Source organism: Ixodes scapularis, unplaced genomic scaffold, assembly GCF_016920785.2.
Source record: "Ixodes scapularis isolate PalLabHiFi unplaced genomic scaffold, ASM1692078v2 PGA_scaffold9__187_contigs__length_104089568, whole genome shotgun sequence".
NCBI lineage: Eukaryota > Metazoa > Arthropoda > Arachnida > Ixodida > Ixodidae > Ixodes > Ixodes scapularis.
Genome location: NW_024609884.1, coordinates 36,095,423 through 36,218,756, shown reverse-complemented (window position 1 = coordinate 36,218,756; position 123,334 = coordinate 36,095,423). Strand labels below are relative to the sequence as shown.

At 44.2% G+C, this 123,334-nt stretch overlaps 3 protein-coding genes across 6 annotated transcripts; 2 read left to right on the top strand and 1 right to left on the bottom strand.

The window, feature by feature from the left end:
* The first annotated feature begins 26,318 nt into the window (after positions 1-26,318).
* On the top strand, positions 26,319-34,801 carry LOC8034971 (zinc finger protein 184). 2 transcript variants are annotated; one of them, XM_029994941.4, is made up of 4 exons: positions 26,319-27,960; positions 28,669-28,859; positions 30,421-30,751; positions 32,094-34,801. In XM_029994941.4, the coding sequence occupies exons 1-4, from the start codon at positions 26,707-26,709 to the stop codon at positions 33,240-33,242; spliced, it is 2,925 nt and encodes a 974-aa protein (XP_029850801.1). In that variant the 5' UTR covers positions 26,319-26,706; the 3' UTR covers positions 33,243-34,801. The 2 variants fall into 2 exon arrangements, with proteins under 2 accessions (XP_029850801.1, XP_029850800.1); XM_029994940.4 differs by having other exon boundaries at positions 26,327-28,146.
* Positions 34,802-36,188: 1,387 nt separating this feature from the next.
* Positions 36,189-60,049, bottom strand: LOC8034970 (DNA primase small subunit). Its single transcript, XM_029994942.3, has 10 exons — positions 59,802-60,049; positions 59,489-59,646; positions 57,933-58,107; positions 57,718-57,854; positions 45,264-45,322; positions 44,907-45,019; positions 44,473-44,570; positions 42,500-42,696; positions 39,136-39,308; positions 36,189-36,866 (listed from the first exon to the last, which is right to left on the bottom strand). Exons 1-10 carry the CDS (start codon positions 59,929-59,931, stop codon positions 36,847-36,849), a joined length of 1,260 nt encoding a protein of 419 aa, XP_029850802.1. The 5' UTR covers positions 59,932-60,049; the 3' UTR covers positions 36,189-36,846.
* Positions 60,050-60,243: 194 nt separating this feature from the next.
* LOC8034968 (protein CASC3) lies at positions 60,244-120,636 on the top strand. Of its 3 annotated transcripts, none has more exons than XM_042287287.1 (10): positions 60,244-60,411; positions 63,558-64,697; positions 66,034-66,273; positions 72,177-72,343; positions 77,339-78,003; positions 79,352-79,482; positions 79,829-79,949; positions 102,454-102,746; positions 107,152-107,313; positions 109,476-120,636. In XM_042287287.1, the coding sequence occupies exons 1-10, from the start codon at positions 60,292-60,294 to the stop codon at positions 109,608-109,610; spliced, it is 3,174 nt and encodes a 1,057-aa protein (XP_042143221.1). In that variant the 5' UTR covers positions 60,244-60,291; the 3' UTR covers positions 109,611-120,636. The 3 variants fall into 3 exon arrangements, with proteins under 3 accessions (XP_042143221.1, XP_042143222.1, XP_042143223.1); XM_042287288.1 differs by lacking the exon at positions 109,476-120,636 and adding an exon at positions 107,415-107,573; XM_042287289.1 differs by lacking the exons at positions 102,454-102,746; positions 107,152-107,313; positions 109,476-120,636 and adding an exon at positions 84,552-84,920.
* Positions 120,637-123,334: the final 2,698 nt, after the last annotated feature.

Sequence of the window (123,334 nt, the reverse complement as noted above, 5' to 3'; positions counted from 1 at the left end):
TTCCAAGTCCAGCGTAAAGCCACTCTCCGTTGCGCAGTTGCGCAGGAAACGCAGCAGGAGGAATACGGTACGGGGACCCGTCTACTGCTTGATGCGGCAGTATTCATGATTAACATTATCATTGTTATTGTCATTGCGCCTTCACCAGTGACGGGAAATGCCAATTTCCCTGAATGTTAAATTACTACTATTACGAGATGTGAGGAAACCAAACCTACGCTCTTCACTCCATCATCCCCTACCAGGCGGCCGGGCCCGACGGCATCACCTCCGCAGTGCTGAAAGCTTCAACCCCTCAAATAGCCCCGTCCTCCCATCAATGTTCTCTCGTTTCCTCATCATGGGACGTCTCCTGAACACTGGAAGCTATCGTTCGTCACTCCTCTTCTGAAGGGTGGCAGTGTACCAACCGACCAAACTATGTCCCACCGGCCAATCTCTGTTACCTCCATTGTTTGCCGTCCCATGGAGCGCGTAGTTTCCAAAGAACTCACCGAACTCATTGTGTTAAAGAGGAACTTCACGCAGCAACTGTGAAGACGAGCGGTGAGGCACTTGCCGATGCAAACAAGTTTTCTGCCGCAGATCAAGAGTGCACATGCGCCTTCAGACAAGCAATACTGCTGCTTTGCCACATCATTTTTACTGTGCGGGATAATCTCAACATCTCGAAGTTCGAGAAGAATGTCTGTGCAGGGAGATGGTTTTTAGACGTTTATGTACAGAGTTGTGGGCTGACACAGAACAGTGAATGTGACGGGGAAACTATCCACTAATCATTCCAACCAGAGCTCAGCGTTCCGACGTCCCCTCTCATCTCCTCCTCTCCCTCAGTTTCTCGGCGTTTAGGCTCCTTTGGCTATGGTTTTAAAATCTGCAATAATTTGCTACAAGAGTTTACATATTAAGATAAAACTTTTATCTGTTTATCTCACTAAAATAAGCAAGTATTAAATGGTTTTTATTTAATATAGATGCACTTTTGATTGTACAGTCAGTACAAAAATAGGGATGTAAAAAGGCAAAAAGAGGTGCACGAAAGAGCGTGTCTAAGTTATGCGGCACATACGTTCGCCTTTCTTTCGTTGCATGAGCATTTCCTGATAACAGGTCACAAGGCAAATAGAAAAACACTAATGTCGACCGGTGTTGATATTAATATTGCCGCGTGCGTAACTGGCCATGTAGGCAGCGCGCGCGTGGCCTAACGGTTATCGCGCATGCTTTCCACGCTGAAGGCCAGGGTTCGATTCCTGGCCGCGGAGGTGCATTTTTGTTGACTCCGTACAGTAATGTTCTGGTAAATTCGAGAACCATGTTGCTTGTTCGAGGTCAGGATGTTCTACACACCGAACCTTCTACGCCGATTATTTTAGAAGCCCACACGTGTACATAAGGTGCTCCGCGTGGCGATCTGCATTCAGTCTCGCCCCAGCGTTCGACTCTGCTGTTACGCCGACTTCGACGCCCGCGACGCTCTGTTATTATCTTTTGTACCTTTTCATTTTTGGCACAAGTTAGCCACATTAAACGTTTATTTCTTCCTGTTTATTTATTGTTTTTTTTCGTCACTATCCGTGACATTTTGGTGGAGGTGCGGGGTACCGCATGCCCGTGCAGCGTTCCCCTCCCAGAGCCCGCAGTGCAAGCCCGGTGAGAAGACCACTCAACGCGGAACCTGAAACTCGGACCAGTCGCCGCACCCAAGGTCTACACCCGGAATACGGACTTCTGCCACCCAGGACCAAGCAGCCAACGAGGCCGATGATGGACGACCAGCAATCGCAGTCCCCGACCGCCGCCGCCGTCATCTACCTGCCTGTTGCCCAGCGAACCCCGACGACCTCCCATGGTGAGACCCACGAAGACGTAGAAGAATGGCTTCTGCAGTACGAACGTGTAGCACGCCATAATGAATGGACCACTGAGCAGCGCCTCCAAAACCTCTACTTCTCCTTGGAGGGTACAGCGAGGCAGTGGTTCGAGAACCACGAGGCGTCGCTTACGTCGTGGGACACCTGTATCGCTGGCCTGAAGGAGACATTCCCGAACCAGACACGACGACAGCGAGCGGAAGACCTCCTTCAAGTACGAACTCAAGGGCCCAACGAAACGGTCACCAGCTTCGTTGAAGACGTCCTCCGCCTGAGCAGCCGCGCCGACCCTCAGTCCACTGAGGAGAAGAAGCTGCGCGTCCTGATGAGGAGTGAGGAGTGACATCTTCGGTGGCCTTGTTCGCAACCCACCAACTACTGTCGATGAATTCGTCGCCGAGGCAACTAACATCGAGCGGGCCCTGTCAATCCGAGTCACCCACTACAACCGACTCGCCAGCACGCCTGCTGCTTCGACGCTGACATCTTCCCGATTCGACATCGTCCAAGAAGAGCTCAGGAAGCTGCTGCCTGCTGCCAACCAGCCGGCTTCGCTGTCGATAGCCGAAGTGGTACGCGAAGAAGTTCAGCGGGCAATTCAACCGGAGACTCCTGCCAGCGTGGCCGCAGCCGATGAGCCGACAGTGACGTATGCCGCAGTGGCCCGACGACCGCCGCCAGCTGCTCAACATTACCCGGTGGCGCCACGACGAGACCCACCAACGCAGGCGTACCCCCGACGCAACGACGAAGTACGTCAGTACGACCGCCAAGAACAGCCGGCGCCAAGGAAAACCGACGTGTGGAGGACAGCGGATCGACGACCCATCTGCTACCACTGCGGGGAGGCTGACCATATCTACCGCCGTTGTCCTTACCGGCAAATGGGCCTGCGTGGGTTCCACTTGAACGACCCACGCCCAAGGTACGGCGAACGCCCTTGCGACATCAAGGAGTACCTCCGACGCTCGCCCTCCCCAGTGTCGTCTCTTCGCCGTGAAGCCCGCTCCCGATCGCCACGACGTTCAGCGTCCCCAGAGTCACGACCCCGCCGAGAAAGCGTGTCTCCCCTGCGTCGCCGGGAAAACTAAGTGCGGCAACGCCTGGAGGTGGCGTTGCCGAAGATGACCGTCATAAAGAGCCTCCAAGAACGACGGAGCGCTCCCACTCTCTCGACGCTACGGATCACAACAACGTCCCTGCATCAGTGTCCAACAACCTAAACGTTATAATCGACGGCCACGACGCATCGGCACTCGTGGACACCGGAGCAGACTACTCAGTCTTGAGTGGGAGGCTCTCTCGCCGCCTGCGAAAAGTCATGACGCCGTGGGATGGACCCCAAATACGAACCGCCGGAGGACATCTTATCACGCCAGTCGGGAGATGCACTGCTCGCGTTGAGATCCACGGTGAAACGTGCCCTGTGAAGTTCGTCGTTCTGCAAGATTGTTCGAGGGACGTTATCCTCGGAATGGACTTTCTCTGCGAGTATGGCGCCGTCATCGACCTCGGGGCAAAACAGTTGACGCTGCGAAAACCTGTTTTGCCGCCAATGGAGACCAACACGACGTCAACCGCGATCCGAGTTATCGCCGACCATGTGAACCTACCGCCGCGGTCAAGTGTTTTCGTCACTGTTATAACCGACGCAGCCATGCACGGTGAAGCTCTTCTGGAAGGCAGCGTCCAACTGCTCCTCGAAAAAGGAATTGGTGTCGCAAGAGGCGTAACGGATCTCCAAGAAAGACGTACAACTGTTCTTGTGACAAACTTTCAAGAGGAGCCGCAGCACCTAACGAAGGGTACCACCGTGGGCCACGTCAAGGAGCTTCAGGCGCCAGCCGTGGTCACCGCAATCCCCGAGGAAACCTCGTCGCCACAGCAGAAGAGCACGACGCCGCCGCCGCTCGACATCGACCCCGAGTTCCCAGCTATGAAGCGCCGGCAACTGGTCGATCTCCTTGCCGAATACAGTGACTGTTTTGCCACGACATCGAAGATTCGCCAAACACCAATGGCGAAACATCGCATTGTTACCGACGACAACGCACTTCCTGTCCACCAGTCGCCGTATCGAGTCTCCTTAAAGGAAAGTGATTCAAGATCAAGTCCAGGAGATGCTCGACGACGACATAATTCAACCCTCAAGAAGCCCATGGGCGTCCCCAGTCGTCCTTGTAAAGAAGGACGGAACCCTCCGGTTCTGCGTGGATTATCGTCGACTGAACGCTGTGACGAAGAAGGACGTCTATCCGCTGCCCCGCATCGACGATACGTTAGACTGACTGCGCCACTCCCGATATTTTTCGTCGATGGACCTGAAGACCGGTTACTGGCAGATTGAAGTCGACGAACGTGACCGGGAGAAAACTGCCTTCGTCACTCCTGACGGACTGTACGAATTCAAAGTGATGCCGTTCGGACTTTGTACAGCACCAGCCACCTTCCAGCGCGTCATGGACACCGTGCTGGCAGGTCTGAAATGGCAGAGCTGCCTCGTCTACCTGGACGATGTCGTGGCATTCTCACGAGATTTCGACGAACACCTCAGACGACTTCGAGCCGTGCTTCCAGCCATCAAGACCGCCGGCCTGTCACTCAAGCCAACAAAGTGTCAGTTCGCCTATGGGGAACTAAAGTTCCTTGGCTACGTCGTGAACAACAAGGGTGTTCTACCTGACCCCGAGAAGACCCGCACCGTAGCTGCATTTACGCCGCCGTCTGACAAGAAGACCGTGAGAAGATTTCTCGGACTCTGGGCCTACTACAGGCGCTTTGTTCGAGACTTCGCCAAGTTATCCGCACCGCTGACGCACCTCACGAAGGACGCCGTAAAGTTCGAGTGGACAGAAGAACACCAGAGGTCATTCGACGAGCTCAAATGAAGACTCCAGACGCCCCCGATTCTTGGCCATTTCGATTAGTTTGCTGAAACCGAGATCCACAACGACGCCAGTAACACCGGACTGGGTGCGGTACTAGTCCAAGTGCAGGACGAAGCAGAGCGAGTTATCGCATACGCAAGTCGGACGCTGTCTAACGCGGAGAGGAACTATTCAACGACTGAAAAGGAGTGCCTCGCTGTCGTATGGGCAATAACAAAGTTTCGCCCATATTTGTATGGAAGTTCTTTTCGCGTGGTCACAGACCACCACTCGCTCTGCTGGCTGGCGAATCTCAAGGACCCCTCCGGACGCCTCGCTCAGTGGAGCCTACGACAACAGGAGTTCGACATGACCGTGGTGTACAAGTCCGGCCGGAAGCACAAAGACGCCGACTGCCTGTCAAGGGCCCCAGTCGAGGCAGGTCCCGCCTGCACCAAAGAGGACGACGATGAAGGTTTCCTCGGCGCTCTGGATGTCAGCGACATGGCAGCACTCCAACGAGACGACCCTGAGCTGCGAGCACTCATCGAGCACCTAGAGGGACAAGGAAGCGCCGTTCCCCGCGGTTTTGTACGAACACTGCCAACCTTCTCCATCCGACAAGGCGTGCTGTATAAGGAGAACTTCAGCGACAACAACACGGCGTGGCTGTTGGTGATCCCTTCCAGTCTTCGAGAAGAAATTTTTCAAGCCTGCCACGATGACCCGACGGCGGGACACCTTGGTTACAGCAGGACTCTTGCAAGGATACGCGAAAAGTACCACTGGCCCAAGCTTGCGAAGACAGTACACCACTACACCCGATCTTGCCACGAGTGTCAACGACGGAAGAAGCCACCGACGAGACCGGCAGGACTTCTTCAGCCTATTGCGCCGCCATCTGCCCCATTCCAGCAAATCGGTATGGATTTACTCGGACCTTTCCCACCGTCGACGCAAGGAAACCGATGGATAATCGTCGCAATCGATTATATCACGCGGTACGCCGAGACAAAAGCCCTTCCATCAGGAACGGCTGTTGAAGTCGCCAAGTTTTTCATCGAGTCCATTGTCCTCCGGCACGGCGCTCCCGAAGTCCTGATCTCAGACCGTGGATCATCATTCATGGCCCAGCTGACGCAAGAAGTCCTTCGTCTCAGCCACACCAGCCATCGTCGCACCACGGCGTACCACCCGCAGACCAACGGGCTGACGGAGAGACTCAGCAAAACTATCGCCGACATGATCTCCATGTACGTCGACGTGGAGCACAAGACATGGGACAAATTGTTGCCGTACGTCACATTTGCCTACAACACAGCCGTACAAGAGACCACCGGAGTGACACCCTTTCAATTGGTGCATGGGCGCAAGGTAACGACAATGCTGGACGCTATGTTACCCCACGAACCGGCTGTCGACGCAAGCGACGACGCCCAGGTGGTTGCCCAAAGGGCAGAAGAAGTCCGTCAGCTCGCCAGACTCCGTATTAAGGCTCACCCCAGCGTTCGACTCTGCTGTTACGCCGACTTCGACGCCCGCGATGCTCTGTTATTATCTTTTGTACCTTTTCATTTTTGGCACAAGTTCGCCACATTAAACGTTTATTTCTTCCTGTTTATTTATTGTTTTTTTTGGTCACTATCTGTGACAATATGAAGTTTTGAGCAGTGATATACAGAAAAACATAGAAACAAAGTTCCAAACAGTCAATTCACCAGAGTTTTTATGTTTTAAGATTTTCACAAAAATACTATTAGCCATACAGTTCTATGTGCTTGTTGTATTTACATAGATAAAGACGTTACCTCACGGATATACTGATTTCTTTAGCATGGCCTCTGCAGCCAAGTTTGCCATTAGTTGTTCATTGTGCACCTCGTCTGTGCACTCTGGTCCCCATGCGCTTCTCTGCAGCTTCACTTCGTCAGTAGGGGCACATGCCGACGCTGGTTTCATCGCCAAAAGCATTCGTAGCCAACGCTGGACATTACAGTGCTTTTAGTATTATACACTCCGTGCGACGCGACTGGCACGCTGCCGCGCGGCCGGTACAAAGGTAGGCAGTGGGAACCCCAGAAAAAAAGAAACCAAAACCACGCCGCGTACGTTGGTACGCATTGAAGTCGGAGCGGTGCGGTTGCGCCGGGTTCACAGCATGAAGTGCTGCCTGTGTTGCGTCATTAAGTGCTATAATAGTTGTGCGTCGTATCTCGGGGGCGGGGGGGCCAAGTTTCACAGTTTTTCACCTAGCCGATGTTTTGTGGGACAGCGACAACGATGGACCCGTGCCGAACGACGCGAGAAATTTGGTCTCCCAATCATGTCTGCCACTGTGTCGGCACGGCCGACATATTCTACACTGCCGCTTTGCGCTCTGCGTTTGTTTTCGTATCAGTAACACCTACATGTGTTAGTGCCGATGGGACGAATCGAAATGCCATCCCACACTCGCGGGTATGCAGTGCCAATTTTGCTGGAGGAATGCCCTCCAAAGAAGTTTCGTCCCCATCGTACATGTCAATGATATTTCCGGACAAGTATGGCACGCAATCTGTACTTCATGAAGAAAGATTCGAACGGTAAAAAAAAGTGAAATATGAATCTAAAGAAAACAACAATGAAACCCGGAATCACTGGAGAATCGACGCTTGAGTATGGAAGTTTATGTGGTGTGCTTTCTTTCTTGATCAGCCTCCTTTTGGATGTGGAAACGCTGACACCGCGAGTTCTGTAGACAATTTTTTTTCTTCTCGGCTTTAGAGCAACTTATCGCAAAGTGCTTCGAACTAGAAGTACCGTCCACTTATCCCTTCCTACCTGTAAAGTGTGCACCTCCCACGATGAGTGGTATTATCTTGACAGCCTTTGACGGTCAAAACCAGTTCCCATTTAGTTAGGCCGCCCAAACTAAATTTCCACCTGGTTTCGCTATGCCAACTCTTTTTGGTATAATAAGTGTTGTGTGAAGTTATGGTCCTGTCAAAAACAAAGTCCACAAAAGCCCTTGACAGCCAAACCGTGAGTTGGCCGACAAATTTGTTTTCTCGGCTTTGGAACCACCTTTTGTAAAGTTGTTTTAATTGGAAGTACAGTCCACTAGTCCCTACCTGTAAAGTCCACCTCCCACGACCAGTGGTATTCTCTTGACAGCCCTTTCATGGTCAAAACCGGTTCCCATTGAGTTACGCCGCCAAACCAAATTTCCACCTGGTTTCCCTATACCACCACTTTTTGGTATAATAAGTGCTGTGTCATGTTACAGTCAAGACCCAAGCACCTGTGTGCCCAAATCTGCACTTTGCACAGCCCGCTATAACACATTTTGGGTCCCAATATTGGATATCCCGTACAACTTTATTTCTTTATTCGTTAGAAACATAACTTTCACACCTGCTGTCTTAATGAAACTTGGCACACTTCGTGCACAAACTTAGTGAACATCTCACTCGCCTCCAAATATCATTGTTCCAGCAGTCCTATGTTTACAGCGACGAGCGAAATAAAGTTCTCACTCAGAGAAATTATGGTGGCGGCCGTCTTGCTTTTCGGAAAATTGCTCCAACTCCTTTTTCGGCCGCAACTAGAGAAATTACCCCTAATAATGCCCTTCTGCCCCAGCACTCATGCAACGTCACCCTCAACGTGTCGGCTCAAAAAGCAAAAGTTTCGTCCGTGCGCGCTTCCGCCGCCACAGCTTGGCATGCAAAAAGGCACCGCAGGCTGCTGAACGCACCTCACTGTCGAACGCCAGCTCCTCCGCTAGCGGCGCTGCACGCGTTTTTCAAAGCACCCCCTATAGTTCCTGCACGGAGCGTATACCTAACACCAATAATCGTAGTTATCAGGCTTGCATGCAGAAAACAATAACAGTACTCAAAATAACATGTTCACCCAATAACATGTCATACTAAACTAGTATGCACTTCAATTGATAAACAAATGCTAGACTTTTCATTGAACTGTAGGGAAACCGAAATTGCTAAATATTTTGACATTACAATTTCTTCGTCTCCGATATATACTTCTACAAGTGTTTAGTGCCACCTGCCCATGCAAAGCGGCACTATACACCGCTATAATGCATCAGTAACTTGTTTATTATTTTTGGTTTTAGTTCCAGTTTCGACTATTGCCAAGTCATTATAAAGATTTTGCTCAATTTATGGTTACAAACAAAGATTGTTCTTTAGCGATTTGGTTATGATTTGTGTTTCTTGTGAACATTGTGGAATGATGAAATGTGCATGCCAGGGGAACCCTAGTTTATGACCCCAGGATTTTGGCATGGGTAAAGGTAATATTTTTAAGCTGCCAATTTTCTTGCATCCCAAACATCTGTTTCGAGCCTGCGGTGTTGGAGGAAGTATTCAAGCTTCTGGAGACAAAAGTGGCACACATGAAGCCTCAGGAGCGCAAATCCGTTCTCTTACTCGATGAGATGGAACTTGTTGAGAAGTTTGAGTACGACACCAGTACCAGCTGCATCCGGGATTATGTTTCAATGTCCGTGCCTGGAGCATTACCCTCACAGCCACCTCCTGCCAGCCAGCCCAGTCTCAGAACAGTGTCCGGACCTGAAGCGCCATTCATCAAGCCACCATCTGTCACCCGCTGAAGCACCAGTTCTGTACCAGGTCAGACAGCAGTGCCTGTGCCTCAAGAACCACACCCCGAGCCACCATCTGTCACCCATGCTTTGGTGTTTATGATTGCTGGGGTATCCTCCCGATGGAAGCAAGTCATCTGCTACCACTACACTGGTAAGTCATGCTTGCATGCCTTAATGAGTTGTTTTTAATTTTATACCGTTTGTTTCAGCAAAGAGTGACAAAAATTTCTAAAATGAGTGTATTATAGGTAAAAGGATCATTTTCTCGGAACCACATTACTCGCTGTGGCGGATGACAGAAAATGTGCGATACTTACTCGTTAGTTATGGGTGTACCGTATAACAGTATAACGTATAACCTGCTACATGCTGCTCCAAAGGCTGTTTTTGTGCACAATTTGTGTCATGTCTGCGCCGAAAGGGAGCTGTTCTCGAAAAGAAAACTGGAAGTGTCTGGCACGTGGCATTGTTGGTGATGCCATAGAAAATGAAAAAAGTAGTTTTTTTTATGCCTAAGTACTATGTTCAAAGAGTAGGGCTCCGCAAATATTTTAATCTTCTAATAGTAGTTTCAAATAATATGTTATTTGATATTCGCTTCCAAATGAACTGCGATATTCATACTTTTCGAAGTGTTGATTGCAGCGGTTAACCCCCTTGAGTGGCTTCTCTTCAAGCATAGGTGCACTGCGGAGAGCAAGTCGTCTGCTTCTTTCACAAGAATCGCAGTGACGTCAGAATGACACCGACCTCTGATTGACTTTGATTGAAAGGATAGTGGGTAGACCTCAGTGCTAGATGCCTTGAGGTCTACCCACTATTTTTTTTTTTCAATGAGCCAATAAGAGCTTGGCGTTCTGATATCATCGCAACCCCTGTGCAAGAAGCAGACGAACTTGTGCTCCAAATACCCACAAAGTGGACGCAGCGATCTTGCGACTCGCCTCTGCAGCGTAGCCACGCGCTTAGGTGAAAGACACAACTTCGAACTAGTATAAAGCACGTGCGGGCCTCGTGTATTAAAAAAAAAAAATTTGTGATCGCTGATATTACACTGCAGTAAAATCTTCAAAATTTAACTGTGGCTATTATGGAAGGGTATATATTAGGCAGCGATGTTCTAAAGACCTCTGTTCATTATTTTTGCTTGTTTTCTTTCCTTCTTTTTAATTCAGAATAAAAAGAAAATATCATCAATTAGGTATGGCTGGGCTCCTTTATAAATTTAATTTTATGTCAAATCTGCCGTTTACTTGCCATCCCAATGTAGGCACTGGACTTCCTGAGGTTGGTCTATAAATATAGCTAGATCAAATTTAACAGAGCTCATCGGTGGGCAATTATGAGCTCGGGAACAACCTTTGCGAGTTCAGCTGATTTCTCGTTTAAGCATGGTGTAATAGTAGTAAAAGGCAAGGAGAAAGGTGCAACAACTCTTCAATATTCAATAAAACAATATTCGACCAAAACCACTCTTCATTTTGAATTTGCTTCTAACGCAAAATCCATTATTTTCACGTGCCTAAAGAGTGATTGGTTTTTGTGCGAATGGTGCTCACATGATTGCAATGAATAGCTAGCACTACTCATGATCGGTTACAGTAGCTGTGTGCTCCACTTAGCTGCTTTATGAACAGCAGCAGGTTGAATACAAGCGAGGGCAGTGAACATAAAAGTGTCCGTTTGATGTCCAACTTTCGAATATTACGTCATTGTGATACAAACCCTCTACAAAGTAGCCAAAAACATTGGTACTCCTAATAGGTTAATTGAGACATCTGAAAAATTGCTGGCATATGATTATTCAATCAATAAATAAATATCTGTAGAGGTCAGGTCTCCTGTAGGTATAACACTTTAGTCTCCCAACATTCCAACAACTGCAGTTTCTTCCATGGGCTAACTTTCAAAGATATTGTATACAATTTGCCCACATGAAAGCTCAAAATTGTCTGCTCCAAAACACGTTTTTCCCTGCTACAAGAGCTGCTCCAAATCACCGCTTGTCAGTTCTACCACTGGTATAACCAAAGGATTTTACTAAGCCTTTTTAGGTGTGTTTGTGCACCATCTTTAAAAAGCCTCTGTCAATAAGGAGACAAAAAATGCACGTATTTACCCAGTTGATTCCCAAGCTAACTGTCCACGATACTAACTACAGGAGTCCTAAACTGCACAGTGAAATGACGGGACCAGAACATCGCCGATCGCCACAATTGGTCAGCACCGCGTGTGACATCAATGATGCTCCCGAGATCGGCGGGTGGTGATGTTCCGGTCCCTTGGTCCTGCCATCCAGCTTAGGGCCTCAGGTGTCTATATTAATGAGACATAATTGTAAAAAAATGGATCGGTCCCCGAAGTGTTTGTCTATAGCAGGGGTGGCCAGGCTGACCCGGCCAAAGAGCAGCAAACAAAACCACGAAACTTCCAACAGCCGTGAGGAGGGGGGGGGGGGGGGGGGGGGGGGCAAACTTTTGTTTAAAGCAATAAATGAAACCCACACTACTTTCAATCTATCCAAGTCAAAAAGCAGTTCAACTGTATCTGAGATAGTAGTAGCACAAAACTACAAAACCGCAACCTGTCTTTCGATTCAAAACGCGTTCCATTTCTCTTTTTGGGGAAGTGCTCGTGTGACCGGGAGGGAAGCAGGAAAGTGTGTATGTGTGTGTGTGTGTGTGTGTGTGTGTGGGGGGGGGGGGGGGGGGGGTTGGTTATGGAAGGAGCCGCGAGCCGCACTTCAACACGCAAAGAGCCGCAGCTTGGCCACCCCTGGTCTATAGGGTGCGGTGCCCATATTTATGAGACATAAGTGGACATAAAGTGTTTGCATTTTCAAAAAAAGATTGATCTGATAGGGATTCGTTTGGTCTAAGCACCAGAAAGCATTGAGTTGTCACAACTATAGACCGTTCCATTAGGGTCATAGCAGAGAGGGTAAAAGAGAAAAAAATGCCCTCCCCTCTCACCCAGCATGTCTTCCGCTCCGCCGAGTGGGCTGCAGCTAGCGTCCGGCTGGCGTGCAAACTCTGTTTAAAATCGCGTCATTTTGGAACATTCAAGCGCAGATGCGAAGATTTTGGTATGCCAGTTGTCGTGTAATATTTTATGCTAGATAAAAAGACTCACAGGGTCCAATTGCGCTGTTACCTGCGTGCAAATAAAAAAAAAATAGGGAAAATTGTGTCAGATTGGCCGGTCTCTTTGGCGAAAAGTAAATCCGGTTGCTGTACCATTTTTACTATACAAAGTTCGTACTGGCGTAGGCCTTTAGCGACCATGAGTTGAAGTCTGAAATAATAAATAAAACGTGCTCTCCTGCCGCAATACAAGCAGTAGATGAGGGTAGTACTGCCGGCTGACTCAACCGCTATTTAAGCAACGGGAAAAAGATATGCTAGTTGATCATTTAGCAAAATAGGACAACAGAGAGCTATAGGCTGATTTTGGAGTAGCCCCAACTATTTTAAGAACGCAAACCACTTCACAACGGCAGCCACGAGCGAGAGTTCGATGTTCGGTAGAGCCCGCCAATACAGCCCAAAGATGGAGAACGGCAACCTCCCGGTTTGTCGTCTGCTAGCGGAGTCGGGCGCATGCCCTCTCTCTCGTTTTACCCCGCCGAACTTCCCGGATGTGTGGAGAGGGCGCTGCGGTCGAACAAAATGGTGCCGCCCAGAGAGCGCTAAATGGAATGGTCCATAGTCACTGACAGCTTGAGAAGTTCAGGGCGAGTCTTGAGCACCTGAGTATAGCTCTGCAGCTTAGTGCAGCCTTAGCCGATAGGCACACCCAAGAATGAATCACAAACATAATAGGCCACACCCAGCATTTGTCACGTTTTCAGTAGCTATAGCAATAGTAACGTGCCATAACAAGAAAGGCTAGGCTGACACAATTACTCTACCAGTGCTGCCCGGGCACTATACTTTAGTGTGGTTGCAGGGACAGGACTGTTTCCACTCAAGGTGGGCCCTTGCCGCCCAAGAAAGTGAAAAAGGAAAGAAGAGAGTGTAGAAGAAAAGAGAAAGAGGTGGAAGGAAAAGGGAAAGAAGGAAGAAGAGGGTAGGAGAGGCGACTGGCTGAATCATCCTGGTCAGGCCAAGCCAGGACACCCGTCTATGAGAAGCAGGGGCCGAAACGGTATATTGCCTCGCCTGATGGGTCCCAAAGGGTCCAAACATACCCCGGGCTCAGCTCAACCGCCAGGATCCCATTTTCACCCGGACACGGGTTAAGCCACACACAGGCAGGCGTGGGTGGGCGAACCCACATGGCTCGGGGTTCGTAGTGACGCCACTCACCAAGCACCTACGTAAGCAGGTGCCCCCTGTGTGCGGGTACGGTGGCCCACGTGGCTGGGGTCCGTGGTAACGCTACTCACCAGGCACCTCGCACCTAAGTTGCAGGCACCCCCTGCGGGGCTCAGGGTCCGTGGAGACGCCACTCTCCAAACACCTGCTTTCACAGGTGCCCCCTGCGGGGTCATACGTATCTAGGCCGGGGTTTCGTTTTTTTTTAACTCTAAGATTAATCTGTGTGGGGTAGCGGTGAAACCTACCCCATGCTTGGTTTTGCTTGTTTCGTGTTTCACTACATGCATTGTTCCACCAAGGTTTCGTCCGGTTTGGAAGACGAGACAATGTCATTGGTATAGAGACAACTGCTGCAGCAAGGATGTGTTTGCTCAGAAGTTCATCCATATTGTCTATTGTGACTTCATCGAGTGATGTACAGGCAAGCAATGTAGACTGCTCAAAACGAGCCCAATCGACCTCATAAAATTTTCATTGTGGGGCACGTTGGAAAAGTTACTAGTGGAAGGGTACGCTTTAACATCACAGCATAGTGATCACTGCCATAAGGGTTGGTAATAACAACCCATGTAAATAGTGAAAGAATGGCAGCATGTGTGATTGAGAGGTCTATGAATGTGAATGTATGCGTGGTGAAACTATAATGAGTGGCTTCTTTACTCTTCATGAGGCAGAGGCCCGCAGTAAGAAGAAACCGTTCAATTATTGCTCCCTAAATATCATGCCGGGTACTTCCTCAAAGGGGGTTGTGGGCATTCAGGTCACTCAGTATGAGAAAAGGCTGAGGAAGCTGTATCATAAGTGCCTCAGGCTCCTCATACCCGAGTACCGTATTTACTCGAATCTAAAGCGCACCTTTTTTCCGGGGAAATAGGTCCAAAAATCGCATGCGCGCTAGAATCGAGTGTGACCCAAAACTGCGCTACCATATCGCCATCGACATTTCAAAATGGCCGTTCCATTACACGCTGAGAAGCGTATCAGCATGGAAGTTCCCACTGCAAAGACGTTCAACATGATGTTGGATTCAAAAGAAAAGTGATATTGTGTGCAAAGAGCGATGGAAATCGGGCCGTATCACGTTCGTTTAGTGTTCCAGAAGCTCGCGTCGCTGCAGGACTTCGCTGGATGGGCGCAAGATGCGTGGTGCACAATCCCGTCTGCCATGGTTATCAAGGCCTTCAAGAAGTGCCTAACGCTATGGACGGCACCGAAGATGAAATGCTTTGGGCCGTTGGCAGCGATAAGGAGTCGTCCGACAGCGATGACGAGTGATGCATACCGCCCCTGGGCGCTGCCCCGGACCAGCGTCGTGATGACGACCTTGCCAGGGAGAGACAGCGCCATTCATTTCACCGCAAGATTGAAGCATTTGGAAAAAACCTTCGTTGTTCCAAGTGAGAAAAAGTTTAATTTCTGTATCCAAACTACAAAATCTGGTGCGCGTAACAATCAAAATCATTGCATTTTTTTTTTTTTTTTTTTTTTTTTTTTTTTTTTTTTTTTTAGACCTTGAAAAATGGGTGCGCGTTACAATCGAGGGTGTGTTAGATTCGAGTAAATACGGTATGTGGGTGATATATATGGCGAACAAACTGTGATCAACCGGTCACTTAAAATTCCGCCCATGCTGCTCCTTAGGCTGGTGGGCTGCATCCAGGGAGTTGGAGCGATGGCCTCGCTCCTCATCCCGTGGAGAAGACCCACTAGAACAGGCCGGCCGTTCAGCCGGCAGCTTTGCCTGAGGGGCAAAGGAAGCGTGTGTGCTCCCAGTGTTAGTTGGGGCACACGGCTTCCCCAAAGTTAGGTTTGGGGCCCGAGGAGGGCCCACCAAGTCTTCCCGTGAAAACTGGGTGGCCCTAGATTCTATGTGCGGTGCAGGGCCCCTGCGCACCGCATCACAGTATGAGCCCTTCATGATGAAGGACAACCTTTGTTTCGCCTTTGGGCAAGATGTATTCTCATTCGCTCTTAAACTCAGAATCTCTTTCTCCCTCTGCCACAGGGGCAAGTGGGAGAGTATGCTGGATGGGAACATTTGCAGTTTGCACAGCAAACCCTCATTCTCACAAATGTCAGCAACATGATCGTGGCTCTCACACTTAGCACATGTCTCCTTCCCTTGACAGCTGCGCGACCCATGACCAAAGCGCTGACATTGGAAGCACCGCTGTGGGTTAGGGAAATAGGGTCACAAGCGACAGTCCAAGTAGCCAGCTTTGTCAAGCAGCGGAAGCGTGTCACGCTAAAATGTCAAAATCAAGTGTTTAGTCTTAACTTCAGTGCCCTCCCTTTTGAAAGTGATGCGCTGGACTGAAACCACTTAAGATGCTCGTAGGCTTTCCAAAACTTCATCCTCACTGGTCGAAAGGAAGTAATCTTCCGAGATGACCCCACGAACCGTATTCAGCGTTGGGTGCTTACCGACTGTGACCTGCAGATCACAAAGAGATGTCATTTTCAAAAGCGTCGAGCTCTGCGACTTCCTTACCACCTCAACGAGTAGGTCTCCGGAATGGGGTTTCTTTGCTTTGTATTCTGCACCAATGTTACTGTCTAGGATCTTTGCAACAAAAAGTGACAGCTTGGCAAGAGGTTGGTCTTGGTTTTAAGAGTGAATGACCAAGAATCTCAGGAATGTTTCGAGAGTTCAGGACGCTGCCTTTTAGAGGCACATCCAGAACCGGGGGTTTTGGTTTGAAAGCGAGCCGTGAAAGGCGAGGGAAATTCAGAATCCCGGTGCACCACCAACCACCGAGCCCAACAAGGGGTTAGGTAACGCACCACAACAAAAAAGGCTTTGCTGGAAACGATACTCTAACAGTGTTGCTGGGAAACTATTCGCGTCTCCAGCTCAACGCTCGCCCTCCCGCGGCAAATGGGAAGCGCTCTAGTGAGGGTCCCCCGATTCTCCTGCTCAGCGGGCACGGCGGACCTGCTCGCGATCATGGCTCGCCAAATGTCATTTCCGAATGCAAACAACACTGTTCACTGTCCCAACGTCATGCTGCAGCCGGTAGGGGTTGTACCTTACGGGAGAGTTCCAGTATTGCGCATAGAAGCAAACGCAAGCGGTGTGCGTTTGCGTTAGAGTTCCGTGCCCCACACTGTGCGTGCGCCTCATCGCCATGTGCCATCCAAGACCGCAGTTTTGGGCTCTGCGCACGCGCACTGTGGAACACGCAAAGCTAACGCAAACACACAGCGCTTGCGTTCGCTTGTATACGCAATACTAAAACTCGCTACCGTTTCACCGGATTCCAACGCCAACGAAACATACTGCAGTGAGCAGACGTGCAAGTAGGTAGGCGTTCCTTCGAACTGGAAAGGCTGAGATTGGCAAAACGATGAGCGTAAAATTTAAAGTAACTAAATGTTATAAAAAAAATAATTAAACAGCTTTTTTTTTTTCTTTTTTTTTTTTTACTTTTGGGCATTTGGTTTGGAAGGACATTGGCGGCGACTTTGGACGTTTCGCCCATTGTCAAAAGTCACGACTTTGATAGCAAAATATACTTTACCGACAATTAATATAATTCTACATGAATTTCTCACATTAGCTAGAATGTTTCCATTGATTCCAGACTGCTTTATTTTAGTACTTGGTAATTCAAAATGCTGCAATCGGCACCAGTGATGAAAATTAGCACACTTTTGATTGTCATATTTGTTCGCACGTTTGAAATTAGAACATAAGCAACACATTATATTAGAGCTTGAAAAATTATGCATTAAAATATCTTAATTTTAATATTTTATTAATACCAATCGCGGCAATGTATGGCCCCAATTAACGCCAAGATTACGGAAATGCGTAATTTAGCCATAATGGTCTTTCCAGAAAGGTATAATTTTGTTTTCTTTTTAGCAAAAGAAAAACTCTGACATCGTCATCAAGATAGACAAACAGTCAAACACTGGATGTAATATAAAGTCCTATGCATCATGCATTGCTATAAAAACATACACACACACACACACTTCAGCTGTCCGAGTCAGATTCCGTCTTTGGGCTGTTTCAGTGAGAACAGCGTTTATTAATTTATACGTTTTGTGGGCATGCATATTGTAAAAATTGAAATTATTCTCTTCTTCCTGTGTTGGAAATAATGTTAAACCAATTAATCATCTAAATACCCAAAAACCCATTAAAAGGCCCGCAGTTCATTATTTTCCATGACAATTATGTGAGCGAGAAAAGGTAGCGAGAACGCACAAATATCAGCACTGATTTTTTCAACAATTACAACTACAAATATCAGCCTGGATCGAACATGTATGTCACAAAATAAACTCTTCGCGAACAACTTCTATAACTAAATAATCACGATGTGAGACACATCTTGAGTTATGAAAGAATCCGAAATTAAGAGCTATATCGAGAAATTAAATCCAAAATAGAGGTTAGTTTAAATTTCGCTCCAGAATTAAACCTCGCATCCTTGCGTAAATATTACGCTAAACACCGTTCTTGTTTTCAGGGTAAAAAGATGACCTGCGCTCATAACACCCTAGCTTCCTCGTATTACCAGAAATAATTTGTGTCGCTCAGTGAAGCCAGCACACTAGAAAGGCTCAACAGTGACACGCATCTCCGACCCTCACTATAACCGCCATTTTTGAAAATGAGTGGCGCCACCTATAGTTAGTTGGAGTCGCGAATACTTAAGTGTGGGTAAGACAGTGGTCTATTGCCACCCAAGATTAGCCCTTGCCGCCAAAGAGGGGTGATAAACGAGTAAGAGAAATGAGAGAGAAGTAAAAGAAACAGGAAAGGTAAAAGTGAAAGATCAGAGGGGATAGTAGAAGAAAAGGCGATTAGACAATCATCCTGGCCAAGCCTTTCTAGGACTCCAGTCTACGAGAAGCTGGGGCCGAAGTGGTGCATTGCCTCACCCGGGGGCCTCCGAAGGGTCAAAACCTACCCCAGGAATGGCTCAACGACGAGGATGCCCTTTTCCCCGGACACGGGAAAGCCACGCACAGCCAGACTTGGTCGGGCGAACTCGCATGGCTCGGGGTCCGTGGTGACGCCACTCACCAAACACCTCAACGCCGGCAGCACGGAGACGAATGCGGACAAACTGGAGAGTCTTCATCGGAGATTCAAGCAGACCCCTTCTGCATTGAACTTCACTTCGAATCCTGAACAGAGAAATTGAGTATTTTTTGTGGCCAGACAACCTGAACAATGTAGACATATATTGCTGCTGGCTTCGATGGGGGCATCGTATAAATATTGGAGGCGCGATAGATCATAATGTCGTGAGAGCTTCTAACTTCGAGAGACTCGTCTCCCTTTTTTTGAAAGCAGACGATTTCCCTCATTAATTGTACGCAGCCAGCAGGTTTTCTGAGTCAAGTAATTGCAAAATCAGCCCAACTCCTTCGGTGTGGTCCATAGGCTTTTTCGTGGTACAAAGGCTTTTTCGGCGAAAACCAGCTAAGATGAATAGCAAACACACCGATCGGCGTGGGTGGCTCGGTCCAGCGCACACTTTGCGCTGCGCATGCGTTCCGCCATGGCAACCACGACATGGCAACCGCGTCTGAACAAGTCTGTCCAGACTTGTTCAGACGGGAGGAACCAAGGAGAGCCGATTCGCGATGTATTAGATCAGCGAAAAAAGAAAAAAATTGCAGCAGTGCTTTTATGGTGCCAAATGCGGCGCCAGGGAACATGCACGATGTATGTACGAGACATATTTGATAAAGGCACAGTGTTTGGAGAAATTTTATTGACTAGTACAGGAGCTGCACGAGTCCGACCCAGAATACCACTTCCAATATTTCAGGTAAGGTGACGGTCGATATTCTTGTCGCTTATCAGAGTGAATCAATTCTGTCGTTTCCATTTCTGCGGGATGACGAAGGCTTCATTCGACAAGCTGCTCGGGCTCATCCACGATCGACTTAATACACGCGCCCACACATCGCTCTCCCATCTCGCCCGCTGAGCGGCTGGCCATCACACTGAGGTATGTACTACATATGTGATACGCACTTCCTTTTCACAGATGCTCGATTGATTAGGTTATGCTTCTAGACGGTGTGCTAGCGCCATACTCACACCCAACTCGTATCACAACACCCCAAACCGGGACCGGGAACTTATCCTTTCTGATCTACTCAGATATTTTGAGAGGTCCGGGCTCGACAATGTGTTTCAAAATAAAGTTTGGGCTCTAAAATCGCCAGCAAAAATCAGGAATGCGACGTTTCATGTAGAAACTTACCTCAAATACTTTTTTTACTGGTTGAATGTATGCATTCAAAAAAGCCTCAAATGGGACAGTTGTTGATTTTTTCGTACTTATAATAGACTTGAATTTTTAATGTGAAAAGGGGACTAGTCAAGTATGTATTTGAGATAAGTTTTAACTTGATAGGTTCAGCTACTGATGTTTGACGGGCCATTACTACTAGCTGGCAACTTTATTTTAAGGCACTCATAAATAAGCAAATCAATGTATCAATGTAACACTTACTACATCAAACACATAATTTACTAAATAAAAAACCGACTCTTTTGAAAGCATTGGGCATTCTTGTTTTTTATTTCTCGTACTTGAAATTGAGACTTAAAATATTAACGGGGGAAATCTGATCAGTAAAACCCCTATTCGAGGTAAATTTCTACTTCATACGCCAATTCCCTGATTTTTGCGGGTGATTTTAGAGAAGAAACTATTTCCAAACGTAGAGCATCACTCAGACATATTTAGTACAAATTTACATATTGCGTGTATAACAATATAACTCCGAGTACTCTCGTAGGTCGTTCTCAACACGCGGTCACAAACAATGCAAATGATTGACCAAAAAGTTAGGTACGAAGTCTCACAATTTTTTTTTTTCACATTTCTAGGTCCCTTGCATCACCAGGATCACTGGGCCATGTGGCCATAAGTTACCAGATGCATAAAGCAACATTATCGGGGATCCTCCAAGAAACACTGCCAGTCATCTGGGACTGCCTCTCCCCGTTGGTGCTGCAGTCCCCCGCACCACAACAGTGGGAAGAGATCCGAAGGGAGTTCTGCGTCAAGTGGAAGTTTCCTAACGCCATTGGATCAATAGATGGCAAGCACTTTGCGATCAGGAGCCCAGCAAACTCTGGCTCAATATTTCAGAACTACAAGAAATTTTACTCGATGGTGCTGCTGGCTGTTGTTGACACCCACTACAGGTTTTGACTGGTGGACATTGGGGCTGCCGGGCACCAGTCCGATGGCAAGGTGTTGAGAGTTTAACTTCGGAAAGGCGCTAGCTGTTAACACCCTCCAGATCCCTGCAATTGCACAGCCTGCACCACCTCTGTGCCTCCTGGGGAATGAAGCCTTTCCGTTGAAAACATACCTCATGAAGCTATTCCCTGGAAGAGGCTTGGACTACCGAAAAAGTATCTTCAACTACAGGCTCTCCCGGGGCAGGCATACCGTAGAAAACGCCTTCGGAATTTTTGTATCTCGCTGGTGTGCGTTTCTGGCTCCAATGCATGGCACTGTTGAGCACTGTGAAAACATGATATAAGCGGGAGTCTGCCTCCACAACTTCCTGACACGGGATGAAGCCTACTGCCCTCCTGGATATGCTCACAGTGAAAAGAGGGGTGTGATGGTCAGTGGCAAGCTAACATTTTGAATGTTGGTGTCAACAGGAGCCTAGGTTGCAACATAGTTACGAGGGAGTAGACGACGACAACAACGACATAGTGACGAGGGAGTAGACGACGACGCTCGGTTGTTTTCAATGCTGTGCAATGTTTTCCTCCCCTCGTAAATAAATAGTATATATTCTCTCTGCCCTGCTTGCTTAAGAGTGTTGATGTGCGAAATATATTTTGCAACCCCTCGTTGCTTTCACCTTCCAAAGAGCTTACCTACCTACCTTCCCAGGGGAAAATTGAAGTGGTTTTGCAAGCGGTCCCACTTGCCAGCAAGTGGTTCCACTTGAGGACCACTTTGGTTAAAGTGGTTCCACTTGGACCGCCAAGTGGGACCACTTGCCTCCCAAGTGGTTGGAGTCAGAAAACCACCTGGCCCCAAGTGGTTCCATTTCCCTTCAAAGTGGTCAGTCAGAAGACCACTTTGGGGTTAAGGGGTTCCACTTGTCTCTCAAGTGGTTACAGCTAGAAGACCATTTGGACCTAAGTGGTCAGTCAGAATGCTTCTGTTCCAGCCCTTCTATGTGATCAAAACATCAGTCATAAAGTTTACCATTTTCACCTTATGCTTCGAAGAGGTCAGTGTCAACACCCATTTGGCTCCACTTGGGTTTAAGGAGCTATTATTTGAATTTAGTTACGGCACTTGCCTCCTACAAATGGCAATTTCACAAGATATTCCTTCATATATATTTCGTTCACACATGAGAAGATGAAGTGTGCTACAAAACTGTAGAAAAACCAGTGATAAGAAACGTAACAAGCTCCCCTAAATTAAATATTTTCCCTGGAGAAACTTCGCAAATGAATTCACAGCGCCAACAAGGTACAGGAATATTCGTAGATTTCAACCAACTTAAACAGTCGGGAAAGCCGATAACTATTATACAACGCATATAGGAAAACCAAAAGTCGGGTATGTTTATCCGAAGCGTATGCCAAATCACACAATACAATTTAACAAACCTACCTGTGCTCGAAAGTTAAAAAAATAGGGAGACTAACAGGAGTAAACATTTCGATAGAAGCAGCCATTGAGTAAATGGCAAATAACAGGAGTTGAACGCATAGACAATCAAATGGTTGGTAATATAATGTACAAAATTGTAAAATATTTGAGATATATGTTTTAAAACGTGCCTTGCATAAATATTATGCCAGTATTTTGAAAAATGTTTTTACTCATATTCATTGCCGAACATACTCATTCACTGCTGGATCACTGCTATTGTTCAAGCCTTTTGCCGACTCCTTCGGCGTCCGCTGGCTCGCGTGCTTTGCGAGTCGTATGTTTTGTCTTTGTGGTAACCTTCAAACCATGGTCGTGCTTCAAACACTCCAAGGACTGAAAATGAGCCCCAGCACAAATGGATTGCTTTCGTCTCGACGCGAGGAAGCGGTAAGTGCAAGTCTTGATATGATAGCTGTGTTAAGCGAGTCTGTTTGGCAATTGTAGACATATGGAAAAAAGAAATAAAAAAGGACATGGAGCATTTGCGTTGTACGTTCAGACTTTTCTTTTAATTCTTTTTTAGGGCAATGGCAAGACGGCTTCTACACAACACGGCAACAAGGTTTCTCAGCGCAAAAGGTTTAACAGCAAACCTCGAAGATGCTCCGGGCCGCCAGAAGCACTGATGTGTAAAGGATAACGGAAGGGGCAATAGAATAATCCGGCCAATATCAACTGGCTCGTGGTTGTTCCTTGACATAGTTCAGAACATGGAACATCTGAGCACGAGTGAGTATTGAGGTGCCCGACCAATTACCACTTGGATGTCCGACGGCTGTTTACTGGAGATTTGCGGATCTTTAGTGAATGTCCACCGGATATCTCTGGTCGGTTGGCATTTACAAATGGTTTATGAAACTGGCGCCACTCACAAGTGGTACCACTTGCAAGTGGATTATGGAACCGGCCCCACTTGTAAGTGGTTCCACTTGCAAGTGGGGCCGGTTCCATAATCCACTTGCAAGTGGTCCCACTTTGAATTTTCAACAGGGGAGATCGGGGTAATTCCAGCTAGCGAGTAACATTGGCCATCCATGTTTTCCGCTTGCCACTGTAAACACTGGTACGCATGCCAAATGATTGGTTTCTCATTAAATGAACCCACAGGAATGGAGTAGTCGCTCACTTCGAAAATAGGACAGCTTGCGTGTTAATTGCAAAAGTCAGGTTCAGTCTTTTTATTTACACACAGAGGAGTAAAATAACATTCTGAATGTACTTTCGATAAGTCTGCTTTTCTACTCGCATTTTTGTCGGAACTATAAACAGGTTTGGAGCAATGCTTGCCACCCACGAAGCAAAGGTAATGGGGAGAAAGCATGTTTGATTAATGCAGGGTGTCTAGAAAATTATTCTTTTGAAATTCCCGGACTTTTCCAGGTTTTTTCTCACAATTTCAGGTGAAATTCCCTGACCATTACAACACAAGGCATTGAGCACAATGAGGATTATTTTGCACAGGCCTAATCTAACTTGCATATTCCGAAATATTTGGGTTTGTCAAGTCCGGATTAAACGAGCACTTTCTTACCGCTGATATTGTCAGTGAAGAGGCCACTTCCAGAAACACGATGAAAACACGACGCTCAACCACACATGTCAATAACCAAATGGCAACATAGCCGCCAGATGCACTTTTGGATACTTTCGGCCTTTCGGCTTGGATTGGAGTCTGCGGCTATGGTGGCTAGAGTTCGGTGTGTCGAGCGGCGGCCGGCGCGCGGCACCGAAAGGGAAATTTGTCGCCAGGAGGCGCCTCGGAAGGCCTGGGCTGCTATCCTATGATGCTATCCGACCGCGGCGTTTTGGCTGCGCTGGACCCGAAATGCGCTCCGTGCTACGCGGCCACTTGTTGGCTGCGTTTTTTTACAGAATTGGCGTGGCATAATGAAAGTCTGATAAACCTGGATTCGAAAGTCGACCCCACTGATCTCTACAATAGAGATCAGTGGTCGACCCGATTGTGGAGCGTCGACGAAGGAAAATGCGCACTTGAAGTCAACCATTTCGTCGTTTACCCTGAGACTGGGTTTTTTTTTGAAGAGCAGAAGTAACAGAAAAAACAGACAGGTCTCAAAAAAACAGAAGAGCAGATGTAACAGAAAAACAGACAGGTTTTTTCTGTTACTTCTGCTCTTCAAAAAAAAAAAACCCAGTCTCAGGGTAAACGACGAAATGGTTGACTTCCACCAGCTAGCCTGTACTTTGACTCTTTTCACTTGAAGTCGTTCGTCTGGAACCACTACCTTCAAGGCGAAGTGCCAACCCTGCGGGAAAGAAATTTCGGGACCAAGAAAAACAACCTCCACTTCAAACTTAAAGGGATACTTCACCGAAATTTGAAATATTCCCGTCGTGTTCAAAAATACGTTGAATATGATCCACAATATCCGTAAATGACAGTCGCGCGTTTGTATTTTGAGCCTGGTTGCTGTATTTTTCGTTATAAACGGCCCACTCTGTCAAGCGCTCGGAGAAGGCCCAGCGGAGACCACGTGACATCCAACGCAATCGTGACGTAGGTCGTCTCAAGACGAGCAAAGCTACGGCGAGGCTGACGTCGAGAGGATGGCCTAGTCGTTCCAGCCACCGAAGCGGCTGCTTTTGTACGAATTTTGAGTGACGGGTTAATCTTCTGTAATCTTGTAGGGGGACAATGGCGACTTCTGCGACACACAAAAGGCATTCTCGGGAAGAGGGGAGTTCCTCCTGCCCCTCTTCTCTCGTCGTGGCCGGAGACGAGACAACCTCCGTCACTAGCTGTCAAGGTTCCTAGACGGCATTACAAGCGAGGCGTTAGCGACATATCCACCAGGTGCTATTTGCTAATCGTTTAATTCGTTTTAAAATTCCTTTTCGTGACTTTTTTAACAAGATATAGGCATGTTCGATGTGATGCTGCTTTTTTGAACACATATGGACCAAAAAATGAGCGCCGAAATTTCGTTGTAGTATCCCTTTAAAGCCTCATCTCAGTTGGCGTCTCAAAGAAATTTGAAAAATGTATTGCATTATCAGTATTTATATTTCTGCCCTCCCTAAAATGTATTCTTGTATTTGAAATTCCAAAGACTTTTTGCCTTTTTTTAATGTATTTCCGATACATATCGGGATACATTTTTACAGATATATTTGAGACTTGAGTATCAGTATCTTAGCAACTATTTTCATCTATCCCAGCATTTGTATTTCCAAATACATCTTTGAATATTTCTGCCCAACGCTGCAACGTAATGCAGCTGTCAAGTGACACTTTTTTACGTCTAGGAATTAGAGGAATGGAATGGAACGATTCAGCCATTCCAGGAGTGGGAATGGGCCCAGTGTCCCCATTCCTAGGAGTTGAAAGGAATGGAATTATCGAAAACTCGGGGTGCCTATTCCGCAACACTGGTGTGAATCATTTGGATACGTCTGAATCATGAATCATGGGTTCTGTCTGAGTGTCCGGCTATCGCTGACCTAGTGAAGAGGAGATGTTTCTTTTTTGGTGGTGAGGGTCTTGAGGTATATGTAGCTGCGTTCGTTGTCCAAATCAACTAGAAACTGTGTTTGAGACTTGTAGTTTTGTTAGTTTTTTTTTTTTTTTATCGTTCCGTGTCTCCGTTTTCTGTGGAACTTCTACATTTATTGATATATTTACAGGAGTAAGAATGAAAGGGAAAAGCATACAGACACCAGTGTATCATTTTCATGCATAATATAGTAGGTAAAACTCATACAGAAGCAGAAAAAAAAACACCAATACTACAAACACATCCCCCCCCCCCCCCCCCAAAAAAAAAAAAAATAAATAAAAAATAAAAACAAATTGGCGGCGCCGGCGGCGCGCCGCATTTATTGTGCGGCGGCGGCGGCGTGCTGGCTCACTGGCTCTGGGGATTCCGGCGGCGGCGCAGGGCGGAGAGAGCAAAACAGGCGGCGGCGGCGGCGGCGGCGGCGGCGGCGGCGGCGCGGCGCGGCGGCGCACAGGTCTACGCGGCCAAGCCAGCCGTTGTTATGGCTATTGGTGCTATTATCAAGCGGCCAAGCCAAGCCAATCTAATTCACATAGCGCGTTTGGTGGGTTTAGTGTGGTGAGGAAAGTAGGTAGATAGTTCCCATCCGAAGGAGAATTATTCGTTGTGGCGGCACGAGCAGCACGAGTCTCTTACACCGTATGGGTATGCAGCAGCACACAGAAAACAAGAACAGCTGCTAAAGTTCATGCTAGACAACGGGTGCATTTTTTCGGTTTCGTGAACTGACATGTGAATTGTTTGCATCTGCGTTTCTTCATCTGTCCCGAGTTGTCAAAGTTATGACTCTACTGTGCCCCAAAGCGGATGCCTGCGGCTTTTAGCCGCGAAGATAAGCATGGAAGCACGGGTGTTCATAAACGTAGATGTCGAACCTTTCTGCACGGAGCTGGTTTTTCCTGTGGGTGTTCCGGCGAACGGTTACGTTCGAATCATCTTCGGGAACTTCTCGAAGACTTGCCTGAAAAACAATAATGCTAACGAGGAGGCAAACAGTCTCGATGCTAATAATGTTGCAACAGGTGTTAGCGACAAGGTTTTGGTACGATCCCCGTCTGTCGATGGAGAACCTGTTTGTACGCTCAGGACCGCCACCCTGCCAGGAGACTTGAAAGATGACCCGCAGGACAGCGAACAACCCATTGACGAGAACGGAGCTCCGAAAGAGATCATTCCAGAAGAACCGCCAGTCTCGCCGTCGAAAGCCCTGTCCGCGTACGAATTGTCCAGCAAAGATCGCCGGAAGCAAAAGAACCCAGTGAAAATACGGCTACAGAAGTTACCTGCGAAACGTTCGATAGGCGACAGCGTTCCACCTGGTACACGAAGATCAGGTCGTAAGCGAAAGCCGGTTAGTGTGCGTTATACAGACAGCAGTGGTGATGAGGCGGCGGACGGACTCGACGCAGACGACAACTGGAGTGGCTCCGATAGCTCCGTAAAATCGCTCAGACCTGTAAAGCAGCTGCGCGCAAAGAAAGTTTCCAGTTCCGAGAATGCCACTTCTCAAACTCTTAAAGTGGCGGCACTCAAGATCAGAGCTTTAAAGCAGCGGTCTAAGGAGAGGAAAGCAGTTAATATTTCCGATCAAACTATTTACAACTGCGACGTATGCGAGAAAACATTTACCTCCAAATCCAAATGGTGCAAGCACTCTTGGTGCCACAGGCCAAAGGGAGACCGGCCTTACAAGTGCAACCATTGTACTCAGGCCTTTGTAAGCAAGAATGCCATGGAGAGGCATCAGTTAAAGCATGCTAAAGCCATGCCCTACACGTGTGAAAAGTGCTGCATTGGTTTCACAACCTCCGAGCATCTGACTGAGCACTTGCGGGGCCATAAGGACTACCGGTGTGAATGCTGCTCTCAACTTTACTTGAGTCGAAGAGGCTTGCGAAAGCACTTGTCTCAGAGCCACAAGAAACCATCTCTGTGGAAACCAACAGCCCAAGCACCCTCTTTAGAAGGGAATGCCACAAAGCACGACCAGGAAGCTGGTAGTGTTGAGCACAAGTGTTCCAAATGTCAAGTTGTGTATGAACATGAAGAGGCGTTGGCTGACCACACAATTGCAGCACATCCAGAGCAGCAGGTATTTCCCTGTGACTCGTGCCGCAAGGTGTTTACAGATCACAGCTTGCTGCTAGCACATCTACGTAAACACATGGAGATCAAAATGGGGACAGATCCTAGAGACCAGACTTACCTGTGCAACATCTGTGACAAGGAGCTCAAGTCTTTGTCCACTCTCCGTGTCCATGTACAGTCACATAACAAGGTCAGAGGTCATAGGCTGTCGGCACCTTGCAGGCTGCTGCCACATGATGTCATTTCATATTTTTGACCACTATTGCTTGTTGGTTACCAAGTGAATTCTAAAAAAGCTCCGCTGCCACTGGCCATTTGACATTGAAATATTGATTTTAAAAGTTGGTCCTTTGTAATGTTTTATAAGGTGATCAAGAAGCCATTCATAGAACTAGAAAGCTCTGAATATATTTTCTGTTGGCACTTCACAAAAGTGCCACATGTATGAGCTTGGTATGTGTACAGAGGTGCTGGCTGCCCACATAGTTAAACACAACCATAGCAACTGGTGTTTTCTTCTGTTAATGGTCCTTTTTTTTTCAACTAGTTCAATTTGTTTTTGTTTTTTATTCTTTAGCGATGCTAATACCAAACCCTATCCATTGATGACCCACATTATTCATAGCTTGAATACAGCATTGTGCATCTGAATCAAGACCTTCTTCACTACACTGGTATAAATCTAAGTCGGTGGACTTCTGTTGTATTGCAGGTTCGGTCCTTCAAGTGTGACATCTGCCAGGAAAAATATACCACCCCAGGCAATCTGCGGAAGCATAAAAAGATTCATGACACTACGCAAAAGTACAAATGCCCGCAGTGTCCCAAGGAGTTCACCAACAACAATTATATGCTAAAGCACATCAAGCGTGTGCACACTCGAGACTTCAAGTATGGCTGCAAGTTAGTTTACCTTTTTTTTATTTTTTTGGCAGTGTTTGTAATCTATTTGCTGAACACTGCTAAATAGAGATTGAACATTTCAACCAGCTATAATTTTGTAGTTTCACAAAATCAGAATATGCAGTAAGTTTTGGCTTGTATGACCATTTTGTATCACATTAGTTGTTCTTTCTTAAGCAACTGTTTAATTGATATATCCTTTATTACTATGAATCCTATAGCATGTGAGCAATATACTGTTTGGCTACTAATTTTTTTATAGTGTGACTTTGTATAAGAGGAATCTGTCTATTACTGATTACATCCAAGAATGAAGTTGTGAAATCCATCACTTAATTCTTAACCTAATTGGACAGTGGTTTCGATGAATAACTTGGATTTGTACAAACCGCCAAAATGTGCAAAGACGTTGTGGAAGAACCTCTTTCTAGTCGATTCCTTCAGTTTTTGCTTAGTGTATGCTTCTTATTTAAACATATTTCTGCACTGTTTATTTATTTAACACTGACTTGGATTAAATGAGGACTTATGAAAACAAGCTTAGAAAATATATATGAATTCAGCTTACAGCAAATAATAATAGCTTTAAGTTCAGCACAAGTGCACTCGTGCTTTGGCATACCTGAACTTCAACCGTTGTATTTTTACCTCAAGTGCAACCAAGGCTCCTTGAAGGGCAGGCACACTTGCAGATGTGGCAGTTGGAATTAATTTCTGTGCGTATCCATGTTAGATGGGGAACTCAAATCTCATTTATATAAAGTCCAGTTAAGTAAGCAAGCTCATGTGACTAGCAGTAACTAGGTCACTGCTCACTAAACATATATAGAACATGCAAACTGTGTCTTATCTCATGGGAGTGCTATCCTGGTGGCAGCTGAAGAACTGCTGCATGACTTATAACTCATTTGATCAGCGCGAGCAAGGGAGGCCGCTCACTCAAGGTTAAAATCGTGGCTGGACTATGGAAAGAAATATTTTTTGCCAGTTAATCTATGCTTTTCACCACTAGTGCATAGGTGACTGCCGAAATTCAGTTATTAGATGGCCCATTTACTAGAACTATGAAATACCTACTGATTGAGTCATCCAATCATTGATGGTTTTGACAGTCACCAATGCTCCTTCTTACGGAAAAGTGGTGACAAGTGTAAATTGGCAGCAGACAAAATTGCTGCAATGTCCATGTTCCACCCGAGATTTCGACTTTTGAACGAACGGCCTTGCCTGCTCAGGCTATTGCATTGAACGCTACGTCATGGAGCAGTTCTTCGGCTGCCGCCAGGATAGCAATCCCAGGATATGAGACAGTTTGCGTATTCTGTATAAGTTTGGTGAGTACTGTACCTATTCAGTTACGTGTTTTCAACCAATGTTTGTATATCAAAGGACAAAGGGTTTGTGTTGCCATGGAACAGGGGAGCATGGCCACACATTTGCACGTGTTTTCGCGACTCAATCATTGTTCAAAGCTATCCATACATGTCTATTCATAGATGACCTATGCATCATGCAAGGTAGCGACGCAGTGTTGATACGCATGTTCTGTACTTGGCCGCAGCTACTGCCCAAAGCGGTTCCAGGAGCAGAAGCGGTTCCAACAGCACATGGTGCTAATGCACGCTGGCGAGCTCACTCCAGACGACTATGACCTAATGACACTAGTGAAGAAGCTGCAGTGTGGCCAGTGCTCTTTCACCACCTACAGCACCAAGAGCTTCCGACAGCATGAAGTGACACATACTGGGAAGTACCCCTACACATGCAGCGAGTGCAGCAAAGGCTTCACCTTTCGCTTTGAGCTGGCCAAACACGTGCGCTGCATCCACAATGCCCAGTCGTTCCGCTGCAACCGCTGCAAGCGCACCTTCACTGCAGAAGAGGTCTACAAGGTGAGTTGAACTGGCGGAGGCTGCACTATGAGAAAGGCTGTTTACTCTAGTGATGCCTTGCAGTCAAAGAAGCTTGTAATTGTTTTCTCGAAATATTTAATTATCAAAATATGAAGGTTGATTTGCTGCAATTTAAATTGTTGAACTCTACTTTGCTTCACCTTATGACGGGCCAAAGAGGATGTAACAAGCCATCAAGGCCAATCCCAGGACGTGCGAGCATCACGTGACCTTTGGGAAGAGCGCAGCGATGTGCGGAGCTGGTTATCACGTGATACATTCACTGCACTGGATTCATAGGGGTGGCTGATTGCATTCACTGCGGTCCATCACAAGGTCAAACTGAGCATAATGGCAAAGGCCGTTACCGCAATGAACTATTCCAATGTAATTACTAGCTTGCTAGTAGGTGCTATGGCCTCTAATGATTTGATATCAAGCAGGCAACATGCATGTTAACAGATAGGACATCTGCCACATGTCTCAGTTGCACAAGACTTGGCTACGCTTTGATTGAAATGATACTTGTTTCATTTCATATAGAAGGTGACAACACTGTGTGTTGCCACCTTCTATTCGCAAGTTTTGAAACAAAATGTTAATTCCACTGTCTTTGTATTCTGTTTTGAAGTTCTTTGTGTTTATTGTCTAAGCTCTGTGAAACATATCGTAGGAGCATATGATAGATGACAAGCTGCCTTATGTGTTTAAACCGAAAGCTATTCAAGTCTTCTAGAACTAACATGTGGGCCTATGTCTATGGTAGTGGCCATGGTTTACATGCAACTTGAAGGGCCATAGCAGCCATGAGCGCAATTTCCATGGTCACATAAATTACTACAATTGCTCAACTGGTAACTATGGTGTCAAAGTTTTCACTCGGTGTCCTGCTTCGTACTTGTTCAACCATGAACTCGTCGCCACATGGTAACACCCTGGAAACAGCAGTAATGAGCATTCCAGTACTGGGTACATCCATCTAAAGGCTTTTCTTGCTTGACATTAGTCACCAGGAAGCAAGATGGATAGCAAAAGTAAAAAAAGGATGGAACCCGAACTGCTGATAAAACCGAGAATTAAAAGTTCAAGTGTAGCAGAATTTTTCATAAAAACTAGTGTGGAAAAATTGTAATCATATGCTGGACAGAACATAAAGTTATCCAGTAAGCTTCAGTGGAGGGGGGCAACTATGGTACTTTACGGCGAGATCATGTGATGCCCACTACTTGACCTGTGTGGCATTCAGTTTTAGGCAAACCTGCCTGCTCACCTTGTATGCTGGCTAGCAAGCAGAGGTGCTGTGTAGAGACATCATGTGGCATTACCAGGCTTGCCTTTGCAGGTTCACAAGGAGCATCACGACAGGGGCCTCGGCATGACTTGCCCAGAGTGTGGGAACATGTATGAGACACAGGGCCACTATGAGCAGCACATGCAGGCCCATTCCAAGGAGCTTCCCTATGAATGTGTTGTCTGCAAGAAGCGCTTTGCCCTGACCCGCTCCCTCAACTTGCATCGGCTGTCGCACGACAAGCACAAGACTCCTCGATTCCGGGCATACAATGGCAACCGGAATTGGGACTACTACTGTGAGCTATGCCAAGTGTACTACAAGTATGGGTCGAGCTTGGTTGCCCATCGTGTGTGTGTGCACGGTAACGGCCCACAGACGACCTGCCCCTACTGCGACAAGAAGTTCAACAGCAGGCTGACTCTGTCCATGCACCTCCGGACGCATACGCGCGAGCGGCCTATGCGCTGCAGCTACTGTGGCAAGACCTTTCGTGTGTGGAACAGCCTCAAGCGACATGTGGTCACCAACCACACCAAGGATTTCAAGCTCTTCTGTGCACTGTGCAACAAAGGTTTTGTGTCCAAGTCCTACCTCAAAGTGCATCTCAAGAGTGCGCACAAAGCAGTCATGGCAGGGTCGGGAAAGCGCAGGCGATTGCCTCAGGGAGCGTCAGCTGCCATGGCCACTATTGTCCGTGTGAATGCACCCCTTAAGCAGCCCATCATCATCCCAATGCCATCTAAGGTGAAACGGACAGCTGGGGGATTTCCAATATTATCAGCGTGCGGGGTGTCTTTAACGGTGGCTGCTGCTTCGACTAGTGTTCCCAAGGGCCAGGTTACTCAAATATTGGAACAGAAGCAGCAGCTTCAGCAGCAGTCTCCGCAATTGCCACAGCTGCCTCCACCGCAACAGCAGCTAGCACAAGTACAAGCATCTCAGGTTCAGTCATCACCAAAGCAACCATCTCAAGGACAGGCATCGCAGCAACATGCATCTCATCTACAGCAGTCGCAGCAACCCCAAGTGCCACAGCAGCAGCCGTTGGAAGTTCAAGAGCTACAGTTGCAAGCACCAGGACTGCAATTGCAACAGCTGCGGCCACATGACCAGCAAACACAGCAACAGCGGGAGTTCTTTGAAATGCAGCAAATTCAGCATTTGGAAGGAGAAACCTATTCTCTTATGTTGCTCTGAATTAAAACCCATGGTCAAGACAAAATGCAGAACAGTTGCACACTGTACAGTTTCCTTGAATGTGGGATTCATGATTGCTGAGATTTTAGGGAAAACCCCTGTAGCCACTTAGAGCACTGGACATGAGTGGAAACTCACAATGACGTAATCTTTTGAGGGAGAGAAGGATCATCCGGTTCTTCACCATCTGCTGCCATTTCATGGTACCTTTAAAGGGATGCTGAACCGAAATCTGGATTCCACAAAACATGGCGGCAAAAGCATGCAACGGGATTCTACAAACACCAAAATATCACGCATACAGCAATATCTTGAACGGATGACTGTATTTTTCAAAAAAAGGAGGCGCATTTGACAGATTTCTTTACGTCTTGTTTCTCCGAGAAGAAAAGGGAACGGCCTCACGTCTTCTCCGCCTCGCCGCCTTGAGGGGGCGAAGTGAAGAGAGGAGGAAACGAGATATATCTTTACGTCACACTCCTCGTTCAATCTCAACCTCTTTTTCCAAAAATACGGCCTTCCATTCAAGATATCGCCTTATGAGTAGTATTCTAGCACTCCTTCAGTTTTTTTAAAATCCAAATTTCGGTTCACCTCTTTGAAGGAGCGCATTATTCGGAGCTGCTCACTTCAGTCATCTGGCCAATGATAATCAGTCTGTGAACTCTGTTTTGCCCCAGTAGACACCAGGGCAGTAAGTGATGAGGGACCTCATTTGCAGGGGGGGAGGGGGTGGAGGGTTAGACAATTACGTTTGTGGGATAAAGAAAATTTTATTGATTCGCTTGATTGACGTTAGAGTTCTTTGGGACCCCTAAGTCTGCAGATCCTTAATTGAGAACCACTGCACCAGGGAATCTGGTGCTTGGGGAACATCCAGTGACTATCAATGCTGGGACTGGCTGTAGTTGAGACTTGTCTAGAGCAACAGGGATTTTGCATTTGCTCCGAATACGGATTTGAGGTTAGAATTTGTGCATTTGAAGTTGGGGTTCATGCATAAAATGTGTCTGTATTTGCAGTATTGTGAAATTGTAATTTATTACCTCTTTCCATCCCTGCTGCATTCAGCTCACCTATCCTCAACTCGGTGCCTACTTATTGAGTTGGTCATTTCAATGTGATGCCCTTACAAAAACAGCAACCACTACCTTTCCTTTCTTGGAGGAGGCTTGTTTCTGTGAACATAATATGCTTAATATATTGTTACTTGAGCCCTGAATCTGTGAATAGACAAATATTCATCCGCTTATTTGTAAGTGAACTTGGAAGTCATCTCAAGGACCTGTAAGTGGTATAGTACGTGTGCATTTTCTACCTCTGAAATATGAAGGTTTACTTGTTAGCATATGCACATGTTCATTGAAAAGTCATTCAGTCATAACCGTAACTATGTCCATGTTCTAATTGTGTCTTAGGAACATGGCTTTGCATTGTTTCGTACTCGAGCTGTATGTCACCAGTGCATGTAGAACATGATGTTAACATTATTCTCATGACCTTTCACTTAGTTTCATGCAGACAATGCAATATCATAAAGCATGGGCAGTGCAAGCGACCTTTGAAATAATTGTGGTGGTGACATCGACCTATTCCCCTAGCTGCTCCTAGTAAATAGAGGAATGGGGGTATGATGTTCCCAAGCAAGAGTGTGATGTATAACATTTTAAACAGCTTATTTTGTTCTTTCATCACGGTGTCTACCACCAGCCAAAGTCGAAGTTTAGGAAGATGTGCAACTCTCCACATCATTTATTTCTTACCTCAGGAAACATGGTAGAAGGGTAGCCAGAATTGGGGACACAAAATCAGGTTATTACTGCAATAGCAGTTAGTGGGACACTTTGCGGGTTTTGCGCCGTTGATTGTGCCCCACTCGACGCGGGCCTTCCACACTGACGTCACGCCGCACATCACATCACCTGTTACCTGGCGTCAGCCGACACCATGACGCGACATTGTCATGCCAAGTCACTTTGCACTGACATCACATGACACCATGAGCCACGTGATGTCACGACGTCCCAGAACACTGATGTTGCGTGATAATACGTTGTCACGTGCAACCATGACGGCTTGTGGATACATAAACATGAGACTGCTGATAATGGAAACAACAAAAGCAAAGCGTTTTCGCTAATCATGCCAGGAAGGTTCTCGGGCGATAAAACCAATAAAGCTAGGTGAGTGTAAGCCGGCGAAACCACGGGCATGAAATTAGGTGGAGCTACCCGCTCGAAACTTGAGAGTGCGATTTCGGAAGTGTTCTTCAGTGACCACAGGGCAGTGTTAGTTTGTGTCCAATAACATTGCATAAGAAACTCAGGCAGCCATACCGACACGGAATGGTTCATGCATACACATGCAGTTTCGTCGTTCCCTGAATTTCCAACTTGGGCGCGCGAATTTCTAAGTGTTCTTCAATTACCACAAGGCAGTCCTAGTTTGTGTCCAATAACATTGCTTAACATGTTCATGAAATGCTCTCTACTTAATACACCCTTATTGGTTCCAAAATGCTATGCAATTTTTGTCCTGCATGTTACTCAGTTTAATGGGAAAGGCCCATGCGGACTGGTGCAATTCTTCAAGATGACAGAGATGCCCCTGAGAAAAAAATACAATTGACTCCCTATTTATATTCTCATGCCTTCTTTTGTTTGTGTTAGAAGAATGCAATGCCTGCAGCAGATGTTTCTTCATTTTCTTAAGTGCACCAGATTCTTCAAGACAGTTGTTTGCGACGGTTTGCACAATTTTGTATGGACCAACAAACTTCACCGAGCACAACCATGTCCTTGTAAAATAAAGTAATAGCAGTATACACTGTCTAATCACTAGTGTTTTGTTTGCCTAATGGATTTTTACTTTCGGCTGAATTTCCTAGGCTCTTGAAGTATGATATGCACCAAACTTGCACCACGGTCAGGAAAGAAGATGCATGGGTAATTGCAATACATTTTGTTCATTGTTTTATTATTTATATCTAACAATGTGAAGAGGTCAAATCTCTGGTAACAAAATAGTGCATGCCTAGTTTTATGAAATACATTCTTAGAATTGTTTTTCTTTTACAGAATGAAAAGAATTAATGTATCCCATAAAATTGAGATATAATCCCTCAGATACTTTCAGATTTGCTTCTTTGAGATATGACATTTTAGAGGACCTTAAAATGAGTTACCAGTGAGTTGAAATAAAAGATTAGCAGCACGTAAAAACAATGTACTTACATTAAAGAAAAGGTAAATAAAGAGGAGACTTATAGTTATGAAGTATTTTAAAAACTCATGAGAAAAGGATAAATAAGCACGGCACAATTCATACACTTCAATCTTAACCAAATCGTCCAGCAAAAGAACAGTACATATGATACAATTATATTGGTAAGATTGAGGAAGAAAAAAAGGGGGGGGGGGGGGGGGGGGACATTAGGTTAAACCACTTTTTGGGGTTGATTTTGTTGAATGGCTGCCCTAGCTAAATGACTGGACTGAAAATTCACATAAGAACCTACAAAAGCCATAATGAAACGAGTGGTCATTACTCCAAAAAGAAGCTATTTTTTCTATCCTTAAAAATTCCAGAGATGATTCAATGGAGCTTAGAAGTGTTGAGATTTGTCTGAAAAAGAAAGTGAAAAGAGTAGGTTAGCAAACCAAGTAGAACTTAATAGCAGCAATGAATACAATGTATGTACCAAGTTAAAAGGCAACCCTAAACAGCAAAACCAGTGCTATTTTTTCCACAATAAGTTTGCAAACTTTCATCAGATATTACCAAAATTAAAAACAAAAACAAAAAACCCTTGAATTTATTTTCTAAAAGCAAAAATTACACTATTAACCACATTTCTCATCACTGACTGGCTGCCATGATAGAAAAGGCTGTATAAATTTGGAACAAGACCTTTTATCAAATACTGTTTCATTGAAACCATCTCGTCAAATGCCTTTGAAACACAATTGGAACGTCAGTCATTCTTGGTTTTAGTGTTCCCATGTTATTCATCAATTGCAATGCCCTATATAAAATGCCTGCCTTCTGAGTGAGAGTTTTGCAACCAAGCTCAGTTATTGAATGACCATTACAAGCCATTGTAAATGGTTTACTGGAGATAAAAATGCTAGCACAACTGAAATTGCACATCTTTATTTTTAATACTTACATCTTGCACCTACGAAAGTGTGTGTGTGTTTCATTGTACTTTTCTGAAGAAAACAAACACTCGGCAAGCATGAGTTATGATTAGGGTGCTCTTCAAATTTGGGGAGGGGGAGTTGAATTTTTTTTAAAATAAAATTGGCATTTTTTTGTGTCAGACAAGAAATCAATGTTTATGGGAACTTAGGTTGATAAAACAGGACACGGCACAGAATTCCCGAATCTCCAGACAGTTCAGTGTGGCTAGGCCACACTGAACTGTGTGAACTTCAGTGTAAACGCAAATTAAAATTGTAGTTGAATATTTCTTCCCTTGAAGCTTAGCAAAAGCTCCAGGGGTCGTTTGGTTTTCCCCAGTTTTGATAAACTCGACTCGGGGGGGGCGATTTTCGGGGTTTATCGGTATTTACCGAAAACACAGAGTTCTACAGGGTGATTCAAGGAGAGGCCAGGCTCTTTAAATCGACCGCAAAATTCGGTTCCTTAACCTATCGCGCTACGACTTTGTGCAGCGTTGCCCACAGATGGTGCATTTTTTTTTGTAAAATTTGCAAAGAGCGAACTTACCTGAGGAAAAAGTAAAGAAAGAAAAAGGCTTAGCTCCTATGGAAATGCATCGAAGCTACCGGTCTTCAAACAACACGGTGCCGCTTCGCACAGGAGACAAGAGAAGGCGCAAGCGGTCGCGACGCCAACTGCCGCCAACGAACGAGCATACGACGTTGAGAGCCGGCGTCTTTAGCAGACAAGGAACTGCAGTTCCTTGTTGTTACCGCACCTGTTTTTGTTTCTGCGACTCTCGCCGCCTGCGGAACGCGCGCCGCTTTTGAGTTGAAAAGATTGTCTGCTAAAGACGTCGGCTCTTGGTGCCGTATGCTCGTTCGTTGGCGGTGTTCGTTGCGCCATCTCTTGTCTCCCGTGCGAAACGGCGCCATGTTGTTTGAAGACCGGTGGCGTCGCTGCGTTTTTATAGGAGCTAAGCCTTTTTCTTTCTTTACTTTTTCCTCAGGTAAGTTCGCTCTTTGCAAATTTTACAAAAAAAAAATGCACCATCTGTGGGCAACGCTGCACAAAGTCGTAGCGCGATAGGTTAAGAAACCAAATATGCGGTCAATTTAAAGGGCCTGGCCTCTCCTTGAATCACCCTGTAGTTATGGTGCAGCTTCATCTATGTAACAATCGTTATGTGACATTTTCAATACCCTCCTGGTCTTAAAGCTTATCCGGGTTTAAAGTGATGCAATTGGTCCAAACCAATTTGAGGCATCTCCAGAAGTAGCAAACAGAACTTTTGGAGCCCCTACAAGCATATATTTCATTCTCACTCATTTCACCTCAAACAGTATGCTATGCTAAGATTCATTAGTTGACCGGTCTAACTAAAAGACAAAGCCTTCTTTGTTATCCCACTCCTGTACAACAACTCACAAGCATCTACTATAGACAGCTCGAGTCCCTCAAACATCCAAATAGCCATTTCGTTGTGCTGAAAGCACCATTCACTTGTATTATTAAACTCTTTGCAATTCATTCTGGTCTGGGAATAGTGAGTCGCTACAAAATGTACCTGTTTACAGTGTTTTAGCCAACAAATTAACACAAATGGTAATGTTTATGGCTAGTCTTTAATAATAATATTGATATAAATAAGAACAGTAACAAAAGATCTACAACAATGTCACATGAGTCAACAGAAGAACTTCTGCTTTAAAAGAAAAATATCACTAACCGCTGATTTCGATAAGTTTTCCTTTCCACTCCGCGCTGAGTTCACTCACGAAGTGCTGGAAAAGGCTGATGCTTGGTGCTAGACTTGTTTTCTTGTAGTCTTTCATGACCGGGCTTGTGTTTTCAGACTCTTTCTGATTTGCGTCATAGGCATCAATCTCATTAAACAGGTCACTATAGTGGACAACAAAAAAAAATTAATCAGATGACAATAACTAATTTTCTTCATTTCAAGCTCACAAATAATATTCAAAAACTCAATCAATCATGTTCAATCGTATTTAAAAACTCAAATAAACATGTCCGTTCCCCTAAAATATGGCCGATATTATTCACTTTTTTTATCATGTAAAACTGGTAGTGTGTTCTTTTCTGATAACTTGCCTTGGAATGAGCATATTTCCCATATTCCTAGTCAGCTTTAAAAAGTAGTAGACATAATAATTAACTAAACATCTAGAGTTCCGTCCAGACAGAACAGTAGCAGACACAGTAGAGTTCCGTCCAGTTGGAAGGATAGCAACCGGACGGAACGACAGAGAGCCCCGTTGAGTCCCGTTGGTTCCGTCCTGAGTGCCCAGTAGAGTATTGTTCCTTTTTGTCCAAGCTAGAGTAACAATAACAAGCTCTCGGTCAATTTTTTGGGGGATGCCAAGGTGTTTTTTCTTGCGATTATTTACAACATGGAGCCACAATACCAGGTTCTTACTATGCAAACCTAATTACAAAATTATGCACTGCAATCAAGGAGAAATGTTGTGGAAAGTTGAGACAGGGAGTGCTCCTTCATTACGACAATGCACCCAGCCTCACTCAGGCCTTGCACTACCAATGGTTGCCATTCCTAAATAAAGCCTTGGAAATGATGTCCACTGTATGAACTGTAACTCTCAGTGGCTACATTTAAAAAAGAAGAGGAACACCTGCAGGGAAGGAGATTTTTAATGAGTATATGAGGTGCTGGAGATGCGTGGTTTGCAGAGGTTGGACAAACTTTTTTCCAGGAAGCAGTAGAATTTTTATAGGATTGCTGGGACAAGTGCATTTGACTTAAGGGGGGACACTGGCTAGAGGTTGAACTTCTGAACTAATCAGGTGATTGGAATGAAATCTGCAGGGGAGATTTAACTTCAGATGTAGGTGTACTGTACAAACTTTCAGCTCTCTAGGACAGCTTTAGGACAACTGCTTGAATATAAAGTGGGGGATGTAGGACTTCGGGCTATCTAGTTTTTATAAATAAAATTTAAATATTTAAGGAATAGTGATTACCTCGAAATACGAGATGCATATCTGTCCCATGTCAATTTTTGAAAACATAGTTTTTTCTCATTGAGGACTTTAACTTAAAACAAAATAAAGTAGATAGCCCGATTCCCCAGTAAATTTCAGTTTAGAAACATCTTGATTGTGGTATCGGAATAATCTTACCTTCGAACAAAAGATTCCTTCGTATGAAATTTGTAGCGAAAAGCGGAACTGAGAAAAATGCATTTAAACATTGAACTTCTTTACTTTGTTACTGCCTCACAATGTGTTGAAAATATTTTATATCAGTGTAACTATTTGGCGCATGGTTATAAAATTTAGTATAAGGGTGTATAACTAGTTTCTAAAACCGAAAACCTCAAAATTGAAAAATGAATTTTTTCAAAAATTATTGAAGCTTAGGCCCATGTCCGTGTGTGTGTTAAGCCGTCTGTGTGTTAAGGAAGATTACATTAAATAGGAACATTGCCAGTTGTTACTCCAGAAATGGGTCAGGGGTGAAGTATACTATTCTTTCTGGGCGGAACTTTAGCGACAACTATAGTTCCGTCTAGACTGAACTCTACAGGGTTTGCTAACTTTCCGTCTGAACGAAGCTCTAGTCGTGAATATGGTTCCATCTGGACAGAACCCTAGCCACAGTCAATAAATAAATATAGAAACACTTTACTGACAAGTATAAAACTTCAAATTTATAAATCATTTTTCTATCGCAGCTTATATTATGCACACCTAGTGTGGGGATCAACTGGTGTAACTAGTAACTCAAATACACTCAATGTTACAAAAAAAAATATATATATTTTCCAGCAGTAGTAAATGTTCCTTCAATTTACCCATTATTACCTATTTTGTAAGTATTCCATAACCGATACACAAAAAATTTATTCCAACGATTATTATTAATGTATCAGTCTGCCATAAAAGATCAATTCAAAACTTTTCCAAACCTCGTTGACCTTCGCTTCCACAATTCGGCACATCAAACTCGTCAGATACATTCATGGCATATTCCTCAATCACGCACTAACTTTAGATGTCAAAGTTAAATAAATATATACACTGCTTGAACTACTAAAGCACCTTGCCTCCCTAGAAATTGATGTCACCTCACTAAACAAAACTGCCATACTTAAGATTGTAATAAAAATGTGCATTTTCTGTATAGTTAATGTATTTTGTTATTATTATTAATGTTATTTCTTTTTAGTATCATGTTGTCATGTACGGGTACCGCCGATCAGGGGCATAGCCAGGGGAAGTGGTGTGGGCACGACGCCACCTGCGGACCCCCCCCAACGAGACCACGTCCAGCAAAACAGACAAAGGAGTTTCATAAGCACTTCACTGAAAACCCTTTCAGCCGCACCTGCAACGTGTGCAACCCAATGCAGTTCCCAAGTGCAATGACTGGCGTCTCTGAAAGGGTGACCAGTCTACCCCTCCAAGAGTTCTCCGGCGAGGACGCGGCTCACTTTAGGGCCTGCTCCGCTTGCCGTTCCTCTCTGTCGGCTAGGAAGGAGCCCCCGCTATCCAGGAGCAATGGTTTTTATTTCTTCCTTCTTCACTTCTGTACAATTTCTAGATTAGACCATTCTTGAGAAAGTCGCAGTACAGCGCGCTCTTACGTCCTCTCCGGCTCCAATTCCTTTCGTTCCGATATGACTAATGCCCGAAATTATGGTGCTGGAGTTGCTGCCGCGGCAGAAACGGCAGGGCTGCTGTAGCATTTAGCTTGACGCTGCAGCACATTGTTACGCTGCATTTTCCCCAATAACGGGGAAAAGGGGCTTTCTTTGTGTGTGTTCTTTCTGATTTTGTTGTATGACTGATTATATAATATTCCCCTCTTTAACGTTCAAGAGGGTCTTTCGGGTTCATAAATAAACAAATAAATAAATCATGTGCACGAGAGCACCCAGAAGCTCAAGCATTGGAGCAAGGACTAGGCTAGAACAGTCTAACATGTAAATGAACCTAAATATACTACAGTAGCGTTGGAGGAATGGGGTTTGCCCTTCACGACAAACTCCCTTCCTCCAATGGCTGCTGCAGGACTGGAACCAAACTTTCTTTAAAAAAAAGGCAAGTCTTACCAAACAGTGGGCACCTTTGTAGGGTCAAAAGCATGAACATTGGTCACATCAATGGGTACACACACTCGTCCAGTTTTTGGATGCACACAGAATGGTGCCTTCAGAAGGTGCTGGACGCCTTTTGTAACTGCAATGTCCAGCCGAGGGTAGCAGAGCTCTAGCATCACTTCCTCAACGAGAAACTGGCACTTCAGGCTCTGGAAAAGAGTCATCCTTAAGCTCTGAACTACACACAATGCACCAGTTTAACAAACACTTTAAGTGTACCTCCTTGTTAGAATTTTTTTTTTTCTGAGGAAGCTATTAGATTTACAGTATGATGCCATACATAAAAATTAAGCTGCAATACTAAATGGGCTTTTGAATGATGGAAACATCAAAGCAGACTTCAATTACAATCCAACATTTAATTCGTCAAACACAACTGTCTTCTAAAGATTGGTCGAAACCGCGGGTAAAGATATGGCTATATCTCTGAAAAATCGCCAAAGGATTCGTGAGAATTGCCACGCCTGCGAACGCGCGTCGGACCCGAAAAAGCGGCCATGGCGGTCACAAACAGCGTGCCGTGGGCTTCACATTCTACTTAAAAATCGCTGCCACATGGACAACTGCAGCCTTCAAACTACCTAAACCATGCTGCAGTGAGCACGAGAGCCCAAGCCGGAGTTTTGAAACGGGAAAGAGTTAATGACGCAATAGCATAAAAATAATGGACGAGTAGATGACGTAGACAGTTATGCATTTATTTTAAAGCCTTTAAGGCCCAGGGGGCATTGAAGGAACAAGTCTGTGTCAACATCTCATACTTAATCCTTCTCTTTACGCCATCTTTTTAAGGGGATTCTGCAACACATAACTACTATTTTGGAACTTGCACGACCTAGTGCAAACTAGCATGCGAGACTCTAATGCAGGGATCTCAAACAAGCGGCTCGCGGGCCGCATGCGGCCCACAAGTCCCGGTTTGCAAGTCTCAAGGGCTAGAAATGGCATGTGCCGTAGTGATCTCATATCGTCGAATCATTTTCGCTTGAAAACTAGGTCTGCTCTTTTAATGTATTCACATAGTTTATACTTATCTGTGATCATATGCCTGTTTTAAATTTTTTTTTTTTTTTTTTGCTTTCCAGCTTTTTATAATGTACAACGATTCCGCTACAAGGCTGCAAGCGCAAGCTATTCGTTGAAGGATGCATCTCGGCTGCGTGAACTCTCGATCGGCAGGAGCAACTGCTAAAGATAAAGCTACCAGCTCGGGATTGTCGCCTTCAAAAAAAAATCACCATTAAAAGACAAGTATTTGTTCAGAGTGTTGAAATAAAAATTGTCAGGAGAGCAAGAACTGCCAAATTAACTGATTGTTAGAGACACGTTGAGCTTGGTTAATTCCTCAGTGAACTGAGCAACGGGAACGACAGTGTAGTTGTTCTCTTGTTCTATTAAAATGCCAGCATGTTGGCGGTACGGTGCCTTTTTCACTCTTGTTATCACATCAGGTCAGGGTTCAAAGTCGTCATATAAACAAATCAAATATAAAGATTTCACATGGTTGAAAAAACCCAGAGATTGCGGGTAAACGACACAACACTAAAAAGTCTCTAACACAGCTGTCATTTTTATTTTCCGAAACCTGGTTATATAGGCACTTCGATACAAAAGAAAAAAAGGGGGAGAGGGTGAGAACCCCGAAGAATGCCACTTTCCACCAACGTAACCTCTGACTAAACAACAAGGACAACAGACTCTGCGTCATGCACTTCTCTTATCTTTGACCCCCCACTTCCCAACCGCCAAACACACTGGTAACCCCAAGCCCAGTGACCCACATACAAAAAGAAAAAAACGACCAATCGTCACCAAATCATGATTTTGAAGCTCCATTCAAAACAGCCTCTAGTTTATCTTCTTGCAGGGCCCTTAAGCGATATGAGCCTACTAGACTAGGTGACAACCTTATTTCAATGACTTACCTTGCGCTTTAGCCTCTCTACTGCATCCACAAACTCTGTCCAACGCTGTTCGGATGATGTAGGTGACAAGACACACTTCCTTATTTCTTCTTTACTAGCTGCAAGCACGTTAAGTAAAACCTCCACAAGCAAACAAAGTAAAGCATGCAACACGGTATAGCAGGAATTCATAACAAAATGAGAGCTCTTCACACAACACAAAATTTTCTATACAGTTTTCACCCAAGGCATAATTTAAGGTTCCCAGATGTTTCAGTTAAGCATCAGTACACAAACACGCATTAGAAGCTTGTCAAAACTTTAAAATAGTTCCTTTTGACATATAAAAGCTCTAATGTAAAGAAAGTGGCACCCTGCTAAAGAAGTCTACTGCATTAAATGGCATGTAATGACCCTGCCAAAAGAAATGACCCCTTTCAGGCACCAAAAGATACATTCATCGGGGCAATTGTTGATCACACCATGCCAGAACTTGTCGTCTTCGAGTATCCTTTGGTTTTCAAGTGTCAGAGTAGAAAAGGATTTCTTGAGGATCTTCAGGGATGCCCTGTAAGATGTGAGAAAAATACCCCAACTGTCTCCAGTAAAGGCTCGATTTCACACCTGTAACCGAGAATGACCGAGAGAGACAAGACCGGTCTTTTAAGCTTCTTCAGACGTCTTAGGATTGGGTGTGCTGCTGCGGAGCTGGTCCTAAGACGTAAGAGGCTTAAAAACCAGCCTTGTCTCTCTCCGTCCTACTCGGTTGCAAGTGTGTGAACGGTGCTTAAGGCACAAGTCCTACAGCTTACTTTATGCTTGGATGGATGGTTTTAAATATTGATACCTTCTTGCTGTTGTGGGCACCCCCCTGAAAATTAAATGAATACATTTTGTGACAGTCACCTATGGGTGGTTTCATTTGGATTCAGGTGCAGTGCAGACAGTATGTGATGCAATGCTCAATTATTCAAAGTTGAGACATGCTTCATTTCTAAAGGCCCGTTCACACTCTTACGACCTCTTAGAACTGGTTGCCTTGAAACCTCTTACAACGAGAGGACACAATGGCGCCATCTATTGGGTAGCAGTGTAAACTTGGCAGTCCGGCATATTTTCTATTTCTCTCGCGCATTATCCTTTCTTTCTTGGCTCAAAAAACTTTTGTCAATGTTATAAACGAGCCTTTCTTATAGGTATTACGCACATTTGACCTCGGAAATCCCGCAAAACCTTCGCTTTTGTGAAATGCACTTCCAGGGTCACCGCACAGATGGCGCCAGAATGCCAGTGTGTTCCCTCGTCTTAGAAGTTTTAAGAGGTTTCAACAGGTCTTGTCTCTCTCGGTCATACTCGGTTGCAGAGTGTGAAAGGCCATAAGAAATAATATCTCAAAAGAAGTGGTGAAAGACAGAGCATTTTTTTTATGAACGCCATATGAATGAGCGTGGCGGCATATGCCCCTTCATTTTCAAGGGAAAAGAAAAGAACCCTAAAATTATAAAAATTTTCTTCATCATTTGCTTTTTTTTTTTTAAATGGGAAGAAGATCGGAAGTGTGTATTTACAAAAATATACCTAAAGACAGCTCACCCCCAAGGACACCTAATGGGGTATAAAGGACGGCAAGCCAAATTTCAGTGCAGAACCCAGAAAGGCTGAGAATAAATGCTGGACTTGGTTTCTTATCCACTCATGTCTATACCGGGTGTAGCACAATTGCCCCGCGTGCAGAATCCCTGTCGCCAAAGCCCCGCGTCATTAGCCACGTCCTCACTGTCCCCGTTCTTCAACTGGCATTGTTCCATGTCGTAACCCAATTTGTTGAGGGTCTACAAAGGCTCTTTTAAGTGAAAGGAACAACAAAATACATAGCTTGCATGTGACGTCATTCGCGGCCAGGTCAGTATTTTACCAGGGTGTCTAGCAAATTATTATTTTGAAATTCCCTGATTTTTCCAGGCTTTCCCTGACAATTTCAGGTGAAATTCCCTGACCACTGTGCAGGCGGTTAAATATATGAGACCGTTACAACACGAGGCATTGAGCATTGTGAGGATAATTTTGCACGGGCTTAATCCAACTTGCATATTCCTAAATATTCGGGTTCGTCCAGTCCGCATTAAACGAGCACTTTCTTGCCGCCGACATCGTCAGTGAAGAGGTCACTTCCGGAAACACGATGAAAACCCGACGCTCAACCACACAAGTCAATAACCGAATGGCAGCATGGTCGCCAGATGCACACTTTCGGCTTAAGGCTTGGCTTGGCTTGGATTGGATTGGGGTCTGCGGCGTTTCCATTTGTTACTAAATCTAGTAGCTCTAACTAGATCTAGCCTAGTGTAGCGCCCTCAATCCAATCCAATCCAAGGCTTGGATTTCTAAGCTGCTCCCTTTGCATCAGGTAGCACACTCTACAACGGGTGAGCAGAGCCAGCGCTCTGCACTAAGCAGAATTTATTGCCCATTTTTCTGCCCCCAAGTCCTCAAGTCTTTGCTCAGGGCACTCGACAGCGTTTCCGGCTCATTTTCCCTGACTGGGCTCGCGCTTTGACAACACCCCTGACAATTCCCTGTTTTTGCCCGGTAATTAAAATTTCTCTGACAATTCCCAGTTTTCCCGGTCGCTAGACACCCTGTTTATGCGCCGGAAGTGTTCGGTTTGCCATGTTAGTTGCACACCGCAGAAGTTGTAGTTAAAAAAAAACAGTAAGTAGAAATAACCGTCAGTACCCAACAATGGCAACGCTTGCAAGCTATGTATAAGGTTGACTTGAACCGCCGAAAAGCATATATCTGCATCACCAACAATGCACTCCGCCGTCATGGAGGGAGCTCGCACGCAGAATTGGACTTCATCTACTTGTATGGATACAACTATTTTTTTTCGGACGACGTAAGAATGGAACTGGTGTTTGGTACTGTGATAAGTATGATGCCATTAGCTGCAGGTTAACAGTTTTGACAAACCCACTTCGTAGGACCTACAAGTCCACGTGCGCTTCAGTCAACGGAAGCTTTGGTTCAATGCTTACTGAAAAAAGCCGTCGCTTCAAGTGTTTTGCCATGTGACTGATATTTTCTGCTTGTTTTCACTCCTAACGTCGCGACACATTAAAAGTAATATATCACATAAACAAAGAGGCCGCATCTCCAAGTGGTGAATGATATTGATTGGGGCGAAGCTCTGGTGGTGCTGATGATACTGATTGTATTGTTCATAGCTAGTGCTGATGGTGCTGATTTCTTTTTATTGCTCACAGGTAGTGCTGAGTTCCGGGTTGCATTTCGACTTCATTATTACTGCTTTATGGTCGGTGAAATGCAGAGCCAGTGGTTCTTCTAGCGGATCAGCTTGGATCCGCTAGAAGCCGTGGGAACGCATCTCCACCGCTTAAGTCAACGGTCCATGTCAGAAAGAGAATGTGTGGTATGGATCGTGGTTATATATGCATTTGAGCATTTGACCGCATCGCCCTCTCATCTATAAACGTTAAGCCAATGCATGCAAAGTTTAACGCGATTATATACGCATTTGACCGCAGCGCCCTCTCCTGTATAGACGTTGAGCGGCTACATGCAATATTGGGGTGTAGTGTAGTGGTTAAGACGTCTGCCTCGTAGACCCTAAGGAGCTTCGCCCCTAAAATTATCACAGCTGAAACCTCCTGAACTCTTGGATATATTAGACGAAACCTGAAACGCCCTATATCTCATTTAAAGAAACTGGCATATGAAAGTTACGCAAGGTCTAAACTGGGGTATGTGGCATCAGTCTGGAACCTTCATCAAATCTACCTTATTGACAACCTCAAATCAGTTCAGAACCAGGCTACAAGATTTATCCTATCCGACTACAACCACATCTACAGGGTCTCCGCCCTAAAATGCCAGCTAAAGCTTCCATCATCGCTCGCCGCGAAATTGCTCGCCTCTCAATTTTTCACAAAATCCACTACTATCATCCTGCGCTCCGCAACACACTACTACATCATGCCCTCAGGTCATCTGCCCCACTTAGCAATCTCCAAACAAACGCCACTCATCTGGTAGCACTAACACATTTAACTACTCCTTTTCCCTGACGATTGTTGGCTGGAACGACCTGCCCCACTCCATTGTTTCACTAGAAAGCTCCGGTGTCTTTCACTCAGCCCTATCAGCTTATTTTCTTTAAATCAGATGGTGAAATCTCACTTATGCGTATACTGTATGTTTTCCTAATTACTATTTTTGTCTAAGTGTTGTTTTGCACAATTTTACTAGCTAGTAAGTGTGTTTTTACTGATCTCAACAGTGTTGTATTGACAGTATAGCCACACCATAAGGAAGTAAAGGCTTCTTCTCATCCATGAATCATGTCAAATGGTGAGTATTGCATGGTCTCATGGACAGCAGTGTTATACACATATGTCTTGAAGGGAAGTATCTCATCCTAGTTTTGCTGATCTTGCTGAATATACATCACAAGCATTGAGGAAAGTGTTAAATCGTTCCATCATATCATTGGTTTGAGGATGGTATGCAGTGGTGGTGCAGTGGATGGTTCTACAATGTCGGAGATATACTACAGATGACAGAAAGGCTCTACCCCAATCTCTTACAAGCTTTTGGGGGTCCATGATGTTGAACAATATTGTGGAGAAAGAACAATGCTATTTTTTCAGTATTTGCCGTGCTCAGGGCCTTTGTCTCCACATACCGGGAAAGATGGTCAATGGCATTAACAACCCAACGCTTTCCATGTGTGGACTTCAGAAAAGATCTAAGTAGGTCAATTCCAATTCTCTCAAAAGGGTGATTCGGAGGTCGTAATGGGTGGAAGGTGGCCAGCAGGAGCGAGTGTGGGAATCTTGCGGCATTGACACCGACGCATTCTGCAGTACAACCCGAACCAAAAGAAACGAGAACGCACACGGCTTTAAGTGCAAAATACACCTAAGTGTCCAGCAGTGGGGTCGTCATGAAGCGACTGAAGAATATCATTACGAAGGTGTTTGGGGATCACAAGAAGGGATTGTACTGCTGGCTCATAGTTTCGCCGATAAAGAGTATGGGCAACTAGCACATAAAGGTTGCTCATCTTGGCGCCTTGACTTCAAAGTGTATCGTTGCCCCTAAGTTGGATAATGTTTGTTTGTTTACACCTTTATTCAAGACATAACAGTACAGAGATGTCTCAGGGGACACGTGTCGCAACTTGGGATCTCAATGTTGTTCAGTGGCTATATCAATCACTGGAACAAGAGTGGAAATAGGAAAGTCCATAATGTCATCGGCGTCAACAGTACGCTGGAGAGGACAGCGGGACAATGCATCTTTGTCCTGGTCAGCGTGACCAGCTTTATATACAATTTCGACGTTGTATTCTCATAGACAAAGGGACCACCACATGAAACGACCCGAAGGATCTTTTATGTTGGTTAGCCAACATAGGGCATGGTGGTCGGTGACAACACGAAAGGGTTGTCCAAAAAGATATGGTCGGAATTTTGTTATGGCCCATATAATGGCGAGACACCCTTCCTCTGTTGTGAATAGGGATGCCGCAAACCACCCTAGGTTTGAATTCGAAAGGTTTGGATATTTTCGAACCGAACTGATGTTCGAATTCGAAAGGTTTCAATATTTTAGACCGTACGGAGGTTCAAATTCGAAACATTCGTAACTTTCCAAAATCGTGGAGTTTCGAATTCGAAAAGTTCGAAGCTTTCACGGTTTCTAAAAGTTTGGGTTCTATTATTTCGAATATTTGTTTACTTGAGGTTCAATGAATTCGAAGATTTCGAACTTCCCTAATTTGAAATTCGAGAGATTCGAATGTTTCAAATTTCTTTGGATCTAAAATTAGAAAGTTTCAACGTTTCGAATTTTTGAAGACATAAAGTTCGATAAATTTGAAGATTTCGATTTTCTTTCTACATAAAGTTCGAAGGTTTCAATTCTCTTTTAAAGCTAAATTAAAAAAAAAAAAAGAAAAAAAAAAACTTCGAAGGTTTTCAATTTCTTTGAAGTCCAAGTGCGCAAAGTTCGAAGTCCGGTTTCCATGTACCGCCACAGTTTCAGTTTCAAATAACGTTTTTACGCCTCACTGGTTTTCACGAAATCAAGTTTAGAAAAGTTTGGGTGTGATATTTAGACTGCGCGAAGTTGATCAGGCGATTAAAGGCAGACAACCAGACACGAGATTCAGCAAGGCAGAAGATCCTCCTCACCCTGGGGGAGGAGGGAACAGGCAACGGTGGGCAGGGTAGAAGGGGGGAGAGGAGGAAGCGGGGAAAAGCGGAAAGCGCGAACTGGTCCTCGGTCTTTAAATGAGACGACGAGTGTCCCAGATATGCTGGAATATTTGCCAGTGCAGAGTGACGTGTGACGATAGATCAGTAATTGTGACCGCCAGCCCAGGGTGGTCATTAACGTGCATCACGGAGTAGATATCCTACGAACGCACTGTTTAACGATACTCATCCAGTTCGAAACGGCCAGGGGCAGGCAGGTTGTTGAGGCTCAGAAAAACCTTGAAGTGATCTGGCAAACTGCCCCCCAACCCCCTTGCACGCTGGTAGTAATCCGATCGAACGCCGTCCGAGTGACGCTGGCATATAGTAAGTTTAGTTTGTACATGATGCAAAATTCTGAGACTGGGAATGAAATTTGAAAGAAAAAGTGTAAAAAAGCAGAAAGAAGGGGACAGGACAACGCCTCAAACTCGACTCTGGGAATGAAATTTGAAAGAAAAAGTGTAAGAAGACAGAAAAAAGGGGACAGGACAACCTCTCAAACTCAACTCAGCTGAAAACTCAGCTCAGGACAACATCCCAAACTCAACTCAGCTGAGTTTGAGAAGTTATCCTGTCCCCTTTTTTCTTTCTCCTCACACTATTTCTTGCGAATTTCATTCCCAGTCTCGGGATTTTGCATCATGATCAACATACACCAGCTCGCCTGCACCTCGACAATTTTTTTGTTTGAAATTGCTTTGGAGGTTTATTTTCTGGGGCGGAAGAAAGGCCGAGCAAAAAGCACAGAAGCTGACGCAACCTGAGGTCAAGGAGCGTTCTACCATATCAGTGGCGTCGAAAGAGGAAAAACGGGGGGGAAGGGGGCTCCAGTCTCTCCCTTCCCCCCCCCCCCCCCCCCCTCATAGATATTTCGGACTGTTAAAGAAAACAATACGGGGAAAGAGGGCATGGTCGAGCTTATTTTAATCTGAAATTATTTATGCATATAAATAGCTACTGTCGCTCTTCACTGCATAAAATATCGCGTAGATTGTCATTGTTAGAAACTCGTTGTCAGAAGGCACTACTCGTCACATGCTCGGTGGCTCGAAAGTTCAAAGCTATGTCTTTTCGACCTAAATAACTGTGCCATTGGTAAAAAATAATCAATAAATAAACATAACAATAAATGCAAAAATAAAAAGCTGGAGAAAAAAAAAAAACTATCAAGAACCCGCCGGAAGTGTTGTATTCTTGCATATTCAGAGGCCCAGAACTATGAAACAAGTTTCTCCTACCAAAATGTGTACAGGCCAAAAGGAACACGTCCCAAAAACGTAAAACGAGAAAAAATTTTTTTTATGGGGTGCTGAACTTGAACAATTTTAGAAATCTTCCCCAATGAGTTAATTTATTCCTCCAACGTGAAAAAAACAATAAATACATTATTTTGTATTCTCCAGATGGTAATGATATTCAGTCTCTGGTCTTAATTTAAATGCAATACCTCAAACAATGTAGGCGAAAAAGAAAATTACCAAGTTACCCATAGGTACATGTTTGGATATTTCTTCGAAACTCGTCTTGAACAGCAATAATCATATCTTAAGATGACACTTACCTAGGCTATACATAGATCATTCTTAAAAAGTTTAACATCTCTACTATAAATAGCTTCGGCTATTGCGCGCTTCAAATATGGCACAAAAGACAATTGTCAAAACCCGTCGTCCTTCCTCGCTCCTTCGGGAATCTATTTCTTTAAAACCAAGCATATCAGATGATTGAAATAAACGGCAATGTCTTTCGCAAGGAATGCGGCACTGCATGTTAAATTGCGAAAAAAAAAAAATTATGAATGTACCTCACTGCTTGAATCTAAATGAAACCGCCCACCGGTCTTTCGAAGTTCGACGAACGTCGAACTTTTACCCTAAAAGTTCGAAGTTCGTCGAACTTTTGACTTTTCAGGAATCGAAAGTTCGACAATTTTCGAATTCTTTAGATTAATAACTTCGAAAATTATTGAATTTCTTAGCGTAGGAAGTTTGAAAAGCTTCAAACTTTTTAGTGCAAGAAATCAAAAGTTTGAAAATTATCGAATTTTTTAGTTTAGCAAGTTCGAAAGTTCGACAAGCATAGAATTTTGCAGCGTAATAAGTTCGAAATTTCGAAAAGCGTCAAACTTCTTAGTTTAATAAGTTCGAAAATTCGACTTCCGTCGAATTTCTCGATATGGAAAGTTCGAAAATTCGAAATCTTTCGAACCGCTTGATTCGATCATCGAAACTTCGGTTTGAAAAAAGTTTGCGGCATACCTAGTTGTGAAGTAATTGATCTCCGACTTTATTAGTGCTCGGCTGGCGTACACGATAACATGCTCCCGGCCTTGATTCCACTGGCATTGGAATGTATTTCGGTTGGATAATGGGGATCAAAATGACGTAGGATTAAATTGTGGGTTAAAGAGAGCTTTAAGGATCAAAAGGGATTTTCTTGGCGAGTTTTTCGAGAAAAGGAAAATGAGAGGTGCAGCATGATCAGCAAAAGCTTTGATAAAATGACAGAAATAGAAGCAGAGGCCAAGGAAACTGCATAATTGATTTACATCAAGGGCGAAAAAAACTCTGTAACAGCTCTTATTTTCTCAGGATCAGGGCGTGTGCCGTCAGCACTGACAGTGTGACTCAAGATCTGGATTTGATGGGAAGCTAGACGGCACATTGAATTTAGTCGTAGACCAACCATTCTAATGCACTCAAGTGCTGACTTCAAGCAAAGAGGGTATTCACCGAATGTCACAGAAAAAATGACTACATTGTTTAAATAACAAAGGCATGTTTGCCACTTCAGGCCCTGCAGTAAAGCATCATTATTCTTTCGAATGTTGCTAGGGCGTTATATAACCAAAAGGCATTACCTTAAATTCATATAGTCCGTCGGGAGCAATAAAAGCTGTTTTTTCGCGATTGCATTCACTACTGTTTTTTTTTTGCCAGTACCCTGACCATAAATCTAAAGACGGAAGATATATTTGGAACCTTGCAGACAGTTCAATGCGTTGTCTATCCATGGGAGAGGATAGACATCCTTTAATCACCAGCAATTGACACAGAACCTCCAGAATCCACCTTTCTTCTCGATTAAAACAACGAGCGAGGACCGAGAACTACAGGAAGGTGAAATAACATCTTTCTGAAGCATGTCTTGAACGTGCTTATCAATCAACATACGCTCGGATAGAGAAACACAATAGGGTCTGTGGTGGACTAGCGAAGCATCACCGGTGTTGATGCAATGTTTGACAAAATGGCAGACGGTAAAGGCTTATCTTCAAGATCAAAACACGAAGTGCAGACCTTCAGTAAAATTAATACCTAATTTGTCAAAGGAGCAACACAATGGTGTTGCTCCTTTGACAAATTACAATCAAACATGGGTAATAAACCAGAGACACCTCTATACGACGAGAAACACGTGGTTGGCAAGTTTTGTGGGAATGTGTCGAGGGTAGCAATAAGAGTGTTGGACAGCGTGTGAACAAAAGCGACACATGTTTTAGGCTGTAAACGCTCTGTTTTGTTTGAAATATTTGTGATAGGGGCACCGGTTAAACTATTTCTCAATGTGAGTATTGAAAAAGGTAGGGCTAGTCCTTTCTCAGGCAACATATCACAATGTGGTTCAATTTAAACGTTTGTTGGCTGTTGTTCAAAACAAGACTTACTTTGTAACATTACAAAGCAGACGTCCGTGGTGGAATCACATAGTCAAAAGCCGTGCTTAATTTCGTTACAGCTGGCGAGATCTCTGGTTCACAGTAAGATTCTGTGACTGCGTGAATGTTAAGCATGCCGGTGCCACAATCAATGAGGGCTTTGTACTGCGACAATAAGTCTGAACCTAATACAAAATTATTGTGCACAAGCGGCACGGCGAGAAAAGAGCACGACCGGCACCTCACAAAAGTCTTCCGTCGGGGGTTGGGGGGGGGGGGGGTGCCAATGAGATGAAGTTTGTGCCTAATGGACTCCCCTTCATCACTGATAGTGTGGCACCTGTGTCAATTAAGGCTGAGAAAGATTTTGTATGGACGGTAATTAAAACAAAGTTTCATGGAGGTGACAGAGGCTTACAGAAATTTGACGCAGCGGCATGAGTTCCTGAAGGCCGGCGTCTAGTTTCCCATGTTAGAGTAGGATGTGGAAGGTTGATCCAAAGGCCTGAATGACGTGGGCGAGCTTGGGTAGGGCGACGGGTTTCGCCTGCGTAGGGACGGTCTGGGAGAAAGGGGGGAGGGGACGAGCGGGGGAAGTCTGATTGGCGTGCTCATCTTCGTAGGGTCGTGGAGTGTATGCTGGCCGGAAGTAGCAGTCGGAGCGAGGTCTGTACATATACTCCTGATTTGCTTGTTCCTCAGCAATTCGACCAGGACAAAATCTAGCTGTATGGCCGCGAATACCACAGTGAAAGCAAGTAAGGCGTCGTCGGATGACTGAAGACCACTGATCGGCAAAGGGATTTGGTTTTGGTGGTCTTCAGTATGGTGGGCTGAAAAAGGGAGGTTGATAAGAGGCTTGTGGTGGTGGTGGTTGCAAGTTCGGATCAGCTCTCGAACGAAAAGTCATGGCGATAGAAGAGACCTGTGAAGTAGCTGATGAAAGCTCCTCTCGTATGATATCGCGCAGAGAAAGGCGGGTGGTGTTGTCGATGAATCGTTGAGCGCGGTAGAACAATCGGGAAACATAAGGTGCAGCTGCTCACGACTGATGTTTCGTTTAAGGGTGTGGACGCTGCCGGTTAAGGGGGCTTGCAATGAAGGTGCCATGACGGGAGAGGTGGTTGGAATCACTGCTGCCGTCGGGATGTGAGTATGTTTGGTCTCGCTGAGGCGACAGCATGCCTCAGTAATACCGCTGACTGTCGTCACAATCTGGGCCATTAGATATTTAAACCAGTCTTTGATGCCTTTTAAAACATGTCAGACTCTGTCAGCCTCTGTCATGGTGGTGCTAGCCAGTTTGCACAGCACCAGTATGTCCTCAATGTATTTAATGTAGTTTTCTTCAAGGTCTTGTGCTCGGTGGGTGAGATGTCCCTCGGCTAGTTTTTTTCTTTGTGCCGAGAGCCCAAACACTTCAAGGAATTTCTCCTTAACCCCTTAAGTGCCTTGGACGAGCTGAGCTCGTCGGCCATTTTTGGGCTAAAAATGCCATGGACGAGCTCAGCTCGTCCAGTGGTTCTTTCGGTAGCCCTCCATTCTACGAACGAGCAAGGCTCGTCCGTGTAGTTTTGCGGCGCTGATCATAGATGGCAGCACTTGTATTAGTTGGCAAATATTTTTTTCGCCTCCACTGATTTTTTTGGAATAAACTTTTCAAATTGTATGTGTAATACTAGAGGAATAAAAATTAAAAATAAAAAAAAGGCACTTTTAGGGTACATTTGGGAAAAAAATGTGGCACTTAAGGGGTTAAAGCGGTCTCACAAGGCAAAGGCATCTTCATTCTTATTGTACCAAGTCATTGCGGTGTCCTTGAGGTAGAAATTGACGTTCGCAAGCTTGAGAGTGTCATCCGATCGGTTGTGGGAGCTCACTCTGTTGTAGTCGCAGAGCCATTCAATGACATCTTGATCTGCAGAGTCAGAGTATAGGGGTGGGTCCCGCTGGCGGATGGAAACAATTGGGGCCGGCATTGTTCCAGAGGTCTGCAGAAGGGCTGCAGTTGCTGGCCCGAACAGAGTTTCGTGTTGATGCCTCCACCTCCATCTCCATCAAATATTATGTGATGTTGAGTGTGGACAAATATGTCTGTTAGAATGTGCTCTATTTTTGTGACAGCTTTGTCTTTCTCCTCTATCCACAATCATTCAGTATCCCACAAAAAAAAAACGTAATTGTTCCTCAGCATTCATTAATGCGATCAAGCGTCAGTAGAGTGTCTCACTTTCGGTAAAATATTCTTATTCTGTAGGACACCTGATAGCTAGGCAACTAAGCTCAAACTTGACCCAAAGAATATACGTAGGATCATACATAAGCAGCATATTCGTCAAAATGACTCTGCAATTTATACTAAAACCTGAATTGAAATATAAATATCAGCTGCTTACCGGGACGCCAGTGGGTTATATGTTCCTCGGCTCAAGACGCAGATGCTTCATTTTTAGTCATTTTCGTGCAGCCTATGCTGTTGTACGAGCTGACTGGATATGCGGATGCACACAAACGCCCAATCTCGCGAACAGAGAAATCGCAAGGTCAAGGAATGCAAGTTAGCTAAGAATTACGCTCGGTGGCACAATTCTGTAGCCATCGCCGCCATCGTTAGCCGATCAAAACTGATTAAAGCTAATTACCACCGCTCCGGAGCCCATAATTCGGTTTCAACCGAAATCTTCAAAACCAAAAGTTAGATATGAAAAGAATACAGAGCAGTGGGAAAATAAAACTATGCTCTGTAGTTCAGGTGCAACGGCTCCACATAACCGTCACAGTCTAAACATCTAGAAAAGAGGGCATTAAACCAAGAAAATCTATTAAACTGTATGCGTCTACTGTTCAGCCGGCCTGGCCGACCCGACCTATTTCCAGCCACCATGTTTGTTCGGAAGTGGCACCCCCTATAGGGTAGGTCGCTGGAGTCGCAAATATGGCAAGTTTGACTCAAGCAAACACCACTCCAAAATTCTTTGGTAATTAATTTTCTCAGATGTCTGGGTGGGTGCTCATTCTATACTTTAGAGTAAGTAATACATCATGGAGGCTTCCTCGTGAGTGAGAGTAAATCAAAAGCTAATTCCAAAAAGCGTGATGGTCACTCCCTTTTTAAATGTGTTATGTAATCGGCATCCTACTATAGATATTTGACTCCACATGCAACAGAAATATAAGTAAGGTTCCCCATTTAGTTGCTGGCTTTGCTCAGCATGTCCCCTCCCTCGCCAATACCAACAAAATTAATGTGGCAACTGCTGTCACAGACAAATAAAAGTCAACAAACAATTGCTGGGCAATAAACTGAAAGATTGTTCACATCACCTTGATGACGCTGACATAGTTGGCAATGGCTGAACGAGCAGACGAGTGCAGCTTGCGCGCTTTCGCGTCACAGACCCAACAGTGCACCCCACGGCGACCAGAATAAACCCATAGAATGTGTTCAAATCCAAAGTCCTCTGAAAGGTACACATTATGAGCTTTTCGAAGAGAAACCTAGATGTCAATGTCGTACGGAGACGATGTAGGGAATATACCTCTCAAAGTTCGGTCCAATATTTGCATGGCCAAAGTCATAAAAAGCCAGCAGTTGTTGCAGATGTCGGCGCCCTGGCAGCATGTTCGCACTTCGTCGTAGTCTGTCATATCGATGTCAAACACCAGTTCCTTTTCTCGGGGAGCAAACGTTGACTCATGATGGTGGAGCTTAGGCTAGGGAGAGACAAAATAGGTGCACACCGCTCACTCCACTGCTTCTAGCAGATCATCCTGCCACCTTAAAATTTGCAATTTTTTAGAGAAAAAATGACTTTTCTTTTTTCTCTATTGTGGTTTAAAAACTAATAGTGCACATTCCTGCAAATTTTTATTGCAATATCTAAAATATTTATGGAGAAATAAAACATTTTCGGTAAGCTGACTATACAAAATCATGTTTTGGAAATGTGGAACTTCTGTTTCCTATTTTCTAGCGGTAGCTCCGCACCGGTATGCCCTAGAATGATGACCACACTCTCGTTGGAAAGAACATTTCTTCACAGTTTCAGTACATATTAAACATATTTGTTCAAGAGTAAACACTATTCAGGTAAGAACACCATAGAAGTCCAGCTTTCCCGTGGAAGAGGCTATGCACATGGCCAAGAATCGAAAAGCCCGCCCTGATTGAACAGAAAACTAATTAAAACCAACATTTGTTTATAGAAAGTCACGTAAGTTTGTCTGCTTTGTATTTCGACGATGCTTGCCCTGCCCATAATTGCTTACACTGGTTCGTGCATTGCAAGCCTATCCAATTCCTCACTCATTTCATTATCAAAAACCACATGTTGACAACAAAATTACTACACTTGAAGAAAGTGTTGTAAGTTCAGACCCACTTAGCAAGGCCATGCAGGAGATTGGGTGTAAGCAGAAGGCACCACCTACGCTTTGTGCCTTTTAGTTGCTACCACCACCAGTAAAAGCAAATGTAGTGGTGAAACTTCAAATAGGTTGTTCTCAGTCTAACTTTTTTGCAGCAACTTTCGTTTTACAAAATCTATCATTTCAATGAATTGCGGAATTTATTCTTCACTGTGGATGTTTCTGAACTCAAATTCAATCAGGAATGCCGCTTTTTTTTTTTTTTTTTCACTTAAATAAAGTTTTGATTGCCAAAAGTAGGGTTTTCATGAGGACAAAATGCCCCATTATGTGTATTGCTTTTCAAATTGTAATTTTACATTAAAAAAAGCGCAGATCTCAAAGTAAAAAATAAATACCCCCCCTCCCCCATATGTTCTAGTTACGGCTGAAGCTTAGAAATGCTCAATGTTTTGCAGCAATTTTATATGATAGATTTCCTTGCCAAGTGAGGCGACTTACATGAATGGCTGTATATCTCCCCCTGTAGCTTATCGGAAAATTGTCCTACGGAGATGAAACGCCATACGGTGCACTTAGTCAAGAAGATGAATATACCCTTTAAATTTCATCAAGATTGAGCGACTGGTTTAAAATCAACAGTCGAAGGTGGTGTCACCCCAAATACACCGGTGATGGAATGCCTTCGCACGAGGCCCAATAACGAAACGGGAATGTAAAATCTTACATTGTGATTGTAGATGGCCCCTATGTCGATCTTGTGGGGATTCTTGTCTCTGAGCGCTTTTTCCAAGTCTTTTTGCTCGGAGAATGATTGGAAACGCAGGTAGACGTCGTCTTCGAGCGTGAACGATATCTCACGGTTTTGACCCATCGTCTTGTCCACTGAAGAGCAATACCGAGCAAAGCGATTAATTAAACACTTGCATAACATGCATGGTAATTTTTTTTTTTTTTTAGGTTTTTAACACGCTCGATGTTTTTGGTGCAGTTAGCGCACTGGAGCAAGTGGACTCCGGATGATTGAGTTTATCCCTTACCACCTCCATAGGTCAGCCACTTGTAAAAGATGCTTGAAGGAAATAGCTTGCTGTAATACAGAGGTAAATAATCGCTGAAATGCTTGGGGTCGTAACGGTCATGACCTTGAGTGGCTTTTGACAATGCCATAATTAACTCCAAAAAATGAATCCTCCTCGCTAAACACGCTAAACACGTACCGGACTAACCGAACCAACCGAACCTGACCGAACGCTGCCGCTTTTTTTCGCCAACTTCGCGCGCTTTTGATTACAGGGTTGCTGGCATTTAATTGATCTCGCTCTAAAGCACAATCTACCATGCTCAGATTAACCAACGTTGCAAGAAACGGTGGTTAAAACTCTGATTGTTTAAACATATTACCATTTGAATTATTGGGTTATCTCATTCATGTAAAATATTGCAGTTAAAAGGATGCGAGCAGGCGGCCACTGGAGAGGCAACTGGCCGAAATGACATTCCGTAACGTACGTAACTTGGATATACGGCATGGCGGATTGTACGGTATTAGGGAATTCGGCCCTTGAGGTCTCGGGCTCTACAGATAATGCTTCTGGCGGTTCAGAATCATTTCACGCTCACAGAACGGATGACCATAGTCTGCTTAAGGTATGTCAAGTGTAGTTTGCCTTGTCTTTAGAAACTAGTGTACTGTCAGCAGGATGTGTGGCTGCGTCACAAAGCTACAAGGCTTTCATATTAAAAATAGCGCAAAAGAGACCGGACAAAAAGACGGAAGAAGCACACAGGACGAGCGCTTGTCCTGTGTGCTTCTTCGTCTTTTTGTCCCGTCTCTTTTGCTCTATTTTTAATATAAATGTCCATTACCAACTTGCCCAGCAGACCAAGCTTTTACTACAAGGCTTACGCAGCTAGCGTTCCGAACGCCAAAACATCGCGTTAACATCGCGTTTTGAAGCGTCTTTTATAATCGGTCAGATCTCCGAAAAGTTGTTCGTTGATAGTAAGTTGTTATCTGGCGTTCTTAAGCGCTATGTCAGTAGGGCGGCACCCGATGCAGGCATGTCCGTTTTATGAATTTAGCTGAACATGTAGAAGTGCAAGGGCATGGCATGGTGTGTAATGCTGTCTTCTTGAAACCTGTCACGTCCTTACCTTGCCAATCACGTATTCTGAAAAAAATAACTTGGGTCATTTTAACACCAGGCACCCTCGGTTTCGAAGATCGTGACTTGTACCGGAAGCCATTCAACGTCTGCCAGAAAGCGTGCATATCTTTCTTTACTGATCGTTTGACGCTCGAAAATACGTATTGTTCGTGAACTTTTTTCTTCTTCTTTACATATCTTTTGTCGCTAGAAGGTACGTACTGTTCGTGAACATCTTTTTTTTTTTTAACTAAAACAAAGGTTTCATTTTAGGGATTTCGTGCATATCGTGAAACTACCATAAAGAGAAAAGAATAATTTGTGTTGAAGCCGCTGCTCGCATGTGTGGTAACATACCGAGTTTACAACAGAGAATCCCTTTCATTACAAACCGTAGACGAGGAACGGTAGAAAAAACGGACACAAGACGAGGTCTGAAATTCAGCTTTTTGGTGTCAACATTCTGCTTTATATTGCAAAACACGAGTAATTACTAATGAGTGAGTATATTGAGAAAATAAGGTGCAAATAGGAAATGCGGAACAAGAGGTTAGCCTCCCAGTGTGGGGTCATATTTCTCATTCCGCTCGGGGAGAGGGAAATCAAGTGTGGTTGAGAGGAGGAAGGGGAGGGCTAGTGCCTGGCACTACGGGGTGGGGTGTATCTCAAAACGTCCCATTCGCATTTGAACTTTGCACGTTTTTTCCCATTCCCATTTGGACCTCGTTTGAACCTTCTCATAAAATCGGAACAAGTTATTTCGCAACTGGGCCCATTCTCATTTTGTCCGTTATCTAAAGGCATCCCATTTGCATTTGGGCCTTGGACATTTCGTCCCGTTCTCATCTGGTCAGTCTCATTTGAACCTTATCATCAGATCAGAGTCCATGTTTTTGCAACTGGGCCCATTCTCATTTTTCCCGTTCGCACTACAACCGGATGGCACTAGTTTGGCATTCTTCCGGCGTTATGCCTTCGCATATTTGTTCGTGAGTTTTGGCCCCCAATATGCCATCGGATATATGAGGGTCCTTTGTTTTCAGGTAAAACCTGATATTTCCCTATATTTGCACCCCAAATATGTTTTCTTTTTCTTTTTCTTTTCTTACACACAATTATTAACAGAGTTCGGAACAAAAATTTTACCATTTTCACGTTTTTCGGCATTGTAGGAATGTGGAGCTTATTAAAAAAAACTTGTTGAAAGTGTGCGCGAGGGAAGGAAATAAAGGAGTATCCGAGTAACATTTCTGGAGGGAAAAAAAACTTACCTTTGTGAAGGCAATTTCAATGAGAAAGCACTATGCCAGACTACTGAATGGCTCGCTGATGTTGCTGTGCGTTGCAAATGGAATTTTTTGATGTTGAGAAAACAATCTCACGGTTAAAATATGTCTGAAGACTAGACAGGTCTACTATCAAAACTGAGGGAATACCACGTTTTGACCTGATTATCTGCACAATAATGACTGGTTTGTGTAAATAAAACATTCCATGTCCTAAAACCGATCAGTACTTTTTATTGGCCGAAGGCAACGATCGAGGGCTGGAGGCGGAACTTCTGCATTATCTACCTGTCACAACTATGGACCTTTCTAATAATCGCCTTCTGCGCACTGCCATCTTTGTCTACTGGGCTGTGGAAGGTGTTCTGCACGTGCGCAGTAGCTCTTTTTCACGAAATGGGAAATGCCCAGCGATTCATCATTTTTCGCCTGGGTGATAAGCACTAGAAAGAACTATGGGCGAGGATAGATTTGTGCTCCATGCCAACATTTTTTTTTTTTTTTGGCAATTTCCACGAGCAAGTATTAACACAGAATGTGTTTTATCAGTCGATTTTCATGGAGGTCTGTATTGTTCTAGTGCAGGGATCTCGAAACTTTTAGCTCAGTGGCTGGATTTGGGATCTGTTGCAGTCTTGAGGGCCAGATAATAAATAATAAAATAAATAAAAATTAGAAGAAAAAAAAGGGGAAGTAAATATAGAGAGGGGTCTGAGTGCAAAAATTAAGTTAGTTAAAAAAAATCTTAAGTGGTTTAATAAGCACTTAATTTTTTTTAAATTCAATATTTAGTTAATTGTGACATACAAAAATTGTGAACCAGAAATATGTCAAACATGAATAAAAGTACAGAGGAAGTTTATTCACACAGGGCGGAAGACTACTGAGGATGGTAGAACTGGTGGTGGCACTATGCAGTCTGCCGAGAAACTGAGGGAATACAGTAATAATAGGATACAATACAAAAGGAGGAGACGAGAGCACGAGGGGACGTCTGAATGCCTAGCTCTGGTTCGAATGATTAGTGAGTAGACCTAAAGCTAGTTGGCTTTGTCTCTACTGCACTTGTCGAATGCGTTCGAATCTGAGAGCCAAACGCCGTACGCCAGTGTTTCGCCGAACACCAGTGTTTCGCGTTTTGACACGTTTGCTGCATGCGGTGGAGACGAAGGCAGCTAGGCTTTAAGTCTACCCACTAGTCATTCCAATCGGAGCTCAGCATTCTGTTGTCCCCGTGCGCTGTCATCTCCTGCCATCTCTGTTTCTCAGAACCGCTTCAGTTTTTCTTCAAAGAATTGTTCTTTGGAGTCGTAAATAAAAATTTTTGTAAATAATAAAAACCCTACTTTCTCTTCTGCAGGTTTCAGAAGATATCTCAAGTACACAGCTTGAAGATTCAAGGACAGTAGGAACTGCTGGCGATCCAGTAGTTGAGAAAGTAGGAGAGACAAGGGCACTTGCCACAGATAATATTCAGGAGATTTCCACAATGCCACAGACAAATAATATGTCAGAGTCTTTAAGTGGTAAAGCAGAAGATGAGCAAAGACTGTCAAAAAGTCCACCTCCAGAAGAACCAGTGAGTGAAGTTTCAGCCTCTGATGTGCCGACTGAGCCATTGCTTGCAGAGTCTAGATTTGAAGGATCATCACCCGTGACTGACGCTGCGACAGTCAACGTGCAAAAATTTGATGTTTTGACTAATGAAGAATTGACGATAACCTTGGACAAACCGTCCCCATTAACTCAAAGGCTAGTAGTAGAAGAACAGCAAGAAGAAGCTCCTGTAGGAAGGGCCTCTGCTGTTGAGGATCTGCAAGTTGAGTTAGCATCCACGGTTACAAGTCTTGGAACAGGAACGACGACTGCGAAAGTTACAGAAGAGTTTCTCGCTGCTCTATCTAACGAAGAAACCCTGGTGGTTAAAAAGCCTCCAGTCAGCATTTCTGAAAGCAGCGACATTATTGCAGAAGGATCTTCGGGGACCGTTTTTGAAACGGAAGTCTCGGGTGCCAAGGACTCCAGGGGAATAACTGCTTCCGAAGCAAATAATGAAGCCGAGAAAGAGCTCCCAAGTACTCTTCCTGATATAGCCATCTCAGCTTCAGGAGAACATCTTGCAACTGTTTCTGCAGCAGACAGTTCAGTAGTTGGGGAGACTTCTATATCTGAAAACTTGGATGTAGGAGAAATGTCAGTAACTAACGTCTCCGCTGTTGAAGAGCCACAAGTAACTGTTTTTGATGTGGACACATCAGTGGTTGAAGAGACGTTATCATCTTCTAAAGATGACGTTATAGCTTCAGAAGAGCCCCAAGCAGTTGAAAACCTTCAAGAGACTTTCTCGGACGCGGAAATTTTGCTTCTGAAAGAGGCATCATCAACTGTTTCTGAAGCTGACCTTTTAGCTGCAGAAGAACCTGATGCAGACATTTCTACGAGAGAAAGTGCCCGATGCAGGTCTATGGACTCGCCTAAAGATGACACTGGGGATTGTGTGGTAAGTAGCAGGCTTCTGAATGTTCCATGCATTTTTGCAAACCCCCCTGCCTGTCGCACAATGAAGTTATTTTGAATTACAAGGTTCTTGCATTTTATTTTTGTCACATTTAAGATGTTTTTATGAATATGTCTAGATTTAAAAGAGGCAGTGGCGGGTGGATTTGCTAGCAATATTTGTTATTGCTCAAAGCAAGGTTAACTTGGAGAAGAGATTGAGGAGTGATAATTATTGCACATAAACAGTACATGGCAGTGGGTAAGGGCAGGTAGGTGACTAAAACTGGCAAAGATGAGAGGCTTTTGTTCCTGGAAATCCTTGGGAACAGGGAGAGAGAGAGAGAGTGAAGTTTGAGAAAGGTAAAGAGATTATGGAACCAAGTAAAATCAAAACTTCATTGTCTTTGAATTGCTTTTAACACATAACATGATGTTGGCTAGGTTCTAGAACTTCCCAGCCATTGTGAAGCGTTGTGGCAAACTTCATCCACAGGGTTAATTTGCACGGTTTTTGAAAACCCTTGAATTTGAAAACTGCATTTCCCGGACCTTGTAAGCCCTCGAATATCTAGTGGTGCTTGAAAATCCTTGAATTTCCCAATAATAGCCCTTTTTCTTTCAATAATAAAATTTTTTACAATACTAAAATATAATTTTTTGTACGTGTACGTTAACATAAATTGCAACAAGGAAGTTTTCTATATGGCACATTAAGACACGTTTAGCGCTGTTAAGCGCCTGACCACAATGTTAGCACTTTCGGTGGTTTTGGATCCGGTCTCGCCCGTCCACCATCTTGCGGCTTGTTTTCTCACATACTGTTTACTAGCTACTCCTGGTTTGTTGGTTCCACGTCTGTTTTACGCTACACATGGTGAACGTAGTTTGAGTTGTGCGCGTCGCCCGAGAAGTGCAACTTTCAGCGGTCGTGGCTGGGTCACGACGACTACAGACACCAAGGAAGCAGAGGCAACAAATGACATCACCTACATTTGGCCGTTTTCCTTAGACTGTTTGATTTGACATTGTCAAGTTGAGCAGCCTAAGGAAAACTGCAAGCGCAAAGTTGCGAGAACTTCTGAACATCAACCAGGAAATCAAGGAAAAACTGCACTAGCTCTTCTGAACCCTTTACTAGCACCTCTTTGGCAAATGTGCATTTTCCTAGGTATCTTGCTGTAAAGAATTTTTGTGGTGTATTTAAAAAAGTTATATTATAAATCTATGAGATAGGATATTTTAAGGGGTACTTGAAAATATCTTTACAGGCCGTTAAAAGTCCTTGAAAACTCTTGAATTTGTTTTTCTCTTTGAATTCTGTACGAATCTTGATTCAGGACCAGGAGGATGCATTAGTCCTGGCCGCAGACCAGGAGGAAACCGAAGACTTTGAAGCAGGCTTTGGGGCCAAGGCAGACATCTTGGACAACTCTGACCAGGACTCCGTGAATGGAAAAGAAGAACTGAAAGCGGGGGAGGAGTTGGGCCATGAAGAGGAAAGTGACGAGGCATTTGACGAAGAAGGGGAGGATGACAAGGGAAGCCTCAAAGGAGAAAGGCAGCAGGGCGATGGGCAGGTAAGAGAGGCTGCAGTTTCGTTGCATGGAAATGCACGCTTGGGGACGGGCATAGGCACTGTAGAGGTCCATGGGGCAGGCCGACTCTTATTTTGCTTTTTTGCTTCTATTGGGAGCAAGTGTTGGGCTTTGGTAGCCATTGTTGTACCCTATTTCCAGTTAGGCTCAGATTAGTAGTGTGTCTGTTCTCGAGACACCACAATAATGAATGCCTCTTTTTATTCTACTCTCTGTGTCTCCTGGCTTGGGAAATGCAGCCCATTAGTTCAGAGATTTCAAGTGTGTTCAACATTAGCAGCTGGTTAATGTTTAATGTGAGTGGAGTAAAACATTAACCTCTGTGATAATGTAATGACCAAAGCGGTCCTTAGGGTAAATAAATAAGATTTTTTGTGTCCTGTACTGTCCGCAGAGGAAAATTCTGGTGTAAACCAAAACATTCTCCTTAGTTGAGCGTAGTTGTAAACCAGAGACTGAAGGATATAAACAAGGGATGAAAACAGAATGACACAAACAAAGTCTCCACTTCATCTGTGTCTTTCTGTATTTTCGTCCCTTGTCCGTATCCCCAGTCTCAGGTTTACAACTATGCTCAATTTATGCCAGCTAGCCTGCACCCTCACCATTGCTTCTCCTTAGTTGGTTCACATCTGGTGCCTAGCTTGTGCATAAAATACAGTTGAACCTCGATTTAACAAAACCCGAATTTACGAATTTTCCGATTTAACAAACAAATACGGATTCCCTGCGCAGCCTATGTGCAAGCTATCCTTTCCTCGATTTTACAAAGTTCCCGATTTAACGAAATAATTAGCGGGTCCTGGTGACTTTGTTAGATTGAGGTTCAACTGTATTATCATACACAGCACGGCTTACCAAATGCCTGCTTTGTTAGCTTCCAAAAAAAAAAGTTATTATACATATACATTATCATTAACATACTCTGCTGTTCAGAAAATCTGTCACGTCTCGTCGTAATGAGTGATCTATACTCATTTTCAACTCGAGAAAAAAACAAGTTTTGTGCATTGTTCATACGCCGCACAAAGTAGTTCTTACAAGATTTGGTGGTCGAAGGAAGGAGCGCAACGCATTTGACATTTGAAACATGTCCGTCTTGATAAAATAAAATATATTTACTCTAAAAAGTGCCTAAATATATCTTAAATCCCCAGGTAAAAGTAGAAATTAGTAATGCTCCGTGAAGAGCCACACTTTTTTTACTACGGTTCTTGAGGTGAAATGGAGTATAGAAAAGACTAATCCTTGTGTGGACTGCACCATGTAAAATTTTTACTTTTAAACATAAATTGTCTGAAAAATATGGTAGTAAATTGCTGACATTGGTGTCAATTGTGGCATCTTAGTCTGGACAATGACGTGGCCAGCGTGATTCATGAGGAAATTATAGCATAAGATGACAAGGGCCATTATGAAATGGACGTTTGTACAAAAATTTTAAAGTGATAGCTTTTTTTTTTTTTTTTGAGAAAAACAAAACGAAAAGCATTAACAAAACATTGCCAATGGGTTCAAACTTTGAAATTCATGCAAAATGAAACCAGGGTCATAGAGCACTGCAGAGGTGTGCAACCCAGGGTGAAGTTCACGCCTGGTCTGGAGAGGAGCACAGTGCAGAGAGATGAAAAAGTGAGGAGAGGGAGCAGAGCAAAAGAAAGAGGGTGGCCACGGCTGACCAGCCCATTGTGTTGCTTCAGGAAGTAGTACACTCTTTCCTTACCGCAGAAGAAAAGAATGTTATGGGGTGCTCTCGGTAAAAAAATTGTTTTGCCGCAAATTTCACAACTTGGTGTACCAAAGCATACTTAAATAAAGCTAAAGGAATTCTCTTTTCAAAACCGTAAATATCAAACAAGATATTTATTATATAGCACAATTTGAAAAAAATAATATATGTCAAATTTTATGTAACCAACTAGGGATGTTGCAAACCTGCTGAGGTTTGAGTTCGAAAGGGTTAGAAAATTTTGAATTTCGTTAGGATTCTAATTTGAATAGAATATTTTAAAGTTCCTGAAAGTTTGGGTTTGAGAATTTTGGAATTTCTTTGCAGATAAAGTTGGAAAAATGTGAACATTCCTAATTTCTTTGAGAATAGAGCTAGAAAAATGAGAATATTTCAAATTTGTTAGAGGAAATTTTAAGTTTGAATCTCGCAAGGCGGAGATCGAATTATGAAAATCGGATTCATTTCAGAAGCCTCTAACATATGACATATTTGACTAAAAATGTAGCACATTTATTTTATGTAGTGAAGACTCCTCCGTACTGTGTCCTGAGGCATAGCCAGGGGGAATTGTGGGGGGGGGTCATACGTGCGGGTGCAGTGCTGGGCTGGGCTTGTTGGGTTTCTATCAGCTCAAGCTTTATTAACTTTTATATTGTCAGGATAGGCTCGCAGGGCAGAGTGGATGAAAAAAAAGAAAAGAAAAAGATGCACCTTGGACGATCACGATTTTAAAACACGACTTTACTGATAGTATAAATCTCGCCACACACCTTCTCTACCATTGCAAAAGTCTATGCAATCTTAGCAGAGATATAGAAACGTAGAAATGCGATTTCGTGATCGCATAGACGTTGCGATCGTTCAGGAATGCTAACACTAATAACTTTTCTCGGGTGATAAAAACACGTTGAAATTCACATCCTTCACATGCGCCTTTAAATGCAATATGCACCAGTGATACCTTGAACTTGAGCACACGCATCTAATGCGAAAATAAAAAATCCGGACGGTGTTCAAGGAGACAAATTGCTAAGAAAGCACCACTGTTGTCGAAGTAAACAAAGACGACGGCATGAGCGTTTCTGCTGTTTTGAGGGTGTCGCCACAGCATCGCCGCACGAGTAGATGGATCTTCCCTTCTAGGATGTGCTGGGTTATCATTGCAATACACAACGAAAATTCAGTCAAGGATAGCGCTCTACGCGGAACAATGAGCTTCCACTACGCCGACCACGTAAACGATCGCCACCAACACCACGTTTTTCAGCAGAGAGTACAAACCACAAAAGAGTACAGACGCGGTCTTGTTTTTCTCTTGCTTCGTTTACCACACGATAGATGGATAGATCATAGTTCTGAGCATTATAAAATTCGGCAATTTCCGTCACATCGCTAATTATTCAACAAAGTGTGGATCAGAATATTCTTGAACAAAACTTTGAGTAAACATCCGCGGGCTATTTATTGTTGATAATCGCGGTGCTGGTGAGGTAGGCTCTTATCCAATAAGCGACGTGGATTTGGCTGACATGCATTGGCACCTTGAATGCATCGCAGTGAAAAGCCAGCGAGCTTTCAAAGGAAAGAAGGTATAAAAGAGTCCACTTTTCTTTTAAAAGTTCTATCGCGAAAAAATATTTTTGGCTCTCTATTTTTGTGTTTTGGTTTTCTTTCCACACCTTTGACGACGTGCGGTGGATGAAATTCTATTTCGAAATCATATCATGGTGCCTTTAAGGCACCCTACGGAGTTTTATATTGAAGGGGTTCTGTGCGAAAGCTGAAGGAAAATATCTCGAGTATGGGACTCAAGTTCGAGGCGTAGAGGCTACCCCTAAGCGAGTTTCTGGTGACACAACCTAAGATCGGCTAAGTGAAGTTTCAGTGCAATTTGCACCTCACTCCGCAGTGTAAACCTTCGAGGGTAAAGTTGGTTCAAACTTTCATTAACTTCGGTTAGAAAGTTGCAGGTTCGAAAATTTTAAAGTTGTTGAACTTTTTATAATGATAAGTTTGTAAGTTACAAAAGTGTCCAATTTTTTATCTAAAAAAATTTGAAAGTTAGAAAATAATCTAATTTCTTAGCATAAAAACCTCGAAAGTTGGAAGATTAATGAATTTTAATGTAAAAAGTTTGAACATTTGAAATGCTTCAAACCTTACATACCCCTTGGTTCGCTCTTTGAACCTCAGGTTTGAAAAAAAGTTAGCGGCATCTCGATAATCAACACATAAGTTTTAATTTTAATTCAATGTGCCTTGCAAAGTAATAAAGGGGCACTGACACATCAAAATCATATTTTTTTTTTTATTATCCGAAACAATTGAAAATGATTATGGGACATTACCCTCAAAATTCGAAACTCGGGAATTCAGTATTTGTGAATTAAAAAAAGAAGTTCCAAATGTCGAATTTGAGGTTCCCGCGCGATCCGCGCCAGTGCAGTGACAGCAAATTTTGTGGTCTCCTGCGATTTGACTTTTTCGGACCTCCGCTCCACGCTACGAAGCAAAGCGCCGTTGCCACCGTGACCCAAAGCGAGGAGGAGGTGAGGAGCGGCGGACCGACCGGGGAAAAAATCGGTTTCTTCCCCGACTCACTGATCATCCTCTACTCGAGCGCCGCCAAGTTTTCCAAGGGAGGATACAAATCCAGGAAGCAACATCACACCGGACTCTGATTTTTGGTATTTAAAATTGAGGGGCCGTAGCACGTTCGCAATTGCATTAAAAAACATTTTACGATTGCCGTTATTAAATGTTATAGAAATGTCGCCTACAAAGCTTCTAAATTTCATGATTTTTGACATCGCCAATCAAAAGAAGCAACGAGGTGAGCAGGGGGGGAGAAAAGTTCCAAAAATTAAAAAGGTGCGAGCACGCGCAGAAACATATTTTTTCTGGCTGCGTTTTTTTTTTTTTTTGCGTGTCTATGACTACAACTTGCATCGTTTTAGACAATAAAAAGAAATGCAACCTTTGGGGTGTCAGTGCCTCTTTAAGAGTACAAAAATCAAAAATATGCATTTTTTTTACCTTACTCTTCTAGAAACAAGTCATGTGTTCGGAACATGCCCAGCATGTCCACAAAAGCTCACGGAGGCAATAAATGCGCTCGGCGCGCAAAACAAAACATTTGACAGGCACCTGAGGAAAATCCCTGCTGGTTCGACCCATTGCCACAGTCGAAACTAAAATCTAATAAATGGACGTCATCTTCTGACTGCTGCCGCTTTCATCCACGAAATTGATTGCATATGCACCAGAACTGCAAGTCAGAACATGTTTTTGAGGCGATCCTGGAACGTTAAGGTCGCATGAAGAATCTCCCTCTCATGGAAAAGCAGAAGCTTTAATTCAACATAGAGTTCCTCCGTATCATCCTGAATATTGCCGCATGTCTAAAAACTGTGCTGATTGCATTGAAATAGGGGTTTGAAATCCATCAGTCAAATTTATTTGTTTGAATAAGCATGGTAAGGAAAGAATTAAGCACAGCAATACAGATATCCTTTGGTGGATCAACAGGACTGCCGTTCGTGAACGTAATAGCTGCAGAAGCATATAAACGGAGAATGTATCGGCAAGTTTCTACAGTAATTTAAATTTGAACGCTCCTCAAAACTGATATTCTTCCAGGTGCACTGTAAAGCCATTAGTTCTGTGGTCCAAGTGTGGTTGGGTGAAAAGCTTTATAGGCCCTCTAGATTTGAGACAAGCAGCTTTCAAAGTAGCTTCAGTTTGCTTGAGTTCCATTGATATTAAATCACTATACTTAGACGAAACTGATTTGAGAGTTCGGGTGTTTTCGGATTTCATTTCATCTTTAGCTGTTGGAACAGAGGGACTGCATGTTCACTGCACGTCGTGAGACTTCTGTCACACGGCACTTCTGGTCATGCATTGCAGTACCGAAAGGGCATGCTTCAGGAACAAGTGGTCTATTGGTATACTCTGAAGGGGAGAGTAGTTTCACGGTGCAGCCAGTACTGAACGTCTCTCACTTTGATGATTTGAATTGGTGTTCAGGACTCATTGCAGAGGGTGCAGAGCAACGCTTTCAATTCATGTGATATTGGGGGTTTTGTAACAGTTATGAGCCTTGAACCATATTTCGAGAAAAAAAAAGGTCATGCTTGTCTGTTTTTATTAGGAGAGCGTGGACCTTGCTGACCAAGACAAGGTTCTGGATTTTGACGAAGATAAGCGCAATCCACAGTACATCCCCAAGAAAGGTTCATTTTACCAGCATGACGACCGCATGATGGGAGATGAGGAAGTGCCCTCCTCTCAGGAGCAGGAGAAGGATGAAGAGGACAAGTGAGTTTCTCTACTAACAGGGAGTTGGGGGCCCAAAACGTGGTGTGAATTGGAGAAGTCCATTTGAGAGAGACATACAGCCTCCAGCACCTTCTAGACGGCATGTGAAGATATCAGCTAACTTGAAACACGAAAGAATAAAACATATAGGGACGGACACACACAGACAGGACAGTTCTTTAAATTAGCAACCAACGTTTATGATGCCTCCTCATTGGGTCAGCGTTCCTCTAACCCAACCCTCAAAAGTTGGAGAAGCGCTGACCCATTAAGGAGGCATCATAAACGTCGGTTGCCTATTGAAAGAATTGTGCTGTCTTTGTGTGTCCGTCCCTATGTGTTTTATTCTTTCGCGTTTCAAGTCATCTCTGCCAACCTACTCTGTGTTCTTGTTCGCGTATCAGCTATGCAGTGGGAGAACCCTTTTTGCTTTATGCAGTTTGTAGCGGTGTCTTAGGCCCATTGCTATTCCTTATTTAAATGGTTTACCTCAGAATCTCTCATCCTCTGTTTTGCAGACTGTGTTATCTATCGTTAAGTTACTAACAAATCCGATTCTTTTCTTCAGACTGATGAATGGTGTAATGTATGGTGCATGACCCTGAAAGGGATACTACAACGAAATTTCGGCACTTATTTTTTGGTCTATATGTGTTCAAAAAAGCAGTATCACATCAGACACAGAAGTATCTTGTTAAAAAAGACACGAAAAGAAATTTTAAAACAAATTGAGTGATTAGCAAAGAGCACCTGTGGATGTCGCTAAAGCCTTGTTTGTAATGCCCGTCTAGGAACCTTAACAGGTAGTTACAATAACTGTCTCACCTAGAAACTATACATGCTTTGAACCTGACGTATCCCTACAGCTCTACGGCCAGCACAAGAGAAGAGGGAAGGAGGAACTCTCCATTCAATGGGATTCTTTTGTGTGTCCCAGACGTTGCTATTCTCCCTCTACAAGATTATAAAAGATTAACCCGTCGCTCAAAATTCACAGAAAAGCAGATTTGCGGCGATGGCCCGATAGGTGGCGTGTTTCGACGGCTTCGGCGGCTGGAACGGCTAGAACGGCTAGGGCATCCTGACGACGTCAGCGTCGCCGCAGCTTTGCTCATCCCGAGACAAGCTATGTCACGATTGCGCCGGATGTGACGTGCTATCTGCTGGCTACTCTCTCCAAGTGCTTGCCAGAGCGGGCCTTTTATAACGAAAAATACAGCTGTCGGGCTCAAAATACAAACGTGTGATTGTCATTTACGGATATTGTGGATCATATTCAGCCTATTTCTGAACACGACGGGTATATTTCATATTTCGTTGAAGTATAGCTTTAACACTAACAAATATAAAGCTATGCTGGTATCTCAACGTATTATGTCGCCATTGTCATACTATCTGGGTACTTCCACCTTGCAGTTTGTGAACTCCTACAAATATCTTGGCTTCCATATTACCTTTAACGTATCATGGCAAACTCATACTGATCATACAATTGCTAACATCAATTCTATGCTCGGGTAGTACTAAATTAGCCCTCGTGTCTTTGAAATTACTTTATTTAAAACCATAGTACACTTTAGATTGCAGATCCTGGCTGCACCACATTCGTGTTTAACCTTGAGGCTGTCCAAAATCGCGGTGTGCATTTTATTTTCTCCAACTACCATCACACAGCCAGTGTCACGTCCATGAAAACTAACCTATCTCTTCCTCCTCTTATGTTGCAATACAAAATACCTCATTTATATCTTTTTCATAAAATTTTACTCTAACTCTGTTCGAAAGGATAAGCTTCTTCCTCCTCCATATATTTCCCCTTGCACGGAACATCAATGTAAAGTCTGAACTCATTCCTGTCGCACCAATGCCCACATCGACTCTTTCAGTCCCAAATTGTCATCCGAATGGAACCACCTTCTCGCATCTTTAGTGTTTGCCAGGGGTCTCACATTCACTTGAGTGTAGGGGCCAGATAGTGCAGCTCCCAAAGGTCAATGGCCAATATAAAAAAAAAGGGGGGGGATCAAGAGATTTCATACATTACCTCATGTTTACAAGCAAACCGGAGCACCCCTGGCAGCATGCCACCGGCGTCACGTATGCGCGATGGTGTGTGGGCAGGAAGCGCTGCGTCCCACAACAAACCATTGGAATGTGACGTCAATGCAAGTCCCCGTGCTCTTTTTGGAATTGTTTTGTCTTCCTAGCATGCTTGTATAAGATAATCATGAAAAAGTATCTTTAGGAACCACCAAGATCTAGAGAGTATTCCCAGAAAGTTTCATTAGTTTACACTGCACAGTTATTTTTTTTTATGCATTTTCGGTCCACTGATGCTAACGAAAAAGTTCAAGTTGGAGCTCTTGGATCGTGTTTTTCTGTTTCACTTCTTGGAAAATTTCCCCTTTGGGAAAACTATTGTTTGGTAATGGGATAGAAGGAAGGACTCGCTCATTTTTTTTTTCTAACTGGAATTTAATGGGCAATACAACTCTGACATTGTATTTTTTTTTAACTTTGTGAATGTCTCTTATGAGGAATTTTGAGATTTTGTCAGCTACATAAAAGGCTAAAAAATTATTTGATTTTTACCGCAATGTTAGCATAAAATAAATTACTTTTGGAAACTTTGTTTTCACAGCTGCACTCTCCAGGCATTCTGCTGCATATTTACAGTAGTGAAGAACAACTGGTATTACATTAGTTTTCTAATGATAGTTTTCCTAAACAAAGTCAGTGTGTTTTCGGTAAAAATGACTAATTTATTTTACAATTCATTTAGAGTATGGAGCTGAAAGTTGCACTGCATTGTGCCTTGCAACTGCCGCTATATACTGTAAATTTCATTCATATTACGCCAAATGTTCAAAAGTTGACCCTTTTTGGGTAGTTTTCCCCCCTTAAGATACGGTAACTTGAGTAGATTATTTTAAGTTATGTACAAGTCTGCTTTCTGGCAATGTCTATTTTAGTGGCTCAAGCAAAATTAACAAGGCTCAAAACACCGCAAAAACTTTGTGCGGCGATTCATTACATGTGAATGCCGCAGTATGGAAGCTAGAGCCCGATCTGCACAGTGAGATTCTGCTCGCTATTTTCAGTCGCTACATCGCTCAAGCTGCAAAAGCGTGGACAGTAGCTGCGATGCTCGATGTTGATACTCAAAATCGCAAGCAGAATTGGACCAAGTGAATCAGGCATAACAAGTCGGTGATGGCCGCCGGTAACAATGATCAGCTTCACCCCATATCTACTGTTTACACCGAGCCTACCTACCCCAAGCGACTTTCACACCTAAAAGTTTTTGGATGCCTGCATGCTCTTCTTATCGCAACATTTATTTATTTTTATTTATTTATTGATACTGTCGGCCATTTACAGGGCCTTTACAGGAGTGGTAATACATACAAGATGTAAAAGAACAATCATGCACTGACACTTCAAAAAAGTAATTCACCCGGTGGAATAAAAAAGCAAAAGAAATACATTCTAAACACAAAGTCACGGCACATTATGAAGCACTATACTCTTTATATTTTTAACAAAATTATTGTCTACTCGCTGCTGTCGTATGAACAAGCATATGACAGTTTAAAGGAATTTGAAAGAGCAGACGGCTCTATCAACATAAAGACGCACAATGTGGCCCGCGGGTGGTGTGGACAACTTGACGGTTTTCTCACATTCATGTTGGAACGAAACGGATAAATCTGACGACCACAAGTATCCGTTATTTAAACCCAGAGTGCTTGCCGAACAAGCAATCATAGTCCAACGTGTCTGGTTTTCTCTTTTCACGGCACCTATGTTCTCAGACGAACCGAGCAGGCAGAAAACACATGAAAACTGATCTTCACACCTTTCCCGGCTCCTCTGGTCAGCGCCACCACCATGGCGTGACGTAACAGAGTTGAGTTGGTGTATAAAGGGGACCTGGTGCTTTCTGCTTTTTTTAAACTCAGTTTTGCCGGTGACATCTTTAGATTTGCTTTGTTTTGTGCCCTTTGGCTGATGTGATAACAAGAATTAAAATGGCGCTGTCTCACCAACGTGCTGGCATTTTTTAATAGAATAAGAAAGTAAGCACGATGTTGTTCCCATTGCTCAGTCCACTCAGAAATCAATCAAACTCAACATGACTAAAAAAAAATTTTTCAAATCACAGTTGTTGTTTTTTTTGTGATTTTTAGAGCAGCAGACTGAAAACAATACTTTTATAAAATGGTAATATTTTCAGAAGACAAGAATCCCGAGCTTGTAGCTCAATCTTTGGCAGTTGCTCCTGTTGAGCAAGGGTTCATGCAACCAAAGTGTGTCCTTGAGCGAAGAGCTCGTAGCTATCGAAATTGTTATGGGGGTGATTAGCTCGACAAAAAGCTGAAAAGCAAAGATTGAACTAAACACACGGCAAATGAAAACGGAGTAGTTTAAACTATGTGTATATGTTATAAGAGCAGCACCATGTTTCGAGCGGAAAGGTATCTGTGACATGAATATCGGTGGCATGCCATTTCTAGCGCTCGAGACATTGAGGGGGGGGAGAGGGGGGGGGGGGGGGGCTCGCAGCCGGTTTACTGTTTGCCACATTCCAGCGAGTCGCGGGCCGCATACATGTTTGACACCCCCCAGTCTATATCATTGGTCGGTTCGTTTAGAATTGCGATAATCAGTCATTTTTGTTAATCTTCAACCGCTTGTGTTTTAACTGCATTTCTTTACTAGACTCGATTATATCCTATTAATTTCTTTTTGCCCCTCCTCTCTGTAATACCTCCCATCCCCAAGGGTATTGAAATAAAATTAATTTCCCCCGTTGTGCTTCACAATTCAATCACTTTTTTTTTTTTTGCTTTATCGCTGTTTTTGGAGTTTGTTCCGATGGTTTGGGTCAGCCGAGTACGGCTGACTCAGTCACGTTTGTTCGAGATAGCGAGGCTGCTTGTCGTCCTCTTCGGGAATGCCCTTCAACTCCCGCCATTCTCTTCCGCTCAACAGGGGTGGTCGTAAGCAGAAGAAGCTGTGGCACGACGAAGGGGCCTGGGGTCACGACATGTACCGAGAGGAGGAGCAGGCACCCAAGACTAGCGAAGAGCTGGTGGGCATCTACGGGTACGACATCCGCTCGGAAGAAATGCCTCCGCGGGCACGCCGCCGCCGCCGCTACGGTCGTGGTCCCAACAAGTATGTACGGAACTGGGAGGACGAGGATGCCTACGCGGGCAGGCCGGCGCAGCCGCGCGGCGGAGGAGGCCGGAGATCCCGGGGCGGTCCCCACACGGGCAGCCCTTCGTTCCGGGAAGAAGACTTCCCCGACCTGAGCAGGAAGTCCAGCGGCTCGGACGCAGGTCAGGACCAGGCGAGGGAACCCACACGCAGGGGAGGCGGCGGAGGGCTCCGGAGGGGGCGCAGCACGCCCGGGTGGAATAGGAGGCCCCAGGAGAGCTCGCTGAGGCAGGCAGAGAACGGGGACATGGCAGAAGAGTCGAGCAGGAGGTCGTGGCCCCCCCTCCAGAGTTCCAGGGAGCCCTCGCATGGGCAAGGGGGCGGCGGCAAGGGCCGCTACGGGAAGGGCGGGGCACCTGCCGAAAGCCTGGAGCGAGACCCAAAGCCCATGGCGGCGGTGGAGAGGCTATCTTCCGAATCCGGAGAGCACAAAGACGGTGAGGGCACGGGTCTGGTGTAGGGTGGGCCGGTCGTGCCAAGGGTTACCGGGGTTCACAAGGAGGGATTTATAGGAATGGCAGGAAGGAAGTCTTTGGTCAAACTGAATGGGAGAGTGCTTCTAATATCTTAACTACGCAACTTTGTGTCAATAGTCACAACTCTGACCGCTTTTTTTTTTTTTAAGCAAAAATGTATGTGTTTTTTTTTTATATACCTTTTTTTTATACTGTATCCTCTAAAGACTTGCAGATCCTCCGTAGTGTTTGTTTATTTTGCTGTGAATGCATGCTGATGCTGCAGTGCAGCAGTGTGCTGCCAAAATATTTTTTTTTTGATGTGGAAGCACTTCTTTTGCATGTTTCATATCTGAATGGCAATAATAATCCCTGGAGAAGGGGAACAAAGGGGACAAAGGATAAACACAAATCTACAAACACGGCTAAAGGTGACTGGTGCGTGACCGAAAAAATCCGCCTGGTCCGAGTATAGAACCCGGGTCCGCTCTGTTTCCGATGAAGCCGGTCCCAAGTTCGAAAGCCGGACCAGGCGGATATTTTCGGTCGCGCACCAGTCACCTTAAGCTGTGTTTGGATATTTGTGTTTGTCCTTTGTCCCCTTTGTTCCCCTTCTCCAGGGATTATTATTGCCATTCCTGTCCAGCTCGCTTGTACCTTTGCATTAATTGCATCTTAATCATAACAATACATATCTGAACTTTTCCTGCTATAGCCTCGATGAGGGGACCAGGCTGAACAAAAAAATCGAGGTGTAGTTCTAATTATAGTTACCGTTAGTTAGGGGAGTGCCCACCCCATTTTCACTAAAAACTGGGTTAATCTAGACATGGGTGCTTGTCCAGTCAAATCGGGCGGTTAACGTATCATTTGCCGAATGTTAATAGTGGTTACTTCTGCAGTATTTTATGGTAAATGTTTTTTCTCATGGCTGAAAGAAAAGAAATTTGGCATTTTATGTTATTTGTGCCAGGCCCGAAGGCATCCGATAGCAAACTTCCAATTTCTCTAGAATTACCTCGATATCTGTGATTCAGCAGTCAGTATTTGAAAACTAGCTTGGGCCAGGGGGAATTTGTGAGAATCAGATGCAGTAGCAATTGGATCTGATACCGAGAGTTGTGAGGAATTGGTTCTTTTGGGTATTTGGTGTTATTTATAACAACTGGTTGAATTCTCCATTACAACAGCACCAATTGCAGTAGTCTGAGTCCCCCACGGTTATAGGTGTGTTTTTGAAAGGGGTGTATTGTTCGAAGTTGCAGGGATCTAGACTTTGATGTCCTGTTTGATGCAGAAATTATTGCACCATCCCATTTCTTCATTGCAGGAAACAGTCTAGGTGTTAAAAAGGAACAAGCAAACTCAAGTGTGCCTCCAAAAGGAAACTCTTCAGGAGGTGGAGAGGCCGCATGCCGTCCAAAGCGCTACTCTTCATTGCGTCAACGTCCACCCACAGAGGTGACTATCAGTCCCATTGATGGCAACTATCGGTCCCAAGCACTAAATATCCTATTTATGCACAATTATGAGCATGATCATGTGGCGAAAGACTAACGTATGGCTGGTCCAACGAGCACATAGCTTCCACTGCACTGTCAGCTTGGTGCAGCATGTATCGAAGGCCACGGGCTCTGCTGTTTGAGTTTCATTTGTGTCCGATAGTATTTCGCATTCTTTACGTGAGCATGGTAGGGCAGTATGTGTACTGCCTTCTAAAATATACTGAGAATCGGACACGATAGAACATAAAAGAATTATTTTGCATCTATGCATTGTCTAAATATATCTCGTCGGCATTTCCTAGCCTGCCCAGTATTCTGAGCCAGCAGTGGTTGCTCAGCTGCCCAATCCTCAGTCTTCTGGCCAGTCACGGTCAGCCCTTTTGACTCCGGCACACTTCCAGGCGGCACCTTTCCCTGCATACAGTGAGTACACCGATGTCTGCACTTACTGATGATGCTAACAGTCAATCAGTAATCGTCTAGGGTTGTTCGCTTCTATTAGCTCTCAGCTAATAGGAGCGGACATGTGTCAATGTTCGTTATTCGAGGCTAGGTTGTGCGGGAAATTTTCAAGTAACCATTATTGTAGCCTGTGTGTTCAGAACACTGGTTAGTGTTCATGTTATATTGTCTGACAAGCAACTATTAAAGGGACCATGAAATGACCTCTTTACTTTTTCCAGATACCTTTTACATTAAACCGTCAATGTTCACTGAATGCCAAACAGGCATCCGTTTTCGTCTCAGTTTATTAACTTCTACACAAAAAATTAATGAAATATCGACTTTTTCTTTCTCTCCAACTGACTGCAAAACAAGCCGTGACGTACGCTGTTTCCGGAACCGGAGGTTTTCTCTGCAGTAGGAGAATGGGAGCGTTAAGGCCCGTTCACACTCTTGCGACCGAGTACGACTGAGAGAGACGAGATCTCTTAAAACTTCTTAAATGTTTTTGGAATGAGGGAACACACTGGCATTGTGGCGCCATCTATGCGGTGACCCTGGAACTGCATTTCACAAGAGCGAAGGTTTTGCGGGATTTCCGAGGTCAAATGTGCGTAATACCCATAGAAAGGCTCGGTTATAACATTGACAAAAGTTTTTCGAGCCAAGAAAGAAAGGATAATGCGCAAAAAATAAAAAAATATACCGGACCGCCGAGTTTACACTGCTTCCCAATAGATGGCGCCAGTGTGTTCTCTGGTTTAAAAAGTTTTAAGGAACCCAGGTTTAAGAGGTCGCAAGAGTGTGAACGGGCCTTTAGCGGCGACGAGTTGGGGTGCGCCGGTAGGTTTTACTGCGCTGATGTCATCGACGTATTTTCTGAATCGGCGCCTCTCATCGCCGCATCGCAGCTGAGCGAAATTCAATGAGATATGTTGCGCTACAGCGACAGCATGGGACTAGTCCCATACGCCGGTATGCCTGTTGGGAAGTGCAGCGAGTCTTCCGGTGACGACTCCAGAAGTCAACCCAACTGTCATTGTTGGTAAAAGGCGGCCCATGTCAGTCGTTTGCAAAGCGACGTAGATGGAAACAAATTGCCGCGGCGTTTTTCGCGGCCTCGGAGATGCAGGAGCGAGCCGACGTTAAAAAAGATATGTTTGAACTATGAGTGTCAGCAAGAGCCACGTAAATTACCTGTTCACACTCGGAGCGGACGCGCGCGTTTGATGGAAGTGCTGTATTCGCACTGTTGGTAAGCGCTTCGGGACCGATCTTTTACAATTGCAACTCGATACTTACGCGACACTCGGCAAAGAAAGGTTGGACCGGCATTGCACGTATACCTCCCACGAACTGTTATAGCTCGACAGTGACGTGCAGTCTGTCAGAATAAAAATGGCATGCCAATAACAAAGTGTACATACCGTGTTACGAAGGTAATCCATACGGCGTTTATTTGAGCTCTATATCACACAAAACAAGATAGAATCGACGAAAGTCCCTTTTCGACGAGTGTTCGTCAACACTGTCTCGGAAAACAAGGGGAAGAGATTGACCTCACCTCTTAATCTAAAATTGAGGTCAGCGGTCAAACTATAATACGGGAAGGGTCCACAAGGGTAGCGCGGGCATATTCCATTCAGCACGCCAACCGGTCGTAGGCAGACGATCTTGCGACGAAGCAACGCTGCGCCGAGTCGGAGTGCCTGCTAGGCCTATATTCTGAGCAGCTCGCTTCGTCGGAGTCGGTGGATTCGTCGACGTTGTCGCTTTTCTCGGGTGTTTGTGGATCCAGCGTTCTTGTTCGTCGTGGTCTGTTTTAAGTACTTTTTTTCTCTTGTTCGTCGTTGTTCGTTTTTAAGTACTTTTTTTCTTGCTGCTTGAAGTCGGCACGCGCGAGAAGAACACGTAGAAAATTAAACGTTCAGTCAGTCAGAGTTTTGAGAGGAAGGAAATCAAAGGAAATAACCGTTCGTCGGTCGTCGCGACCCAAGCAACCCAAGTAACTAAAGTCGGCCCTGCCCTACTGCGCACGTGCAGTAGTTGCTTTGTTTACCACACGATAGATGGCGCTTAGCTCTCAGCATTATCAAATTTGGCAATTTTCGCCACACATCTCTAATTATGCTACAACATGTGGATCTGAATTTTATTTAACAAAACTTTTAGGAAACATTCGCCGGCTATTTATTGTTTACGATCGCGGTGCTGGTGAGGTAGGCTCTTACCCAATAGGCGACGTGGATTCGGCTGACGTGCTCCTTTTCCGCTGATGCATCGTAGTGAAAAGGCAGCGAGCTTTCGAAGGAAAGAAGGCGCAAAAGAGTCCAGTTTTCTTTTAAAAGTTCTATAGCAAATAATTTTTTTTGGCTCCCTATTTTTGTGTTTTTGTGTTTCTTTTCACACCTTTTACGACGTGCGGTGGATGAAATTCGGTTTTAAAATCATTTCATGGTCCCTTTAATAATTAGTACAGGCTAGCTCCATTAAATCATGAAATGCATAAGAAACTGGTTTCACTACTGGGGAAGCTGGTTGCCCAGAATTATTCTAGTCTCTAACTTTAAGATGAAATGTGGGTAAAAAAAAAAACGGCAATATTTTGCAAAAAAAAAAATGGCATTTTGTGTTTTATGATGTTTTATCACCTTTGAATCTTCATATTTTATGTATTCAAATATTTAGTGCTGATTATGATCTCAAAACCCGGCAACACGTTATGATCCCGGCAACACAGAATGGTATAAATTTGAGCCATTTTTTTTGTGCGTGGTTTTTTTTAATTGTTACGTCACCTGCCATCACATTTACGTTGTAGGCCTAGCCATCTCCTCCCCATCGCAGTCTTCTGCAGCTTCAATTTCTCAACAAAAAAAAATTATTAACATGTTTTTTTGTTTGCCACGTAAGAGTATTGCTGCAGATCTATGGTAACACTTGAACGCATTGTTCTCTTTATATAATTTTGGGGAATCTTCACAGTTTGGGCACAGGACTTCTTAATATTGTTGTATCACTACCAAATTAAAATTGGCATGCATATATTTTAAAATACTAGGTAGGATGTATATTTTGTTATATTTATAAAAAAATAAACTTTTGTTAGCCCTTTAAAAAAGGAGTTTTGTGATTTCTAATTATTTTAAAATAAAATAAGTCTCATACACATTATTTTTGTTGTTCATTGCATTCAGTGGTCTAAAAGGCGGGGGAAGGGGGGGGGGGGGGGGGGCGTTGTCGTTCATTACGCACGGTAAAATTTTCCCATTTACACACTTTGCACAAACGTCATTTTAGGTGCCAATATGACATGGCACGGTACTGTGGCATGTCTCCACTGACGGAGGCACGCCCATGCACTTTTGGCGTACCTTTTGTTGAAGAAAAAGCACCCTACGAAGCTCATTCAGCAGGGAGAGCGACGCGACCGTTCTTAGGCCTTATGACTTTCACAATATTACTGTTCAAAAGAGGATCACAGACGATGGCATGTTTGTTGACATTAATGCATCCAATGGACGAAGCATGTCCGGCGCTGGGCAATTCCTCGACCCCAGCTTCGCCAGGCGTGCGCACCGCTTGGTTTCACAGTTGATCACTTCCGTTACCACGCAATTGCAGAGGGGTTTGACTTGACTTGACTTGACTTGATTTGACTTGGCCTGGCCGCTTGACGGCAAAAAAAAATTGGCGGGCTTGGTAGCTAGCCGTCTAGCTAAGTTGGACGCACCAAGACTTGCGGAGCCGAAAATTAAAAGTGTGTTCATTATGCAGGGAAAAAAAAAAGTTCAAATATTGATGGCCATTGTGGGGGGTGCGTTTAGTATGCGAGTGGCAATCATTATGGGAGTAAATACGGTACTTCACAGGCACCAGATTTTTCTACATAGAAGATTTACCTCGAGATTTATGTCCATTCAACTTGAGTTTATAAACAATTTTATTCTTCCCAATTTGAGTAGTTTGATTGTGTGGCATGTCCAGGATCTACCAGGTTTCAGGATTAGTGGCTGAAATGATAAGCTTTATCGCTTGGAAAAAAAGAAATCTTTTTTTGCAGCTTTCCTTTTCATCTAAATTTTATTTGTTGCTAATATTTTGTCTTGTTCAGGACAGCTTCAAGTAACTAGTAAATATCTGTACTCTGAAGTCTTCAGCATTAACTAATGTGCTAACATTTTTCCTTTTTTTTCTAACTTTTGTCAAGGATGTATTAAAAAGATTAGCTCCATTCTCCTGATGTCATGGTACTTTGAACTGCTCGCCCAATGGCATGTCACCTCCGATCTTTCTCACTACTGTGTAGTGCTGGCAATCAAAGGTTGTTTTGCCATTGAACTAGCTCAGTGCACTCGTCACGTCATACTTCTAATTGCAGAATTTCAAATTTCTTGCAGTTGTGTAGGGCCAACCATTAGCTTCTGATCTCTCATCTAGGAGACATAACTTTGTGGGTTTGTTGATCAGAAGCAGCTGTTGTTTTGAATGCAGCACTTTTAAGGAATCGGATTTCTTATCTTTGTTTTTGTATTCGAAAATATCTTTCTTGCTCTTATGTTTTGTTATATTTTGTTGCAGGTTATTTACATTCTTCTTGAATAGGAGGGGCTTCCACGCTTGCTTGGCTGCTTCTAGTCGTGTGAAAGAGCCTTACAAAATAAAGCTACCTTAATGAACATGCGATATTCAGGAAAATCGCGGAGGTCTGAATCAGATAGCCGTGTTTGTTTTAGTGAATTCAATATACAGTTTTGTAATGTCAGATTGCCATTACAAGGACAATGTGATGTAGTCTGTATACAAATGTTTTAGGTTATTGCTCCGCTGTTTATTTACTTCCTGTTTATTTTAGTGATTTGAGACTTTTTATAGCCTCTTTTTTTTGTACTACATCCAATGGAGTGACATATGCGGCTTCTACAATGAATAAAAGTGGAATGAAAGACAGAATGTGATGGTTTAGTTTGTTACATGTGACTTGCTCTTATAAAACGTGTATAATTTCTACTAAGAAAGGAGGGAAACAAAGGTATCAAGAGTGACAATATATATATATAGTATATATATATCAGTGTGTCGAACCGAAAAAAATATGGGTTCGGTTACGGTTCAGGTTCAGGTAAATTTATTTTGTTCCGGTTCAGTTCCGGTTCGATTAATTCGATCCGCGAACCGGTTCGCGAACCGGTTCGGGGCGCTGAACTGGTTCGCGAACCGGTTCGGAAATTATAAATGACAAATTGCAACATCAAAATAAATTACAAATGAAACATCTGAAATCAGCGCATACGAAACGGGATACATCGTAGTGTAAGGCTCAGGGATTTCTACCAGGAATGGTTTCTTTATGTGCACTTGAAGGTTACCTCACCGACGTTTACGCATTCGAACTTTATCTTAGTGGGTCCGACGCAGTAGCTGTAAAACCCGCGACCTCCTTACAAACCCACTTACAAGTAGAACTCGCTAACTATCCCGCCACCTCGGCGTGTAAGCAATTGAAGGAACAGTGGTGAGAAAATACAGCTTTCTTTATTTGAACTAGCCTTCGGTAACTCAAATTAGACCCTTAAAGAAGTTTTCATTAAACAAGATACGGAATATGAAAAACACTTCACCGAACGCAACGCCAGAAGGACGTAATAGGATAAATATTAAAATAGAAGAGTTCGCTGTTTCACAAATATGTTAGCTTCTAAGTGCCTATACGAAACCGGACACATTATTATCAAACTCCACAGCCTTTTCTTTTCTCATTCCGATGGAAGCAAGCTTCAAGAACTCGCGCGTTCTAGAAACGTGTTATGAAATGAGCACACAGCAGCATTTAGGATTTACGAGATTGTAAAAAAATAAAATCCCGTGACGCGATTTTTTTTTTTTTTTTTGCACAGCCTTCTAATTTTTTTTCTTCCGTGCAAGCCGCGACCAGCACAATACTGGTTCCTATGTCAAGATTCATGGATGCAGCGTTTGTCAAGATTCATGGATGCAGCGTTTGTCAAGATTCATGGATGCAGCGTTTATATTCTTAAGACTGAGTGGAGAAGAAAAATATGCAAGCGAGGTGTGTGTCAGTTGACGGCACTTAAAAAAAGAAATGGCATTGATAGCACATTCATTGTCAACAGCGCGTGGCCGAACCGTTTTGACATGAGCCGGTAACCGTTATTTTTTTTCCGGTTCAGTTCCGGTTCATCGCGATAACAATATAACGGTTCGGGTTCGGGTTCAGTTCCGAAAAAAATACTGGTTCAGTTCCGGTTTTCGGTTCGGTTCCGGTTCGACACCCTGATATATATGTATATATATATATTTATTGGTAACTGGTTTCATTTATGACAAGTTATGTACCTATAAAATTTGTAAAAGAACAGTAGCATGTTAACAAAGTCTGCCCATTTTGAGGTAAGACGCACAGCTTTCCTTGTAGGCTGTCAGTCAGTTTTTTTGTTTTTTTAAAATCGGAGTAGAAATATTTTGGTAACATTTTGTGCCATGTGTAGTCATTCTGTTAAGTATTCGTGTGAAGTGCTTCTGTCGCTTGTACAGTTACTTTTTGATGTTACCAACTTTTAGGGGATCATTTGGCCAACAATCTACCTGGTCAGGAGCTCGCTTTTTGCGCACTGTGCAGAGGTCTCCTCAGACGTGGAGTTACCGTCATCGCACATCATCCTTTGTTGTCCGAATAAGTTATCCTATTCTAGAGTTATTAAAATAAGCTATCGGCTTTTTAGAAGGATATTTGTAAAAATGTCGGGCAGGATTTTTTTAATTGAAGCTGAGATTTCTTGTTCATTGTGCAGCGTGTTTCATGGAAGGTCGGCCAAATTGTTCCTGCAAAAACTATATGTTATTCAGAAAGAAGGTTGCTGTCGTATTGGTCTCTGCTAAAGGGCCTATTCAAGAAAATTAATAATGTTTGTGATAATTAGGTTAATTATCTTTGAGTTAGGAAACATGAAGGTATGGCTTTGGTTAGAAAATTGCCGAGCATCTTCCAAAATGACTGAGTCGGTTCATATTGGGAAGGTATAGGGTAAATGCAGCATTTTATAGTGTTTCGAAAAAAACTCATTTTGGTCGGATTCCTAGGTTTTAGTTTCCTACTGGAATGTGTATCTCTATGCCAGCAGTCCTACTCCCCATGGTCAAACTGGGCAACAAGCATGCACTGCCACATATTCTTTGCATAATGGAGCTGAATTTAAGAATCAAAGCATGTTTTGCCTCGTCATTTCTGCAGCACAGCATTGCATTTCGCCAACAAGTGCCATACTTCTCTCCTGTAAGGGAGATTAGGTGGTAGCTGCCCGCTTTGCACCGCCGGTGCAAAGTTTTGTTCTGATAAAAAACCGAAACTTATAAAATAAAAGCATCTAAATTTAGCGTTTGTTTTTTACACAGCTGAGCTGTTAAGGGCTAGTTTCCCCAGGATCGTGTCCCTCGCAAAGAAATGAAGACACCAAACTTTGGACACCTACCGCCATGTATGAGCGATAGCGGCAAGCCACGTATCTAGTTGCCACCGTCGCTCATAGATGGCAGCAGCCTTTCCACTCTGCCTTGCCGACTTAATTGTACCTCGAATTAAAAAAGCCACGCTCAAACCTCATTCTTTATTCAGTATGTACTCACCAGGAGAAGTTGATTTCTGCTTGCCTCCACAAATGGAGACGCGCAGTGTTAACTACCGTATTTACTCGCACCATGAACGCACCCCCTCAAGTCGGCTCTCAAAATTTTGACTTTTTTTTTTTTCATTCGCGTAATAAACGCACCCCCTACTCGGATGTCAAAATTTTGACCCCCTCCTCCCACGCGCGCGAAATGAACGCACTTTTTTATCCTGGTACAGCGAGGTCGCGAATGCATGGGCAGCGTGGGCGAACAAAACGCCTTGCAAAAGGCGTTAAAAAAATTCGCAAAGATCCAACGGAAGCAAGAAAAAAACATGGAGAGGAGCTTTTTTTCTTTTTTTTTTTTGCACAGCGCAGTTTGGATTTTGGGTTCGCGCGCAGCCGCGCGCAAGGAGGTAAGAAAGAGGAGCGGAGAAGCCCTCTAAGCAAACGAAACAACTTGCGAAAATCGGCAAAAAAAAACAAAAAAAACCAGGAATTAAGAAAAATATTTTTTTTCTTTTTTTTTTTTTTTTTGCACAGCGCAGTTTGGTTGCGGGGGGGGGGGGGGGGGGGGGGGGGGGTCGCGCGCCGCGCGCAAGGCGATAAGAAAGATAAGCGAGAGCCCTCGCCTAAGCAGCGCCTAAGCAAACAAAACAGCTTGCGAAAGGCGGCAAAGAAAAAAAAAAAAAAAAACGAACTAAGAAAAAAAGAAAAGTTTTTTTTGTTTTTTTTTTTGCACAGCTTAGGCTTGGTTACGGGGTCGTGCGCGCAAAGAGATAAGAAGTTACTTCGATTTTTCAGGATAAAAGGTCCGTTCATTGTGCGAGTAAATACGGACGCAAAAATTTTACTTCGCGTAATGAACGCCCCCCCCCCCCCCCCCCCCCCCAACTTTACATTGATTTTTCGAAAAAAAAAAGGGCGTTCATTCTGCGTGTAAATACGGTATGCTGTGGAAATTGCAAACCCTTTTAGGGTGCCTTCAGCAGTTTCTTTGCCAAAGAAAAAGCAAAATTGTACTCTGTGGTGCCACAGGCAGTTTCGACATCAGCGGCACTGGGCACGCGAAGTAATGTGATTGTTCCTAGGCTTAACCACTTGCATGATTTCACTGTCCGAAAGCGGACTACAGACCATGGCATGTTTGTTGACATCATATACTTAATGGACAAAACATCTTGTAGGACTAGGTAACGCCTCTAAACGGTCTTTGTGGCCATACGCACCTCACAACTGCGCTTGCTTCCGTAATATCTGTGGGAACGATGCTGTGATGTGTGCGTCCGCTGCTATGCTGGCATGGCTTAGTCGCTTAATAGGCTTGGCCACTTAATTGGCTCGGCTGCTTAATTGGCTGGGCCACTTGACGATCGCGATCGCTCTCCCTTTTTCCTGACCGCGCATGCAGCAGATAAAAGCGATGAGGTGTGCACGGGTGCTATTTAAGCTGGGTCAGCATGATTGCGAGGCTTTTTCATGCTCCCAGTGTTGCCGGTCTTGTCATGCACTTGAGTCCCAGAGGTTAAACTTTGAATTACTGCAAAGTTTTTCCCTACAGACTCGCGCATATAATTGTCGGGATCATGCCCTTGCTTCGAACTAACTGGATATTTGAATAAAGCGACTGAATTACTGAGTGTCGACTTTACTAAATTGCATGTTTAGGCTTCCAGAAAAAAAAATGACTAAGATAGGGCTGACATCCTAAAGGGTCTCGTTGAAGGCCTGTCCAAACAGGATACTACAAAAATCGTGAGGCGACATGACTTCGTCAAAAATTGTGGAATTTAAAGCGTCTGACAGTCTGGCAGTCCCATGTCTGGACGCCAGTCAAGCGAACATCACAATTTTCCTCCTCACTTCCTCCACTTTTCGGTGACCACAGTGCTCGTCAGACTTGACATCACATGCCACCTGCTACCACATGTCCATCTGTTCTGCCAGGCCCTCGCATCCTTGGACATTGTGGTGATTTCGGACTTCAATGTAGAAGAAAAAAGAGGACGACGACGAAAAGGAATGCTGATGTGGCTGGTTGACTGTGTGTTTGTGTGCACGGAGAAAATTTGGCGCGAGTGGCGGGTGGTGGAAAAAGAAGAAGTAGAAGGAAGCCTGGAGGTGACCGAACAGGACAAGCGAACAGGATCTGGTGGACGAAAAAACCGACCCGCAACGATAGGCGTGGTCGGCACGGCTTCAGTTCGTCGTCCACAAACACAGGCCTGGTCAGCGGGCCTCCGAGGCTGCCCTGCCGCTACTTCAGGCCACACTCTTCAAGCCACCCCGTCGTCCACTACCCAGCCCCAACGCGCCAATCTACCTGGCATCAAGACTTCGGCGTGTCAACCATGATCAGAACTCAAACCCGCTTCACGGACTATGTGAAGTACTCCTCTTTAATTACCCTTTAAGTATTAGATTTTCCGATAATTAATTTTTTTTGAATTTTCTCATTTTCTAGTGTTTAACGCTTTAATATATTTTTGTACTGGCCCAAAGATGTCGTCTCTTTGTCCATGCTCTTCGCGTCGCACACCCACGCAAGCGTGAACGCGGTCCACTACATATCTGGCGTCCGCGACAGGACCTTGCTCTTAACTGACACCCTAAAGAGCTTCACCTTGCGAAACGGTGCGACGGCTGAGAATGGATACCGAGAAATTAATGAAGGTTGGCCAGGAGTTGGGGTTGTCTGGGGCAGCTTTGAAACAATGGATGGATGAAGAGCGAGCGCGCGAGAGGGACCAGCGTACAGCAGAACGCGAGGCTACTAAAGAAGCAGAAGCCCTTGCTCGGGCTCGCTTAGACGCGGATGACCATACTCGTGCGCGCCTAGAAGCAGAACGCGCGGTACTGGAGCTCCAATTACGTTTACAGGAGCGACGAGAAAGTGCAGTAGAGGGAATTCCGAACGAGTCTGGTGCGGGTACACCTGCTGGCTTTGTACAGGGGTACCGGAGCCCACACAAGCTTATCCCCGTTTTCAATGAGAAACGCGACGAGCTTGACGCCTACATCCAACGATTCGAGCGGGTGGCAACGTGCCAAGAGTGGCCACAGGATAAATGGGCCTTGTCCCGGAGTCTATGCTTGACAGGGGAGGCATTAAGTGTAGTCGGACGCATGGCTGCTGACGCTGCTACAAACTACACAGTGCTTAAGCAGACTCTTCTCCAACGATTTCGGTATACGGAAGAAGGGTACCGCGCCAAGTTCAGAGAGGCAAGACCAGAGGAGGCAGAAACAGGCAGACAGTTTACTGGTCGTCTGTTGGGATATTTTGACCATTGGCAAGAAATGGCCAAAACGGAGCGTACCTACGACGCACTCCGGGACAAAATAGTGTCAGAACAGTTTCTCAAGAGATGTCACGAAAAACTGACCATCTTTTTAAGGGAAAGAGGCTGCCAAGGACTTGACAAGTTGGCGGAAGCTGCCGATCATTATCTTGAGGCTCAAGGACTAGTCCATCTTGGCAGAACAAATAAGGACCAAGAGGCGAAGCCACTGGGGAAAGCGAAGATTTCTAAACCTCCAGATGCAACGGGGAGACCCGCCTGTTTTCTTTGCAACAAACAAGGTCATCGTGCAGCAGACTGTTGGTCCAAGTCAAAAGGATCCAACCCAAAGTTGACTGTTTGCTGGAAATGTCGCAAAACCGGGCATAAAGCAGAGTCTTGCCCTAACAAGACAGACGCGGGTGGACAAGCATCGTGTTCCCTGGCGCCTCAGAATGAGCCTGGGAAAGTTGGTTTAGACAGTCATTCCCTTAAAAGAAATGTGAAAGCTGAGGAGGATGAAAGAAGAATCGATGTTCAAACAGATGGCATGCCAACGGCTGAAGGACTGCTTGAACGACACCCTGTCATTGTACTGCGTGATTCAGGATGCAACTCGGTCATCGTAAAGCGATCTCTGGTTCCTGATGACAAACTGACAGGAAGGAGTCGATCGATCTACCTTCTCGACCGGACAGTTCGATGCCTACCTGAAGCGGAAGTGGACATCGACTCTCCTTATTTCACGGGCACAGTAAGAGCAACCTGCATGGAAAGCCCGCTGTATGATGTCGTCTTGGGCAACATCGATGGCGTACGGGATGCTTCTGCTCCTGATGTCAAGTGGAGAGCAGACCAGAAATTTCTTCCCCTGCAAGAAAAGCCCCACGAAAAAGACGAAATCTTGGGCAATCAACGAATTTGGACAGGGACGACCTCCTCATCGAGCTCCGGAGAGCAGAAAGGCGAGCTTCAGGCTAGTGTGGTAACGATGCGGACCTCGGCGACAACTGCTGGGCTACCAGTTGCAGAAATAAACCCACTGGACATCAACCCGGCGGAGCTAAGCGCCAAGCAAAAGCAAGATGCTACACTCAAAAGATGCTTTGAAGCAGTGGGAAGCAAGGTTGCCTCAAGATCAGCCGACATCGACTTCGTGCTGATGAACGGGATTCTTTTTCGACGGTACAGACTTCCATCGCAAAAAGAAATGGAACAACTCGTTGTCCCAACTGGCCTCCGAACATTCGTTCTAAAAATGGCACACGAAGGAATACTATCTGGACATCAAGGAATCAAAAGAACGACAGATCGAGTGCTCGAAGAGTTTTACTGGCCAGGGGTACAAGGGGATGTCACGCGGTTTGTGAAATCATGCGACATCTGCCAAAGAACCGTTCCAAAACACTTGGTAGGCCGCGTGCCTTTGGGAAACATGCCCGTGATCGAGACGCCTTTTCAACGGGTAGCAATTGACATCGTGGGACCACTGTCACCAACCTCAGAGAAGGGCAACCGTTACGTACTAACCATGGTGGACTACGCGACCCGCTATCCTGATGCAGTTGCCCTACCAAGCATCGAGACGGAGAGGATTGCGGAAGCTCTCCTCGAAATGTTTTCACGCGTGGGATTTCCTAGAGAAATCATCAGCGATCGGGGCAAATCATTCACATCCGGACTCATGAAGGAGTTTAGTCGTCTCCTCTCGTTTAAGCAGATGCCAACCACGCCGTATCATCCCATGGCCAACGGCCTCGTGGAACGGTTTAATGGCACGCTAAAACAAATGATACGACGAATGTGTCAGGAGAGCCCGAAAAGATGGGACTGATACTTGGCACCGCTACTATTCGCGTATCGCGAAGTGCCGCAGGCCAGTGTTGGGTTTGCGCCATTTGATCTCCTGTATGGCAGGTACGTCCGAGGACCGATGGCCATATTAAAGGAAATCTGGACAGGAGAGCACCTTGACGAAAACACGAAGACCTCGTACGGCTACATGGTCGAGCTCCGCCAGCGCTTAGAAGATACTTGCCGGATAGCACAGGAGCAGCTCAGAAAGGCGAAGATAGTACAGAAGAAGTACTACGACAAGAAGACGAGAGTGCGCCAGCTAGCTGTTGGAGACAAGGTTCTACTTCTTCTCCCCTCCGAGAACAACAAGCTGATCCTGACCTGGAAGGGCCCCTTCAAGGTTTTGGAGAGAAGAAATGACATCGACTACGTCATTGATCTGGGAACAAGAAGTAGCCTATTCCATATTAACATGCTGAAAAAGTACGAAGAGAGACCGGTTTCTAACCAACCACCGCAGCATGCCTCAGTCGCGGTCCAGCACGAGGAAGTAGAGGAAGAGGACATACCTTCTGTGACACTCCACAAGAAGGAAACTCACCAGGATGTGAAAGTCTCGAACGACCTAACAGCCTCTCAACAAGCGCAGGTGTCTATCCTCTTGGCTGCGCACAAGGAAAGCTTCACAGATGTCCCAGGAAAGACCTGCCTGGTGGAGTGCAAACTGAAGACCACCACCGACATTCCTATTCGAGTACAACAATACCCGATACCGTTCGCTATCCAAGAAGCGGTGCAGGAGGAAGTCCAAGAAATGTTACAGCGGGGCATAATTGAACCCTCCGAATCGCCGTACCAATCTCCCATAGTGGTGGTAAAGAAAAAGGATGAATCAATGCGGCTCTGCATTGATTTCAGGCAATTAAACAAGGTCCTCGTCCCCGACAATGAACCCATCCCAAGGGTGGACATGATGTTCGCTAAGTTGGGAAGCAGCCGATACTTCTCAAAGTTCGACTTTTCGAAAGGTTATTGGCAGGTGCCGATGCACGAAGGATCAAAGCAAATGACAGCTTTCCCTACGGCTTCGGGACTTTTCCAGTTTCGATTTATGCCTTTTGGGATTAAGACTGCACCGGCAGTGTTTACCCGGCTCATGAGGAAGGTGGTCCAAGGCCTGCCAAACATCTACCACTATTTTGACGACGTCCTCATCGCCACAGAAAACTGGGACGAGCACCTGGAAACACTCAAGTCATTCTTTCAGCGGGTGAGAGATGCTGGTTTGACGATACGGCCAACGAAGAGCGAAGTCGGCTTTGCATCAGTCAAGTTCCTCGGTCACATCATTGGACATAACCTCCTGCGACCGCAAATCGAGACGCTAAAAAAGATTCAAGTTGCCGAGCCACCCGAGACAAAAAAGGGCGTCCGCTCGTTTCTTGGCCTGACAGGCTACTACAGAGATTTCGTTCCGCAATACTCTGAAATTTCACAACCGCTAACGGAGTTGACACGGAAAAGGGCCCCGAACAAAGTGACTTGGGGGAGAAAGGAACAACACGCTTTTGAGAAACTGAAAGAAGTACTGTCGAGCCGACCCATCTTAAGGGCACCAGACTTTTCTGGATCTTTCGTGCTTAGTACGGATGCGTCATCCACAAGCGTGGGGGCGGTTCTCATGCAGCGGCATAATGGAATACTCCATCCTGTAGCTTACGCGAGTCGTAAACTGCTACCTCGTGAAGCCGGCTATTCAACGATAGAGCGAGAAGGCCTGGCACTGATATGGGCAGTTAAAAAATTTCATGTGTACTTGTACGGGAAACCATTCATTCTGCAAAGCGACCATCAGCCTTTATTGTACATAAACTCTGCAAAGCACCTCAACAGCCGTGTGCTACGTTGGAGCTTGACGCTCATGGAGTACGACTTTACAGTCGAATATATCAAGGGCTGTGAAAATGTGGGCGCCGATTATATGAGTCGCATGTCTGTTAAATAAGAATTTAAACTTTATTATTATTCTTTGTAGCGATGCATTGTGTACAATAGTCAAAACAGTTTTTTTTTTCTTATGAGTGTAACGTGCGTATGGCAGGGTTGTTGAATCAATTACTTTGCATATGTTTGTGTGTGGGAGAAACCAAAAGTTTGAACGAACCAAGTGTCAAATGTGTAAACTGTAATATAGTTTGTGGACAAGTTTTATTTTTTTTTGTCATGTTGTAGACATTGTTTGACCGAAACAACGCTCTTAAGTGAGGGGTAATTGTGGTGATTTCGGACTTCAATGTAGAAGAAAAAAGAGGACGACGACGAAAAGGAATGCTGATGTGGCTGGTTGACTGTGTGTTTGTGTGCACGGAGAAAATTTGGCGCGAGTGGCGGGTGGTGGAAAAAGAAGAAGTAGAAGGAAGCCTGGAGGTGACCGAACAGGACAAGCGAACAGGATCTGGTGGACGAAAAAACCGACCCGCAACGATAGGCGTGGTCGGCACGGCTTCAGTTCGTCGTCCACAAACACAGGCCTGGTCAGCGGGCCTCCGAGGCTGCCCTGCCGCTACTTCAGGCCACACTCTTCAAGCCACCCCGTCGTCCACTACCCAGCCCCAACGCGCCAATCTACCTGGCATCAAGACTTCGGCGTGTCAACCATGATCAGAACTCAAACCCGCTTCACGGACTATGTGAAGTACTCCTCTTTAATTACCCTTTAAGTATTAGATTTTCCGATAATTAATTTTTTTTGAATTTTCTCATTTTCTAGTGTTTAACGCTTTAATATATTTTTGTACTGGCCCAAAGATGTCGTCTCTTTGTCCATGCTCTTCGCGTCGCACACCCACGCAAGCGTGAACGCGGTCCACTACAGACATATTCCCAAATTTACTCAATCGCACTCCAGGGTAAGGGTTTTGTACCTTTGCATTCAAAAACCTACCCGCGTCCAGCATCGCTGTATCTGTGTTGTCACGTCACACGACCCGCCAGAGTAGCTTGGATCTATTTGGGTAAGATTTCGAGCACAGCCCTTCCCTTTCCTGTTTTCGGGACTTGAAGAGCAGGGGAGGCCTTGAGCGATTGACCGACAGCTAACAGTGCTTGTGAGTGGCTGTCCGGACCTACGTGATGAGCATGCTCGAGGCCCCCGTGGAGGACACGGGCGAGATTTGACGAGGGAAACTTCCCCCCCGGCAAAAAAAAAACCCGGAGAGAACCAGAGTGCTGCGTAATTTACGTTGGAGTCGTGTTGCCTCACGATTTTTGTAGTATCCTGTTTGGACAGGCCTTGAGGGTTACAGTAGTAGGTAAAGACTCAACTCCTATCACTTCACATAAATTAGACAAACTCAAAATTTCCTTTCGAAGGGTCGACCACCCCAACAAAATAGTGCTGAATTCTTTCTTTCTTTTTTTTTCATACCAGTGTTATGGACTTAAATTTCTGCCTGTGTACGTTAAAAAAAATTGTGTAAGCTTGATTGTGCTGACAAATAGTGGCAAGTACAGAATATGTGATGGGCCTTCCAGGGAAGAAGGGAAGGGCATCTTAACAGCACCACCTACCAAAGATTCACTCTAATTTGACACACGTTGCGAGGTCACACAGCATGACGAGAAAAACCGCAAAGTGTGCCAGTCTTCGTGCACCGCGCCAATTAGTTTGCTTTTGTGTGCTCCCACCACCGACCCTGGATAGCTCAGTCGGCAAAGCACTTGGCTCACATTCCCAAGGTGGTGAGTTCTAATCCTGCCTTAGGACTGAAGTCTTTATATGGTTCCCTGTGGACGCTTTTCGGTGACGGTTTCTCGTTACTTCCGGCCGCTACAGCTGACTGTTGCAGCCGTCCGTTACAACCAAACGTCGCAGAACTTCTTCAAAATTGGCTGATAAAACGCTTAAGGCAAGTGAGATAAAATGCTGTTTTGTATGAGAAATTAATAGTGAGAAAACATCATTGGTAAAGATCATGCTAAAGACAGCAGTATTACTCTACACACGTGGACACCATGGCCTCGTTATGGAATGCCATGGCTGAAATGAATTCACATTGGACATCCACCATAACCATTTGTTGACCGATCGGAGTCCACCTCGACGTTGTTCTTGGTCTGCCTCGGACAACATTCAGAGGTTGCCCATTGTCAGCCCCTAAACGATTCTTTCTGAGCTATGACAGTTTTTTCGGGACCAGGAAGCTTAGGTAAGGGCTTTTCTTTGAGCAGGTTGCAAGCTTTGGAAGCTGCTCATGATATTCTGCTGCTCAGCAGAATCCTGGGAGTGAGTGGCACAGCTGAACGCTTGCCAAGCCCCTTGTGTACAGGGAGATGCACGCATACTTGTTCAGAGTGCCATCCTATAAACCCTAGAAAGCAATTATCTTATAATGTTCATTATAAAACCGGCGATGAGGCTCATTTGATAGTTCCATTTCATTTTCTTGGTCTTGCTATACCAAATTCCTTAGTTTGAGGGCTGGGAGTCATGGACTTTTCAACACGGCAGATATATCTGTTTTTTGGAATCACTTTTTTTTTTTTTTTCATTAAAATGTTTAAGGGCGATAACCTGATGGAAAGAGTGTTCTGTGTAAAGCTTGCTGGAATTAGTGAGTACCCATCTTACATTTCAGTTAATCCGTTAATGTTCACGTAAAGGAAAAAGCTACTGCAATATTTTTTGCTTTTCTTGGATATATTTTTTAAAAGTGCGCCATTGCCTGTCTGCCATTTTTTGAGCACGTACTCTGAGCGTGTATTGGTCTTAAGGGCTGCGTCAGTGTTCAAAGTGAGCTCTGCTCAACTCGTATCAAAAACGAGCGCTGCGGCGGCATTTGGCAAGGACTCCGATTGTCACACACTTTATGCCCAAGAAATGGCGATCTCCAACGTTGCCTGATGGACTTTTGAGAAGAGTCTATTTGCTAGTTTACATTAAAACTATAACTGAAACCTTTGCATTGACACTTTTTAAATTTTAGCTCTGGTAGTCGTGGTTTGTGTATTGTTGACTAAGTACTTGGAATAGATTGTAATGCTTGGTAATCAGCATGGGCAAGTAAAATCTTGACATTATACATTGGTGTCATCTTTTAGTTTTCTTTAAAAGAGTCAAATTGATCACATCCCTTCTCCCCTGACAAGGTGCATAAAGTGATGCTGCTGCCTCACTATCCATATGTTGAAAGTAGTCCCTGCTGGTAAAGTACCGTATTTTCTGGTGTATATGTCGTGGTTTTTTTCAACATTTTTCTTGGTGCGACTTATACAACAATGCAACTTATATAAGCCCTTTTTTTTGTTTTTCTTTTAGGTGCAGCATTGTTTTTTTTATACGATGCGCACCATTTTTTGTAGAGCACCCTAACTATGTAGCCATAGGCGGTGTTTCCCTCTCCAGGAGGCACTGCTGTTGCCGCACTATTTTGACTGGGAATGCGAGATATTTTAATTTTTATGGTTTCCCCGAAGCGGCTCACTGTGGATAGGCAAGACAGTGAGAATGAAGCTTTTACAGCATGTTATTGATGTTGCCTAGTTCAGCCATGGTTCCGTATTCTTTTTTGCTTCAGTCCAGTAACACTGAAAAGTAAGTGGGCTGGTATACACGCATTGCAGAATATTTTCTCACGTCTTTCTTAGTTTCCGTTTGATGAGCAGTTTTTTTGTGCCATGCTCCAGCCGTGTTGCTACATGTAAAAGTAAGGATTGTGGCTAGCCGATCTTTTAGAGGTACCAAAAAAAAAAAAGCATGTCAAGGTTTATCTTCCTGCCTGTGCAGCGATGCTCGCGTCATCTCCGGGACTTGGTCTAGGCTAGGCCTAGTGCTCCAAAGCTTGGTTCACTAGTGTCTAGCTCCTTAAACTTTCGTTTGCTCGGCATGCGTTTGCTCGAATAAAGTCGACTACCCTCTCATTTTGCACATTTTACGTCTTTTTGCTGCGAAACACTCGATTGCCCCCGCCAGACAGCACCATACTATGGGCATTTCTCGCGAGGAAATACGCGGAAAACTGTATGTGCGATCTAGCAATTGTGCGAAACTCCGATTTCGCGTGAACCATGCAAAGGGGTGCGACTTATAGTCCAAACAGTATGGTATACATTTCTTTGTCATGCCCAAGAAACTACACATGGGAGTGAAAAATATAGATCTAGGTCTTATGTGCTCTTTTTTCAGAGCTGTATTTTGATTCTTTGAAAGGTGGGCATCAGATCCAGCCTTTTTCTTTTGTACATAGCTTTTGTTTTGACAATTGTTGGACATGCGTTTTCAGCACTGACTTGTGAGCCAAAGCCGCGAGGGACAATGTTCCTGTATGTTTATTCTGGTAGCCTTCCTTCACGCTATAGTCAGTTACAGGTTAAGAAAAGTATTCGGTGGAAAGGAGGGCTGGGGAGGTTGAAGCAAGCGGAATGCTGGAGAGGAGAGAAGGAAATCTCCTTTCTCCAGTGCTCCGCCTGCTTCCTCCTCAGCCTTCCTTTCCCTCAAAAACCTTTCTTAACCTGTAACTGAGTATAGAGTAAACTGACTCAAATTTCTGCTAGAAAGTTTTTGTAGAGAGCAGACAAACAACTGCACTAAAAGTTAAAAATTTGGGATGTCCTCCAAAAGCCTTAAAATAACAAAGTACAATGTTTTAAGCTTACAATTTAATCAGGTGCATTCCTATTGGTTTGTCTGCGTCCGACCAAATACTTTTCTGCTAGCCTCTTCAGTTCTAAAATATTGCTAAATAAACACCACTTAGGAAGATTACTTGTCACCTGGGCAATAACGTCCTTGAAAGCATTATGTCTGGTGTATTCTATTCTTATGGGGTTCTTTGAGAAGTGTCAACTATTAGAGATACCTGACTTCTCTTAATTAAAAATCTGCAAGAACCCTATATTATCATACTGTTCCCCTAACGATACAAAAAAAAGAAATGTGCAAATTAAGACTAGTGAGTGAGGTCTGTCTGCCAATGAAGTATGAAAACACTGGGTCATAAGTTTTCAAAGTACCCAAACTCCTTGTTTTTTTTTTGTTTTTTTGCTTTTGCACTACCATCTGGACGATCTTGAAGTTGCAGATTTACTTGGAGCTTTTTTTCTTATTTTAAGAGCAAACCTAATGAAACTGCTCAAGCTTATTCAGCTTTTTGGGTTGATTTCTAATATCTGGTCATTTTCTCAGTCAGTAGAATTGTCCTCATGATAATAAAACTCGCCCGCCTCTGTTCGGAGGAACAATAGGCAAAAAACTACTCAACAAAATATTCTCCAACACATGGCTAGATACTATGAAGTGTAGAGAATACAATGTTGGAAGCACTTTTAAGACTAACCCATTATTGGTGATTTTATCACACATTGAAGTTGAGTGCTCAATGTGTAGCTAACAAGTAATAAAACAAAATTTCAAAAGAATTCTTAAACCTATATCAAGAAATCTGCTCTCAACATTGTATGCATCTGACATTTAGCTACATGTTTCAGGAAAAGTTTCCTATCTGCCCTAGATGCTCAGATATCCCTCCTGCAAATTTTCTAAAATTCCAAAAATTGTGTTTTGTGAAAACTGTGTTTAAGAATCGACTTCAATGCACATTCAGCCTGCATAGACATAAATTGATTTATAACTCAAGTATTCACCCATGAAATTAGAAACCTGGTAGATTAAAAAAAGCAACAGCTGTAGAGCCATTTTCAGAAGAATGAAGTTTTTGGAATTTTTTGCCTCTGAAGACCCATAACCCCCCTTAACTAGCTTTCTCAAGGGTATTGACACGGGAAACATTCCCCCTTTCTCCAATTTCTGAGCCACTGTTTGTTAGTATGCTTTCCATCGAATTCAGTAGCAGTGGCATTTAAAAGAGAATAGAATCTCTTTGGACTACCAGTGCCCTTGGAGGGGATTCCATACCAGAGAAGTTTTTGAACATAACAAACTGTTTTATATCACCTTATGAACTATTCCAACAGAGCCTCAACTCCAGGGATATTCCATCCGATTGGCGTTCTGCAATTATTAAATCTATTTTAAAATTGGATGACACATCAAATCCGTCTAATTATTGTCCTATATCCCTCACAAGTATACCCTGTAAACTAGTGGAACATGTCATTTTTGCTAACAATCATTTTTACGAACATCATGGCACACTCGGATGAAATCGATTTATTTCCCAATCAACACTGGTTCAGAAAAAATAACCTTGCAACACCCAACTCTTTTTGTCTATGATTTGCGCATTAATACTTATGCAGAAGTACAAACAAATGATATGTTGATTGATTTTACAAAGGCATTTGCTCTATACTCTATCTCAATAGGTGTGGAAGCGAGCGTGTAAGCCAAGTCGTTGGAGAAGGGAAGAAGGAACTCCCCTCTTACTCAGACCCTCTTTTGTATGCCCTCCAGTCGTTTTTCACTCTTTCAGAAATTAGCCAGTCACTCAAAATTTGTACAAAAGCGGCTTTCCTCTCCCTCCTGCCCGTGGCTTCCACTGCACGGAGTGCAACTAATGAGATACAGTATATAGGTGAGAAATTTAGCCAAGGAAGTGTGTGCTAAGCTGGGGCCTTACCATGCGAAAAGTTTCCATTTTTGGCCAGAATCTTTTTTCCCACTTAAAATCTTTTTTTTTTTCTTTTTTTTAGAAATTAATGCACCAAAATTTAGCTAAATAAATGCCTCTTTAAATAATGGCAGTATTGGACATGAACCTAGTAAAACAGAAAATTAATTTCTGAACACCATAATTACAGTCCCCAGCACAGGAAAAAGGACAGATATGTATGGGTAGCCTGAAAGAAAATGTCAACTTAAGAATTCCAGAATATGTAGCATTTCATCGTCAGGAATGGCTGCAAATAGCAATTGACCACAAGTACCTATAGGCTGCAAGTAGCAATAGCTGTACCAAATGGTATAAATCACCATGGCATGCATGCCATTGAGTAAAGCAGTTCCTTGGAGTAGTGAAACACATGCCTGGCATCACCATTTTACTCTAGTGCTGCTCTCATCAACCAAAGTCTACTACATTTCCACTTGAATCGTGAAATTTACAACATTTCTGAATTGGCGTGCCACTTGAGGGATATAACATGTTCGATAGCACTTTTCAGTCTTCAGTTTTTCATGATAATGCATCATTTAGTTTTTATTTAGCACAGAAACTTCTGGTATAGTGTGGGCTGGTTCTTCGAGATCTGCGTTTCGCTGTAGGCAATGCGTGCTTGCGTGCTTTCTTTGTTCTGCTGTGGCGTCGTTTACTTGTCTGTCCCTCACCCACCATAATGCCCTCGCAGGTGTTGTGAGGTGCTGGAATTAAATGAACGATTTTGATTTTGATAAATGAATTTTCCTTTTGTAGTGGGTGAACTTGAAGAACTCCTAAGAAAACCACTGCCTCGTATCATAGTTTGTTTACTTTGTGTCGATGGGAAAGGGGGAACCAAGAGATGCGTGGGTCCTTGTTGTGGAAAAGTTAAGAACCAGACCAAAACCATAGCCATAGCCTCTAAACTATCTACCTGAAGGCACAATGTACAAAGAAAAGGCATTGGAGGCCTTGCAATGGGACACGGCAACCATCGGACGCCGGTGACCAATGATCAATAAACACAATACGGAAAATGTTCACATGCATCGCGTAGCACTAATTACACAAAGGCACACTGGTACTATACTGAATGAAATCAATAAGTGCAGGAGATTATCGAGAATTTGTCCATGCTGCTCTTCACAGTTTAAGGGTTAATGTTTACGATTTCCTTCGAATCCAGTTGCAAGTGGTCACCCAGCAGAGCCTTACCCGTGTCTTCCCCGAGAAGCAGCAGTACTTGGCAGTGGGGCGGCCTGCCTGGGCACACTGGCCCCCGGCCCTGTCCTGCCTCCGGCCCAGCGACCGCCGGTGCTGAGCCCGAGCCAGCCCCCGCCTCCGCCTGTGATAGCAGCAGGTCAGCTGCCGGCGTCTTTCCTGCCTCCCACTGGCCTGGTGGGCTTCCCTGCCCAGTATGCGCCCTACTCGTTCCCGGCCCAGTTCACTGCCCCACCTGCGCCAGCGCCACCTCAGGCGGTGCGTGGTCCTTTTTATGTCAGTAGACACTCGTTAGACAAGGGCCCCTGAAAAGAAATAATGTTTTTTTTTAACAGTCGGGTTGGGGCATGCGTGTCGAAAAATTAATTTTACGCGAAAATTTTACGCGAGATGACTACCAACTAAATCGCGAGACGCGATTTAGTTGGTAGTCATCTTCTTTCCACTTGTTTTCTCTCTCGGCATTTCGGGCGCATGGAGAAAAGGTGGATTAGCTTTGCCATCACGTTGAGGCGGAAAGAGCAAATGACCATTTCGTTGAGGTCAACAGAGCGAAGTACAATTTCGTGACTTCGTGGACTTTGCGCGCAGAATTTCAAATAAATCTCTCGCCGTCATTTTTGCTAAAAAAAACTCTTTTTTTTTTTTTTTTTGCGTAAAATTTATTTTTTGATACGTGTGTCCCAACCAGACTGTTTAAAATAACACTTTTTTATTTTCTTTTCAGGGGCCCTTTAAGGCCCGTTTCCCTGTACGCCACAGAGCTACAGAGCTATTAGTCTGTGTTGGAGCTAGTGCTAACCTTGCTGATGTAGCTTTGACTGCATGCTGTATTAGCGATAGTGTTAATACAGCACTGCATCAGTGCTAAGTTGAAGTCAGCGGTGATTTAGGTCTGCAATGTATGTGTGAACTGGCCTTCAAGCGAGGGTGGTGCACGGAAGTACCTGATGTCAAAAACCCAAGTCAAAAGCTCCGCGGCAAACGCCCTATTCTTTTCGCCCAGTGTTCTAAAGCCCCTATTTCAGAAGCCCATGACTTAATTCCCCCAGTATGAGCAGGCCCTTGTCCCGTGTCTTTTCCCTTTACTTCAGAGTTGTTCATTGTTGTTTTTCTTATTACCGCCAACAGAATTAGATTTATGAAATAAAGATCTCCACAAAAACATCGCCTCAGAGAGGGAACAGTAAATGAAGGCTTCAAAATGGTCTCTTCAGGTCTAGGCGGTCTACAGCTTTGAAGTAGCAGAGTGAAGACACTGCAAGAGGCACTTTATCTCAAAGGAAGCATTGACATGGAGTGTTTCCCATTTTTTTCTGGATTGTGACAGTAGCAACACCCCTGGTGATGACTGTCACAAGTAGTTTTTACTCTGCAATCACTTGCACTTGACTGCTTATGTTTATGAACCTATCGCTGCAGGCTATTCATTATTTCCTTGAAACTTGAACCCGAGGGCAACATTTGAAGTGTGTTGGACAAAGCCAACGCAAACATTAATTCGTCGAGCAGCGGCGCCACTGCCTGACAAAGGGCTGCAGTCCTCGTGAGCGGCAGCGGCGCTTTGGGGGAACTGACATGTTAGAAACTAAGACATGTGACACCACGCCCCTTCGAACAGAAAATGGCAAAGCTTTTTTTTTTGTTTTCAAATGATTCAAAACGGAAGTGACGATTTTCTTTTATAAATAAAGGGAAGAAAATAAAAGACAAGGACGGACGAGACGTTTCCCAACTGGCAGCAAACATTTAATGACCACTCCGGCGACTCCGATGGGCCGGAGTCTTTTCTCCCGAGGGAGGAGGAAGAGGAGCGTATTATCAGGGGAAGGGTAAACAAGAAAGGAACCAAAATAGCATGGATAGCAAAATGGGGAAACAGAAGAATCCTAACAAACTGGTGGAGGAGACAGAGGGAGGTCAAGGCTGAAGTTCTGGTCGGAGAAAGGCAAGGTCGGCCTCGGATGGGGGTAGGGGGGGAACCAATGTTTGTAGGGCTGTGGTGCATGTTGAAGGCCTCCAAAATTTCCCGTCTGTACTGCGACCTGTGCGAAGCTAGCACTGATGTGGCCTCGAAGTTGGGGGTACACGATGCACAAGTCGCGACGTGTTTGGCGATAGGGTGATAATTCGGGACTGAGGGCAGCATTTTTTTACCTCATTGGCATACTCCCGAACTCTGTCGTTGATGCATCGACCGGACTGGCCGATGTGTTGGGAACCGCAGCTGAGGGGGATGGAGTAAACGCACTGTTTCTTGCATGGGGGATAGACTGTGGCGTGTTTGTTCTTCCCTTTATTTATATTTCCCTTACCAGCACGCTCCCTTTCCAAGTAGATTTTCTTATACTTGTTGCTTCTCAAACATCAAAATATGTTATTAGAAAAGTGGGGAAAAAAAAGATAATAAGTAATTTTTAGAGCCCATAGGAAAATCCCGAAAGAGTGCAAGCACCACATGACTAGTGGCCAGTCATGTGACTGGTATGTGCCACTTTTCCGCGGGCGCCAACTACAAGTTTGTTTCGTGCCGTGAATGTAGATCTAGAAAAAGTTTTTTCGTTGTAAATTTTTATTTATAACATCTTTTTTCCATTCAAGCTAAACTTTTTTCCTTTGCCTACGTTGTTTTTTAAGACATGTTAATCTTTCATTTTTTGTCTGAGGTAGTTCTTCATTGTCAAAGGGATCACTCAATGCACTGGCTACTACTCTGTTTAAAGTACCTTTGATCTAGGACAGGGGTTCTCAAACTTTTTGGCCTCGCGGAACCCCAGGGCCCGTTTGCTCGAAGCCGGTTAACTTTAACCGCGGTTAAAAGTTAACCGCCCTTCCCTACTAGGTACCTAAGAGTACCTAGCCAAGTTTGACGAGGGCTGGATGAGCGATAGCTCCGTGTTTTATTATTTGGGTGGTAGCTGGTGTCACCTCCTGGCTGTAGCAAATATAAGTGGCTTCTGTGGAGAGGTTCCCTAAATGGGAGGACCCAAAAATGCGCGCTACCGTGTTTTCGCGACACAGCGCGGCATACATTTGAGCTCAAGAAACAATTTTTATTGCTCGTGGTACAGGTAATCGGTAAGGTAAAACTAAATTAACCCTTGTTTGGAAAATTTCTAAATGTTTGGCTGTCTGAAGTGAAGACCAGCCTCGTTGAAATTTCCTTCCAAGTTCGAAAGTGGACGACGAAGTTCAGTCCTAGAAACGATGAGAAAGAAGTGAGCAATGAAAGGCGGGCGTTACACCGGCAGTATGGTTGGCCAGCATGTAAGAACTGTATATAACACCGTCATAAATTGAAAAACCTGTAATTCGGTTCCAGTGAAAATTGACCTATTAGTAAATTACCCTAACATCGAGGAGAACACTGGAAGTGTAATTCAACGATCCGCGCGCGCTGGCCTTCCACTTATAGAATATTCGAAGTAAATAATCATAATAAATCTTTGACGAACGCGCGTGCACGTCAAAATTTGTTGTAGGCATTTTGCTTTACAATACTTACTACTGCAGACGCCAGCACGCGCGGCGCGTGTAACTACACTCTACTCTGTTTCACCTCATGATGTACCGCAGGAAAGGCTAAAAGCACGAGCTCCTTGCTCTAGGGTACATCTCGGCGGCACAAGCTCGCGTGCGTTGAGAGCTGCTCCTAATGCTATGAGCTCGCGCTTCTAGCCTTCTCTGCGCTACAGCATAAGGTGAAACGGAGTATCGTAGCATGCACCTCGGTGCTTGGGAAATTTAGCAAAAGGTCTATGGGGACGCTGTCTGCTTTTGTGTGCTATCAGTACCCGGCCAATTGAGTCAAGGCAATCCACTTTTCAAAGACGTTGCCATGCCGACAACCATCGCGTTCATTTAGGCTTAGGAATTGCCAGAATCGAAAGACTATCTGAAAAATGCGGCGAGGTGATTGCTCATGCTTTGCGTTTTAAGTGAGGTAAGGCAAATCGAAAGTCTCCTGCACCATTCATTGTTGACAAACGCGCCCAATATTGCAGCTACAACGACGTATTAGTTCCAAAGCGAGCGACGCTCACTCACCGGGGCATCGCCATGTTTCCGCGCCGTCCTTGCTCTGCCGGTCACATGACCTAAAATTCCCCCTCGTAGGGAAATCCGGTTAACCGCGGTTAGTTAACCAGCTTCAAGCAAACGGGCCCAGGAAGCCTAAAAAACTGCCGCGGAACCCCCCCCCCCCCCCCCCCCTCCCCTCCCATCCATGTTTTCCTACCGAGAGGCAACAGACGCACAATTATAGGCAATTTTGCTTGTGTTGCTTCCCATATATCCCCACCATGTCAATTGCAATGTCAGTACAAAGTGAGATGAAGGCGCCTTGCATGGTCCTGCCGCGCAGCCTGCGGCATGTTGGGGGGGTGGGGGAGGGGAGGGGGGTTGCAATTTGGGTGTTCGCGGAACCCGTGAGACCAGCTCGTGGAACCCCTGTGTTCCCCAGAACCCAGTTTGAGAACCCCTGATCTTGGAGAAAACATTAGTCATATTCCGTCCACGTTATATATGAAGAATTGAATTGCAATACTTTCTTTGAATGTTTGTCCGACTTCAAGTATATACTAAAGTTTAGTGTGTTTGTTACTGTCAGGTTTTTGCTGTAACCTTGCAACTGACTTGCTTGTTCTGCTGCTGTTTGTGACAGCCTGCCCTGACCCAGTCGCAGACCCAGAAAGCATTCTACCATGGGGACATTACCTACTACAACACCCAAAGTCAGCAGCACAAGCAGAGGTCCACTCCACCTAGGAGGCCGAAAGCAGCTATCCCCATCGTTCCACCTCCAGGAGCACTTGGACTTGAACAGGTGAGCCAAATTAGTATCTCAGGATCTCAGGAATGTGAAAGAATTTGCTAAGGAGCAAGAAGGACCAGAATCCCGAAAATCCTAACCGCCTTGGTTTTCAGGTCGAGGTAGGCGGTGATGATTCAAGAGTCTTTTCTGGTTGGCAAGAGTGGAATCCCAGTTACACTACTGTCATGGGCCACGCGAAAATGTTGTATAATCCGCAAGTCATATGACCCATTAAACAATGATTATGACCTTGGTGCTTTGAACAGCACGACAAAAATTTGCGGAATTTCAATGATTACTTCTAAGCTACTAATCTGCTAGACTATAAAGGGGTTGAAGCTCTCAAATTGTGATTTAACATGCTTCATGCTCATTCCGATTAACGTTATGCACACTTTTGTCTTGTCCATGTTTGTGGAAGACAATTAGGTCCATATGACATCTGCCTGAATTTTGACAAGTTACCATGTTCGCACGATTCTAACGCACACTTTTTCCAACAAAATCTGTGCCCAAAATTACATGCTCGTTACAATCAAAACCAAAAACCGAAACTCAAAAGAAAAATACAATACTCAATATAAGGTGGCTAGCCCCATCGCCATCACGACTGTTTGTTTTTGATTCGCCTTTTGGTAACCATACTATCATGCGTACTCTCTCTCTTGTCTACAGACTCGTGTCTGCCGTTTTAAAATGCAAAAACAAAAGAAATTCCACTAGGAGGCTTTATTTAAAGGAAAGGTTATCATGGTGGCGGGAAAAAGATAATGACGGAGCAGCACTGCGTGGCCTCGCAATCCCAGCGACACGACAAGCTCGCAAAGTGGTGTTTGGAAGACGGCCCTCCCAGAGGCGACGGTCGCGCACTTGTACAAGTGCAAGAAGCACGTCCCGTAAAACGCTTTAGACGAAAGCAAGGATTACCTCTTTGGGTGGCGAAGAACCATTATCGAATTTTGACAATGGCGACTAGTGCACGGTATTCATTTTTGTGGTGGCATGCCTTTCACTAAATCTGTTTTATGAGGTATGTGTTCAGTCTTCATTATTTTACCTATGCGGTAGAATCGACAGCAGTTTACTTTTTGAATATCTGCGAGCTAAATCTGTCTGCGCATTATAATTGAGTGCGCGTTAGAATCGTGCAAAAACGGTATGTATTCAGAAGTTTGCAATGGGGCGGCACGATGTGGCTTGCCGACAGAACGCACACTGCGTAGGCATTCTGACTTCTGTGAGTGGCGCCACGCCGCAGTGATAAATCAAAAACCCAAATGCCTAGGAGAAGAAAAAAAGTGGAAAAGGAAAGGTGGGGAGGGAGCGAAGAGGCGGAGATAAAGCAAGCCACGGGCGCAAGCAAGCATTGGGCAGTGAAAGAAAAGTCCTCTCGACTTTCTGCTCGCTGCCTCTCATCGTTTGCGGAGAGAACTGCTGAGTGGTGCGCGTTCGTGGCGTCTGTTTATTTTGTGTGTCTCCTCGGCCGAGCACCCCCCCCCCCCCCCCCCCCCCCCCCCCCCACCCTCTCACCCTCCCCTTTACTGCCAGCGGCGCTCTGCCTCGGCTCTCCTTGTTTGAAAAAGTGGCGGCAGTGGGTGATGCGATGACACGCAATAAGGTGGCGGTGTGCAGGTCTGCCGAGTATGACGGTCTGCAGCCATTTGTGCAGGCAAAATCGCATCATCATCCTTTGGCATAATTCAGGAGTGGGCAATCTGTCGAGCAACGGGCGGTCAGTCGGAGCAGCGGGCGGGGGCGGCCAAGCCACTGCCGCCCACCATGGGGAGAACCCTGACTGCCTATTTTCTTCATATCATTTTTTATAGATAAGGTGCAGTTTGCAGGATAACAAGTTTATTCATTTGTTTCTTGGCAGTGCATAAAGCTCCAAATCAAAATTTAGTCGAATGACATGAAACAATACCTGCTTTTACTCTGACACCCTTCAAAACATCTTAGATACTTTGAATCTTTTTTTTTTGTATTTTTGGAGCTAATGACAAAGTTAACTACACTTTACAGAAGGAACAAGACTGCCACTAAAAACTAGAGCCACGCCAATCAGCGCAGTACTAATGCCGTAAAAAAAAAAATACAATTTTTAAGTTATATGTTTAATCTAATTTAGCAGTGTTGTTCTCCCCCTTCCTCCTATTCCCATTTGTTTTATACAGGAAGGGATTTCTGGCAAGGAAATGGGAATCTCTCCTCATGAAAGATTGAATGAGGATTTGAGTGGCGGTGGAGTGCTTGTCACAGGACCTGGACACTGTGAAGGCCTGGCTGCACAACAAGCAGTCGAATTGTAGCAATGTCCCCTTTGTTTGTTTTTTTTATTGTTTTTTTTTGTCTGTTGAAGTGCCACACTGCTGCCTTGCAAGCTGGCATGCAGCATTTTCCTGTAATATTTAACTTGAAGGAGTGAAACTCTGGTGGACTTTTCCGAAATTTTAAATTTAATTATTTGTGGAACAATGGTCTCTGGGAGTTCCTGTTATTAGAAACCTGTAGATAGCAATAAAGAAGCTAATTTAAGTTCTATCATCCCGAAACTAGAGTGGTGATGGTGGCGATTGCATGTTCTAAGGGCAACATGCTTGTTTCGTTGCAATCTTAGCTATTAAAATTTTTTTCTGCCCTGGTTATCTTTGAAGGGCCATTCCAGGCAGAAAATTCTGCTGTGGTCTCAATCTACTAACTGAGCAAATTCAGTCAAATCGGTGAAATTAAAAATGAGAATAGTGATAATTTTATCTGATAGTCACCATCGAAAGGTGAGAGATTTGCTTATTACTTTTCAGTTTTGTATTTGACTTGTTGGCCTTGGGGCAGAGGAACCATGTTCCAGTGCTCCTCTCCTATGGGGAGAAAGCTGGTTGTATCTGTGCAAAGGAGATAAAATGGGGGGCAAAAGTGAGTGTGTAACAAAGGGGAAATAGCCCATTGTTACCTGGGGTGTCACAACACACTTCAGGAAGATGTGTAAATTCTCTCTTTTTCCAATTCAATTTCAAATAAAATTTGTGAGATGTTGCTTTGAAATATAAAAGGGCATGTGTAGATATGGAATTTGGGGTTTTATTCAAAATGAGAAATGCATAATTTTTTTTTAGCTGGAATGGTTCTTCAAATTTGGAGGCTCGGAGCAATACGGCATTAAGATTGAGATTTGGAATGCTTAAATAAAGGCATAACTCTGCTAAAGGTATGAGGATATCTGAGAAGGTAAAGAGGCTATTTTGTTCTTGGGTTAAACACAAAAGTGGTCTAACCTTGATAATACTTTGTTGGGGAATGTGCCTTCCCAGCCGTTGCATTTGGTGATCAGCTCTGATATCTTCGTTTGTAATTTTAGTTGCAAGCATCTCTTGTTTTAGGAGGAAATTTGGTTTGACCTTCACTTTCAATCTGGGGGTAAATTCGAACATCCTCAGGAATGTTATTTATGGTAGTATGGATGGTCAGCAGTGGTACTTTGTTTGATATACACCCCATGTACCCTTGTTCTTAACTAAGGCAGAAACTGTGAGTGCAGTTTTCCACCTTTCTGAGGCGTTTCTGCGCAGCTTTGGTCCAGCACAGCTTTGCTCCAGCACAGCTTTGCTCCAGCACAAAGAAGAGTGAGTGGCGGCATATGTACAGGGTGTCTGATTTTGATTTGCACAGATTTTATATAGAAACAGGGTGAAAGTTAGACGAGTGCCATCTTCACCATGCATTTGTCAGGCTCGGTGAATATTAGATAAGGGGATAATCGTCATGGTAAGTTGACTAATTAACTCTTTCCTGACCTCCCCATTGGCCATCGACTACCAGTGATCTATGGCTTCTAAGCGTCGTCAAAAAATTAAATTTAGTGCGGAGAATCATGTTCTACAATCTCGTGGATAGCCGAAGAACTCTAGTTTCGATTTCAACGTAGGTTTGAGGTTTATCACAAGCTGGTAAGTTGTCAAAAATGGTCCTGGGATCGGTGGTTGCACTTGTCTAACATGACTTACTGCTTGCATCAGTCTTTGTAACAAAAATTGCATTATTTTCATAATTCAACTATATTGTGGCATCTTTTCTAGACCTCAAGAGCTCTGGGCACACTTTAAATTGTGTTAGAGGCGTCGTTTAACAAATGTTTGTCGGTAAGCATCACTATGATTTTCAATGCTGTCCTGAGCTGCCGTGCACTTTTTATGTTCCCAACAAGGCGGACAAAGATGTTAAATATGAAGGAACCGCAATCAAGGCTATGACACAACCAACATATCACAAAAAAGCATTCTTCTGGGGATGTGAGGTGACCCATTTGTGTGACGAACCAAAAATAGACGTCAGTTAAAGTACACCAACTTTCAGAAGTAATAGCCATTGGTGTGGGGCACATTTTGTTTATTTGGAATTTTTTTTTTATTTGACGTTTAATTTGACATACCCTGTAGAAGTTGCGGCATTTATACGCCTTCCGCACATTATATTTTCAACAGATAAAATTTTAACATTTTGTTTTCACATTATACCAACCTCTGTTTCTTTTGAAAGAACAACTAATTGGCCACATTTTGTTGTGTCGTATTGCTCAATACGCAAGTTAGGAAAATAAAAGCGTTTGCACGAATCCCTTGAAAATTGCCAATTTTTTGTGGCCAGGAAAGAGTTAATTAGTTCGTTAACTTTTTTTAATAATTTTAGATAATCATTGATAATTTTTCACATTTCTTAGCCCAATTTTAAAATTGCCCGCAAAAAGGCGTGCCACCAGCCCTGCCCACAATGACGCTTAGAGCAGTGATGTAGTTGTTTCAGTCACATTGTCTCTTGTGTCGTCTGCATTCCCACCAAGGACACTGTCAAGATAGGGACGACATGATTGAAACGACTATGTCACTCTTCTAAGCATTATTCTTATTGTGGGCAAGGCTTGCAGTGCACTTTTTGCTCGCAATTTTTAAATCTGATTAAAAAATTTTGAAAATTTATCAATTAATATTTAATGAAACATTACATTTCTACAAATTCTTTTAACTGGCCTGGTCTCTAAGGGTAATTGCCTTCAATACTGCAATTGCAGCATGACCCCTTAAACCAATTAATACAGAATTAATGAATGGATTTCAGTTAATTAGCCTACTCACCATGATGATTATCCTCTCATCTAATATTCGCCGAACCTGATAAATACATGGTGACAATGGCACTCATCTAACTCCCCTCCCTCTTTTTTTTCCCTTTTTTTTTTTATCTGTTTGAATTGAAAGCAAGCACCTTGTATAAGTAAAAAGTGCACACTGTCAGCATTATCATTGTTTTGAATGGGAAACTCTTCATTGAGTCACTATTCAAACCTTGAGCAATTCTTACTTATTTGCTTTTCGAAGCCCAATTCCAATTCTCCATTTTTATATATAAACACTCGGCAGAAATATGATGAGCAGGAAGTGCTGTGGTGCCAGTGTGAGGTGCATCTGTTGAAATTGTTTGAGTGCTCACTGAACTTGTGTTTATTTATGTCTGGTAGACAAATTGCTTTTCATTGCAAGTCTGTGTATCAGCAGGGTGGTAGTACAGTATGCAAAGTTTTTAACACACGTTTTTATCCCTTCATAAATTGTGTATGAGGGTAAATGTTTTGATGGACCTAAGAGCTTATATGGTGAGACGTGAAACTTGGTGACTGCATAATGATTGCATGGGTTCATAGAACACCGTAATAAATCTCTGTGTGAACAACTGCTTAAAATTTTTTATGAAATTGTGATAGGGGAAGTGATGACTGAGGCGCCCTGTTCATTAGAATGTGTTAACTGGTGCAGCGCCGAAATGTGAAGCAGGAAAGGGGTATTAAATGCACGCCATTGAAGTTGGGAATAGGTAAGATGGCAGCATCACTTGCAGAGTTTTGGCCACTCTTTCCTCGTCATGATTGAGGAGGTGAACAATTTCTGCTCCACAATAGGAGATAAGTCCTTGTATGGATATTTTCTAGGAAATTTATACTAATTCTGACACTATTATATGGTTGTACAAAAATACTATAGTACCGTAATGTACTGAGCAAGTGCCCACCCAAAATTAGAGATAATCTTTAAAAACTGGATGGTAAACACTTGCTGGGTTCCAGATAGGGTGACCAGACGTCCCTTTTCGACCGGGACAGTCCCGTTTTACGGGTGCATTTTTACCGTCCCTTTATATTTTCTCAACGAAGCCTCGTGTCCAGTTTTCATGGGAATGTGCGCATAGTTGCGATATGAGTACTATGCGAGTGGAAGGAATCTAAAAGGATACATAATACATTTTACAAAAATAAACATACTATAAAAATGTATTTCCCACAGAGGAAATTTAGAGCTCTTTCTGTGTTTCTATCTGTTAATACAATCTGTTTGCACAGATGTTTGTTTGGGGGACTTTTTCTATATTACTATATGTGGCATGCTTCGGTTTTGTTTAAAATGAAGGACAAAGGTGCTCGTGTACTCGACTAAACAAAAAACTGGGGAAAAGTGTGCAGTGAACTGAATAGTAACGGAGCTTGCTTTTTCTTTCGGCCCTGCTCCCCCCTCCCTTTTGGTGTCCCGTTTTCTACACTGTAGATTAAGGTCATTCTAGTTCCACAGTAAGGTGGACTTGACTGCTTTGCTTCAGTGCACGTACGTCAGACTTTACTTCTTCGCACCAGCATGCTTGAAAAAGCGGCTGATGCAGAGAAGCATCTCGGTTTGCTAGGCAGGCTTAGCCGTTTGGGGTGGGCACTTGACACTTCCTTGGCTCACTTTTCAAACATTTAAAAAGTTGCCGGTGGGCGCTTGCTGTGACATGGGTGCATGCTCGGTATTTTACGGTATATATGCAACAGAATTTGGCACAAGATATCAATGTAAAAGCGTTTGAGTTTAATTGCTAGTAGTTTTCTCTCTTCTCAACTAGGTCCTTATATTGCACATTAAGGAAGAAAACGTAGGAAATATTGTCTCTGCTTCTTAAAAGAATGCCGATTTCATGCTTTTACTGCCAATATTTGTGATTTTATTTTTTTTCTTGGTTTTTGTTTTGAGTTTTCGAATTCCTGCAGTATCAGATGTGCTCGTATTTGTGTTTTTTTTACTGGTATAAAAAGGTGTAAGCTTCAGGACACACACTGTCCCATAGCAGCTCAAAAAAGAATGGTGTTGAATTTGCTCACACTCTTAAACAATTTTTGTGATTGTGACAAAACATGGTTAAAGGAACTCGTCAGAGGTGATAAAAAACTGATTTTCTACTATGAACTTTCTCAAAGCATCAAGAATCCTGGCGTTATTGGAAAAACATTTCAGTAATAAAAATTTAATTTTGTCGGACCAAAAAAAACTTTTTTAGTATAGATTACGGCAGTGTTTGTGTACTACTAAATGGTAATTGAAGTTACATCCACCTTGCATATCAATAACAGTTTTGCCATAAATTCCCCATCGGGCAACGGAAGCAAAATCGCAGTGTGGTGTGAACATCTTAACAATGTCTGTAATGCACGCAAGCTTAACGGTTGGCTGATACTTTCGTAGTGCGTTATGTATCGTCAGGTGACCTATTTCTTTTTTCTGAAAAATACAAATTTATTAGACAAGTACTGCAAGCAACTTAATTTTTGCGAGGACCTCATTTCGGGAAATTTTTATTCGCAAAAAAGCGGTCACCCGAACAAGTCGGGCAAGTGTCGATATTTCAGAACCAATATTGACGCTCTGCACCAGTCAGCATTAGCAAAACTATAAACGCGCAAAAACACATTCATAAGATCACACCTGATTGTGAGCAGGTCCCTATCAATATAAAAATAAGCCTTGTTCGAACACGTGCCTACCTGAACAAGTTTATTCCATACCTTCACTGGCTTTCCCCCTGGCGAAGTGTACCGTAATACCCCGAGAGATAGCCCACCCAAAAACGAAAGCAAATCGGGTGAAAATAAGGAAAACTAACTTTCAATGTGCAATGAAGAAAAAAAAAAAATTAAAAAGTGCTAGTTTTAGATTTTGCGACCTGCGAAGCTTGTCATCTCAGGGATGGGCGATGAACCAAAGATGACTGTCCTTCCCAGTCAGCAATGTTTGCTTATCTTCCGCCCTAGCTAAGTAACACCATTTGGGGTCACCATTAGCCAGGGCCCTGCAATAGACCCTTTCCGAAATTGTGAAATTAAACAAAAGATTATGCGTACCCTCATCGCTTCCAGCGTGTAGCCCGTGATTGGTTCCGAGTTTGCGCCGCGCAATGACGCAGCACTTGTGTAGAATGCTTTTCGATTCGAGTACACTCCGAATGCTGACGAAGCACTCTTGTCCAATGTGTGCTGATAGTGCATGACCAACTAATGGCGGCCGTACATAATCTATACCAGGGGTCTCAAACTCGCGTTAGAAGCCGGGCCGCATCCAGAAATCTTAGGTTCGCAAGGGTCGGCATGTCGGGAGCGGGGGGGGGGGGGGGGGGGGGGGTTGGATTTGTATTCGTCGCTATTAGGAAGTCTGTGACGTCCGGTTTCTGATTTTGACCAACACGGGGTTCATGCCAGATACCATCGCCGCTTTTGACAACAGTCGAAATCTGCACCAACCATGCTACAACTCATTGCCGCAAAGTTTACCTGCGTAATTTATGTTGCAATTCGCAGTATTACAAAGGTAATGTCCAAAACAATATATGAAGGCCAAGATATATTTATTCATGTGAACCACAAATATGGGAGCTAAAATTTGATGAACACTGGCTTGACACCTGACAACGCTTAGCGGCGACGAGAAAATCAATAAATCAATGCCCGCTTTCAACCCTTGTGCGGAGACGATCCTTATGTTCGATCGCAGATGTTCGTCGGTCCATCCTTGACCGAAGCGTCGACTTGTTCACCTTTAGCAAGGAAAACAGTTGCTCGCACAAGTATGTGCTCCCGAACATGGCGATTATTCTTACTGCTTGTTGGCACAGCGAGGGGAAGTTTGCCTCGTCGAGGAACTTGTAGAACTTCGGGACTCCGACATCCTCAAACTTCTGCTTGAGTACAGTGTTTGCTTGCAGTTCAGGTGCAACGTCGTCCACTCGCACTGAGAAGGGCAAAGTAAAACGTTTATATTCTCTTGACAGCTTGCTCACGTCCTGGAACCGTTCTTGGAATTCTTGTTGGAGATCACGCAGGAGGTCCGAAAAGGTGTCGCACGATTCTTGGCTTGCGTGCCCTAGTGACTGGAGCTTCAGAAAATGGTCGAGTTTGAGCAGCCTCATTTGGCGCTCCCAGAAATGCCTGGATGTTATCGTACATTGTCGTAATAAGTTTGTCCTTCCCCTGAAGTTTCTCATTTAGACGGCTCAGGTACTCGGTGAGGAATGTGAGGGAGCAAAGCCAGCTGGAGTCGGACAGTTCAGCGACGGCTTTGTTTTTGCTTTTCAAAAAGGTATCAATCTTGTGTCGAAGATCAAAAAACCTCTTCAGAACTTTCCCACGACTCAGTCACCGTACCTCAGTGTGGTACAAAATTTCGCTATGCTCGCTGCCAATCATCTCCAACAGAGATACGAAATGTCGATGGTTTAACACTCTGGAGCGAATCAAGTTTACTGCATCAAACACAATGTCCACGACTCCTTTCATCTGCAGTGACTTGCTGCACAGTGCCTCATGGTGTAAAATGCAGTGGACTGCTGCAAACCGCTTGCTGATATCCAGTCCAGTGAGTTTCGTCCTCAATCGTCCGACAAGGCCGCTTTTCTCTCCTACCATTGACGGTGCGCCGTCGGTTGCGAGGCACACCAACTTCTCCCATGGCAGCCCGGCACGATCAACCACTCTTTCGATGGTGGAAACAATATCAGCACCTGTGGTTGTTCCTTTCATTGGAACTAGATCCAAGAGTTCTTTTGCGACGTCCAAATTTTTGTTTACGCCCCTTTCAAAAATGGCGCACTGAGCGTTGTCGGTAATATCGGTGCTTTCGTCGACGGTGATTGAGAATGCGTTGAAGCCGTTGCATCGGGCGAATAATTCTTTCTCAACGTTTTAACTGAGCTCATTAATTCTTCCTGCCCCTGTGTTTGGGGAAAGGCTTATCTTCTCAAATGTCTTCTTCATGCTGGGACAGACAGCATCAGCAACCTCAAGGAGGCATTTTTTTAGGAACAGGCCATCAGTAAATAAATGGCTTGGGCGATTTGGCGATAAGCTCGGAAACAAAAAAGCTGGCTCTCACCGTTTCGTCGCTTGTTTTGACCGCCTTGTGGAAGAGGTCTTGCTGTTTTCCCAGGGACGCCTTAAGTTGGGACACAGTGATCTCGTGGATCTTTCCGACGAGGGCTTCATACTTCTTTTGATGGCATGACATAAAGTGACGTCGTACATTATATTCCTTTGGCACAGCTACTACAGTCTGACGACGAATCAAACGCAACACCTTGTCTCGCGCTTCCGTGAAGAAATAGGATAGTTACCATCGCTCTTGAAAGAGCCGCTTCTCGTCTTCACCTTTGCATTTTGCAGACGGCTTGGACAACGACATCGTGATGTCTGCTTAAGAGTCGACGTCGCAAAACTGAATCGTTGAAACAGAACGCAACAACCTGTGCTGATCAGTGCAAATCTCGGGTGCACAACGCCACCGTCAACCGAAGATCACTCTGGGCGTGGAGAGGGGTGATCGCATTGAGGGTAAAATGCTTTTCCAAGAGCTTGAAGGGAAGCATACAACGATGGAATCAATCCACCAGTTTCGACTGAGATAAACTTGGGTGCAAAGGATAAGTGAAGTGATAATGAACACAAAAGGGTGGTTGGGAGAGTTAACCCAACGCTTTGACGAGGTTATACTCCGTTCACCCCGAAGCTGTCAGTGCGCTGGTGGCTACGTGTTCGCCGGACCAATCTTGTCGCTTGACCTCGCTCAACGCGCACGAGTTCGCGGAGACGCAGTGGTCACATGGTTCAAGGCCGACAGTTGAGTGGCCCAGCGAGCGTGCAGCTTCCACCGCACTGTCAGCTTAGGGGTGAACGGAGTTAGGAAGAAGGTGGGGTGGAATGGAGGGTGAGATTAGTTGCCCCGGATGCGCCATCCGCATATGTGAAGGTGTGGACCAGGATTATAGGAGGCTATGCTTCGACACTCTGCGCCAAGGACTCTTGGAAGCCCTTTGCCAACGCCTCGGCTACTCCGTCCGGTTCGACTATCTATTTTTAACCAAAAGCGGCCCTCTCTCTTGCACAGACGCTATCTCATGACACTGCGCTCTACGTTTGCGCCATGTATACTGGCATATGGTCAAAGTCGAACAGCTTGGATTTTTATATTTTAGCAAGCTTTTTACACACTCGGGGTGCGCGAACGTGAAGACATAATGAAAAAAAGCCAAAATTAAATTTAAAAAAAGAAAAAATTTATTTATGCTTGGCTGCGCGGGCCGCAAGAAACCACCGCGCGGGCCGCGTGTTTGAGACCCCTGATCTATACATTGTTTCATAATTTCGAAAAGGGTCTATTACAAAAAATGGGCTATCTTTTGGCGTTTCTGAAAAAAGAGTGTGTCATACCAAAAATAGTGGGTTATCTTTCGGGGGTGGGGCATCTCTTGGTATGTTAAAGTAGTCTGATTGTATTGTGTCTTTATTCTTCTATACGAGCCCTTGAGTGTGGCTGCTACAATCGTATTTTATTTACTAGTGCAAAAAAAATGTCACCTGCAGTCTTGCTATCCTGCAAATCAGGCGGTCCCAGGATGTGATGGAGATTGGCTGTGGTCTCCGCAACTGGTTTGAAGTAGGTGAAAGCAATGTGGGAGGTCAACCCCTTCTTTGTCTTGGAAAAGGCGTTGGGAAGCTAGGCAATTGCTTATGCAAGAAAATGTGCCGCACTGAGCTGAAGTTTGTTCACTTTTTATATGTTTGCTTGTAACTACAGTGACGGTGGTCACAAGCAGTTTGTAACCTAAAATCACCTGGTTGGCTACAGTGCTCTAGGCCCTATGGCTGCAGGCCATTCATTCTTTTCAGAAGTGGATTCGAGGATGAGGTTAGTGAAGCACATGGAACAGAGTCAGTGGGAACGCTAGTCTGTCTTTTGGCCTTCCCGAGATTGATACTGAGGTGGTTTTCCATCCCGGTATCATTCTCAGCAAGGCCACCTGTCAAAATTTAGTAAAATATTCCAACATTCTAGCTTGGGCCAAATTTGCAAAATATCAAGCTTGCAAAAAAATAAAGTTGGTTACAGTATTTTATGTTGATTATTGGAGATGTCAAACACACTCTGCCAATGCCCTTTCATGTTGTTTGCAGCACTAAGATATGCAATAGGCGACTAATCACGCTAGACTTGGTGACACTGTGTCGCTGTGTTGGATGTTAAATTTATCTTTTGTAGCAATGACAGCTTAGTACATCGCTTCAATACTTGCTGCTATGTATGTGGGCATGCATGCCTCTGTGGCATGGATAGAATTTTCCTCTTTAGTTTTCCTTACAAAAAAGTCGCTGGCTTTTGTTCTTTGCTGGGGGAACATTGTGTTGAATGACAAATTAACACTTCAGTACATTAGCCTGTGCCTTGAAGATGAAAGTGAAAATATACAGGCGAGCTGGTGAATTAACTCCGTAATGAAAAACCTGAGACTAGGAATAGATAAAATAACAGACAAGCACACACACTGTTGGACGGTGTGTGTGTGCTTGTCCATTGTTTTTATCTATTTCCAGTCTGTTTTTTTTTATTATGGAGCCTTGAAGAGTAGCTGTTTGTATTACCGTAACCACAGCAGTTTGATACACTGCACATAACGTCGTACTTCCACATGTCTCGTGCATTTTATATGGAAGTATTTCATTTTAGATTGTTTTGTAATCTGCAGCTTCGATAGCTTTTGTACTGAATGATGTCATTGTTTAATTTTTTTTTTTCTTAGAACAATGCTTTGATATTGTTCTCGGTGTTTAATGGTGGCAACTCGGCATATAATGGATGCTTTTTATGTTGTCAGGCTGGTATTCTTCCAGAGTTTGCATGTAATTAATTATTTTCTGGTTGATGTGCAGGTTGCGTTTGTTGAAATATGCCTACTGTAACTAGCTACTTTCTCTAGTGCATCGGTGCAAGCACAGAATGTGGTTTCTATTTTTACATGTCAAGCTGTTAGTATGCCAAGTAGTTTTCTACTCAGCCTAATATTTCTATCCCCTTGTACATACAAATAATATGTGCAAGTAACGTGCATATGGCTACCCTAAAAATGGGGCAGATTACTTGCATTTCTTATTTCATGTATTTGTCTACACAACTTGTATTTCAATCAAATAAAGTCAGTTTGATGTTTCAGGCTTGTTAATGAATGGTGTACTTTATGAGCTGCTAAATTCAACCAGCGTACATACTGTGGTGAAGTGGAATTTTACCCTATTTCGCCTTGGCACGAGATTTGGCAAAGTTTACTGTCACAATGTCAGAGCCTTGGAAGGTGTTGCAAGTGCGCAAACATTTGTGCGGTGGAAGCAACTGTCGATGGAAGAGCTTGTACCAATGACTACAGAACACTTCTTTGACTGGCGTATTGAGCGTCCTATCCCGCCCATACATCCAAAGTGGTCCTGGAGTGGCAGCAAGTGACGTCGCACAAGCCGGCGTGCCATGTTGTCAGATGTTGCAATCCCGGCGGTTGAGGCTAGAAGTCCTCCTAAAAAGCATGAGCTAATGCGAGTGCCACTGTCATGGCGGAGTACAGAGTCCTGGCTGATGAAGCTTTTGTGGTCTGTCGAGCTGGACAGCGGCCTGTAGCAGAACAGGCATCTGCCACATACACCACCGCTGCTGCGACGACGCCAGGATAGTGGCCGGCGACGTGACACTGATGCGACGTCGGGGGGCGGAAATCGAAGGACCGCTTTTTAGGACTCTAGTAAATACACCATTCGGGGACATGTCACCTCTGTCTGAATGACAAATAGTATGAATTCCCTGGCCTGCTGTTGCACCGTAAGCATTTTGAGAATTGATGTATGTTCTTCTGATTACTGTGCAGGCTGAAAAATCGCACAAACATACTATTAGTTTCAGCAGCTTTTGGTGTACAGACTGTTGGGTCGTTGGCATGCCACATCAGCTGTCGTAAACTCCATTTTGCCTTAAGTGCAAGTGTAACGCAAGCTACAAAAGCAAGCTCCAGGCTATCGGCGTCCCTGCTGAGCATGCACGCTCGGGCAGTGCAAGCATAATTTAGAACAAGCATGTGTTTGTACTTCTAGCTCCAGCTTCATTGGCATATAAAGTAAAACAAACTATAGGATCGCCATTGTTTTGGAGTCTAGGAGAGAAGAAGGTTTGAGAATGGGTTCTTACCAAGCTGCAGCAGGTTTTGGGATATGAACCATCTGGTGGATACTTTTGTAAAAATTTCGGCAGTCCGCAATGTTTTCTTTTAAAAACTTTCTCCGCTGCTGCCTTCTACCTGTGAAACCTTTTTTTCTTACCGTGTGTGGCAAAGGATAAGTATTTCAAATTGGTAACATTTTCTATTGATTTCAGAAGTGGTTGCTATGTCCCGAGGGTGTGGTATGTTTTCCCAGTTTTTTTTTTTTAAATCTGGAGCACTAAAAACACCTTCTGTATAGTTATAATGCTAAATGCGTTTTGTTTGTATCGTATATATTAGTCGCTTTCAGTCTTTCTATAAATCTTTCTTTAACAGTGTTTTGCAGGAAAACTTTAAACCAGAGTGTCGAACCGAAATTTTTATCGGTTCGGTTCCGGTTCAGTTCTGGGGAGCAAAAAATAACGGTTCAAACCGGTTTGAACCGCTAAATTGAGAATATATTTTCCGCATTGTTCTGGCAATAGGCACTATTTACGCCGTGAAACGATTAACTACATAGTTACTCCTATCGTCCGTGCAATTCACTTTTGTTTTCAGGTACCAAGAATATGAAAATCTGTCATTTAATTTCGACGCAACAGTAAAAGAAAATCTACATTAACATACATAATGACGTGTTCTTACGACTCAACATCCATTTGTCAGTCATATATTTTACCTGAATCAAAATGTTTAAGTACAACACTAAACAGTTGAGCTTGTTGGTACATAACTCTAAATATATCGGCTTGAAATTTAGAACTATACTGTCTTTTCCTGTCCTTTCTTTCTTCGTGTTTAAGTACAACGCTAAAGTTCAAGCTGATATATTTACACGGTATAAGGTTCTGTCGCGAAGTGTGGTAGGTCGCATAATAAACCCGTAATTGGTACAACTTTGTGTCGCACAATTAAAAGTTAAATCGTGATTGTGTCCTTGAACTAAGGAATTCATTGCAGAACATAAAATCATGAAATGGGCACCTTGTGGCCATACGTCTCATGAAATGTGGTTTACGTTATGAAACGTGCACCGTCTCCGGACTCGGTGCTTCGGAGCTTGACTCCGAAGCCCCGGGGCCCCGGAGTTACGTGCACCGGAATTGACTTTTGGCCGTCCAGTGGAAGGAGTCAGTGACTCCTTAACTCCGGGGCCGCTACTGAACGCGCCCAGTGCAAACCTGATAGCGGCACATTTTCACATTTTTCTTGTGAAGGTTAGTGACTTGCACCAAGTTTTGCCACCCAAGTTGGTGACTTTCATAAGCATATTCCATGTTGGGATGACACTATTTCATTTATGTTTGTGCTGTGTTAAACAGGAATAGTTACAACTTCCAGTTTGAACAAATCAGACTTATTCCATAGATTGACAAGAGACGGAACTGTAATGCTAAATTCAAGAATAAAAAACAATTGCGCAAAAATGGATCACAAATAAATCATTGGGCCCAGCAAGTATTGCTTAGTTTCTTCTGCTAAACTTTCCACAAAACTGCATTTTGGCAAATTCACAAAATGTTAAGCCCATGACTATACCATTGTTCATGGTATGTTTAAATTGGGTACACAGTGTGTCAAAAATAACTTGAGCCAACCTAAGCAATTGCTCAAATGTAGTTGCTGTACTTTGCCTCTCCTTAGTATGGACTGCAGTGACGGCTTCAAGCATGAGCTG

Coding starts and splice junctions, on each gene's coding strand:
- LOC8034970 (XM_029994942.3), bottom strand. CDS start 59,931: ATGGCATTGTCAAAAGCCACTCAAGGTCATGACCGTTACGACCCCAAG. Junction 59,647..59,801: donor GTGGCTGACCTATGGAGGTG/GTAAGGGATAAA, acceptor ATTGCTCTTCAG/TGGACAAGACGATGGGTCAA. Junction 44,571..44,906: donor CAACAATTGCCCCGATGAAT/GTATCTTTTGGT, acceptor ACGTGCTTGCAG/CTAGTAAAGAAGAAATAAGG.
- LOC8034971 (XM_029994940.4), top strand. CDS start 26,707: ATGGAAGCACGGGTGTTCATAAACGTAGATGTCGAACCTTTCTGCACG. Junction 28,860..30,420: donor GACTTCAAGTATGGCTGCAA/GTTAGTTTACCT, acceptor ACTTGGCCGCAG/CTACTGCCCAAAGCGGTTCC. Junction 30,752..32,093: donor CTGCAGAAGAGGTCTACAAG/GTGAGTTGAACT, acceptor TTGCCTTTGCAG/GTTCACAAGGAGCATCACGA.
- LOC8034968 (XM_042287287.1), top strand. CDS start 60,292: ATGGCGGATTGTACGGTATTAGGGAATTCGGCCCTTGAGGTCTCGGGC. Junction 79,950..102,453: donor GGCACCTTTCCCTGCATACA/GTGAGTACACCG, acceptor CTTCGAATCCAG/TTGCAAGTGGTCACCCAGCA. Junction 102,747..107,151: donor CGCCAGCGCCACCTCAGGCG/GTGCGTGGTCCT, acceptor TGTTTGTGACAG/CCTGCCCTGACCCAGTCGCA.